At 37.5% G+C, this 102,634-nt stretch overlaps 1 protein-coding gene across 1 annotated transcript; it reads right to left on the reverse strand.

Annotated features, from left to right (window-relative positions):
• Nucleotides 1–5,607: 5,607 nt before the first annotated feature.
• PLGRKT (plasminogen receptor with a C-terminal lysine) lies at nucleotides 5,608–66,785 on the reverse strand. The gene is made up of 5 exons (XM_043980542.1): nucleotides 66,628–66,785; nucleotides 61,083–61,169; nucleotides 10,983–11,113; nucleotides 9,288–9,397; nucleotides 5,608–6,171 (listed from the first exon to the last, which is right to left on the reverse strand). The coding sequence occupies exons 2-5, from the start codon at nucleotides 61,161–61,163 to the stop codon at nucleotides 6,050–6,052; spliced, it is 444 nt and encodes a 147-aa protein (XP_043836477.1). The 5' UTR covers nucleotides 61,164–61,169; nucleotides 66,628–66,785; the 3' UTR covers nucleotides 5,608–6,049.
• Between the last annotated feature and the right edge of the window lie 35,849 nt (nucleotides 66,786–102,634).

Consider the following 102,634-nt stretch of genomic DNA (forward strand, 5'->3'; position numbering starts at 1 on the left):
ATGCCATTATGAGAAATTAAAAAATCTAATATAATTGGTAACAGGTGTCAAGGCCAAATTCAACACTGTATTTATCATGACACCTGAGATAATTATGGGGGTTACCATAAAAGAACAGAGAAATGATGGGATATGAGCATTCCCACACTTGAGCAATATGTACTGCCCATACAGTATGCCAGGCTTAAAATAGGTGGATGGAATATATGTCCATGCCACCGAACATATTGGAAGAAACTGAGTCAGACTTAATCAGATGCATGGGATTGAGATGTCCATGGCATCAGGCATATAGGAGGGAGCATAGAAGCCAGGTGTAGAAGTGAGATGGGTGGGATGAATACTTCCAGCCATCTGTACAATATTGTGGGGAAAAAGAGAATAAAATATTAAACCAAGAGAATCCAACCTCAACATTTGTCAAAAGCTGTTCCCTCGGCCATACCTTGACTTCATGCATGTCTCCCCTCATGTGACAGTTCAGTGTCTGCTCTTGCATGTATTCCTCTTGTGATTGGATGGCATCTTGGCCAACTGGCATCTGATAACTCAGAATAAAGGCAATTAATGTCTTAAATGATAAGTTCCCATAATCCAAGTCTCATATGGATTTAAAAATTGAGGATAATAAATGATTGCAAAAAATGTGAATACATCTTGACTCAGAACACAATATATAATTATGCAACAATTTCAAATGATACCCTTTTTTTTAACTTAGTATACAATTACTTTTTTGAAAAATCTGAACATATTTAAATACAAGTTAAAGCACAACACAATCTCAAAGACAACTTTTACAAATGTTCCCCTCTTTTTTTTTTTTTTGGAATATGCTTATCAAAAATAATACTTCTAGAATCAATTTACACTTGCCATGGCAAACAATTTGCCAGGGAAATGCTTTAAAGAGTTTGATCAAATAATCAGTTGAGAAAAAAAAATAACAAAAACAAACAACTCAGAATATGGGAGCACAATACTCCTAGAATTAACATTGTATTATGAAATCAAAACCATGTTTCAAAATTAGATAGATGAATGAATAGAAGAAAATACACATGGAATAATAAAAGACAATGAAATTCAAACTAGGGAAATCTAAATGAATATGAACTTAATATCAATAAGAGTATTATAAAATATAAACTTGATCACATGACTATAAAAAGCTTTTACAAATATTCTCCTTGTTTTAGAAACTAAGTATAAAACACAATCTCAAATGCATGAAAATCTCTATGAAAATAAACCCATACCATTAATTTCAAAATGTATATATAATAGCATAGAAGTCCTATGTAACCTCTGAACTGATACTATTACTCTGAGTGAATTCAGAACACTTTTGATTCCGATATCTAAAATCCCCAATACTCATATCAATACCTTGCTGCTTACTTCTACATTTCTGTAAAATATATATCCTTCCATGGCAAAAGAAGCAGAGTCTTGAACTATGTTGATGATTGTCATTCTTATTCAGCTTAAGTTTTTCTTCTTTAACCCCTCTATATTGTCTGTCAGTCTTTTCACCATACAAATGCTTTATAAGATTACTAATTAAAGACAAAAGCAGGTTAGCAAAATTATGAACAAAACGAGCATATCTGGAATTTAAAGGGTTTTCTAAGATTGTCTCAAAAGCACAGCCAGGCCGGAAGGGCTGAGCCTGAAGCTGCAAATGCAGGTAGAAAAAGTTGAGCATGCGCATCAGATCTCTGGACTTCCCAGGCAGGGGAAGCTATGGGCTTGGCCATGGGAGGAGTAGAGGGTGGGGTCTGGAGAGGAGGGGAAGGACCAGCGCAATTTGAATCAGACTTGATTTTGAACTCAGGCCTGGATTCCTCTTCCCCCACTTGGCCTCCAGGCACTAGGGAATTAAAAGCTTCTAGAGGGTGGGTCATTGCCTCCAGGCATGCAAAATTAAAGCAACAATTAGTGTTAGAACTGGGAAAAGCTGCAGGAATCTCTTCAGGTTTCTCTGAAAAAGCATGGTTGGGAGAGGGGGAGATATTTCCTGGTGTGAGTAAGTTGCTGGCTCTTCTAACAAAAATAAAAAGAAAAATAGAAAATCCACAAAAACAAAGCATTAACATGATCTTATCTCCCACTTGTCTAGTTAAACAGACTAAAATCAAAAATAGGGTAATTAGGGAGTTTAAAAGGTCCATTCGAAAAAATTTAAAGGGAAAACACAGCCAGTACGCCAGTACGCCAGTACTTAGCAGTTTAAAGGGTAGGGGAAATTTCTTACCCAACCAGAAGATCAGAAGTGAGGTTCAGCTTTCCTCTTCGTGGTCAGCCATCTGTTAAGGGCTAAAATTCTAGCTAAACTGTCTAAAATATCTAATGAGTGGTCGCCAATAAATTATAAGCTTTAGCAAGAGTTAGACTTTTAAGCATTTATTAAGGAGAATAAGAATTTGGTAAAGAGAGAGAAAAAGGCCTAGATTCCTATCTATTAAAGGGAGAGCACATTTCTAGCTCCCTTCTCCGCCAGAGTCCAGAGGAAAGAAAGCGAGCCTGAGCGCCAGTCTCTTCCTTCCTCCTCCCACTAGCCCGCGTCACTTCCTGACTCCTGGTCTTGCCCTCAAAGACCTTCCCTTCATGGGCAGAACTCCTCTACAGTAAGTATCCAGCAGGTGGCGTTATTCCAATCGTTACAATAGTGTTCCATGTTGTCCTATAGACACTGAAGATTTCACAAGTCTTTTTTAAAAAAGTAATTATTGTTTTTTTGTTTTTTTTGCAGGGCAATGGGGGTTAAGTGACTTGCCCAGGGTCACACAGCTAGTAAGTGTCAAGTGTCTGAGGCCGGATTTGAACTCAGGTACTCCTGAATCCAGGGTCGTTGCTTTATCCACTGCGCCACCTAGCCGCCCCCTTAAAAAAGTAATTATTGGAATACTGGGCTACTCTGAACTGGCCTGTAGTCTGGATAGAAGCAATTATCAGGACTGCAGTTATATGTGCAATTTTATTTTCAGGAGTTAGACCAGGACTAGGATCCAGTCATGGTAGTAAAGCAGCAAAATATCTCTGTATCTCTTTATCAAGACTGTTTGCCAGGTTTGTATCCTACTAATAAACCCTGTAGTTAGATTGGGGCGGGGTGGGGAAGGGAGGGAGCTGAATTTCTGTTCCTTGAGATCCAGGACTGTATTAAGACATTCAAATTGCATTTGGAATGAGTAACCAGAAGCAAGGCTTGCACTGACAGTTTCAATACTTGTTTTGAGTGGGTGGGAGTGATACAAAAATAAATAAAAGACATAGTTTCTGCTATAATTCCCCTGGGAGACATGTGAAGGAACTAATTATCCATATTTCTATTCATTTAGGTTTTTGGACAGTGGAGAAATTCTAATAAGAATGACCACTTTTCCACAATTTTAGATTATTTTCATTCTTCTCAAGCAGAAGGGGTACTGTTATTTTTAGATTTTAAGCAGTATTCAACAGATATTTATTGTGCACCTACCATTTCTCATCAGCCAATAAGCATTTATTAAGTACCTAGGATGTACCAAGCCCTGTGGTGAATCCTGGTGATATATAGAAAATGTTTTTAAAATTGTCTGTGGCCTCAAGGAGCTTACATTCTAATTAGAAAGACAACACATAGATAAACGTATATATATATACAAGATATTCAGCAAGAGGAGACAAAGCTATTCCTATCTGTAGACAACACGATCTCTTAAAACAGTAGTATCCATATTGGTCACAAAAGGTTCCATTAACCTTCAGGAAGAAAATATTAGAATTTCCATTTCTAATTATTTTGAAACTAAATAAATTAAGCTTTGCTAATATTTGACATAAAGATTGACACCAGAACCCACATGTTTCCTATAACAGAGTCAGATGTTATATAAAGTTCCTAAGGTATTCTGAAAAAAGAAGAGGTGCTTCCAATGCAGAGGAGTATCTTCCTCATCAGTTCATTCGTTTTCTTTCTTTCTTTCTTTCTTTCTTTCTTTCTTTCTTTCTTTCTTTCTTTCTTTCTTTCTTTCTTTCTTTCTTTCCCTCCCTCCCTCTTTCTTTCTTTCTTTCTTTCTTTCTTTCTTTCTTTCTTTCTTTCTTTCTTTCTTTCTTTCTTTCTTTCTTTCTTTCTTTCTTTTTCTTTCTTTCTTTCTTTCTTTTTTGTTGGTGAGGCAATTGGGGTTAAGTGATTTGCCCAGGGTCACATAGCTAGTATGTTCATTCATTTTCAGTATACTGCAACCTATTGCAGTTACATGTGCTCAGCTGAACAGATTTCTAGACAACTTATTTTACTGAGTTTTAGCTAAATGAATAAATGCTTTGAAAATATTCCTGCAAAGAAACTACAGATTGAAAAATACACTAATAATGCAAATGCTAGTGGAAAACTGTGGCAGTGCTGAGCCTTCTGTTCCTAGTGGGAGTTCTTTGTTGGCTACATTCTGAAGTAAAAACAGTGAGACTTTAATTAGACCAGACAAAAAAAGTTGGCCCCTCCCCCCAAAAAAGGAAATTATTAAAATTACTTGAAAATTATTCTTATATCCACTTTGCTTATGAACCTCAACTTAAGTATATACTGTGCTCTGAGATATTGATGACATGACATCATGATTAATAAGACATTTAAAAACTAAGTTTTTGTTACTGAAAATGATGTGTCACCTATAAAACTCTCAGTGGATAGAGGGCAGAACCCTATCAGTCAGGAAGATCTGAGTTCAAATCCTGCCTCAGACTTTTACTAACTGCGTGACTCTGGGCATGTCCCTTAACCTCTGCCTGCCTCAGTATCCTCATCTGTAAAATGAGGATAATAATAGCACCTACCTCCAGAGTTTTGTGGGGATGAATTGAGATAATATTTGTAAAGAACTTGGCAATCCTAAAAGCACTGTATGAACACTAGATATTATATCATCATCATTCTTTACTTTTTTTTTTGCAGGACAATGGGGGTTAAGTGACTTGCCCAGGGTCACACAGCTAGTAAGTGTCAAGTGTCTGAGGCCGGATTTGAACTCAGGTCCTCCTGAATCCAGGGCCGGTGCTCTATCCACTGCACCACCTAGCTGCCCCCATCATCATTATTTTTTATTATCTTTGTACACTTTTTAAAAAGCCCAACAATTTGGGAACAGATTTTTTTCTAACCAGTTTAAACATCTTCCAAATGAATTTCAGCAGATTTTGAAGCCATTGTTAAAAACACCTGCAACCTCTTTCAATTAATTTGAAAAAACAATAGATTGACATCAGAGAAGATGAACATGTGGTAGCTAACAGAATGAGCACCATGATTTAAGTAAGTGCAGTCTATAATATACTTCCTCCATTTGGATCTATGTATCATTCAAAGTATCTTTTTCAGCTAGGGCAGCCATTCATCAAAACTAACTGGCAAAATTAACTGAGCTAAGAACCAGATTTTGATGTGACCTATCGCAAAGTGTTTATCCAAGATTTAAAAAAATAAGAAAATATTCAACCATACTGTTACCACTAAAATATTATTAATGATAATTTCCCTGAATAACATTTTTAGTGAAAGAAAAAAGGTTTTTTAGGGTTAACAAATAAAATAAATATTATTTTAAAATATTTTATTTTGTCCTTTTTTACATGTCTACTTTAGATATGTTTTACAATGTACATAATATATCAGCATGGGTACATGTATAAGCTTTATCAATATATATGTATTTGTTCAACTATGTATGTTGAGAGTGTGTGCTCAGATTTTTTTAATGACAAGTATATAATCAAAACAGTTTTGAAGCCACTAATTTATTAAGATCCATCTGGCAGCTAGAAAAATTATGAACCACATTAATTATTACCATAGGTTTCAGCACATGGACCTGGAAAATGTGAAAAAGGAGATATTGTCCTCAAAAAGAAGTAAAATGCAGGCAATATTTTAGACATGATAGATTTTAATTTTTTTTTTTTACAAACCACATTATATCCAAAATATCAGTACCATTTAAAAAATTAGAAAACCCTATGATTCTACCAAGTTATTTTGTGCTTTGAGTATGGCCTAGTGAAGCCACCTTCATTTTTCTATGAAGAATTTGCTTTGAGCTTTTCTGGATTTCTCCACAGTTTCAAAAGTGATCATTCCTCTTGGCAGCTGCAGCTTGCTATTTTCTTCATCCAGAATGTTTTCTGCTTCACCTAAAATAAAGCAATGAACAATCTCAATGACATTCTGGGAGAAGGGCTCGATGTCCAGAGCTTCTGGTTTGAGTTGTAGAAACAAAACATCCTTTCAATTCTCTAGGCCTTTTTTCCCTCATCTATAAACTGAAAGTAGACTAGATAATCTCAAATGTCAAGGCATCTTGGTGATAAGTCATCCTTAGACACAGTTCTGAATTCTGACTCCTGAAGCCACCCCAGTTTAGACTACCTTTTGTTTTGTTTTGTTTTGTTGTTGTTGTTGTTATTTTTTTGTTTTTGTTTTGTGGGGCATTGAGGGTTAAGTGACTTGCCTAGGGTCACACAGCTAGTAAGTGTCAAGTGTCTGGGGTCAGATTTGAACTCAGGTCCTCCTGAATCCAGGGCAGGTGCTTTATCCACTATGCCACCTAGCTGCCTCCAAGCCACCCCAGTTTAACAGGACTCAGTCATCATTTTGAAAAACCATCCTCCAAAGGAAGAGGAGGTCCTGGGGCAAGCCTTTGGTATATTAAAGGACTTTGCCTCAAAACAAAATGAAATATTCTAGCATATATACTATCCAAAAAAAGGGAATAACTTTTGGAAACTGTCTTTTTGGTCCCCCGAGCCTTGCACTAAAGGCCCAGACCAATTGGCTACAGTAAAATGAAATGAAGGAATAATTAGAAATTCCATATTTTCACACTTTCCTAAAATCACCTTGAGGATAAAGGAAGTACGATGCAGTAGATGGACCATTGGATAAGGAGTAAGGTTAACAGGGTTCTCACTAGTCTGAGATTTTGTCTCACTTAAACATAATTAAGATTTAGAACAGGAAAGGCACTTAAGAGCCTTTTAGTCTAATCCTTCATGTTTTGTTGTTGTTGTTTTTTAGTTGTTTCAGTTGTGTCTGGTTCTTCATGACCTATTTGGGGTTTTCTTGGCAAAGATGCTGTACTGGTTTGCCATTTCCTTCTCCAGCTTATTTTACACATGAGGAAACTGAGGCAAACAGGGTTAAGTGACTCGTCCAGGGTCACACAGCTATCAAGCATCTGAAGCCAGATTTGAAGATGAGTCTTCTTGACTTCAGGCTTGGTACTCTGTACCACTTCTCTGCCCAGTCTTTCATTGTACAGATAGATGAGTAAAAAGAGGCCCAGGAGGGTTTGTCATGATGTACAATGACACAGAGCTAATAATTGGCAGAGCAGGGATCTGAGTCCAGGTTTTCTGACTGCAGGCTTGCACTTGGTTCTCTACTCCGCTCTGTCTCTTTGCCCCTCAGTTTCCTTATTAGTAGAATGAAGGGCCTACACTAGAATGGTTTCTAAGTTTCCTACCAGCTCTAAGATGCTATGTTGCTTCTCGAGACAGCAGTTTAGCAGTCTTGCTAGCTTCCATTAAAAAACTCTAGACTATAATATTTCTTTTCTTTTTGGTGCTGTTGTTTTTCTATTTTGAGGTTTTTCCCCATTGCTCTGATTCTTCTCTTATAACATGACCAATACAGAAATATATATGTGTATATATATATATATATATAATGTGTGTGTATATCTATGTATATGTGTATATATATATGTGTGTGTTTATGTATATATATATGTATATATAGACGTGTGTGTGTGTGTGTGTGTGTGTGTGTGTGTGTGTGTGTGTGTGTGTGTGTGTGTGTGTGTGTATATCCTAGATCAGATTACCTGCTGTCTAGGGGAGGGGGGAGGGAGGGGAAGGAGGGAGAAAAATCTGAAATTGGAAAGCTTGTATACACAAATGTTGAAAACTATCTTTACATGTAACTGGAAAAAAATAAAATACTTTTATCAGAAAAAAAACCCTCTAGGGCATAATGCTAGAATTTCCAAATAATAAGAATGGTATTATAGCATTTCAACCATCCCAAAATGTTGTGGTTTTTTTCACTAATTTCAGTTCAATTATTTAATTAAAGAGGATAATTTACAAAGAATTATATAGCTGGTAATGACTATTATTATTATTAATTTATTTATTTTAGTGAGGCAATTGGGGTTAAGTGACTTGCCCAGGGTCACACAGCTAGTAAGTGTTAAGTGTCTGAGGTCGGATTTGAACTCAGGTCCTCCTGACTCCAGGGCCGGTGCTCTATCCAGTACGCCACCGAGCTGCTCCGGTAGTGACTATTAAAGACCATGACTCAATGTAACTTATTATAGTACACACATACACATAAAAACATATACATACATATATACATACTACTATGTCCTAAATTTCCCAGAAAACTGGTTTTCCTGATAGACCTTAATTTGGTGAATGCAAAATTGTATTTAATTTACTGTGAATTTCCAGGACTTCAAGGTTAAAAACTTTTAATCTTTAAAATGCATAATTATAATAAATTTTTTTTTTAAAAAATCCATATCCAACTCTATTCCTAGAAAATAAACTCCTCCTTCATTAGTCACAAAGTTCAATTAATGTGACAAAATAAATTTGACTTTTTTTAGCTAATGCATTATTTTTATGAGACAGTCTGGGTTCAAACCTACATATAACTGAGACAGTTTAATCTTAGATTCATGAGAACTCAAGGAGATGAGCAAGATGTAACTGAGCAAGTCACGGAAATGGGGTTTAACACAAGTACAGTCACTTTAAAATCTACAGTCCATTATTCATAGAGATAGTGCCCCAAATTATGAACAGGCTGGGCTTCAAAAGCCTGAAAATGCATTGGCTAGAACTTGGACATTTCCCCAAGGGTTCAGTGTCATAAAGTCTGGTTAACTTCCCAGGCCAGCACACCAAAATCTAATTAATGAATTACCTCTAGTTCCTAATCACCCCCAGCTAAGGGGGTGGGTGAGGGGTTCAGACTGAAGCAGTGGCCATTGTCTGGCAAGAAGCTGGGATAGGGGGAGACAGTCAAAGCCATTATCACTTTTGGAAGCAATTCCAGCTCCTGAAGTGGAGGCAGCAATGGGATTTCCTTAAGAGGGTGGCAGCACGCTTAAGGGGAAGAGGACAGTCTGGCCTTCTTACAAACAGGTTGTTCCCAAGTCATGTGTTCTTATGTAGAGGACTCCCTGTACTAAAAAGCAAATTCGGCTATATAAACCTTCATTTGTCAGGTATGCACATACCTTTCATCCTCTGCAGAAGGGTTCCATAGCCCATGTCATATTGATAAGCAAGGACAAAGCTTAATGGAATGACAGGGAGGAAGAGGCCTGGTTTCTTTTTTTTAATTGCTCTGTTCAAAGAAAAACAAATATGAAAAACCATTCTTTTAAGAGGAACAATTATCTCTAGCCTCTCCCAAAAGATTCATCTGGTTGTTAGGAAGAAAGTTCTCTATTTCAAGTGACAGCACAGATCTTTCGAAGGAGAAGTAATTATTGTAATAATAACAAGGACTTTCAAATTCAGCCTTAATTTTTAACTAAATGGTTCCTTTTATCGCTGGCATCGCCATAAATAAGAAAACTTACACATTTGCTATATCAGCAATGAGCCCAATACCTCACACACTACCTTTGTGATATACATATGTGTGTCTCCTAAAGAGAAAAAAAAAGTCTTTCCCATCAGCCTTCCCAGAGCCTCTCTTAAGGAAAAAAGACCTGTTTCTGCCCTGAAAACCGACATCATTTTTGCCTCACATTTCTCTGTCTCTGAGAGCTGTGTGAAAGAGCGATGTGGGGAATTGTGGGATGACACAATTGTCACGGCTCTAGAGGCCTACTGGGTGCATGCGTGGCTCCCACTATACAACTTGCAGCAATGATGAAGACGTCTAAGAACGACTCTTCCATTTCTGTTTGTGAGTTTCTTTGTTTTTTTGCAGGGCAATGGAGGTTAAGTGACTTGCCTAGGGTCACACAGCTAGTAAGTGTCAAGTGTCTGAAGCCGGATTTGAACTCAGGTCCTCCTGAATCCAGGGCCGGTGCTTTATCCACTGCACCACCTAGCCACCCCTCCTCCATTTCTGGATAGGAATAAGGGGTAGTTTTCTCCCACTCCCAGCATGCCCTAAGTGATCACTCCTTCTTGATTGTAAGACAGCACCATCTCTGACATGAGTTGGAGAATGATGCAGGATAACCCTAATGATGTGACTACTCTTGTTCTATAGTGTTGTTAATAAATGGACACTAATAAAGGAAAGGGAAAGGACAGTCAGAACCATAGATTTAGAGCTGGAAAGGATCCTTCTAGTTCAATCTTCTCATTTTTTCAGATGAGGAAACTGAGGCCTTGGGAGGTTAAGTGACTGATCATAGTTACACAGGTATTAAGTATCAGAAGCATGATTTGTATCTGGGTCCTCTGACTTAACAATGTCCTTTCCATCGCATTACACTACCTTCCATATAGATCACATACAAAGGCTATAAGGGGCTACTTTGGCTCTATATTAATTCTTTGCAATCAATTTTGTGACAATCTAATGGTAAGTTCCCATCTTTTTTATGATGCAGAGGGGATCCTGAGTTCTTAAAGGGAAATCCTAATAAGCTGAAAATGCTTTTAATATTGGCTCAATAATAGTGTTTCTATCATCCAAGAACCAGAGGAGTTGAGTGTGTATCACTCAAACACTGGCCATCAAATGATTAATTTTTTGGCCACAGCCACTCATGAAACTATTTACCTAAGTCATGGAGAGGTTGCGATATGCATTGGCAGAGGGAGTACCTACAATGCTAAAACTGGAGTTTTTCTGAATATTTGAAGCATGCTAATGACAAAGGGGGAGGCAGAAGAAAATATTAGATGTTAGTTGACTTTTTCTGACCGTAAAATAAACATTTCTAGGTAAATAACAAACAACATACCCAGCTGTGAGACCAATAGCAGCAATGCTATAAAACGTCCCAAAATATTTGAGGAATTCCCTTGTCCAAGCAATCTGCATAGCCATCTGCCTTTCCCTCATTTCATTTTGCATCGTTAATTGTCTTTCCATCTGAGAAAAGAAGAAAAGGTAATGTGGTTATTTAGCTTTTAAAATAAGGGCAATTGTTAATGCTATTAGTGTGGGGTTTTTTGTTTTTGTTTTTTAGTGAGGCAATTGGGGTTAAGTGACTTGCCCAGGGTCACACAGCTAGTAAGTGTCAAGTGTCTGAGGCCGGATTTGAACTCAGGTCCTCCTGACTCCAGGGCCAGTGCTCTATCCACTGCGCCAACCAGCTGCCCCTATTAGTTTTTAAAAGATATTTTTGTCTCAATTCCATTTTTACTAGATAGTTCCTTTGTTTCAGCATACTTCACTGTCAGTTTCCTTAGTCCTATATGGAAATGCATTAAATCTAATCTTAGTTAATGACATAATGCCTTAGGCTACGAAGCTAGGTGGCACAGTGGATGGAGTACATAATAATAACTACTTCATAGCGTTGTTGATAATATTTGTAATGTACTTAGCACAGTGCCTGACACACAGAAGGTCCTAATCTTGCAAGTGATATCTGCCTTGATCATGTAGGTAATAGAACATTGAGATTTTGCTTCCACACTTTTAGGTGGCAGTTATGGAGTACTGGGCTCCAATTAGGGGCTAAAAAACAACTGTACAAAATCTGGTGCCTATCAAGAGAAGTTAATAGTTATACATACGGTCTATTGCTAGCTGTTATACCTCATCTTTAAACCACTCTATCTTTCAGATCCACCTAGAGTTTAAATCAAAATCCAGTTTCCTAAAGTCCATGGCATATCTCTGAAATCTAGAAGCACTGTTATTTACAGTGGAAACTTTCTTGACAGTCCATTATATTAAAATGATGCATATACAATATCCTAAGAGCCTGTGTTATAGAAAGTAAGCATAGGGCAATTACTATATTCAATTTTTATTAAGAATCAAATAATAAAAACTTTGGATTTTAACTCAGCTATTGTGTGACCTTACTAAATGACAAATCCTTTCTGTATTTTTTATTTATTTATTTTTTTTGCGGGGCAATTGGGGTTAAGTGACTTGCCCAGGGTCACACAGCTAGTAAGTGTCAAGTGTCTGAGGCCGGATTTGAACTCAGGTACTCCTGAATCCAGGGCTGGTGCTTTATCCACTGCACCACCTAGCCACCCCTCCTTTCTGTATTTTAATTCAATTATATGGGGAAAATGACATAAAGATGAGTAGTGAGGAATAATTAAATTGGGTATATCATCTTAGTTATAAACCTACATCCAACAATGACTCTCTGAAGAACTTTGCAGAGATCATATTTTCTGTGTCACTATTTCCCTACTGGTTAGAGGGAGATTGTTAAGCCTGTTGCCTAACTTCCACACAAAGGTTTGGGATCTTTGAGAGGCTACAGTAAAATGTTTAAAGTGCAAATGCAGAGCTTCCCATAAGTAATGAACTTTAAGGAAACTTTTCTTAAAAGTATAAGGTAAATTTTATCAATATGAAACTTTGTTAGTTTTCTCATCCCTTAGTAAATTTTATTTAATCAAAGAACAAAACAGCTATAATCAAAACTGATTCACAAATTCTATGTTAACACAATTTTGTAATGATTAAAACCAATGGGAAAATATACTGATTAAATTATTAACCCACCAATTTTATTGATGTGTGTCAGTAGAACCTGAATTTTCATCTCCTCTTCTTGAAACATTGTCAATAACAACAAAAAGATTAAAAGAGAATGTCTACCATAAATCCCCTTGAGAACGTTTAACCCAAATAATGAAGTACCTAACTCTTTTATCCTGTGGTGACCTTATTTTAAATAAACATAATGAATGTTTTATATACTAGTAATTTTCCCACTTCTGTTGCCCAGCATTATTGTTGATTTAGCCTGAGAACAACTTGAAATTAAATTGTTCCTTATTATCTTTAAACTATGATGATCTCGCTGTCTTATTTGATGCTAGATAATAAAAATAATTGTAGTTATGTGATAGCTTGAGAACAAAGTAGAAGGGATAAACTTCATTAAAGATAATTGCACACAGTAGGAGAAACTATATTCTCTCCACCTTCACAAAGCTATTATGTAGGATTCTCTTTGCACTGAACTTTTACTCTTCAATTGGCCCAATTGAATTTATTATGGACAGCCACTACTACTTGACTGCCTTCAGTAATTGGCCAGTCTCTTGAGCTTCTAAAGTGGCAATTATGTAAAAGCCCACAGACCACTTATTATAGTATCCAAATAATGAGATTTCATTTTGGTACCTATAGCACAAGTGTGACATTGCACATAAATTATTCTCATTGTGGTTTTTTAATTGAATCCTATGTAACTATTGAGAACCAACATGGACCAAACAGAGATGAATCAATTCATCTCAGTGTTTTCATCCCATCAATCTTCTCATGTATGCCAAATACATTCAGACGTGATAATAGAGTTGTCTATCCACTTGACTGAATAAAAAAGATAATTTATACTTTTAGCTATAAATAAATTTTAAACTTTTTCTTTTTTGGGGGGGGGAATGAAGAGGTCACATTAACCTTCATTTACTCCCTTTCTTAAAGTACAGAACATGTTCTAGGAGAATAGGTAGAGCCAAAATGGAAGCCAAAAATTCAAGTTTTGGGTAAAAAAAACCAAAAAACTGCACAGATGAGAAGAAAAGATGGCAGTTGGCATGTGACATTTTCAGTTGAAGTTCATACTTTCAAATGGTTCTATAATCCCTTAAGTAGCTTGGGAAGAGTCTAGGAAAAGAACCAAGAAGCAAATTAAAGCATTTAAATAGGAATTTAGCACATTTCAACATTGTACTACAAAACAATTATATACAAATGTAGTAGTAGTAGTAGTAGCAGCAGCAGTACCTTATTCAGGCTTAAAAAGTCAGAAAACTGCATCTTCCTATATATTGGGCATTTCAAATCTAACAATATTTTCAGAAGTCAACAAGGGATTTTATAATAAAAGGGTATTTGAAAGAGCTATGATTTTACTGGTACAGATATTCCCTCTATCAATGGAGCTTCAATTCATTTATACTTGGTGTGGTCTAAAAAAAAAATCAACATCAGGTGACCAGATTTCTGGTGATAAGTTTCTCTAAAGGTCTTCAGAAGAAAAAGCGCCATCAAGTCTTTCCAGCTTGGTCAGACCTTTCAAATTTATACTCCACTAGTTCAACCTTCAGGAACTCTTAAGTTATCTCTACGCCTCATATGTCGAGCAATGCTGATGATCTCACTGAGACTGATGTTTCCACTGTGTTTAATATTTTTCTGCTTCTTTCTGTCCCAAGGAGGTTCCTTTAGGGCTCTGATGATCAAGGCTGAAGCAGAAGGCACAACCTCAATCTGAGCCTGTCTGTTCTGAATGGTAAGTTTCACTGTGATCCTTAGCCTTTTCCAGTCACCAGTTGCCTTGGCAATGTCATCACCAACCTTTTTGGGAGACAAACCCAAAGGACCAATTTTGGGGGCCAGAGCTGATACGGCACCAACTTCACCACCAGTTCACCTTAAAAACACGACTTTAATTTCGTTAGGGTCAAACTTGGGCGGCATGGCTGCAATGAAAGTGGAGGCTCAGCCTGGATGCTGCGGGGTGGTGTCCCAGATTTGGGATGACGGAAAGAAGTTGCACCTTCACCACCAGGAGCTGGGAGCCAAAAGCAGGAGCATAACACTTTTGAGGATGGACAGGGCGAAAGAAGAAAGAGAGTAGGCTAAATGGGGGTGGGTGGGGAACAGGATCGAGAGAAATACAATTAGTAATCATAACTAAAAATTTTTTACAGCAAGTTTATTTATAAAGGCCTCATTTCTCAACTACATAGAGAGCAAACTCAAATTTACCAAAGGAAAAACCATTCTCCAGTTGATAAATAGTCTAGGGATATGAACAGGAAGTTTTCAGATGAAGTAATTAAATCTATCCATAGTCATATGAAAAATGCTTTAAATCACTATTGATTAGAAAAATGCAAATTAAAACAACTGAGGTAAGACTCCACACCTATCAGATTGGCTGATATGACAGAAAAGGAAAATGACAAATGATGAAGGAATGCTGAGACACTAATGCATTGTTGATGGAGTTGTGAACTAATTCAATCATTCTGGAGAGCAATTTGGAACTATGGCCAAAGGGCTATAAAACTATACATACTCTTCAACCCCAAAAATACCATTAGTAGGTCTATATCCCAAAGAGATTAAAAAAAAAAAGGAAAAGGACCTACATATACACAAAATACTTACAGTAACTCTTTTCTGGTGGCAAATAATTGGAAATTGAGGTAATGCCTATCAACTGGGCAATGGCTGAAAAAGTTGTGGTATATATTGTGATGGAATATTATTGTATAAGAAATGATGAGCAGGATGCTCTCTGAAAAACCTATAAAGTAAAATGTGTGATGTTTAAAATCTAAATTGTGGTCACCTTAAATCAGAAGCTTCAGCTCTAGTCTAGCCTAGAGTTCCAGCCTGGTTGGGTTTTTCCTGAAGTCCTCCTCCATGAGCCTACTTTAATCAGGAACCCCCTCATCAAGCTGTTTGTGGAAGCTTTTTTATAGATCTGGAACAGAGGCGGTCCTTACACACTGCTTCAAGGTGATTGGTTGGCGTCATCCAAATCCATTGTCTTTGAAGGTGTTCTCAAGTTGAGTTCACAGTCTAGTTTCTGAGAACAATACCTTCTTAAGGGATAGCCAGGTGTGATTACAATCCAATTAACTTGAAGTAGGCTTAATCAGCAGTCAATCACTCTCACTTGATTCAATCAGTATAGATTAATCTCCAGGTGGGTCTTTGAGTATCTGCTAAATCCCATTATTTCATCACAAATGAAAAGATCCAGGAGAACATTGTATATAGTAACATCAATAATTGTACATAGTAACAGCAAAGAATTTATGAAGAACAATGCTATCTCTAGGGAAACAACTGATGGAGTCTGAATGTAGATCAAAGCATTTTTTTTTAACTTTATTTTTCTTGTTGACTTTTGGGTTGTTTTTGTTTTGGTCTGTGTTTTCTTTCACAACATGACTAATATGGAAACATGTTTTGCCTGACTGCACATGGATACCCTAAATCAAATTGTTTGTCCCCTTACTGAGGGGGGAGCAGCAGGAGAGGAGAAAGAATTTAGAACTCAAAATCTTTTTTTTTTTTTAATCAAAGGGGGCAGCTAGGTGGTGCAGTGGATAAAGCACCTGCCCTGGATTCAGGAGAACCTGAGCTCAAATCCACCTCAGACACTTGACACTTACTAGTTGTGTGACCCTGGGCAAGTCACTTAACCCTCATTGCCCCACTAATAATAATAATAATAATAATAATAAAAAACATGACATTTATTTTTATCATAAAAGTATTTTAATATTTTCCAATTACATGTAAAGATAGTTTTCAACACTTGTTTTCATAAGATTTTTTAGTTCCAATTTTTTCTCCCTTTCTCTTTTCCTTCCCCTCAAGACAGAAAGCAATCTGATATAAGTTACATATGTAAAATCACATTAAACACATTTCTGCATTAGTCATGTTGTGAAAGAAAAATCAGAACAAAAGGGAAAATCCTCAAAAAAGTAAAAACAAAAACAAAAGCAGAAACAGTATGGTTCAATCTGCATTCAGAATCCACAGTTCTTTTTTCTGAATGTGGAGAACACTTTCCATCATGAGTTCTTTGGAATTTTCTTGGATTATTGCACTTCTGAGAAGAGACAAGTCTATCACAGTTGATCATCACACAATGTTGCTGTTACTGTGTACAATGTTCTGGTTCTGCTCATTTCACTCAGCATCAGTCCTTAATACTTAATACTTAAGTATTTCTAGGATTTTTGAAATCTGCCTGCTCATTATTTCTTATACCAGAGAAATATTCCATTACATTCATATACCACAACTTTTTCAGTCAATCCCGAATTGATGGGCATTCCCTCAATTTCCAATTCTTTGCCACAATAAAGAGACCTGCTATAAATATTTTTGTACATGTGAGTCCTTTTCCCTTTCCTATGATCTCTTTGGGATACAGACCTAATAGTGGTATTACTGGGTCAAAGGGTATGCACAGTCCCATAGCCCTTTGGGCATAGTTCCAAATTGTTCTCCAGAATGTAGAACTTAAAATCTTAAAAAACAAATGCTAAAATTTGTTCTTACATGTAATTGGGGAATAAATAAAATATTAAATAAATATATTACTAAACAAGTAAAAGATATTGTCAAAGTGGAACTACTCAATGTTAAAATATGAAAGGATAGCCAAAGAAAGACCTATTCCTTTAACCTTTGTCTCAGTCAATAAGCATTTATTAAGAGCCCTTACTATGTGCCAGGCATTGTGCTAAACACACTAGTAATACAAATAGAAGCAGAAAGACAGTTCCTGCCCTCAAGAAGCTTACAATCTAATGGGGGAATTTAATATATAAAAGAGAGCTGAAAAGTTTTGGCCTGGGCCTCCTCCTTAAACTGGAGGTTCTGGGAGAGACCAGTTATTCAAAAGATGAGGCTCAAAAACTCACGTGGTTTCCCTAAGCTGATGCCCCTCAATTTAACCAAATACCACCTACCCTTTAAGGTCCGACACAAGATCCTACTTCTTCCATGAAGTATACCCTTACTAGTGCAACTCTCATTGTTTTCCCTTCCTCTAAACTTCTTATAATGTGTACCATTCTATCAGCACATAATTGCCCAGTATCTATTATTTATCATAGCCTTGTTTCAATCATTGGTCTGTAAACCCCCCCCAGGCCAATAGCTTTATCCTATGTTTCTATCTCTGCTCCAGTACCTAATATAGTATGAAACATGTTATTGACTCAAAAACTACTTCTTGGTTAATGGTCAGTGTTGCTGTTCAAAATGTAAATCCCATGTAGAAATTAAGCAAAGCTAGGTGGCACAGTGGATAAAGCACCAGCCCTGGATTCAGGAGGACCTAAGTTCAAATCCAGCCTCAGACACTTGACACTTACTAGCTGTGTGACCCTGGGCAAGTCACTTAACCCTAATTGCCTCCCCCCCCCCAAAAAAAATGAATGAGAACCAGAACTTGGGAGCTATGATCATAGGATTTACAGCTATGCTACCATTTAGAGAATAAGGAGCAGAGTTGGAATTTAAACTAAGCCTTTTGATTCAACTTTCAGGGCTTTGCCAGTTTCACCTTAAAATAGCTATTTAATAATATTACTATTTATATAGTGCCTTACAAACTTAACCAAGTACCAAGTGCTTTACAACTACTACCTCATTTGATCCTCAAAACCCTATGAAGTAGGTGCTATTAACTTTTACAGATGAGGAAAGTGAGGCAAAGGTTAAGTGATTTGCCCAGGGTTACATAGCTAATACATATCTGAGGTTGGATTTGAAGTTGGGTTTTCATGATTACAAGTCCAACACTTCATTCGCTGTGCTACCCAGCTAATTTTCTTAAAGATGTGGAATCTGCCACCATGCCAGTTTTCTAGTAATTCCAAACTTCCTTAGCAAAGTCTTAGCTTGGGTGGCCATACTTTGGAATATATTTTCCACAGAAGCAAATGTATTTTGAAAATGATAGGTAAGGTTGTTAGATCACTGTTGGATCAGAAGAACCCATACAGTCATGGCTATTGTATATATGGATAATTTTTACCATAATATAAGTCAAACTAATTCAAGCCTTTAAATCTATGATTTTGCATCTAAACTCACTTCTACTTTTTAAAAAAGCTCTATCTTGGGAAGAACTTATTACATTGAAGAATTAATCACTAAGTCACTTCTGAGAAAGTTTTTCCATATTCATGCTACCAAGCAGATGTCAGTGGTGAAACATTACTTCACTGTTATTAAAAAGGCAATACACTCAATTTCTTGAAATTGAAACATAATAATTTTCATAATAATTGTTGCTTTGTTTTCATTTTCAGAGATATAGTGTTTCTACAGAAAGGTGAATCTAACCTAGGGCTGGACAACATACTTTCCCCTTTTTACTGTTTAATCTTTGTAAGAAGAAATAAATCTTTGATGTGCAATTAAAAAGAAGCTAGAATAGCTACCAAGAGGGAGATATGACCATAAGAGATATTAAAACTTAAATTATAGCAGCTTTACCGGAGAAATTTTTTTGTTCTAAATTTCTTTGAATATTGTTCTTATAAGAGTTGCAATTATATTTATACTATGGGTTATTCATGTACACTGAATTCTTCTTATGGAGATTTAAATCCTAGTTTGTTATCTAATAACCAAGTTGGAATGAGAAACTTTAGTTACTGAAAACAATAGTGTCTATGCTCACTATCACATCACAAGATATGGGGAAGAAAGGGAAGGAAGGAAGGAGCTTCCATTTACTGCATTTGTTAAGTATCTATTATGTTCTAAACATTGTGCTAAGTGCTTTACAAATATTTCATTTAATTGTTATAACAACTATGGCAGGTAGATGATATTATTGTTATTGACATTTTACAATTGAACAAATCAAGGCAGACAGATGTTAAACGACTTGTCCAGGGTTACACAACTTGTAAATGTCTAAGTCTGGATTTGAATTCAGGTCTTCCTGACTCCAGATCCAACACTCTCCACTGCTCCTCCTAGCTGCCTCTAGGTTACTTTGATAACAAAACAGTTTAAGTAGATTGTCTGTGATATCAAATCAACAAATATTTATTAAGTACCTACTATATACAGAAAACTATGAGAGGTACCATGAGGAACTTTTACAAAGAAGCACAACATCATCCCTATCCTTAAGAAATTTATAATCTAGTTGAGGAGACAATCTCTGCTGGTCTCTGAGGATTGGTGTGCCCTTATGGAATTCTGAAGTTGCCTTTCCTCTGGGAGTTTAGTCTGTCCCTACTGTGTCTCTCTGCTCTGCTGCCATTAGCCACTGCAGCTCTGGTGGGCATCACCTAGGAGTTACAGATAATCCAACCTTTCTCAAGTTCATGAGGTTATCCCCTGATCAAAGGGAAGGCAGAGGAGAGAGAAGATGCTTTCCCTTCTCTTAACTCCACCCATTTTCTCTAAGGAGTCCTCCACCATTGAATTTTATAACCATTTGACTGATAGAATCCAAACTAGCTTGCTGTTTTTATATATAGTCCCATGGAGATACTAAGGAGCAGCGGCATCAATTATGTCAATTATTGATGCAAGGATTTTAAAAAATAATTGTACTATAATTTACTAGTATTTCTCACATCTGTGAAAATGTACTTTAAGTGCAAATAATTATAAGCTATTAAATAAAAATCTTATTATCTCTAGTATGTGTAAGTGCAGGGTAGCTGGACGGCACAGTAGATAAAATGCCAGGTCTGAAGTCAGGAAGACTCATTTGCCTGAGTTCAAATCTGGCCTCAGACACTTGCTAGTTGTGTGATATCAGGCAAATCTCTTAACCCTGTCTGCCTCAGTTTCCTCATTGGTGAAATGAACTGGAGCAGGAAATGGTAAACCATGCCAGTATCAAAAAATCCAAATGGGATCACAAAGAGTTAGGCTTGACTAAAAACAGCAACAACATGTGTAATTTTACTCTATCAAAGTGGCAGCTTGGGTCTTTGAGGTATTCTTTTTTTTTTTTTTTTGTGGGGCAAAGAGGGTTAAGTGACTTGCCCAGGGTCACACAGCTAGTAAGTGTCAAGTGTCTGAGACCGGATTTGAACTCAGGTCCTCCTGAATTCAGGGCCGGTGCTCTATCCAGTGCACCATGTAGCTGCCCCCCCCCCTCCTTTGAGGCATTCTTACAGTTTAGTCCTTCTAAAGTTAATAATCACAGGCTATTTCCTCTGTGGCAACATTTGCTTTTATCTAATGACTCAAAATCCCTCTAATCCTATTAAACTGGTTAAGGACTTATTCATACCGGGTTTATTTTTTACTGATTGATTCAGTTTAGATGTTTTGATCATCAGGGGTAGAAATGGTTTTCTTTAAAGAGGAAAGCTACTAGATATGCTACTAGATATGAGATTAGATATCAGGTAGGTATTTTGGATGGCTCCAATTGTCAGGAAGCTTTTTCTTACATCAAAACTCAATCTGCTTCTTTGTAGTTTCTCCCCATTGTTCCCAGTGGTGTTCTCTAGGTCCACAAAGGACAATTCTAATACCTCTTCCATCTGATGGCCCTTTAAACACTTGAGGACTGCTATCAAGTTCCCCCTCAAATATTCTCTTATCCAAGTTAAACAATCCTAGTTTCTTCAATTGACTCCTCTGTGGCATGAATTTGAGGATTATCATCCTCTGAACTGCTTCCTCTGGTTTATCTATATCATTCTAAAAATGTAGTGCCTTGGACTAAACATAATACAGCCAGCTCTCACTCAACATGAGTAGACCATTCTGCATACCTCCCCCTGCACTCTAAATGTTGAGTGCCAGCATAGGGCAGTAGAACTACCAGCCCTTTATTTCTGGACACTATGCCTCTCTCAATACAGCCTAAGATCACCATATCTTCCTTGGGTGCCATTTTATACTCTTGACTGAATCAATTAAAAACCACTAATCTCTTTCTTTGCAAACTGCTAACTAACCATACCTCCTCCATCTTTCACTTACGAAGTTGAGCTCTTAAATTCAAGTGTAAGATTTTCCATTCATTCCTACTAAGTTCCAGCTTATTAGATTTGATCCAGTGTTCCCACTTGTCAACATTTTGTCAATGGTATATCTGATTAGCCTTCTAGGTGTGTCCTTATCCATTTCACTGAGAAAATGTTAAACCAGAAAGGGTCACCTACAGAAACCTGGGGACATTCCAGTAAAAACTTGCCTTCAAGTTTGCATCAAACCACTACTCTTTTGGTCAAGCCTTTTGACAAGTTCTAAATCCACAACTGTATGATGATCTAGCCTACATCTCATCATCTTTCCCACAAGAAAACTGTGAGAGACTTTATCAAATGCTTTGTTAAAATCAAGGGAAACTATTTTGACAGCATCCTCTGGTCTACCAGATTAGAAACCCTACCAACAAAGGAAATAAGGTGAGCCTGGAAATGACCTATGCTTGTTGAAGTCATACTGCCTCTTTGTTATCAGCATTTCCTTTTTTATCTGTTCACAAACCAGTTCTGTAGAATTCTAAAATGCAAAGACTTTTTCAGAAATCAACATCAAATTCTGTGGCTTAGAGTTTATAAGATTTAAAAAAAAAACACCTTTGAATTTCCTCCCAAGTCTGAGAGCTAAAAGCCAAAAAGAAGCCCTACAAATATTTTAGGATATTTTCCCTAAAGAATAATTAGAAAATCAAGGCTAAGGCCAGAATCACTTATTGATGCCACTGAAAAAATCCTTAAAGAATTCTTGCAAATATGCCCAACATCAAAGTAACATGGATGTTACAGTATATGCTACATAAAGTTCATATCCCTTGATTACAACTATCAACACAGAGAGATTATTCCCTAAAAAGACACAACAGACTGATAGGCTGAACTTGCCTGTTTTCCTGTATTGCTAAACAGCAAATGAGATATGAGGGAGAGGAAGGAAATGAGAAATGAGAAATCTACAAGCCTCTTACCAGAGAAATCATTATTAATTCAAATAAGTGACAGGAACATCAACTAACCTATATCTGGTTTTTTACAGGAGGTGAGAGGGAGGGGAGTACGAAAGAAACCTATAATTTCATGACATAAAAATATAGATGTGACACTTGTCTGACTCCCAATTACCAATGCTTACACTTCTACAAAGTTGCAGAAAATTCTACCTTAAATGAATATAACTCTTGACTAAAAATCCTCAAGTATATACAGATAAGTCCCCACTTTTAATTGCCTTAAGTAATGCTTCGGTTTTTGAAGTAATGGACAATATGTCAAGATATAAAATCTGCCAAATACCCCTGTTAGACAGTGTACTCCTTTGACTCAATTAGAAGGAAGCACAAATCTAATCTAAGTGAGAATACCTAAAAGTCCATTGCCAAAGATGTATGTTAAATGTTCCTTTAAAGACAACACAGTGGGGGTGGAAAAATCTATGGGCATATGAGTCCAAATATCTAATTTAAAGTCTGGGCTCTCCCATCTACTAGCCACATTATCTCGGATAATTCAGTTTTCCTTGCTTAGTTTTATCATTTATAAAACAAGGATAAAAGTCCTCCGTAAATAAGAAGCTACTGAGTAATTATTCCTTTCAATGACATTCATACAATTTTTTCCTAAAAGGCCTGACAATGACAAGCATAGATCTGGATATTTTAGCTTACCCTTAAAAAAAAAAAGGATACTTGGACAACTGTCCCCTTCAAAATGGTTTAGGAATAAATGGGGACACAAAATATCAAGATATCACCTCCCTTATCTAATAAATAGCAGGGTCTATTGATAATTGTTATTAAAATGCCCTCATAAGAGACTCTTTTAATATAAAAACACTATGAAAAGAAGTTTAAGAAATGAACTTGAACAAATAGATCGTTAGTGAACTTTGGGAATTAACCTTTTAAAGCCTTGGTTTCCTTATCTGTAAAATGAGGAAATTGAATTAGGAGATTTTAAAGGTCCTATTGAGGTCTAAATCTATGACTCTAGGATATCTGATTTATAAGCCATACCATAATTATAAAAAAGGAAAATGCTAGATGTTGGAGGGGATGTGGGAAATATGGGATACTAATCCACTGTTGGTGGAGTTGTAAACTGATCCAACCATTCTGGAGAGCAATTTGGAATGATGTCCAAAGGGCTTTAGAACTGTGCATACCCTTTGATCCGGCAATACCACTGCTAGGTTTATATCCCAAAGACATCCCAAAAAAGAGAAAAAGTTCTAGTTATATAAAAATATTTATAGCAGCTCTTTTCATGGTGGCTAAGAATTGGAAATCAAAGGGATGCCTATCAATTGGGGAATGGTTCAACAAGCTGTAGTATATTATTGTGATGGAATATTACTGTGCTATAAGAAATGACAAGGGGACAGCTAGGTGGTGCAGTGGATAAAGCACTGTCCCTGGATTCAGGAGGACCTGAATTGAAATCTGGCCTCAGACACTGGACACTCACGAGCTGTGTGACCCTAGGCAAGTCACTTAAACTTCATTGCCCCACAAAAAAAAAACAAAGCAAAACAAAAACAAAGAAATGACAAGCAGGATAATTTAAAAACAATCTGGAAAGACTTATGTGAACTAATATATAGTGAAGTGAGAAGAACCAGGAGAACATTGTGCACAGTGACAGCAATATTGTTTGATGAAGAACTGTGAATGACTTAACAATCCTCAGCAATACAATGATCCAAGACAATTCCAAGAGACTAATGATGAAGCATACTATCCACCTCCAAAGAACTGATATTGATTGAACAAAGACTAGAGCATGCTATCTTTCACTTTCTTTCACTTTTTTCTTTTGAGTTTTCTTATACAAAATGACTAATATGGTAATGTTTTACATAATTGCACATGTATAGCCTATATCTGATTGCTTACGGCCTCAGGGAGGGGGCAGAGGAGGGAGGGAAGGAGGGATAGAATTTGGAACTCAAAACTTTAAGGTCAAGAGAGCTACCAGGAAAAAAAGTGAGCTTTTCATGAGTATGAACCACCACAAGTAAACTAGCTTCCAGATATAAAGCAGTCATCTAATGTATTTATTCACCCTGACTCAGAATCCGCAAGAATCACTCCCACTCCTGTGGAAAATTATATCGTGGAAATCAGTGACAGTATCACATTAGCCTCCCGAACTTACTTCCTTGTCCTGAAAGGCAGAGGGATTTACAGAGATCTGTCCATTGTGATATCTTTCTTAATTAGTGGCAAATAAACTTCTGAAAACAGTGATAGGGCATAGTGGAAGGAGCACTCATTTTGTAATCAGATGACCTGAGTTTGAATACAAATTGTACTAGTACTTACACTGTAAGCTTGGGTAAATTACCTCCCTGGACAAGTCTTAGAGGACAATTTCTCCAAGATCCCCTCTAGCTCTAAACCCAGGGAGTCTATATCTACTAAGATACTTCTATGAAGCATTTCCTTCTATCAAATGACAAAAAGGAAGAGGCATATGAGCATACATCTATAATACTGCTTAACATTTCAGTAATGGAAAGGCACTGAAAGGATTTGAATGGAGAGCTGGCCTAAAGTCAGGAAGACCTGGATTTGGGTCCCACCTGTGATATAGACTGGCTGTTTGATCCTGGAAAAGTCACTCTCAGGGCTTTAGGCAGATCTCTAAGACTTTAAGCTGCATAGAAGGCACCAATCTGTTTTGGCAGAGGGAGTTTCCTCACCTGAAAGTCCCCTCTCCCAATGAAATCACAAGTGCAGTACCTATCTAAATTCCACTAAAGTAAATATATAGTGATAGGGTTTTTTTTTAATAAAGTTATTATTCATTTATTTTAACTTTTTTTAAAAATTGAGTTCTAAATTCTTTCCCTCTCTTCTGCCCCTCCCCTACCCATTGAGAAGGCAGGCAATATGATAGTAATTATTTATACATGTGAAGTCATGTGAAATATATTTCTATATTAGCCATGTTGCAAAAAATAAACAATAAAAAGCAAGAAACATAAAGAAAGTAAAAATGTATACTTCAGTCTGCCCTCAGAGTTCATCAGTTCACTCTCTGGAAGTGGATTGCATTTTTCATCATGGGTTCTTTAGAATTGTCTTATATAATTGTCTTGATCAGAGTACTTAAGTTTTTCATGGTTGATCATCATTACATTATTGCTATTATTGTGTACAATGTCCTCTTGCTCACTTCACTTTGCATCAGTTCATATAAGTCTTTCCAGGTTTTTCTGAAACCATCCACTTCATCATTTCTTATAACACTATATAATATGATTATATTCCATCACAATCATATACCACAATTCTTTCAGTCATTCCCTAATTAATAGGCATCCCCACAATTTCCAGTTCTTTACCATGACAAAATAATTGCTATCAATATTTTCTTGATCTTTTTGGGATACATACCTAGGAATTATATTGTTGGGTGAAAGGGTATGCACAATTTTATAGCCCTTTGGGTCATATTTCCAAATTGTTCTCCAGGATGGTTCAAATTCCACCAACAGTGCTTTAGTGTGCCTATTCTTCCACATCCCCTCCAGGATTTATCATTTTTTTTCTTCCATGTTAGCCAATCTGATAGGTAGCATTTCTCTAATCAACAGTGATTTAGAACTATTTTTTATTGTCATCCTATTTATTTAACATGTCCAAAGTATATAATGTGAAATTCTAGGTTGGACAAATCAAAAACCAGAATTAAAGTTGCCAGGAGAAACATCAACAATCTCAGATATGCAGATGATACCACTCTGATTGCAGAACCCAACAATACAACAAAAGGTCAAGGATATCAAGGGAATCAATGAAAAATGTGAAGGAAGATGGTCTAGTTGTACCAGATCTCAAACTGTATACAAGCCATTCTCTAGTTTATAAATGGTCAACCTATATGAACAGGCAGTTTTTAGAAAAAGAAATCAAAGCTATCAATAGTCACATAAAAAAAAAATGTTCCACATCATTTTCTGCTATCAGAGTGGTATCCTCTGCCTATCTGAGATTGCTGATATTTCTCCTGGCAACTTTAATTCTGCTTTTTGATTTGTCCAACCTAGAATTTCACATTATGTACTTTGGACATGTTCCTGCTGGGGTTTGTTGCTAATATATAGAAATGCTAATGGTTTGTGTAGGTTTATTTTGTTTTCTGCAATTGTGCTAAAGTTATTAATTGTTTCAACTAGTTTTTCAATTGATTCTTTGGAATTCTCTAAGTACACCATTATATCATCCATAAAGACTGATAGTTTTATTTCCTCATTGCATATTTTTATTTCTTCAACTATTTCTTGATTTATTGTAAAGCCAGCATTGTAAATACAATATTGAATAATTATGGTGATAATGTACATCTTTACCCCTGATCTCACCAGGAAAGCTTCTAGAATATCTCTATTACAGATAATACTTTGCTCTTGGTTTTAAATAGATACTACTTATCATTTTAAGAAAGGCTTCCTTTATTCCTGTGCTTTCTAGTGTTTTTAATAGGAATGATTGTCACATTTTGTCACAGGCTTTTTCTTCATCTTTTGAAATAATCAAATGATTTGGGGAGGTTTTTGTTATTAATATGATTTTAGCCCCTTACAGTAGTTATGTTTATGGTTTTCCTAATATTGACCAGTCCTGTATTCCTGCTATAAATCCTGCCCAGTAATGGTGTATGCTCTTTATGCTATATTGCTATAATCTCCTTGTTAGTATTTTATTTAACATTTATGAATCGATATTCATTAGGGAAACTGCCCTATAGCTTTCTTTTTATGTTTTTGTTCTCCCTAGTTTATGTATCTGTAATGATTGGAATGACACCACCTGCTGGAGACTTACTGTAGGAAAGCTCCAACATGAGGAGAGGGCCTCTGAGGGCAGGACCATGCAGCTTTCTTTGGCGTCAGGAAGTGACGTTGGTTTGTGGGAGGAAGAAGGGGGAGGCTGGCACTCTGATGCAGTCTCTTTCCTGGGGACTCTGGTGGAGAGGGGACCTACAAATGTGCTCTCCCTTTAATAGATAGACGAAACTAGGCCTTTCTCTCTCTCTTTACAAAATTCTTATTCTCCTTAATAAATGCTTAAAAGTCTAACTCTTGCTAAAGCTTGTAATTTATTGGCGACCATTCATTAGATATTTTAGACAGTATAGCTAGAATTTTAGCCCTTACATATCAAAATCATATCTGTTGGGCAGCTAGGTGGTGCAGTGGATAGAGCACTGGCCCTGGATTCAGGCATCAGGGCTGGTGCTTTATCCACTGTGCCACCTAGCTGCCCCCTGTACATTGATTTTTCTTTTTTAGTGAGGCAATTGGGGTTAAGTGACCCACCCAGGGTCACACAGCTAGTAAGTGTTAAGTGTCTGAAGCCAGATTTGAACTCAGGTACTCCTGACTCCAGGGCTGGTGCTCTATCTACTGCGCCACCTAACTGCCCCCTACATTGATTTTTTAATGAACTGCAAACCAAAAGAAAATTTTTAGAGGTTAGTTCTCTATAACCTAACAAAATTTAAATGTTAAAATAACATGAAATTGTGAAAATGATTTTTTTTAAATCGTGTCACTGAAAGAGGTGGTAGGTTAATGTAAATGCTTTTTAATGAAAGAAGATTGGAGGAGCTAGATAATGCAGTGGATATAGTGCCTCACTTGGGTTCAGGAAGACTTGGGTTCAAATGCTGCCCCAGAGACTTACTGACTGTGTGACTCTGGATATCATTTAATTTCTTAGCCTCACTTTCCCCATCTATAAAATAATAGCACCTAGCTGATAGGGTTGTTGGAAGACCAACTGAATTAAAATATGAAAGAAGATTAGGAGTCAGGAGACAGACTCTAATCCTAGTTCTGTCATTAACTGATTACCTGTTGACACTCAACAAGTCACCCAATCGCTCTTGGACCCATTTTCCTCATCTGTAAAACAGAAGAGCAGATCTGATCATCTTCAAAGCTTCAATGTGATTATTCTATGTATCTAGAGTCTGTGGTTTGCTTGAACAAGAAGCATGATGCCCATCTTGATATCTTCCCCCAATCAGATATCCCAACTGTTGGATACCCTTGTGATATTGGCAAAGAGTGGACATTGCTGGACAGGTTGGGATGGCAGACTAAGGGAAAACATAGCTTCCAGTTGGCACAGACAGCCTAAAGCTAGGGTGGTGAGGTTATCTAGCACCCCATGCAAAGATCAAAGGCCATTTTTTTCTTTCCTCTGCCTTCTCTTTTCCTTCCCCCTCTCATTTTCCTTTATTCTCTCTTCCTTTCTCTCTATGTATTTTCAGCTCTGCTCTTTCTTTTCATTCTACTCCACAGGTTACTTCTGACTCCCCAGACTTTTTGTCCCATGTTGCTGCAGCCTCCCCACCCTGAAAACTCACTCAGCTTCTGGGTTTTTCACAATGAAAAAAGATGGCACCTCTGTGTTCCTTTCCTTTGGCTAGTTCCTCCCAGAACTCCATTTTAAGGAAAGAGCAGGTCCACCACATTTCCACTCCTCCTCAGGCTCTCCACTCTAGATTCTCCAGACCATTCTCTACTTTCTCTCAGTCTGGGTTTCTTCTTTTCCACCTCCTTTTCAGCTTCCTTTTATGCACTGTCTTTCCCTTCCAAGAAATGGAAGTTCCTTGAGGGCCAGGACAGTTTTTCTCTTTATTTGTAGAGCAGCAACAACAATAGTAGTAGTATTCATAACAACAACAGCTAGTATTTATATAGATAAAACTTTAATGTTTGCAAAGTGCTTCACAAATATATTACAACTACTCTGGAAAGTAAGTGCTTTTATTATTCATACCATTTTACATATCAGGAAACTGAAGGAGGCAGAGATTAAGTGACTTGCTCAAGGTCACACAACTAATAAGTGTTTGAAGTTTGATTTGAACTCAGGTCTTCCTGACACCTGGTTCAGTATATTTCCACTACTTAGCATAATGACTAGTACATAATAAGTGCTTAATAAATGCTTGTTGATTGGACTTTTCATCACCCTCTTTACCATTTTTCTTACCTCTTTTTTGCTCTTCTTGACATCTTCATTACTATACTCAAGTACAGAAGGATAGGGGATGAACCTGTGATTTCAATGATATAGGGAATTCCCAAATGTGGAAAATCCCTCTACCAGTGAAGGTTAGCACCTTCTTTGCAACTCATAATCTTAAGAGATGCTTAGAAAACTAAAAGCATTTGCCCAGAGTCATGCAACTTCTATATGTTAAGAGGTGAGACTTGAACCCAGATCTTCCTGGATTCATGGCTAGTAATCTACTATGCCTCACTGCCCAGTCTAGTATATACATACAATATAACATTATATTATATATATATATAACAATATGTTATTGTATATATGCCATAAAACAGAATAAAATATATATTTATTATCTGTCATATTATATTTCCTCCAGAGAAATGTGAAGTCCATTACATATACTTGCCTGTCAGGTTTTTCCCCTCAAACAATAAACTGCTAGTCAACCAATTTGAATTGTTAAAGTGTATATTTTTTTAAACAACCAAACTTGAACAGAACAGGTTCAAAATCTTCTTTGAGCTTGAACTGCATTGGTATTTTCAAACAGTTTCCTACTTTAAGTAATATGATATGCGTTTCAGATGGTTTTGTTTCATAAGCCTTAAGAGTCTTTGGGGATTTTAAAAACTTAAACATACATATATATATATATATATATATATATATATATATATATATATATATATATATATATATATATATATTTTGAGGGGCAATGAGGGTTAAGTGACTTGGCCAGGGTCACATAGCTAGTGTCAAGTGTCTGATGCTGGATTTGAACTCAGGTCCTCCTGAATCCAAGGCCAGTGCTTTATCCATTGCGCCACCTAGCTGCCCCAAACATATATAATTTTGTGTGTGTGTGTGAGGCAATTGGGGTTAAGTGACTTGCCCAGGGTCACACAGCTAGTAAGTGTTAAGTGTCTGAGGCCGGATTTGAACTCAAGTCCTCCTGAATCCAGGACCGGTGCTCTATCCACTGCGCCACCTAGCTGCCCCTCCAACATATATAATTAATACTACCAATCATATTTATTCTTATCTTTTAAAAATAATTCCACATCCTTTTGAATAGTCACTATTATATCATATCAAAGAATGCAATTATCAGTCATTATTTTATAAATCTATTCAAAACTGAAGGAATATATGAGTTCATCAGAATAGGTACACCATTGGAGATTGTACCCCACTTTATGCCTTGGGAGAAAGTTTTATGAAAAAATTCATCTATGCGTGGCCAATCCTTTAGTGTTAAGATTTTCTGCATTTAACTAGGCTTTTCTTCATATCTACCTCCTTCAAGACTCAGTTCAATTCCCAGCTTCTGCAAGAGGCCTTTTCTGTACTCTCTATACCACCCCCTAAAACTAGCAGAGCCTTCTTTCTGAGATTACCTCCAATTTATACTATGTAGATCTTGTATGTAAATATAGTTTGCATGTTGTCTCTCCTATTAGAAAGTGAGCTTCTTTAAGTCTGGGACCATATTTTGCCTTACTTTGTATCCCCTGTGCACAGCACAGTTACTGGCCAATGGTAAGTGCTTAATAAAGGCTTGTGGCTAATGATAATGTTCCTTGGACAACAGATATACATTCTATTTCCAGGTTCGTATTTCAAATCATTCCATTTTGGGTGGACTCACTAGGACAGCCTGGGAGGAACTGTAGTCACTTACACACAGTAATAAGCCATTGAGGGAAGACTTCAGTGGAGGAACTGATCTATAATCTTTTTTTTTTTTTTTTAAGTGAGGCAATTGGGGTTAAGTGACTTGCCCAGGGTCACACAGCCAGCAAGTGTCAAGTGTCTGAGGCCGGACCTGAACCCAGGTACTCCTGACTCCAGGGCCAGTGCTCCATCCACTGCGCCACCTAGCTGCCCCTATAATCTTAACATATAATTTCATGTCTAAGAGGTTAAGAAATTAGCTTCCTCCGTCTTTGTCCCTAAAAGATGAATAATGAATTCCCACAGCAATGCAACATATTAGAATGAAAATAAACAGTTGTACACTATACAATGACAATCAAATCTGATTGCATTCATTCAAATTCATATTTAAGTCAGGATTTGAACTGGATGAAGTGTTGGACTTGGGATGATTTAAAGGTTCTGGTTCAAGAACTTTCAGATCTAAATTTAGAGGTTCAATTATTGTTCAAATTGATTCACTTGGAACTTTGAGAGTTACAGTGCTTTTGATTCATGGTTCAATAGAAAAGAATTGGGGTTCACAGTAAGGTTTGGTTCAAGTCTCTGGTTTAAATAAATTCATTGAAGATTTATAAGGAATATGTGGATCATTCTATTAAGGAATTTATCCAATTAAGATAATGACATGAATTGAATACAATTATGTTATTAAATGTCATAACATTTTTGTTATGTATGCTCACATTGAGTTTGATTTTAAAATCATATTATTCATGGATTGGAGGCCAAACTACAGTATAAAATCATTCTTAATTATATCTGTGCACAAAAAATTGAAGATGTTGACTTTTTAGAAGTTTATCTGGTTGAAATAAATATCTTTCTATCATCAGCAGCAATCTCAATGCTTCATCAGTTTTTTTTTCATTATACATTTCAGGAAAAACCTGAGACTATTATGGGAAGATGTTTTTTTAAAAACTTATTGTGGGGGCAGCTAGGTGGCACAGTGGATAAAGCACCGGCCCTGTATTCAGGAAGACCTAAGTTCAAATCTGACCTCAGACACTTGACACTTACTAGCTGTGTGACCCTGGGCAAGTCACTTAACCTTCATTGCCCTGAAAAAACAAAAACTTATTGTACTTTTTTTTTTTAAGTGAGGCAATTGGGGTTAAGTGACTTGCCCAAGGTCACACAGCTAGTAAGTGTTAAGTGTCTGAGGCCGGATTTGAACTCAGGTACTCCTGACTCCAGGACCGGTACTCTATCCCCTGTGCCACCTAGCTGCCTCGCTTATTGTACTTTTTAGGTACTTTGTTATCTTAGGATAATCAGTATGGGGAAAGGAACAAACATTTATTAAGCACCAACATATAACACGCAGTGTGCTAGGCACTTTACAAATATCTCATTTGATCCTCACACCAACTCTGTGAGGTAGATGCTGTTATCAAACCCATTTTACAGCTGATAAAACTGAGGTAGAGTAGGTTAAATGATTTGCCCAGGGTCACACAGCTAGTAAGTATCTGTGGCTGGATTTGAATTCATGTTTTCTTGCCTCCAGGCCCAGAGTTCTATCTAATGCACCACACAGCTGCATTAAAAGGGATAAGAAACTGAGAGGAAAATTCTATCTGATCAACTTCTTAACAAAGCATATTTTTAAAAGGGTCTTTTTTATCCTTTGTAACTTTGGTTCAGGTATCTTATCCTCAGAATGTGGGTATAACATACACTGCATGCTGAGCATGCATCAGGAACCTAAAAGATGTAAACAACTGAGAGAAGCAAACCAATCTTCCAAATGTCAAATGATGGGCCTAGGTGGGGCTAAGGATGAAGAGTCAGTGCAGAGGAAAATGTAGTATTAAATTAGTCAGAAACAGACAGTTTTCTCATTTTAAGCAGCCATTAAGGGGACTTTATCTTGGGTGGAAAACCACATAATGGTACAATCAGTCTAATCCTTGAGGCTCAACTCAGTATGGCTCTTATCTAAGGGAACTGTGTTGTTTTGATCTATTTTTTTTTTCCTTTGGTGGGGCAATGAGGGTCAAGTGACTTGCCCAGGGTTACACAGCTAGTAAGTGTCAAGTGCCTGTGGCCAGATTTGAACTCAGGAGGGAAGTATGTTGTAGTAGAGGAAGCACTACCATACATTTGGACCCTGACCCTGCTATTTACTACCTGTGTAAAAAATTGGACCAGGGTAGATTCATTATCAGCTTCAAATGTTTATTGTTTACTGTTCTAGGAGATACAAAGAAGCGAAAGACCTAATGTCTATCTTCAAGGGATTTAGCATTTATTAAGAGATATCAGTTAATTTGGAAGTATTTGTTATAGCAGGAATTATCAGGGAAAGATCCTTGAAGGAGGGAAGAGGAGAGATTTTTGAGGGGATAAAAACACACAAGAGGGCATGAGGCCTTAGTTCAATTTAACATTTACTAAATACCTGACTCTATATGCATGTATGACATGCTCATTTTGTCCTAATTGAAAGCTTTGCTATTTGACTTTACGCCAGGTGTTTCTGATAAAGGTGTCTGAATGGGTGAGTTCCTTAACCTTCCTAACGCTCAATTTCTTCATCTCTCAAATGAGGATAGACTAGGTGATTGCTAAGGTCCCTTTTAACTCTAAAGCCTCTGATCCTTCAGAAATGTCCTGAACTTACTTCTACATGGGTTTAGACCAAGACAAGCTTTAACCAGAATCTTTACCTTCCCATATAACACCAACACAAACTCATATCTAGGGCTTCAGAGCTTTCAGTTGCAGACTTATCAAAGACAAGGCTGATTTCTTTATGCCTCCCTGTTTCTCCTGGGTTAAATAAAGAACTATTAGAGATGCAAATGTTAGAGCACTCTACAAAGATGTTATTATCTATTATCTTATACTTTACAAATGAGGAATTCTGTAGTACTAATGTCATCAAAGGAAATGTATGAATAAATAAGGACATTGTTTCCCAGCTTTCTGCTTTCCCTACTAACCTTGTTTGCATTGGTTTTGTTTCTGCAAAACACTTTTAATTTAATGTAATCAAAATGATCCATTTTGCATTTCATAACGTTCTCTATCTTATCTTTGGTCATAAATTCTTCCTCTGTCCATAGATCTGACAAGCAAACTATTCCTTTTCTACTTTGCCTACGGTATCACCATTTAGTCTTTGGTTTTATCAAACAGGAGACCGTTATATTCATTTACTTCTGTGTTTTGTTTGCTGTAAAAATATTTTAACTAACTGGGCCTAATCTGTGGACTTTTGACTGGCTGGCTATCTGACTGCTATTAATTGCCTAAGCCAGTCTGTTAGGGCCATTTAAAAATTCCCACAACTGCTTCTCCCAAGTTGATGAGCAAACAGCCTCTTTCCATTTAACAGCAAGGGATTTATTTAGGTGAATAAACTTAGGCAACAAAAGTAAAATACGACCTCTCATTGTCTCTGTAGTGTCCTCCTCCACCATCTAACTGCAAGCCCCCTCTCTTCCATACCATTTCTCTGGAGTCCTTCCCTGTGTCTCCTTAGCCTCCTCTGTACCGACTGACCTTCTTCTAGCATCCCCCCTCACTAAAAAGCCCCCTTCTTGTCTCCCTGCATCTCTTTTTATTAACTTCCTCTCTCGGGTGAAACTCAGACTGGCCCCCCAGGCTGTGGCAGAGCCCCCATGCTGTGCACACCGGGAGCTGGGGGCTGCGGGCTGGGCGAAGCAAGCTCCGTCGTCCCTCCAGTTTTTCATGTGCATCTCCGCTGTGCACATGCCCGGGGTCTGGGGTTTTTCGTCGGCACAGCTTAGCCCAGCTCAGAGGCCCCCCCACAGCTGAAATGGAGGGGGAGGGGTAGCTCTGCTCAGGGAGCCTGAGGCTAATTTTAATGCCTACAATGACTAACCTATCCCACTGATCTACCACTCTTTTTTTTAGCCAGTACCAAATAATTTTCATGGTTGCTGCTTTATAAATATAGTTTTAGATCTGGTACAACTAGGCCGCCTTCCTTTACATTTTTTTTCCATGAATTCCCTTGATATTCTTGACCTTTTGTTCTCCCAGATGAATTTTGTTATTATTTTTTCTAGCACTATGACATAATTTTTGGTAGTTTGATTGGTACAACACTGAATATGTGAATTACTTTAAGTAGAATTGTCATTTTTATTATATTAGCATGACCTATGCATGAGCAATCAATATTTTTCCATTTGTTTCGATCTGATTTTGTTTGTGTGAAAACCCTATTACTCATTATCCTCCTAGTTACTCAGGCTCACAAACTAGGCGTCATCCTCAACTCCTCATTCTTGCTCATCTGCCCACCCCACCATAACCAATCAGTTGTCAAGTCTTGTCATTTCTCCCTTCATAGCATCTCTGGCATATCCCCCCCCCCCCCCTTTCCTACTAGGAAAGAAGCTTAGCTACTAGGCTCTCATCACCTTACACCTGAGTGCTGCACTCACCAAACTGCTTGGTCTCCCTGCTTCAAGACTCTCCATTCCAAATTCATTTTTCATTAAGTTGTCAAACTGATGTCCCTAAAATTCAGGCCTAAAAATATTACTGCCCTATCTCTGTCATTCAACAAACTCCAGTAGCTCCAAAACACCTCCATGATCAAATATAAAATCTTCTCCTCAGCTTTTAAGATCCTTAATAACCTGGCCCCTTCCTATTTTTCCAGTATTCTTACATCTTACTGCCTTGTATACATGTTGAAATCTAGTTACATGGGCCTACTGGCTATTCCTTGTACTAGACATTCTATCCCTTGAATGAGTTTTTTCACTGGGCTGTCCCCTATGGCTGGTACTCCAACTCCTCATCTCTACCTCCTAGGTTGCCTGGCTTGAAGTATCAGCTAAAGTCCCACCTTCTGGGAAAAGCCTTTGTCAGTCCTCCTAAATCTTAGTGCCTTACCTCTCAGACCACTCCCAATTTATTCTGTACATATGTTGGTTGTACATAGTTGTTTTCGTGTTGTTTCTCCATTAGACTATAACTCCTTGAAAATAGGGACCAGTTGGGGCAGCTAGGTGGCACAGTGGATAAAGCACTGGCCCTGGATTCAGGAAGACCTGAGTTCAACTCTGGCCTCAGACACTTGACACTTACTAGCTGTGTGACCCTAGGCAAATCACTTAACCCCCATTGCCTCACCAAAAAAAAAAAAAATTTTTTTTAAATAAAGAAAATAGGGACCAGTTTTTACTTTTCTTTGTATCCTTAACTTTAGCACAGTGCCTGACAAATAAAAAGCACTTAATAAAAAGAATATGCAACCTGGTTTCAAATTCTGGCTCTGCTACTTACTACCTGTGTGCTTTGTGTTGTTCAGTTGTTTCACTCATGCCCAAGTCTTGAGGATGCCATTTAGGGTTTCCTTAGTAAAAATAATGGAGAGGTTTGCCATTTCCATCTGCAGCTCATTTTTATAGATGAGGATGTGAGGCAAAGAGTGACTTGCCCAGGGTCACACAGCTAGGAAGAATCTAATGCCAGATTTGAACTCAAAGTCTTCCTGATTCCAAACCTAGTGCTCCATCCACTGTGTCTCCTAGCTGCCCTGTGTGTCTTGTGTGCCCATGAGCAAATAATTTATCCTCTCTCAGGCTCTACTGAAAAATGGGATAATAATATTTGCAACATCTATCTTATGGGATTCTTATGAGGAAAGTGTTTTAAAACTTTGAAGTGTTGTATTAACATAATATATGTGATATATGTGTGAGAGGAAGGGAGAGGCAGGGAAGGAAAGAGAGAGGGGGGAGGGAGGGAAAGGGAGAGAGAGATGCAAGTGCTACCTTATCAACTTCACTTTGAATAAATGAAATGATGATAGAAGAGGAAGTACAGAGAGCTGGGAGTCTCCCAAAGGAGTTGGTAGTGAAGGCATCATATTATAGAGGAAATAACACAGAGTCAGGAGACCCAGGCTGAAATTCTGGCTTTGCTCCTTATTCTTTGTGAGGCCTCACACATTCCATCTTTCTGAGCATCAGTTACTTGCTTTGTAAAATAGATTAGATGATTTCTAAGGTCCCTTCTAGCTCTGTAACCTAAGGATCTGTAACTTCTGATAATATCTAATTAGGCACCAAGTTCTTAGTACCCAAGGAAGCTGCAGCACTGAGAGAAGAGGATGCCCAAAGTACTCATACATCTACTTACAATGAGGAAGTTGGTTGAGCTCAGCTGTCATGATTATGATGCATTGTCAATGCTATGCTCCTGCATCACACTCTTTGTTTCCTCTCTGGACTACCTGTCCATAAGACTCCACCATGCACTCCTCTCACCCCTTCCCCAGTTAGGCCTCTGCTAGCAGCCTCTGGCATTGTGCTTCAAGGTTCTGATACCACTTAGGGCTTCCTTGGGTAAGCCCAACTCATTCTTAGCCTATCAATTCCTTCACCTTGCCAAAAGGGAAACATGGTACAATAGAAAGAGCAGAGGCTTTAAAGTTAGATAACCTAGGGTTTTAATTTTCCCTTTACTGTTTACTACCTGGGTGACATTAAACAAGCTACTTAAAGCCTCTCTGGGCTTGTTTCTTCATCTGTAAAATCAGGGAGGTGTGTGTGTGTGGGGGGGGCTGAGGCAGTAAGGGTTAAGTGACTTACCCAGGGTGTCACAGCTAGTAAGTGTCAAGTGTCTGAGGCATATTTGAACTCAGGTCCTCTTGAATCCAGGGCCAGTGCTTTATCCACTGCACCACCTAGCTGCCCCTCGGATTAATATATTTTTAAGGTCCCCTCTGGTTTTAAGTCCTTTGATGCTATTAAATTTGTGGAACTTACCTAATGATGGGGCATATTTACTTCACCTCTCATGTAAGGTCATTGCTGGTAAGAAGCCCATTATTTGGGGACATCTGTCTCTCATTCATACTGATTTGACCATAAAGTTTACTCCATTTTATTCAGTGAAGAAAATAAAAGTGGGATCAAATTTTTACCTTGGAGGCAAAACTTGGCTTTATTTTATTTATTTTTATTTCATTTTAAAGAAAGAACACTCCATTTCCTTTGTTTCTCTTCATGAAATATGCAGCATTCCAACATTTACAACTTTAAGAACTCTGTCCAATTTCAGATCCTCCAACTTGCTACAAAACAAATTGCCTTATTCCAGTGAGATATATTGTTTCAATCTTTATTGTCACTGTGGAACCATGCATGGCTAGGTATCATTTAGTATACTTAGACTGATAATGATATAAAATTGTGACAAAGTAATACTTTATTTCTATAATTTGAGCACAGCTCACCCAAAGGGCAAAACCATTTTTCTTGTTGTTTTCTTGTTCTTTCTAAAGAATTCTCTTTAAAAAATACACTGGAGAGAAAAATACTCATTAAATGTGTTAATAGTATTTGAGTAAGATCATAAGATCAGAGATCTATATACCTTGAAGAGATCTCAGAGGCCATCTAGACTAATCTCTTTTTACAGATGTAGAAACTGAGGTTCAGGGAAATTAAATCATTTGCAAAAGGTCACAGAGATACAAAGTGTCAGATATAGTCATTAAACCTGCCTCTTCCGTGTCCAGAGCCAGTGAACTTTCTACTGTACTATACTGCCTCACATCAATACAAATATTTTACATTTTAAAAGTACTATTCATAGACAAATAAAGTAATGAAGGTACATGGCAAAGTACTGGTTATTTCATAGGGTAGTGATATGTTTGCTCATAAATTATATGGTAGAGAAAGTACCCCCAACTTTTATTACTAAGGATTGACAAAAATTTCTTTTTTGCCAAAACCCAGATGAAAATTCCTTGTTCAATCACAGAATCATGAAAAATTGGGCTGAAAAGGCCGAATAGTTTCTAGTTCATTTGCCTGTCCCAGCAGAAAAACATTGGAACGATCTAATCAAGTCCTTCAGATGATTATTGCTACCTGCTCTTGGAAAACTCCTGTGAGGGAATGTCATTGCCTTCCTAGGAAGTTTATGACTGCATTTTTTAATTGACTGTCAAATGTGAATTAAACAAATAAATATTCAGAAGGTAGAAAGTATTATTCCCCCCATACTAATGAGGGATTTTACATATTTATCTCTCCAGCTTAAGAATTGAAATTCTTTTTTAAAATCCATCAGAAGGTGTGGTCTAGTCCATGTAATAATAATTTGGGGTAACTTACTTAAAAATCTTGGGTAATGATTTAAATTATTATCATGTTCTTAGAAAAGACATCTATATTAATACAAGCTAATAAAAAAGCAGATATTGGACTGGCCCAACATTGTAGGGACTGACAAATGATAACATTAGATGGCACTATAAAATAATTCAAAAGCTTCTCTTCCTAAGACATTAATACCCTGGATATAAATCATAATTCACTATGTCTTATTCACATCCATGAATGTACAAGTTTATCACTGATTTATTTTTATTACTTCCATCTTTGTAACTCTTAAAATAGACATTTAGCTTACTGTAAATGCTGCCAAAAGGAACTAGTTTTATCTCAATTCAACAAATCTGATTATTGCTCCTTATAATTAGCTTGTTAAGAGAATCTCCCTCAAAAAGGTGTAGAAAATACAAATCATTTTCATGAAACTAAGAGAATGAGATAATAAAAACATTTTTAAAGGATCTATTAATCGTATTAATCTACATTTCCTCCTAAGGCCTTTAACTTTATAGTAGAAACATTCCTAAAGTATAATACATATAACAACAAATAAATGTCTGATTCATATTGAGTAACATTATTCAAGGTCAGAAGAAACTGTAGTGTGACATATGGTTTTGAGAAAGTAGAGTTAAAATTATTTACACATTCTTGCTTTAAGATTCTACAGAAACTTTATTTAATACAAACTATATGTAAAAGCAATCCAAAATTTAATAAGCACAACACACACACACACACACACCATTCCTCTCCCCTTTAGTTCCTGTATAATTCCTCCGGTTGAAATTGGCTGAAGAGGATGGAGTGTAAGAATTGAAAGGGACATTAGAGAAGATCAAGTCCAACCTCCCTCAGTCTACAAATGGAGAAACTGAGATCCAGAAAGGTGAAATAAATAATGCAGCTAATAAGTGGAATACATGGAACAAGAACCCAGGTTTCCTCTAAGTCCAGTAGTCTGTCAATTGACCATAGGGACTATTTTTTATTATTGGGTAGAAAAAGAGTTAGAATAGGTTTCTGCTTCTACCATTCCTCCCTGCCCTATTAGGGAAAATCTACAAGGGAAAACAAATATCAGTATTCCTATTTTGCAAATGAGGAAACTGAAGCTCAGAAATGTTAAATAACTTGCTCAAGGTCACAAATAGTGTCAGAACTAGGATTCAAACTCAGATGTTTCCTAGCCATTTCCAAACCATGTTGCCTCCACTGCAGGTATCCGCTTTATCTTTGTCTCATCCAGAAGTTGGACTCTGACCTTGGTACTCTGAGACCCCGGGTTCTGATAGCCTTTTGCTTTATCTTTCCTGGGATCCAGGCCATCCCACACTTCCTCACCATTTCTAAACCATGATGCCTTTCAGGTACATTTCCATCCCCGCGGGGCCCCCTCCCCCCCCAACCCATTTCCAATTCTACTGCTGTCTTCTCTTAATAGAATGTAAATACTTTGAGGACAGGTACCATGTTGTTTGCTTGTATTAGTATCACGGGTGCTTAGGACAGTTCTTGGCATAGAGCAAAACACTAAAGAAATGCTTTCTCCCCATTTTTTTCGTTCCCTTATTTCCTTTCCTTTTCTTATTTCTTTCCCTCCCTTCCTCCCTTCCTTCCTTTTATCTTTTCTCCTCCTTTCTTTCATTTTCTTCCCTTCTTTCCTTCATTTTCTTAATTTTTTCTTTATAGATGTGAAAATTTTCTTTCTACTTTCCTTCTTTCCTCTCCTCTTTCTTTTTTCATTTCCATCTGTTCTTTCCATTTTTCCTTCCATTTCCTTCCTTTCCCTTCCCTTCCCTTTCCTTTCCTGGATACCATAGTGGGAAGAGAAGTGGATATAGAATCAGAAGACCTGCATTCAAATCCTAGTCTTTCTACTTATTATTTGTAAGATCTTAGGCAAGTCACTCCTCAACTGTTGGCCTCAATGTCCTCTTCTGCAAAATTTGGAGGCTGAACTAGGTGACCTCTAAAACTAGATAAGTTTCAATCTCCAAATATCTATGATGCCCAAACTATGTCTGGCATGTTTTCCATTTCACAACTTTGTTTCTCTCTAATGTTAATTCTGCTTTGTTTCAAAAGCTTACCATGAAGCACAAATAAAATCTAAAACATTAAATACTATGTAGTCTTTAAAAATCTGGTTTCTACTTATGAATGCCTGTGTTTTAAATATACATTACATGGTTAAACAAATTGTGCAACACAAATATAATGGCACTGCTGTAAGCAAATGACAACTATGAAGAATTCAGAGAAGCATGGGAAGACTTATAATGACTAATACAGAGTGAAGTGAGTAAAACCCAGGGAACTATTATCTACACAAAGACTACAGCAGTATAAATGGAGAGAAAATTTAAAAACCTGAATATTGTGATTATTATAACTAACCCTGGCTTCAGAAAAGAGTTAAGAAAATGCATATCTCTTGGGATACTGCATATATTATTACAGACCATGGATGAAGTAGTTTGTTTTGCTAAAATGCTTTTTTCTCCTCTCTTTTTATAATTTTTAGTTATAAGCTAAACTGGGTAGGGATGGGAGAAGGATATATTTGGAAATGAAGTTAATGGAAAAACATATATTAATAAATTTTTTAAAATGTGCATTATAAGTTTTTATAATAATGATAGAGGGCATAAAATCACTAAAGAGAATAGGAATTTTACTTTTGAAATTAAATTTGGAAATATCTCATGGGTTCTTAACATGCTTTCTGAAATAAGAGTCTTTCTATGCCTGATTCTTGGTTAAACTTCATTTAAAACTAGATGTAGCTATTAATCATAATTTGTTAATATAACACATCTCTTTTGAGGTACTCTAGGATAGTTCATAGTCTTCTCTACTCTGTCCCCTGTCATCACCTTTGATGAGTTTTCTACATTAACTCCTTTTCAAATTCTCCTCACACTTTCTCAAATCCTCAGTTCCATTTCCACTCACTTCAACACCCAATCAGCATGGGCACACCTTAAATGTCATCATCACTTAGGACCCTTCCACTTCTAGGATTGTCAAAATTCTTCCCCAGACCATATCCTCACTCCCTTCCACCTCTTCCTTGGTAGAATTTGCCCATCATCTTCATCAGTTTTTCATATCTCCTTATCCTCCAAGTCAACAAGTCTCCAAAAGTTTGTGCCATTGGTCCTATGGGGGCCAAGAAAGAAACTATAGATGGATCCTTAAAAATTCATCATGAACCTAAGGTTGGTGTCCTGCAACTTGTGGGTCAACATTGTCATTTTTGTACATAAAAGGATAGCATATTTCTAAATAGCTTTGTGAGATTTTCTGATTTAAGAACAAGATAGGTTTTAGTTTCAACAGTCACATATAAGTTGACAGAATTTAGGCCCACAGTTCTTCAAATGACTCAACTTTTATCTTCCAAGCAATGGCATTCAGATAACTTCCATTTTTTTGTTGAACAATAAATGATTATATTTCATATATTGCTGTTAGTTTCAAAGATAAATGGTTTTACTCAATTTGTAATATGCCGTATCAAGTACCATTAGAAATTGCATCACCAAAAACATGTCAGGAATCAAGGATTCTGGATAAATCTAATGCATAAACACTTGAAAACAATCCATGATAGTCACATTTCAAGTCTTTTTGGCCACCATGAATTCATTAATATCCTTTGTAATAATTGAGAAATGCTACACTTTTTGCATGTATTTTTACAAAATATTTTGCTCCCTTGCTACTTACGGTGGAGAGGGAGAATATTATCAAATCATGAACAAGAAAAAAATATGACAGCCCAAATAAAATTTCCATTCTTTTACAAATGTCAATTTTCTGAGATTCTCTTAACAATCAGGGAAAACCTCACACATTTAGTAATCCTATAAATTTGGGAATTTTCAGGGATTTCCCCCCTAGAAAGCTGCTATGATATTAAAGTGGGGAGGTGTATGAAATGAATATTTGCATAAGAAATAACGAAAGGAACAAAGAAGTATGATTTGGTTAGCTACAGAATCACATACCGGGTTATAACATGGGAAGACAAAGAAGATAATTTAGCAAGTCCAGGTTTGTTGGGTCCTGTGAAACAATGGCTCTGCAAGGAAAGTGGTCTAGGAATACATTTATTCTAACCTCTTTCCTCCTTTGTTCCCACATACTGTCTGTCATAGCTCCTGGAATCTTGATGGAGCTCTCTCTGTAACTGGTCCAATCTCACCGCCATCACCACCACATGTGAAAACCAGCAGTACTGCTTCCACATGTACACTGATGAAAGTAGGAAATATCTGTCTTCCCAGACAAACCCCAAAAGCAGATTAATATTTTTAAAACTTTTATTGATTTTATTCTGAACTTAGGAAATAAAGCATTTCCATAACATAGTAGAATGGGGGGAGATGATTGTATATGAAACTGCAAATCTACTATATACAACTTGCTATTTCTTTTAAATATTTAATAAAATTATTATGTGACTTTCTCTTTTTTTCCCTTCCCTCTCCCCACAATGACCCCTGCCCTAGAGATGGCTAGTATTAGACACAAATATGTATATAGATGTAAAATCATTCCATATATACTTCTATTGATCAGTTCTTTCTCTGGAGGCAGATAGCATCTTCCTTCCCATGTCCTTTCTAATTTATTTGGGTAAAATGACTTAGTCACTCAAAGTTGTTCTTAAAACAATTATTATTGTCACTGCATACAACACTCTTGGTTCTGCTTGGTTTGCTCTTCATTGTTTTGTACAAGTCCATTTTTAATATTTTAACTTTTAAGAAAGATAAACAATGGGGGAGGCTGAGGTTGGTGGATGTCCTGAGTCTGGGAGTTCTGTGATGCAGTATGGTCAAAGCTGATTGAGTGTGAAGATTAAGTCTGGCACCAATATGGTGAGCCTTCAGGAGTAGAGGGTCATCAGGATTCTTAAAGAAGGGAGAATTAGCCCAGGCTGGAAAAATAGAACAGGTTAAAGTTACTATCCAGATCTAAATTGGGTTAGGGCCAGTGACTGGCCAATGTAGTATCCCCAGGCCAGGTGAGATTGGAAGTTCCAGTCTCAAAAAAAAAAAAAAAAGTAACCAGGTTAACAAGGAAGAGCTTTGCTAAGGGTAAATTTCTGAACTGTCCTATAGGATCAACAATGATATTCATGCCCAAGGTATACATTTGGGTTCACACCACTTCCAAGATTTATGGGACCATGAATCATTTCCAGAGATGCTTCCCAGCTTTATCTATGGGTGTGATCTCCAGGCTGGCACCTCTTGTCATGAGCTGTACTTTGTATCCTTTTAGAAGCTACTTGTGGACCCCTGAGGAGAGCATAGATATCACATGATTGAGAGCTCAAAGGGATTTAACAGATGACAGGGTTATAACTTGAGGGGTCATCTAGTCCAACTCCCTAATTTTTATAGATAAGTAAACTGAGCCCCAGGGAGATTACATTACTTGACCAAGGTCATGCATGTAGTAAGTTGAAGAGCAGAGATTTCAATACATGTTTTCTGGTTCCAAACTCGGTGCTCTTTCTATTTCCATCAACTACCATTTGCAAATGATACTAACCTTGAAGTCATCTTCTTTCTCCCTCCTGTCCTGGGTACTTTCATTCCTACCCTTGCTACTAGCATATTTCATTCTGACCAGTTCATTTTGCTAGAGGCATATTCATTAACTAGTAGTTAATGCTGCTTCCATTCTTTGTTAAATGTAGGCCTTTTAACTTATTGTTTTAAGCTACCATCACATCACAGCTTAGTGTGAAGGCTGAGGCAAATTCTTGAGGAACATGATGAACCATATCTTCCCCCACACACAACATGTCTTTTCTATGTGGTAGAGATAAGCAGGAAATACATTTAAAGTACTGGCAAATAGTAGGTACTTAATAAATGCTTGTTGATTGATACAAGTACAAAGAGGCAGGAGATGGAAGTGTCAAATTTGTATGTATAAGAATTAACATTCCTTTTGGACTAGAATGTGGTGCATATGAAGGGGAGTAATGAGAAATTAAGTCTGGGAAGGCAGAAAGCCAGATTGTGGAGGCCCTAAAATCACCAGGAGAACAAATTTGTATTTTATTTGAGAAGCAAATGGGAACCACTAATGATTTTTTTTTAGTAGAAGAGTGAAATAATTAGTCCTGTTTCCTGCAGAGATTATTTTTGGTATCAGTATGGAGGATGGATCAAAGACAGGAGAAACTGGAAGCAATTGAGAGGTGAAAGGTAATGAGGGCCTGAACCTGGGTGACAGGTAGGAAGGGGAGATGTGTAATGGAAGTAGAGTCAACAATACTTGGTAATCATTTGGATATAGCAAGGATAAAAGAAAGAAAGAATCAAGGATAATTCCAAAATTATTAACTAGGAAGAGATATGCCTTTGACAAAAATAATAACAATAAAGTTTGTAGGAGGCATAGATTTAAAGGGGGAAATGGTGGGTTCCATTTTAGACACTGATCTACACAATGTCATTCAGTAAATGTGAGGGTACTGAGGAAAATTAGGTCAACACAACATCCACATCACCATCCCAGCCCAGTTACTGAGATACATTTTTACCCTGCACACAAGAGTGGTAGCCTAGGCAAGAAAGGAAAATAAACAAATGAACAAACCAGGATACTTGGATTCCACTAACTTGTGTGCCTTGGACAAGTGGCATCAGCTCTCTGGGCCCAAGTTTCTTCATTTGCAAAATGAAGTTTGTACTAGATGATTCTACAGTCACCTCCAGTTCTAAATGTGTGTAAACATAGTCATATATTCATGTCTATTTACATTCATATATCTATTTATATATTTATATATACATATTTCTATGAGAGCTTTCAAAAACAACAGTGGCACAAAATAAATAAGAAAGAAGTGAAAGAGGTGAATAGAATACTAGAAAAGTTAGATATGATAGATGTCTGGAGAAAATTGAATGGGGATAGAAAGGAATATACCTTTTTCTCAGCAGTACATGGCACATTTTCAAAAACTGACCCTGTATTAGGGTACAAAAACATCATAGTCAAATGTAGAAAGGCAGAAATAGTAAATGCATCCTTCTCAGATCATGATGCAATAAAAATTACATGTAATAAAGAGCCATGGAAAGGTAGACTGAAATTCAATTGGAAACTAAATAATTTCATTCCAAGAAATGAGTGGGTGAAACAACAAATCATAGAAACAACCAATAACTTTATCCAAGAGAATGACAATAATGAGAAAACATACCAAAATCTATGGGATATAGCCAAAGCAGTGCTTAGGGGAAATTTCATAGCTCTAACTGCTTACATGAATAAAAAAGAGAAAGAGGAGATCAATGAATTGGGCAAGGAACTTAAAAAGCTAGAAAAAGAAGATAGAAATCCCCAATTAAATACTAAATTAGAAATCCTGAAAATTAAAGGAGAAATTAATAAAATTGAAAGCAAGAAAACTATATAATTAATCAATAAAACTAAGAGCTGGTTTTATGAAAAAACCAATAAAATAGATAAACCATTGGTTAATTTGATTTAAAAAAAGAAAGAAGAAAACCAAATTACCAGTATCAAAAATGAAAAGGGTGATCTTACCACCAATGAAGTGGAAATTAAAGCAATAATTAGGAAATATTTTGCCCAACTGTATGCCAATAAATTTAACAATCTAAATGAAATGGATAAATATTTACAAAAATACAAACTGCCCAGGTTAACTGAAGAGGAAATAAAATCCTTAAATAAGCCCATATTAGTAAAAGAAATTGAACAAGCCATTAATGAACTCCCTAAGAAAAAATCCCCAGGGCCAGATGGGTTAACGGGTGAATTCTACCAAACATTTAAAGAACAATTAATTCCAATATTATATAAATTATTTGGAAAAATAGGTGAAGAAGGGATTCTACCAAATTCGTTTTATGACACAAATATGGTGGTGATACCAAAACCAGGCAGAGCAAAAACAGAGAAAGAAAATTATAGACCAATTTCCCTAATGAATATTGATGCTAAAAATCTTAAATAAGATATTAGCAAGGAGATTGTAGCAAGTGATGACCAGGATAATACACTATGACCAGGTGGGATTTATAACAGGAATACAGGGCTGGTTCAACATTAGGAAAACTATTAACATAATCAACCATATCAATAAGAAAACTAACCAAAATTATGATTATCTCAATAGATGCAGACAAAATACAGCACCCATTCCTAATAAAAACACTAGAGAGCTTAGCAATCGGTGGAGCTTTCCTTAAAATAATAAGCAGTATTTACTTAAAACCATCAGCAATCATTATATCTAATGGAGATAAGTTAGAGGCCTTCCCAATAAGATCAGGGGTGAAACAGGGATGTCTATTATCACCCCTATTATATTGTACTAGAAATGTTAGCTTTAGCAATCAGAGAAGAAAAAGGAATTAAAGGAATTAGAATAGGTGAGAAGGAAACAAATCTATCACTCTTTGCAGATGATATGATGGTATACTTAGAGACTCCTAGAGAATCAACTCAAAAATTACTTGAAACAATTAACAACTTTAGCAAAGTAGCAGGATATAAAATAAATCCACATAAATCATCAGCATTTCTATACATGACCAACAAAGTCCAGCAGCAAGAGATAGAAAGAAATTCCATTGAAAGTAACAGTAGATAATATAAAATACTTGGGAGTCTACTTGCCAAGACAAACCCAGGAACTCTATGAACACAATTACAAAACACTTCACACAAATCAAATCAGATCTAAAAAATTGGAAAGATATCAATTACTCATGGATAGGCTGAGCTAATATAATAAAAATGACAATTCTACCTAAATTAATGTACTTATTCAGTGCCATACCAATCAGACTACCTAAAATTATTTTATGGAACTAGAAAAAATAATAACAAAATTCATCTAGAAAAACAAAAAGTCAAGCATATCAAGGGAAATAATGAAAAAATATGCCCAGGAAGATGGGTTAGCTGTACCAAATTTGGAGCTCTACTATAAAGCAGCAGTCATCAAAACTATCTGGTACTGGCTAAGAAATAGAGTGAAGGACCAATGGAATAGGCTAGGCACAGGAGACACAGTAGTAAATGACATTAGTAATGTACTGCTTGATAAACCCAAAGACCCCAGCTTCTGGGATAGGAATTCAGTATTTGACAAAAACTGCCAGGAAGACTAGAAGATAGTATGGCAGAAATAAGGTCAAAATGGGTACATGATTTAGACATAAGAGATGATACCATAGATAAATTAGGAGAAGAAGAAATAGTCTACCTTTCAGATCTTTGGAAAGGAGAGCAGTTTATGACCAAACAAAAGATAGAGAATATTATGAAATGTAAAATGGATGATTTTGATTACATTAAATTAAAAAGGTTTTGTATGAACAGAAGCAATGCATCCAAAAGTAGAAGGGATGCAGAAAGCTGGGAAACAATTTTTATGGCCAGTACTTCTGATAAAGGCCTCATTTCTTTCTTTTTTTTTTCTTTTTCTTTTTTTAAGTGAGGCAATTGGGGTTAAGTGACTTGCCCAGGGTCACACAGCTAGTTAAGTATTAAGTGTCTGAGACTGGATTTGAACTCAGGTACTCCTGACTCCAGGGCCAGTGCTCTATCCACTGCACCATCTAGCTGTCCCTAAAGGCCTCATTTCTAAAATATATAGGGAACTAAATCAAATCTATATGAATCCAAGTCATTCCCCAATTGAGAAATGGTCAAAGGATATGAGCAGGCAGTTTTCTGATGAAGAAATCAAAGCTATCTATTCCCATATGAAAAAATGTTCTAAATCACTATTGATTAGAGAGATGCAAATTAAAACAACTCTGAGGTACCACCTGACACCTATCAGATTGGCTAATATGACAAAAAAGGAAAATAATAAATGTTGGAGAAGCTGTGGAAAAATTGGAGCACTAATGCATTGTTGATGGAGCTGTGAACTGATCCAACCATTCTGGAGAGCAATTTGGAATTATGCCCAAAGGGCTATAAAGCTGTGCATACCCTTTGACCCAGTAATACCACTCTTGGGTCTTTTTCCCAAAGAGATCATGGAAAAGGGAAAAGGACCCACATGTACAAAAATATTTATAGCTGCTCTTTTTGTGGTGGCAAGGAATTGGAAATTGAGGGGGATGTCTATCAATTGGGGAATGGTTGAACAAGTTGTCGTATATGAATGTAATGGAATTCTATTGTGCTGTAAGAAACGATGAGCAGCTGGAGTTCAGAGAAACCTGGAAGGACTTTCCTGAACTGATGGTGAGTGTTGATCAACTGTGACAGACTAGATTCTTCTCACCAATCCAATGGTACAAGAAAGTTCCAAAGGACTCATGATGGAAAAGGCTCTCCAAATCCAGTGGAAAAAAAAAAAGGAACTGTGGAATATGGATGCTGCTGATCGGACCAAACAATTTCTTTTGTTTTGGGTGCTATTGGTTTTCTGTTTTGAGGTTTTCCCTTTTTGCTCTGATTCTTCTCTTATAATATGACTAATGAAGAAATATGTTTAATGTTATTATATATATATATACAACCTATATCAGATTGCCTGCTGTCTAGGAGAGGGGGGAAGGGAGGAGAGGGAGGGAGAAAAATTTGAAATTGGAAATCTTATATAAACAAATGTTGAAAACTATTTCTACATGTAACTGGAAAATAATAAAATACTTCTATTTTAAAAAAACCAACAGTGGCAGAAGTTATTAAGTGGAAATAGTCACCTTTCCTTTACTACTCCAAGCACCAAAATCACATGATCCACATTGTGTAAATTTCTGTGTATTGTGTGTCTCTGCTGGTTTCTGCTTATGGAGAGACATAAGTAAGAAATGGAGAGGGCAGCTAGGTGGGTGCAGTGGATAGAGCACCAGCCCTGAATTCAGGAGGACCTGAGTTCAAATCTGGTCTGAGACACTTGACACTTAACTAGCTGTGTGACCTTGGGCAAGTCACTTAACCCCAACTGCCTCACCACACCAACCCCCTGAAAAAAAAAAGTGGAGAAGGGAGGTCATGGATGGGAACACTAGCCTTTTATTCTCAATGGGAATACTAATAATGAGCATTTATACAGTGCTTTAAGGTTTGCAAAGTGCTTTACAAATCTTATTAGATCCTCAACAACCTTAGGAAGTAGGTGCTATTATTATCACCATTTTACAGATAGACAAAGTGAGGTAAAGTGACTTGTCCAGGGTAACACAACTAGTAGGTATCTGAGATAGTATTTGAACTCGGGTTATATTCACACATACATTTATGTGTATATACATATATGTGTATATATGACCTAAAAAAAAGATGGAGAGAGTTACCAATGAGGAGAGGAGGGTGCCAGGGTGGAGTTTTCTCAGATATAAAAAGGAGGAGCCTAGAGAGAACCCAGGTAAGAGTAAGACAAAGCATGATGGGGGTCATTCTAGCAAAGGTCATCCTGGGGAAGAGTGACCAATCTGTTCCCAAACTCTACTTTTCTGTCTTGTGTGGCTTTCTAACTAGGACAGTCAGCATTTTAATTAGTGTAATGTGAATTATTCAGTTGAAACAAAAATTCCTTTCTAGGACATGACATTAATGAAATTGTATGGGATCAATATTACAAATTAAAATAGATATCAATAGTTGGAAAGTCATAATTAGAAACTAATTTACATTATAAAAACATTAATTGTGTCTACTTATTAAGTTGGAAGCACTGACATTAACTATGACAAAGGATATTAAGATTTGTAACATGCTGACAGGAAATAAGATAACTGAATAAGATTGAAAAATAAAACCAAAGCCAGCTAAATTATCTGTGGCTCTCTGGTCATCAGATGCATAGATACTCATGCTTCTTAGTTACAGTGGCCTTGATAGAGCATGATTCATTTAAAACATCCCTATCTAGTGCCATACCACACCAAAGTTAGGTTGATAGGTAGGTAGGTTGATAGATAAAGAATTTATTAAATACCTACTATGTATCAGACACTTAGCAGTGGGAATATAAGTACAAGCAAACAAGACAATGTCTTCCCTCAAGAAACATGCATACACATACATACATACATATATACATACAGTGTATGGTATATCTATCTATATCTAAATCTAGAAAGGAAGGAGCATGATATAGAGATGACTCAGAAGTGATGCTGAACAAGAGAAGGTAGTTTCCCTTATGAGGGTCAAAGATCCCTGGGGGCAGAGACGAAGGTTCCAGTGAGAGAAGGATGAGGATGATGGCTTTATAGAACAACCTTATATGATGACTGCTAGTTAAACTGCATCATAGAATTAACAAGATTAAGAGTTGGAATGGGACATTTAGTCCAAGCTCTCATTTTATTGATGAGCAAACCAGAAAGATTAGGTTAACTTGCCCAAGTTCGCACAAGTAATTAAGTGGCAGAGCCAGAAAAATGAAACTTTTTGTTCCAAATAAAGAGTTCTTTCTATTATACAATGTTGCCTTAGGAAATGGGGGAGGGGAGCATGTCAGTGGAAAAAAGCATTAGGCTAAAATCAGAAGAGAGTTAAAAATCCCACTTGTTACTGCCTGTGTGTCCTTAGGCAAGTCACTTAACCTCTGTGGATCTGTCCAGGGTTCTTTTGGAATTTTAAATCTGTGATCCTATGTTCTAAGGATTTGACCCTGAGCCCTCTTCTCCATCTATACTACTTCTCTTAGTGATCTCATAAATTCCCATGGATTTAATTACCATCTCTATTGATGATTTCAAATCTACCATTGCTGCCCCCGCCTCTCTCCTGACACCTCTTTCTCAATCTCACACTTCCAACTGCCTTTCAGATGTCTCAAATTAAATGTCCAGTAGACATCTTAAACTCAACATGTCCAAAACTGAGCTCATTCTCTTTTCCCCTAAACACTTGCCCATTCCCTCCCCAACCTCTGACACATTTGCTATTACTGTAGAAGGTGTCACCATCCTCCTAGTTTCCCAGGCTCACAACCTGGAAGTCATTCTCAGCTCCTTACTACTATCTCTCACACACACACCCCAGAGCTAATCTGTTGCCGAAGGCTGTTAATTTCACCTGTATAACCTCTATTGCATATATTCCCTTCTCTTCTCTGACACTGTCACCACTCTGGTGCAGGCCCTTATCACCTCCAACCTGGAGAACTACTGCAATAGGCTACTGATTGGTCAGCCTGCCTCAAGTCTCTCATCACTCCAATCCATCCTCCCATAAGTCACTGAAATGATTTTCTTAATGTTCAGGTCAGATCATAGTATACATACCCCAACCCCACTCAATTAACTCCAGTGGCTCCTTATCACTCCCAGAATCAAATATAAAAGCCTTCCCTTGCCATTCAAAGCACTTCATAATCTAGCTTCATCCTATTTTGTCAGCCTTCTAACACCTAACTCCTTACCAATACTCTTCAGTTCAGTAATAGTGCTGTTCTACAAACAAGACTCTCCTCCTCTCAGCTCTGGGCATTTTATCTGGTTGGCCCCACTTGGAATGCTCTCCCTCCATAACTGTGCCTACTAGCTTCTCTGGATTCCTTTAAGTCCCAACTAAACTCCATCTTCTATAGGAAGCCTTTCCTAATCTTTTTAAATTCTAGCGCTTTTCCTTGATTATTTACAATTTATCCTGCATACAGCTTGTTTGTACATTTTTTGTTTACATCTTGTCTCCCCCATTAGACTGTGAGCTCCTTGAAAACTATTTTCTTTTGTTGTTTGTAATTCATACTTTGTTTTTCAAAGAGGACCAATGACATCATAACATTGAGGCTTGGGTGATGTCTTGACTTGTGTTTGAATTGGATTTGAGGGAGACAGAATTGCACAAAGTCAACAGCCTCTCTCTCTCTCTCTCTCTCTCTCTCTCTCTCTCTCTCTCTCTCTTCTCTTTTTTGGTGAGGCAATTGGGGTTAAGTGACTTGCCCAGGGTCACACAGCTAGTAAGTGTCAAGTGTCTGAGGCTGGATTTGAACCCAGGTCCTCCTGAATCCAGGGCCAGTGCTTTATCTACTGCGCCACCTACCTGCCCCCTCACTCTCTTTTACGAAGTCATCAAAGTCCAGTGACAAAAGTCAAGACAACAGGATGCAGCAGATGACCTTGAATTATCTTTTGCCCTTTTTTTTGTATCCCCAGTATTTAATGCAGTGACTGGTACACAGTAGCCACTTAATAAAGGTTTATTGCTTGATTGATTGTCTTACAGTGGAATATTTTCAACAAATACACTGTTTATACACTGTCTTTATGTTGTGCCAAGCTCAACGCCATAGGCAATTAAACACCTAAACTTTTTTAAAGTACTAATGATTATTCTGTAAATTTGAAAATCGTCTATAAAAGTATTTTATATATAAATTCAACTCTTACCATGAGGGGGATCTTATTTGAATTATTGAACAAACTGGTAATTTACAAGAATTACTATCCTACATGTATTTCTTGACTTCAAATAATTTATGATCCTTACAATCACACATATGCTGCCACGTTAGGTGATATTCATCTTCTGTTACCAGGAAACTTAATACTGTTAGAAGCACACACATCATAGAATTTAAAATGCCTCTATAATAGAGTTTTTGAGATAACTATTTCAAGTGTCCACCATCCCAAGTATCTTGGTATAACTAGAGTATATAAAAAGTGATTCCTTCAGATTTTATATGGGAGCTTTCCATAGGAATTTACAAAAATATGAATAAATCTGTCATGTGTAATTGTAATATTAAAAATATTAACTTTTGTGGGAGGTTTTAACCAACAAGAAAAACTAACAATACCCAGAGTTTTCTTAGTAGGAGTTTAATTTATTATATAACTGAATATTCTCTACAAAATACTACCCAGATACTTCATCATGGCATGGAAGTAGCTATGGGTTCTCAAAGGCTATGCCAGAAAAATATAGGCTCATTTTCTTGTCCTAATTGCATTGATTTTGTTCATTTAAAACCTTTTAAATTTCCCATAGTGAAAATGATTGATTTTATTTTTCATAATTACCTCTTTCCCTTGTTTGGTTAAGAACTCTCCCTCCCCCCCACCCCACCCCTGCCATTTGTACCTGTGAAAATTACACGATATCATTTCATTTAAATTTTTTCTCATGTGATCTTTTATAGTCAGGTCACTTTAAAAAAATCTTTTTTGTGATAAATAGTATAAAAAGTTGGTCTAAATCTATTTTTTGCCAAATTGGTTTTAAGTTTTCCCCATAGATCTTGTCAAAAATACTTCACTAAGTATTTTATATGCTTAAGTTTATCAAACATTGGGCTATTGAATGTTTCTGATGCTTGCTTACCTTGTCTATTCCAATGATCTACTCTTTTGCCTTTGTTTTTTGTTTTTTTTAAGTGAGGCAGTTGGGGTTAAGTGACTTGCCCAGGGTCACACAGCTAGTAAGTGTTAAATGTCTGAGGCCGGATTTGAACTCAGGTACTCCTGATTCCAGGGCCAGTGCTCTATCCACTGCGCCACCTAGCTGCCCCTACTTTTTTGCCTTTGTGCCGGAACTAAATAGTTTTGATGATTAATGCTTTATAATATGTGATGTATGGATGTGCTTGCTATTCATTTTCATTCCTACTTTTTAAAAATCCTTATTTCTTTTGAAATGTTTGACCTTTTGTTCCCCCAAATAAATTCTATTATTATTTGGTCTAGCTCTATAAAGTATCCCTATCAGTAATCAGTACTTAGTCTAATTAGAATAGCATTATATCTGTAAATTAATTTAGATAATATCGTCAGGAACAATTAATGTCCCTCCAATTACTGAAGTCATTATTTCTTTAAAGAATGTTTTGTAATTGAAGTTATTTAAATGTTAAGAATATCTTGGCAGATTAACTACCAGGTATTTTCTGCATGTTGTAGCTATCTTAAATGGACTATCCCTATTATTTTCCCCTTGATTTTATTATGCTATTTAGAAATGCTAATTGTGGGTTTATTTTGCATGTGCTATTTTACTGAAACTATTGTCTTGGTTTCTTTGCTGATTCTTTGTAGTTTTCTAAAGAAAGAACTATGTCATCTGCAAATAAGGATGATTTTGTTTCTTCTTTTCCAATATTGATATTTCTAATTTCTTTCTCCTCTTTTTAAAAAACAAACTTATGGATTTTTTTTTTACATCACCTAAGTTTCCCTATATCTCTTCCCTTCTCGTATTCCAGTCATCCTACATATCAAAATTTTTTTTTTAAAGAAAAGGAGAAAAGGAAACCTGGTCTAGCTGATGAATACAATGGAAAAGTTCTGACAACATATGTAATGTTCCACACCCATAGACCCTCCTAAATGTCTGCAAAAGAGTGGGGAGAAAGGTCTTCTATCATTTTGCAACAATGATTTTGATTATTTTGTGATGGTTTTTCTTTCAATTTACTTGTATTCATTGGGTATAATTTTTTTGGCTCTGTTTACAGGCCAGTAATGTTACTTTATATGCATGTACTATAATTTATTTATCCATTCCCCCATCGAGTAATATCTATTCTTTTTCTAATTCTTTTGCACCACAAAAAAAAAATGCTGCTATAAGTGTTTTGGTGTTTATGGGTCCTTCCTTTTCATTGATGACCTCTCTTTTTCTTCTAGCACTTCTAAAACTATGTCAAAGAACAGTGATGCATTCTTGCATTAAAAGGATTTTTATTTGCTAGAAAAGCTTATACAATTTCTATATTGGGAATAATGCCAGCCCACATAATTTGTAGAAACGTTTTAAAAATGAAATAGAGATAACTTCATTTTCAGTGAAGAGTTTTTTTAGTCTTAATATCTCTTTATAACTCATGTATCTTTCCTTCTTCTTATATCTCTTTATAACTCATGCATCTTTTCTTCTTCCTCTACCAACACATAGGAAAAGGTCTGCTGCTTCTTTCCTGGGCTGAATCTTCGTCTAGCCATGAGCCTGAACCCATTATTTGCTTCTTCTATGAGGTTTTATTAATTATCTTATATTTTCCTTTCTGCTTTGGGGTCTGACTCCCTCAAACCAATAAATAAAACTCCTCCCCTAACTCTTCTACTTTCTCCAGCTATCCTCCTAATCTTCTCCTTTCCTTAACAAATTTGTAAACAGGCTAGTTTATATACCTTGCCTCCATTTCTTTACCACCAATTCATTCCTAAATTCCTTACATTCTGGTTTTTGCCCTGCAATAATCCCCAAATTTCTCTCTCCCCACTACCTCCTGATCAATGTTTTTCCCCCTTTGGTGCTCTTCTTCTTAACCCTCAGAATACTATATTTAGCACAGTTATTTCCTCCCTATCTTGAAATCCTACATGAAGAGCCTTTACTATAGTACCATATATTCTGTGGTTAAACAAAAAAAAAAATGAAAAGTTCTTCAATTTTCTACATGTCCTCAAAAATCTAAAGATAGAGATATTTAAAACATGAGAAATGCTTACTAATTCAAGGCTACTTGTTAACAAAATTCATTAATCACACTAAAAATACCACATTTACATACAATAGTACTTATGTGCATAAAATGCACCTGTTTCATTTACCCTAATTATATCTTCTATCAGAAGTCATAAGTTGATTGACATTTTGCCACAAAATAAGGAATACAGGAAAAAGGGATAAATTTCTGTTCAATGCTCATTTTTTATCACACTGTCCTGCATACAGTGAAGTCAATAAAAGTTCATGTTTTTATTAATTGCTTTTGTTCATTCATAAATTTCATGTAGTCAAAATGACTGATTTTATTTTTTAAAATTGCCTCTTTCCCTTGTTTGGTTAAGAATTGTCCTTTATAGGAGACCTTTATAGAAGCCATAACTACCTTTAACTAAAAAGCACATCAAGATCTTGCGGAACTTTTTTCTTGCTCTTTCTTTGTGCTTCATTTTCCTCTTCCAGATATTATAATCCAGTTTTGATCCTATTTATAATAGCAGAATGAATTCTCAATCCATTTGTGTCATTTGATATTCACACACACACACACACACACACACACACACACACACAAGAGATAGTGGTGACATCTAGTGGCATTGGAAGATATACTAATTTTTAACTGAGTGAAATCAAGTTTGATACTTACAACCATATCCTATCCATAGGTAGCAGGGAGATAGATTAATATGAGACACTGACACTTCTAGATAATCCAAAATTTCATTTTTGCAAAGTAATATATATCTCCTCTCTCATAAAATCTATTACCTACGATGTTAAAAAAAATTGTAAGTTCATAGAATCAAAGAATTGCAAAGTTGGTAGGGGCCTCAGAGGCTTGCTAATTTTAATGATTGGAATGATGCCACCTGCTGGAGACTTACTATAGGAAAGCTCCGCCATGAAGAAAAGTCCTCTGAGGGCAAGCCATGCGGCTTTTCTTTGGCGTTTGTTTGTGGGAGGAAGAAGGGGCGAGGCTGGCTTGCTCCCTCTTTTTTGCTAGGACTCTAGTAGAGAGTGAAGCAGGAGAACTGTAGCTCCCCGAGATAGATGAATCTAGGCCTTTCTCTCTCTCTTCACCAAATTCTTATTCTCCTTAATAAATGCTTAAAAGTCTAAACTCTGGCTAAAGCTTATAATTTATTGGCAACCACTCATTAGATATTTTAGACAGACTAGCTAGAATTTTAGCCCCTTACTTTTTTTTTTTTTAAGTGAGGCAATTGGGGTTAAGTGACTTGCCCAGGGTCACACAGCTAGTCAGTGTTAAGTGTCTGAGGCCAGATTTGAACTCAGGTACTCCTGAATCCAGGGCCGGTGCTCTATCCACTGTGCCATCCAGCTGCCCCCTTAGCCCCTTACTTAATCTAACCCCTACCTGAACAGGAATATATCACTGAGAAGTATTCAATCAAACTCTACTTGAAAACTTCTAGTGAAGTATATCATTCTATTTGGGAAGTTCTTTGCATTTCTGGACAGTTCTAATTATTGGGAAGGTATTTTTTGTGTTGGTACAGTTGTTATGAGGAATTGAAATATGCCTCTCTGTGATTTCTACCCATTGATCCTATTTTGAATAGTTTCAGACTTATTTTCTTTTATTAACAAAGTCATAATAATTGGAATGTTTGTATTAATTTAATTTTTGTTGCTAAATAAGGGTTAACTGAAAATTCTTCTGGTTACAAACTTTACTGAGAATTGTTCTAAAAAATATTGGCAATGCGTCTTAAATATAATTGAATCTTTTTTGATTCATGGTCTTTGAGTATCTCAGAGTCATGATAACATACAATAATTATGATTAGGTAGCACCATAAATAAAGAGTTAGGAGACTAGGCTGAAGTCATTCATCCAATAGCCATTTATTTAATAATCTACTCTGTCTTGTATATTACTCAAGACCATTCTTGGAAGTTGTTGATGTTTTAAAAGAACATTTTTAACATAAAAGTGTTATGTTAAGATTTGTCTAAAGTTGGAGCACAGAAAAAAATGGTCAAGATGATTCAAGTTAGTTAAGTTCCAATTATTCAAAGTTTTACCATTGTATTTATTCTGTTTAACGTCCTTATGGAAATGGTACTGAAGAGTGAAGTAGTGAAAATAGTCCCCATTCACAAGTCAAGAATGTGTAACCAAGTCTTTATAGCTCCTTTAATACTTTAAAGATCTGTTATTTCATCACCACAGGTACTGCCCCTGGAGTGATGAAGAATAAAACATCAAGGAAAGCAACATGGGATGCTGGAAAAAGCAGTAGCTCTTGAGTCAGAGGATATGGATTTAAATCCCATCTTTGATGCTTGCTACCTGTGTGACCTTGGGTAAGTTATTGAACTTCCCCATGCTTCGATTTCCTTATCTATAAAATGAGGGCATAGCTCTAGGTCTATGATCCTAATAGTATCTTTACAACTTAATAGACTGTCTTCATGAGTTAATGGGGCTAACACCAACAAGAACAACAAAAACCAAGCCTGATCTCTTGGCCAACCTTCTGGTTCAAATTTAGGCAAGGTTAAATATAATCACCATCCATAAAGTGGCATGTATTCCATTAACAGGTCTTACTAGCTCTTTTTGGTAGTTCCTGACAGGGATAGCACTTGATTGATATTGCCTTTAAGTGGCCAAAGACACCACCATGGCATAACAAAGCAGCAAATAAGTGGATGTCTTAACTCCTTACTCTTTACTCAAAACAGGAAGTTTAATATCAGAATGGAATAAGACAAAGAGCAATTCATTTTATAAATCAATGGCTTGTTCCTAAGGTCAGTTACCATCTGAGTATGATTCCCAGTCTGAATGGCCTCTGAATGACAGGACCAATTCCTGTTCAACTAGAGCAGCTTAAATTTCTTCTTAAATGGGATATGACCCATCAGAACCTGAACCAAAATAAATTCACCCTATAAAAGCATATCTAATCCCCAGAAAGGCCTAGAAATTTACCAAAACTTAACGGAGTCCTTAAAACGAAAGGACCTAGAATTGGTCATGGACTCAATAGACTGTTGCATATAAAAATGTATTCCTTGGACTGGCTTCAGTCCTGACCTACATTAAAATCAAAACCAGACCTCTTTTGGGGTTATGATATAGGCACAAGTTTGTCCATGTCATCCTTCACTGAGTAAAGGCTGTCAGATTGACTAATATGGATTGTCTATAGTAAGATTATACATTTAAATGAATAGCTCCCCAAATCCCACCCCCCCCATGAAATACTTTTCAGTTTTAATTAATTAATTAATTCATTCATTCATTCATTCATTCATTCATTTATTTATTTATTTGTTTGTTTGTTTGTTTGTTTAATTATTTATTTATTTATTTTTAGTGAGGCAATTGGGGTTAAGTGACTTGCCCAGGGTCACACAGCTAGTAAGTGTTAAGTGTCTGAGGCTGGATTTGAACTCAGGTACTCCTGACTCCAGGGCCAGTGCTCTATCCACTGCCCCACCTAGCTGCCCCTACTTTTCAGTTTTAAATACTTAATTTATTCTGTCCTCTTGGTAAAATTGATGCATGTTTCTATTTATCTACAACCTTCTTTTTCCTTCAGAAATAAATAGCTACCCATCCCCTCACCCTTGCTCTTCTTCACGCTCAACAGTCTTCTCTTTTAAGGGCCCACCTATTAATGCCAGAAGGCTAATAAGGGGTCACTGGACTGGATTTTAGGAAGCTATGGTTCTGGTCTTATTTTTAAACACTTGATTTTATTTTCTAATTTTTTCCTCTGCATCTTCACAACCTTTATTTATGATTGCTTTGATTTAATATTTTAGATGTGGTCATGGCAGAAACATGATAGAAATTTCTGAAATTCTGAGAAATGGATATATGCTTAGCATGTTTCCAACATGAACATTTTTATTTACTTATCTATATCAGGTATCTATAAAGTCCTACAGTTACCAAATAACTATCCATTTCACTTCAGTTGGATAAATTGGCCTCTTGAGCATTTTGATTTTTCCTGAGCAGTACAGAATGTAAAGCAATTCAGCAATTTTGGGAGTAAAATTTTAAATTGTAATGATTTAATGAAGCAAAAGCATGAAAATATACCTGAAGTCGAGCATTCATGAGCATAAATTCCTGTTGCTGTTTCATATTTTCATTCATATGTTTGGAAAAAAGAAATCCCATTTTGATCTAAAATGTAGAAAAGACAAGATACTTATTAAATGTTCAATTATTCTAGCATTATATATTTCTTGCATTTAATCATAAACCGGGTTTCTAGTTTTTCCTCCATGTACATTAAGGAACTGAAGAACTTAAAAAATCTTTTGGTTTTCTTTCCTTCAACATAATTGGACCTGGAGTCAGGGAAATCCAAGTTAAAATCCAATCTCAGACACTTACTAGCCATGTGACTCTAGACAAGTCACTTAAATTCTGTCTGCTTCACTTTCCTTAACTGTAAAATGGAGATAATAATAGCACCTACCTCACAGGGTTGTGGTGGAACAAATGAAATAATATTTGTAAAAGCACTTAGTAGGTGCTTAACAAATTTTTGTTCCTTTCCCTCTTTCCCTGTATCCTAGCCAAGATTTGTAATTATCCAAAGGGGAGTTGGGGGTGGGTGGAAGGGGAGGGATGAGCATCCTTAGCAAAACAACTTCAATGGATCTATGATCTCATGATTTTGATTCTTTCTTTCTTTCTTTCTTCCTTTCCTTCTTTCTTTCTTTCTTTCTTTCTTTCTTTCCTTCTTTCTTTCTTTCTTTCTTTCTTTCTTTCTTTCTTTCTTTCTTTCTTTCTTTCTTTCTTTCTTTCTTTCTTTCTTTCTTTCTTTCTTTCTTTCTTTCTTTCTTTCTTTCTTTCATTCATTCGCAGGGCAATGGGGGTTAAGTGACTTGCCCAGGGTCAGACAGCTAGTAAGTGTCAAGTGTCTGAGGCCGGATTTGAACTCAGGTACTCCTGAATCCAGGGCCGGTGCTTTATCCACTGCGCCACCTAGCTGCCCCTACTTCTTTCAACGGTATAGCTCCAAATCATCTATACCTTTTCATTTTCATATACAATTCTTGTTCAGGTCCTCCCTAAGTCCTCCACAGGAATACTGCTCAGCATCCCAGGAACAGGGCCTTTCTCTATATCTCTGAACATTGAATGGATACCAAGGGAGCATAAGACCTGCTTATTTGATATCCCTTGTTCTTCCATTCATAGCTGACCTCCTTTTCAGGTCATGCATCTCTCCTATGACATTGGGGGGAGGCACTTCTCCTGTGCAATTCTTCATTAAGAATAAACTGCAGGGGCAGTTAGGTGGTGCAGTGGATAGAGCACCGGCCCTGGATTAAGGAGGACCTGAGTTCAAATCCAGCCTCAGACACTTGACACTTACTAGCTGTGTGACCCTGGGCAAGTCACTTAACCCTCATTGCCCCCCCCCCCCAAAAAAGAATAAATTTCAGTCTGCTCATTACTACCATATGTCTCTCCATTGCTCTTTGGGTAATTTGCAACTGTATTTCTTTAGACACTACAGTATAACATACTCTCAGCCAAACAGCATCACTATATAATATTAAATATTACACAGATTGGTTTGTTTGTTTTTTCCAGAAGAAGGTTTAGGATTACTCAGTTTCCCAAAGGCAACTCAGCATATTCCCTACATCCTCTTCAATTTGGGGTTTAGTTCATTGCCTGTTTGCAGTGTCTGTTCAAACTAGTGGGCAATCTGTCCAAATATAAACCATAATCTGAATAAGACATTCTATATTCACCATAATATTACCCAAGGGGAATAAGATATTAATAATTATGAACTCATATGTTGACTTTCTCTATCTCTACATAATCTGACAGTACACCTTGTTGAAGAATTGAAAAGGGATCATGAAGTCTTTTGAAAATGATATTCTGCAAAAGACCAAATCATTACAGTCACAAAATTGCTCCAAAGTCATAGAGAATATAAAATCCCTGTCTTTGTTTATTGTTTTTTTTTAAAGCATAAGATTCCAAAGAGCAAATATACCTTAAAGACCCAACAAAGGGCCTCCTATGCATATGACAAAATCAAACTAGGTTCCTTGAAAGATGCAACAAATAGGGTATTTTTGTTTAGTGGCCCTAGGATTACTAGTATCAATTGAAGTATAAGTCGAGGAGATGTATGTATGCCAAAGATGTTTCTGGTTTTAGCAGAATATTTTCAACAAGCACTCGGAATGGAAGAGAGACAGTAAGGTTGTCTACATAATTCTGTTTGTGGATGATATTGTGCTGATTATAATGAGTTCTGGAACACTGGATATTTTCCTAAATGATTTCTTTCTTTTGGGTTAAGTGACTTGCCCAGGGTCATACAGCTAGTAAGTGTCAAGTGTCTGAGGGCAGATTTGAACTCAGGTCCTCCTGATTCCAGGGCCAGTGCTCTAACCACTGCACCATCTAGCTGCCCCACCAAATAATTTCTTAAAAGAGACTATCTACAGAGCAAAAAAATAGAAAAGCTTAAAAGAGATTTTCTTGGGGCAGCTAGGTGGTGTGGTAGATAAAGCATTGGCCTTGGATTCCGGAAGACCTGAGTTCAAATCCAGCCTCAGACACTTGACACTAGCTGTGTGACCCTGGGCAAGTCACTTAACCCTCATTGCCCTGCAAAAAAAAAAAAGGAGAGAGAGATATATTTTCTTTTTCTTAATTTTTCTAGACATTATCATGTTTGTTTTATTGTCTTACCCATGGGCATTGTGCAGTGTCAAAAGGTTTGAGATCTAGCTCTGCTACTAACTAGCTGCATGGCCACGGGCATATATCTTAACTGTTCTGGACCTCAGTTTCCTCATCTGTAATAACAAGGATAATCTCTAAGATTCCTTCCAGCTCTAACATTCTAGGATTCTTTGTATTGTATAGCACTAGCAGGTTAAGGAAGAAATGATGATAATTTGTAATAAGTAGAGAGAGATTATGAGGCTCACACATCATTCCCAAAGGTATCATGCACTTCAGTTGCTTTGCCTGTAGATCTGAAAACACAACCACGAATATAACTAAGGAATAAACTTTCTGTCCTTTTCAAGTCATGCCCGGCTCTTTGTCACCCCATTTGGGGTTTTCTTAGCAAAGATATTAAAGTGGTTTGCCATTTCCTTCTCTAGCTCATTTTACAGATGACGACACTGAGGCAAAGAGAGTTAATTAACTTGGCTAGGGTCATACAGCTAAGTAAGTGTCTGAGGCCACATTTGAACTCAGGGAGATGAGTTTTCCTAACTCCAAGCACCATGCTTTATCAACTTTGCTGCCCAGCTGCTCCAAGTAAACTACTTTGGAAGAAAAAATTAAACTCTGACCCGCCCTGCCCTTTTTTTTATTAGTTGTTTCTAGTGACTGTAAAAGTACAAAGAATTGTTTGTTTGTCATTAGGCTTGTGTGAATTTTTAAAAAATGAAATAATGTAGATGAAGTTATTATTTTTTTGGATACAATGACTGAACTGTATAAAACTGAAACTATTCCCCTTTTCTCTTCTGAAGGCATAAATATGATAGAAAAGAGTTAGTCATGAAAAACCTGATAGTTAAGGTAGACTATTAGGGTTCTCCTGTGAGGACAGTAGTGCTGCCCTACCTAAAGTCTGAGCAGGTATTACAAGCTGACTTCCTGAGGTGAGTAAAAGGGTTGTGGAGGCGGGGCAGCTAGGTGGTGCAGTGGATAGAGCACTGGCCCTGGAGTCAGGAGGACCTGAGTTCAAATCCAGCCTCAGACACTTGACATTTACTAGCTGTGTGACCCTGGGAAAGTCACTTAACCCCGATTACCTCACCAAGAAAAAAAAAAGGTTGTGAAGAGTGAGAATTTTATGCATCTAAGTGCCCCTGCTCACCCACAATTGGGAATGGCATTGATTATTTCTAGTGAATATAGCCAGAAAATGTCTCTGAGTATGGGATGTCAAAGCCACCTCCACTGTTTAACATGTTGGGACAGCCTCCTTCCATCTAAACAGGATAATCTTTTTTAAAAATAGTATTTTATTTTATTTTTTTCCTATTACATGTAAAGATAGTTTTCAACATTCATTTTTATAAGATTCTGAAATCCAAATTTTCCCCTCCCTTCCCCCTCCTGTGACTGAACTGTATAAAACTGAAACTATTCCCCTTTTCTCTTCTGAAGGCATAAATATGATAGAAAAGAGTTAGTCATGAAAAACCTGATAGTTAAGGTAGACTATTGGGGTTCTCCTGTGAGGACAATAGTGCTGCCCTACCTTTGCAGAGCAATGAGGGTTAAGTGACTTGCCCAAGGTCACATAGCTAGTGTCAAGTGTCTGAGGCCAGATTTGAACTCATGTCCTCCTGAATCCAGGGCTGGTGCTTTATCCACTGTGCCACTTAGCTGACCCCCCTAAAGTCAATTTTGAAGGGGTAACAATTGGGTTCTACTATGACCCAAGGCAGCTATACCACCTGTCAGACAAAGTAACAGCCCAGAGTCCTACTGCCAATCCCAGCAAATTGCCTATAGACATTTGTCTTAATCCAATATGAAAGTACTGCTCAAGGTCAGTCTTTGCTGTCTAGGTCTTTATCGGAAGGGCAAGTGTGGATGGCAGTGTTCGTTGTATTTGGAATCAGAAGACTTGGGTATTTTCTCCTTTCTTCCTCCTCCTCAAATTACTGCTTCAAGGACGCTTTCTCCAACTAACCCCAGTCCATTCAATTGAGGAAACCATTCATCAAATAGCTTTTACTTTTCAAGATGGCGCAAAACTACATAAATGAGAGTTGCTGTTATTCTGTTAATAAAAACAGCATGAAATAACTGAAATAACAACAGATTTGGAGTCAGAAGATCTGTTTGAATCGAAACTAAACCACTTGTTATTTCTAACATTGTCACTCCCCAGCCTGTTTTCTCATCTGTAAAAGCCTTAGAAATGTACCTTATGAGGTTGTTAAGGAAATAAAATATGAGATCATGCCTCTAACGTGCCTTATAAAACCATAAAGTGACTTTATAAACGTTAATGTGTATGCGTGTTTAAATGAGCACTTGTCAGAAGACATGTTGAAGAGTCCCTGATCTGCTACATCACCTTGAATATGATTCCAACTCTCAGGGGCAAAAGCTGCCTGACCTTGCCTGCCCTATCTCCAAGGGTAGTTAGTGTAATGCTGAAACAAAACCGTCCCAAAGTGCCACGTAATCTACATACGATTCCGGATTTAGAGATGACAGGGTTTTTAGAGGCCACTTAGTCCAGTGCCCTTGCACCCCCTCTATGTGGGTGATGAGGAAATGGGTGTTCAAAGGGGTTGAGAGACTTCTTCAGGGTCGGCCAGTAACAACCTCTAATCTCACAGCCACACTACTACTTAGCCTACCCAGTCTCTCTCAGGCGTGGCCAGGTTCAGCTGGACATGCAAGAGCATGCGCACCCCACCCCACTCCAGCGCGCGCTCTAGCGCCTAGACACCCACCGGCCGGCAAGGCCACGTGCCCCGACACTGGACCCTTGTGATGCAGGGGGCAGCGCTAGGCAGCAGTCCCAGCGCGGCCCGTGAGCCCCAGGATCTGCTCGCTCCTCCCTGGCCCCGCCCTCTCCCTGTCCCCTCCCAAAGCTTCTGGGCCTGCTTACAGAGGACCGAAGGCTCCTAAACACTGCTGTCACTGCTCCTGTTTGGTAGCGAGGGTGCCGGCGCGGATACGGCTGAGTCTGGGAAGCGGCCTGGAGTCCTGCGGGACCGGCTCCTGAGCAGAGTCCAGCGCGTGGCTACGGCATTCTGGCCAATCAGAACGCAGCTTGAAGTTCCTTAAAGGAACAGGCTCCCTCTTGGACCCAGTTTTCGTCCTGTAGACTGCCGCCCTGCTACCACCAGCCTTTTATGCCCCTGGCGACTATTACTGCAATCTCCACCTGAGCACACACCTATCAGATGTGTGGATGAGGAGGGAGTTGACTGGGCCTGAGTCTTGTCTTTTAGATTTCATGAGCATGGGGTCTGTGAGCTCGGGCAAAAAAAAAAAATTACATTTTTTATTTTCATTAACTTTCGGTTACTTTTGTAGCCCTGTCTTTTATTTTTGCTTTTAATAATTTTTTTTTTACTCTGAGATGGGATCAGTAGGTTTAGCCAGACTGCCAAAAGGGTCCATGATGGACAAAAGTTTAAGAAGTCCTGATCTAGGACCAAAGTTAGGTAGATAAATAGAATGAGAAGACTAGAGGGAGGGAGTACAAGAAATAAGGATTTATTAAGTACCTCTTATATGCCAAGTACTGTAGTTTTGTTTTTAATCTTAATAGCATTTTTTTCAGTTACATGTAAAGATGTTTTTCACCATTTGGTTTTCTTGTTTGTTTGTTTTTGGTTTTTTTGGTGAGGCAATTGGGGTTAAGTGACTTGCCCAGGGTCATACAGCTAGTAAGTGTTAAGTGTCTGAGGTCATATTTGAACTCAGGTCCTCCTGACTCTAGGGCCGGTGCTCTATCCACTGTGCCACCTAGCTGCCCCTCACCATTTGTTTTTATAAGATTTTAAGGTCCAAATCTTCTTTCCTCTCTTCCCTCCCCCATCCAGCAACTGAGCTAATATAGGTTATACATGTAAAATCATGTCAAGCATATTTCCATATTAATCACCTTGTGAAAGAAAAATTAGAACAAAAGGGAAAACCTCAAGAAGGAAAACAAAAACAACAAAAAAAGTGAAAGTAGTATGTGGAGAGCAGTTTCCAACATGAGTCTTTTGGAATTGTCTTGAATTATTGCTGAGAAGAGCCAAGTCTATCACCGATGACCATTACACAATGTTACTGTTACTTTGTACAGTGAGTGTTCTCCTGATTCTGCTCACTTCACTCAGCATCAGTCCACTTAAGTCTTTCCAGGTTTTTCTGAAATCTGCCTGCTCATCATTTCTTAGAACACAATAGTATTCCATGGTATTCATATACCACAACTTGTTCAGCCATTCCCCAATTGATGGGTGTCCCCTCAATTTCCAATTTTTTGCCACCACAAAAAGAGCTCCAGAACCACTCTGCAGAATCAACAAGCAACAAGCCCTGTGGGAAGCTGACTTGGGAGGTAGCCTCAGCGTCAGTAACTTTCACTGCATTGAGGTGTGGGGGTCAGATGGCAGAGTAGAAGGACCTTCCACTGTGAAAAGATGCCAAGTACAGCTGGGCTATCCAGACTCAATCCTGGGATGTGGCTGCAGGTGAGAAGGAGCTAGCACACTGCCTGGTGAGTGCAGTAGCAGGGGGGAAGGAACCCTGCTGGCTGTGGGCACTTGCAGAAGAGCAGAGTCTCTGGTTTCTGTTCCAAGACAGAGAGGACAGTTGAAGCCACCAGAGGGACCACGGGGAGCAAAAAGGTTTGTTAGACTGGGGGCCCTGGCCATGGTTTAAGGGTGAAGAGGAGTATCCAAGGTTGGGCCCTGGGACAGAGCTCAGGAAATAATAGTAAGAAAGACCTGAGGCTTGGGACTAAAACTTAATTATAGTAATAAGCTGATAAAAATAATAATACAATAAAATAAAAATAAAAATGAGTAAGTAAAGGAGAAAGAACCCAATCATAAATAGTTACTATGGGAATAGAGAAGATCTGGGTTCATATTCAGAGGAAGACAGTGGAGCTAAAAAAGCCACTCCTTTTTTGATGAGAAACATCAAATTGTCATAAGTCCAAAAAGAGTTTTTAGAAGAACTTAAAAAGGACTTAAAAAAAAAACAAAACAAGAGAGATTGAAGAAAAATTAAGGGGAAAAAGAGCAATCCAAGAAAATCAAGAATAAAATAAAGAAATGTGGAGAACTAGATTTTTCAAGCATACCTGATCAAAAGACCAGAGCTGAGTGGAAAATTTGACTCAAGAGAAGCATAAGAAGGTTAATATGAAAGAGAAATAATAAGGAACTCAATCAAGTTAAACTGTTTGTATTCGTATATGGAAAGATGATTCATATAACTCCTAATAACTTTATCATTATTAGGGCAGTTAGGAGGAACCTACATAGACAAAAAGAATGAGTATGAACCTATTATGTAAGGAAGTTTTTGTTTTGTTTTTTAATGGAAGGGTCAGAAAGGGGATGCGTCAGGAAAAAGGAGAAAGGAGAAGTAGAATGGGGGAAATTATCTCGCATAAAAGAGACATGCAAGGAACGTTTTTTAAAAATAGAAGGGATAAGGGGCAGCTAGGTGGCGCAGTGGATAGAGCACTGGCCTTGGAGTCAGGAGGACCTGAGTTCAAATGAGGCCTCAGACACTTAACACTTACTAGCTGTGTGATCCTGGGCAAGTCACTTAAGCCCAATTGCCTCACTTAAAAAAAAATAGAAGGGATAGGGGCAGCTAGGTGGCTCAGTGGATAAAGCACTGGCCCTGGATTCAGAAGGACCTGAGTTCAAATCTAGCCCCAGACACTTGACATTTACTAGCTGTGTGACCCTAGGCAAGTCACTTAACCCTCATTGCCCTGCAAAAAATAAAAATAAATAAAATGGAAGGGATAATGGTATCAGAGAATGGGCAATGCTTGAGTTTCACTCCCATCTGAGTTGGGTATAAGAACTCATCTTACCCAACAGGGAAGGGGCTATGAGAAAGGGTGGTGTTGTTAAGAGAAAGGGTAGATTAAAGGAGACAGTAATCAAAAGTAAACAGATTTTTTAGAAGGAGACTGGGTAAAAAAGAAGAATAAATAAAAGAGAATAGAATGTAAGGATACACACATTTAGCAATCACAACTGTGAATGTCAATGGAATGAACTCACCTATAAAACAGAAATGGATAGCATTATGAATTAGAAATCAGAATCCAAAATAACTCTTTATAATTGCTTTAGTTTCATTTTTGTAGTGGTTTATTCATCCTTTTCATTTTTAATACTAGTGATTGGGTTTTCTTCTTTCTTTTTAAAAAAAATCAAATTAACCAATGGTTTATCTATTTTATTGGAATTATGCCCAAAGAATTATTAAACTGTCTATATCCTTTGACACAGCAATACAACTACTAGGTCTGTACCCCCCAAAAGATCAAATATAAAGAAAAATTACCCACATGTACAAAAATGTTTATAGTAGCTTTTTTTGTGGTGGCAAAGAATTATAAATTGATACCAATCAGTCAGGGAATTGCTGAACAGGTTGTGGCATATAATTGTGATGGAGTACTATTGTACTATAAGAAATAATGAAGTGGATGGTTTCTGAAAAACCTGGGAAAACTTATATGAGCTGATGCAAAGTGAAGTGAGCAGAATATTATGCATAGTCACAGCAATATTGTAATGACAATCAACTGTGAAAGACTTAACTACTCTTATCAAGATAATGATCCAAAATAGTTCCAAAGTACTAACCAAAAGCTATCCACCTCCAGAGAACTGATGAACTCTCAGTGAAGATTGTAGTATATTTTCTTTCACTTCCTTTTACAATATGCTTAATGTGAAAATGTCTTACATGACCTTTTCTGTATAATGGGTATCATATTTCTTGTATTCTCAGTGGGTGGCAGAAGAGTGGGAGGGAGGGAGAGAATTCAGAACTGAAATAATTTTTTTAAAAGATAAAATTTTTTTAAAGAACCCTTGGACTAGAAAATAATTGAATTTCACTTAATATTTATATTTTTAAGGATGACTAAGCTGGCAAGCTGTTATCATTTGAAAAATGTTAATACTACCTTTATTTCTTTATTTTACATATATATTGTGAAAATAACCAATATCATGAATATAAACTAATCTAAACATGAGTGAAAAAGGAGTTAATAATCCTGAGGTTTTTTCCACTTTATTAGGAAAAAATTACTAATATGAAACTATTGTAATTATTGAAATGAATATTTCATAATAAAATCATACTGGACCGTGGTGGGGGGTGAATCTTGGTTAGAATTCTTACCAACTCCTCCCTAAAGGTGACTAAAGGGACATGACTTATCTACCAGGATAACTTTTGCAGTTTTATAAAATCTTCAAGAGAATATTTTGCATATGAGTTGATGCCCTTGATCATAGAATGAGAAGAGCACATGCAAGGTTTCACAGAAAATTTTCTGTAAAGATCATATGTACATCCTTTGACACAGCAATACAACTACTAGGTCTGTACCCCCCAAAAGATCAAATATAAAAAAAGGAAATTGAGTTGAGAAATAAATCAAATGATGTAGATTACTGATTTTTAAAAATTGACTTGGTTGAACAGAAGGCAGCCTTAAAGTTTCTTCTACAACAACAATGTGCCTTCCAAGCATATGCTAAAATCATGCAGGATTCCCTTGATAACTTTGTTCAACCATCCTCTGATGATGAGTATCAAGCATAACATAAAACAGGGAAACATAAACTCATCAAAGGAGAGTCCAAATGGAAGCAGTATCTATTTCTTCTCTAGGTCGTAAGAAGTTGGATTAGTTTCCTAATTTTAAGATCACATCTCCATAGAACTTTAAAGTTAACAAAACACTTTCCTTATAACAATGGTAGTACAAGAACAATTATTCACATTTTCCGGATTAGCAACTTCTGAAGCAAGTTTAGATTGTGTTCCCCTAGATGGCAGCATTGCCTGTTTGGAAAGACAGACTCTGTCCATAGGTTTATGATATGTAGAACTGGAAGGGACTTTAGAGATCATCTACTCTAAATCTCAAATTTTACAGATGAGGAGCCTAGACTCAGAGGGGTTTCTCTTTGTAACACTTTATCAGGCACAGATTTTCTAACATTTGCATGTTCTAACACACAGTGAAAAGCATGCTGGGTTTGGTAACTTATATTCAGGGGAGACAGGGAGGGCTGTGAGGGAAGGGATATACGATAGAAGCTGGGGAAATTTCCACTTCCTCCCAACAGAATCAACAAACACTCCCAACTTCTTAGTGTTCTTGCTTCTCTTAGAATTAGGCTCCAGTGATGGTGGAAGACATAAGATACTCTGGAACACAAAAATCTAAGGCCGGAAGTCAAAGAACTCAATTCAATTCAACAAATATTTATTAGGCCGGGAATTGTGCTAGACCCTGGAGATACAAAGACCAAAAAAAAAAAAATGAACAGTTCCTTCCCTCAAGTCGCTTACATGATGGGTGGGTGCGGAATGACATGGGCACAGATAAATACAAAATATATGCAATGCAAATGCAATGCAATGCAAATGCAAAGTAATTTCCTCAGTAAAGGCAGTAGCAAATGAGAGGATGACAGTAATTTCTTGAAGGAAGTATCACTTGAGCTGAACTTTAAAAAGAAACTAGGACTTCTTGAGAGAGTAGTCCCAGCATGGGGAGCAGCCTGTACAAAATATATTGAGAAATAGAATCACGATCTAAGGAACTGTAACTAGGCCAGTTTGAATGGCCCTTAAAGTATAAAACAGTGATAGTGTGAAAAAAATTCAGGAAGATAGTTTGTGAATATCTTTAAATGTTCAAAGCTGGAGATTGAAATGTATTCCGGAGACAACAGGAAGACACAAAGCTTCTTGAGCAAGGAAGTGACAGTTATATTTGTGCTTTGATAATAACAATTTGTTAGCTGTTTAGAAGATGGATTGGAAAGCGGAGAATAAAAGGTAACCAAAGGTGTTAGGGGAGTTGGTAGACTTGTTACAGGGTTAGGGCTATTAAAGTTTAAACTGCCCAGCTGACACAGGTCTTCCTGAGATACACCTTGAAGTAAGAGAGATAAGCCTATTAGGCATTGCTGCTTCGGAGTGGCATGAGGGGGATGAAGATGGCTCAAGAAATGGGAGCTGCCTCTTGCCCAGCTTCCCCCAGCCCACCACCAGTGAGGGGTGGTCCTTCCTCTAGTGATCACCCCAATAAGGGAACTTTCCACAGTCAGACGATCAGCCATCGGTCCCTCCACCATCTCTATAAAAGTATTTGCCTTTCTCCTGCTCAAGGAGATAGATATCTCAGAGAACAAGGTCTCTGGATCTACCTCCCCTTTAGACTTGTCTCAAAGGTTTCCTTTCTCTAGCGGCCAAATAAAATATTTTTATTTTTATATTCTAAATGGATTTGTGTTCAAGAGGGTGTAATTCTTCTTCTTCTTTGCAGTGCAATGAGGGTTAAATGACTTGCCCAGGGTCACACAGCTAGTAAGTATCATGTGTCTGTGGCTGGATTTGAACTCAGGTCCTTCTGATTCCAGGCCCAGTGCTTTATCCACTGTGCCACCTAGTTGCCCCCGAGGGTGTAATTCTGGTGTTTTGTTGTTGTTGTTTTTTGTGAGGCAATTGGGGTTAAGTGACTTGCCCAGGGTCACACAGCTAGTAAGTGTTAAGTGTCTGAGGCCGGATTTGAACTCAGGTCCTCCTGAATCCAGGACCGGTGCTCTATCCACTGCACCACCTAGCTGCCCCCAGGTGTAATTCTTTAAAGAGGAATTCCTAAGGACCCCCAACCCCAACAATCTCACCAATTTCCCCCATAACATAATGATAACGGATCAGATTTGGTTAGGTTTATAACCAATGGGGATAGAAACACAGATGAGCACAGGAAAAACAAATACAGCAGTGAGAGGAAAGAAACAACAAACAAATGTGGGCTAAAAAAGAACAATAATGCCCAGAAACCATGTATATTTAATGGCTTTTTGTTTTTGTTTTTTGGTGAGGCAATTGGGGTTAATTGACTTGCCTAGGGTCACCCAGCTAGTAAGTGGTAAGTATCTGAGGCTGGATTTGAACTCAGGTCCTCCTGACTCCAGGGCTAGTGCTCTATCCACTGTGCCACCTAGCTACCCCAACCCTGTATATTTAGACCATAATTGGTGGCTATTATCTAAAATCTGTGTAGAATAGTGTAGTTGCAGTGGTGTCAGATTCAAATAGAAACAGGCTAACTGCCACCCACCTTAGAAAACTACAAATTAACATTATCTATGTTGTATTATTTTTATTTATTTTGTAAAATATGCCCCAATGACATTTTCTTTTTCTTTTCTTTCTTTTCTTTTCTTTTCTTTTTTTTTTGGCAGGGCAATGAGGGTTAAGTGATTTGCCCAGGGTCACACAGCTAGTGAGTGTCAAGTGTCTGAGGCCAGATTTGAACTCAGGTCCTCCTGAATCCAGGGCAGGTGCTTTATCCACTGTGCCACCTAGCTGCCCCCGCCCCGATGACATTTTAATCTGATTCAGTGGCATTGAGAATCTCAAGCTGTGCGTTTTACATCTCTGGCATAATGTTGGTCTCCTGCTCAGGAAGACCTGGGTTCGGGTCATCCCTCACACACATTACAACTGAGTAACTCCAGACAAAGTCACTTAACTTTTCTCAGTCTCATGCAACTCAGAGATGGTTATGATATGCACTGGAAGAGAGAGTTTCCACACTGAAGAAACCATAGGTCCTTAATATTTGGATGTATCTACAATTTCTTTAAAAAAAAAAAAAGGAAGTAAAAAATGAAAGACTCTCTGTCCTTATGGAGCTCATTTTAATTCCTCATTTTAATGAGGGAAGACAACACATGAGGGAACTGAAAGGGGGTGTGGAGAGGAAGATGCAGATAACTGGTACATGGCATGGTTCTGAAGTCCAGAAGTCAGGAAGAGGGCTGGGAGGGGAATGAAGACCAGTTTAGGCCTCTACAGAATGGAAGCCTCAGGAGGAACTCCTAAAGAGTTCCATTGGGAGGAAGGAGATAGATTTGCTGGTTGAGGGGGCCTCAGGGGTGGTTGGATGTTATACCACAAAGTACCAAAATGGCATATTCACAAGTGCCAAAGAATCTAGATGCTTCTCTATATTTTTCCTTGTACTATCCCTATAACTTACCCTGCCTATCTTTTATGAGACTTAGGTAGATACTTAGGGTATACAGGCTAAGCAAGAGAATCATACCCAAGAAAGATCAGTTTAAAAGCCAACATATCTTTTAAAAATTGATGTTCTCTGTGGGTTTTCTTTCTTTTTTTTTTTTTACATCACAGTCATTTTTCAATATGCTCCACCTCTTCCACTGAATCCTCCATTATAACAAAGAATAACAGTAAAGTAAAACTGTCTGACAAGTCAACTATGTCAGATAATAAAGCTGACACTCTACACCTATAGTCTTACCCTTTACTGAGAGGGTAGATGTAGGTTCCCTGGAAGCAATATTATTTAATATAAGTTAAGCTGCCTTTTGGGAAGCTAGTAGCATGGTGGATAGAGTGCTGAGTCTGAAGTCAGGAAGATTCACCTTCCTGAGTACAAATCTGGTCCCAGACACTTACCAGCTGTGTGACCCTGGGCAAGTCACTTAACTGTTTGCTTCAGTTTCTTATCTGTAAAATGAGCTGAAGAAGGCAATGACAAACCACTCCAGTATCTTTGCCAAGAAGATCCCAAAAGGGGTCACAAGGAGTTAGACACAACTGAGAGGGCTGGACAATGACAAAATGGAAAGCTACCTTTTTGTGCTGTTTTCATTGACATGATATACATGTGTATACTTTTCTCTTGGTCTGCTTTTTTTCCTCTTGCTCTCACTTTCCTGGTTTCTTTGGCCTCTCTCAAATACAGTGAAAATCCTGCCTTCCATAGAAAGCCTTTCCTGATGGCGCTTTCCCTCTGCATATAGCTTATTTATACATAGTTGTTTGGGTACTGTCTCCTTGTTTAGACCATAAACTCCTTGAAAGCAATGACTGTCTTTTACCTTTCTTTGTGTCCCCAGAGCTTAACACAGTGCCTGACACATAACAGGTGCTTAAGAAATGTATATTTACTGACTAAATTCTTCACATTCCTGTTTTTCTTTTCTTTTTTCTTTTTTTGTTTGTTTTTGCTTTGTGGGGCAATGAGGGTTAAGTGACTTGCCTAGGGTCACACAGCTAGTTAGTGTCAAGTGTCTGAGGTCAGATTTGAACTCAGGTCCCCCTGAATCCAGGGCTGGTGCTTTATCCACCTAGCTGCCCCCTACCTGTTTTTCTTATGATGTGGTAATATTGCATTACATTTATATACCACAATTGATTCAGTCATTGCCTAACCGATGGGTACTCACTTTCTTTCTTTCTTTCTTTCTTTTTTTTGGTGAGGCAATTGGGATTAAGTGACTTGCCCAAGGTCACACAGCTAGTTAAGTGTCAACTGTCTGAGGCTGGATTTGAACTCAGGTCCTCCTGAATCCAGGGCCAGTGCTCTATCCACTGGGCCACCTAGCTGCTCCAAGGGTACTCATTTTCCTTTCAGCTTTTTGCTACTGCAAGGAGTGCCACTATGAATATTTTGGTATATATGTATGGGGCCTTTCTGACATTGATCTCCTTGGGTGCAGTACATGTCCAATAGTGGGATCACTGGACATAATTCCAAATTGTTTTCCAAAAAAGTTGGACCAATTAGTAGCTCCCAAAACACTATATTTGTGTTACTGTTTTCTGATGATAGTTATCATTTCTGGCTTTCATTATCTTTGCAGATCTAACAGGTATGAAGTGAAACCTCAGAGATTTGTGGGGTTTTTTAAAATAATTTTTATTGACATCTTTATATCCTCTTTAATCTTGCATTTCTAATTGCCTGTTAGCTGTCTCAAACTGAATTCCCAGTCAACATCTTAATTCAACATGTCCAAAACCAAACTCATTATCTTTTCCATTAAATCCTTCCCCTGACCCACCTTTCCTATTACTGTAGAAGGCAACACCATATTCCCACTCCTTCAGGCTTTCAATCTGGAAGTCATCCTGGATTCTTCATTATCTCGCACCCCCTGTATCCAATCTGTTGCCTAGGTCTTTCAGTTTTACCTTTACAACATCTCTGGAATACACCCACTTCTCTCCTCTGACATTGCCACCATTCTAGTGCAGGTCATGATCATCTCATGTCCGGATTATTGCAATAGCCTGCTGGTAGGTCTGCCTGCTTCAAGTCTTTCCCCACGCTAATCAATCCTCCCATGAACTACTAAAGTAGGTACCCTCTATTCAATAAACTTCAGTGGCTTCCCTGACACCTCCAGGATCAAATACAAAATTCTGTTTGGCATTCAAAGCCCTTTAGAACTCAACTTCCCCCTACCTTTCCAGTCTTTTTAGGCATTACTCTTTATCATGTACTCTTTTGCGGGGGAGGGGGGGGAGGCACATGGCAATGAGGATTAAGTGACTTGCCCAGGGTCATAAAGGTAGTGTCAAGTGTCTGAGGCCAAATTTGAACTCAGGTCCTCCTGAATCCAGGGCCAGTGCTTTATCCACTGCACCACCTAGCGGCTCCTCATGTACTCTTTAATTTTTTTTTTTTTTTTAGTGAGGCAATTGGGGTTAAGTGACTTGCCCAGGGTCACACAGCTAGTAAGTGTTAAGTGTCCAAGGCCGGATTTGAACTCAGGTACTCCTGACTCCAGGGCCGGTGCTCTATCCACTGCGCCACCTAGCTGCCCCTCATGTACTCTTTAATTCAATAACATTGGCCTCTTTGCTGTTCCACAAACAAGAAGCTCCATTAAAAAAAAAAAAAAAAAAAAAAGGTGTCACAGTGGATAAAGCACCGGCCCTGGATTCAGGAGGACCTGAGTTCAAATCTGGCCTCAGACACTTGACACTTACTAGCTGTGTGACCCTGGGCAAGTTGCTTAACCCTCATTGCCCCACCAAAAAAAAAAAAAATTTCTCAGTACTTTTTTAGACATTTTCTCTCTCGATGTCCTCCATGCCTGGAATGCTCTCCCTCCTCATCTTCATCTAATAGATTCCCTGACTTTCTTTAAGTCCCAACTAAAATCCCATTTTCTACAGGAAGAAAACTACTCCATTGGTTGAAGCCATTCCCAGCTTCTCTGAATTCTAGTACCTTCCCTCTTCTAATTATTTCCTAATTTATACTTCATAGAGCTTGTTTGGGCTTAATTGCTTATTGTCTTCTCTATTAGATTGTAAGCTTCTAGCAGACAAGGAATGTCTTTTGTCTCTTTTTGTATCCCCAGTATTTAGCACATTGCCTGGCACAAAGTTGGCACTTAATGTATACTTCTTTTTTTTTTTTAAGTGAGGCATTTGGGGTTAAGTGACTTGCCCAGGGTCACACAGCTAATAAGTGTTAAGTGTCTGATGCCGGATTTGAACTCAGGTCCTCCTGAATCCAGGTCCAGTGCTCTATCCACTGCACCACCTAGCTGCCCCTCAATGTATACTTCTTATTGACAAACACATCATCCCTTATAATGGAGAATAAAAGAGGCTGGGAAACAATTCAACAAAACTAATCAACATCTTGTAAAAGTCTGATATCTATATTATTCCATACCCATAGTTTCCAACCTCTGCAAAGAAGGGAGGTGGTTTCTCATAGCACTTCTTTGGTGTGAAGCTTAGTCATAACAATTTCACAGCATTTGATTTCAATTGTTTTAGAGTAGTTCTTTCAATTTACATTATTGTGGTCATTGGGTAGGTGTTTTCTTGGTTCTACTTACCTCACTTTCCATCCAAGTATATGTTTTCCCATTCTCTGAATTGTTTTGTGAGAAAATAATTATTCATAATGGTTTTCTTGGGGGGACCCAGAGATCAGTTCCTCAGTCCTTTCTCTACCCCAGTTCCAGGAAGTACAGATCTTGCCTGGGACAAACCCAAGGGAAGAAAAGAAATGGAGATAAACTCTTTTCTCTAGTTTAGTGAAGGACGACACCTAGATAATGGACTTTGCCTTATTCAACTTGAATGAGAGTCATCTGTAGAATTCATTTTAATTTAGACCACCCTCAAGTCTTGTCAACCAATGGAATTGAATGATGCTAACCAATTAGCTATGATCAATGTATAATGACCCACCTCTATCAAAAGAGGATAAAACCCTTGGCCATGCCAGGGTCCAGCTCTTGGCTTTCTCTCTTGCCTGGCACTTGACTGTCTCTTGGTTGGTCTTTGGCCCACACTCTTGTCTTGGCCCTCCCTCTTAAGACAACATAGATCTAATGGCCTGAGACCATAAGAAGTTAGGGAGACACAAGGTAAATACTTTACTGCTATGTTGTATTAATAAAATAATATACTTACTGCCAAAATTGATATCTATGGACATATTACAGGGGCAACTGGGTGGCATAGTAGATAGAGTGCTGGGCCTGGAATCAGGAAGACTCATCTTCCTGAATTCAAATCTAGCCTCAGACCCTTACCAGCAAGTCATTAACCCTGTTTACCTCAGTTTTTTCATCTATAAAATGAGATCAGGAAGGAAATGACAACTCATCGGAGCATCTCTGCCAAGAAAACCCCAAATGGGGTCATGAAGAGTCAGACATGAATGAAACGACTCAACAGCAATGTTATAAACAATATGGTGACAGATTGATGTCAGTGGGACTCAAATTCTGTCTTGTATCATTACCAGTCACCCAATTTGTCACTGGGGCAAAGAGCTAAATAATGTTACATCCAGGTTTCACATTGTTACCATAGGATTTGGTTATAATGGATTAGTGATATTATTTTGCAACATTGTATGTGGCTCACTGCATAGAGCACCTGCCCTGGAGTCAGGAAGACCAGAGTCCAAATCCAGCCTCAGATACTTACTAGCTGTGTGAATTTGGGCAAATCACTTCATCCTGTTTGCCTCAGTTTCCCCATTGTAAAATCAGCTGGAAAAAATAAGCTGGAGAAGGAAATGGAAAACCACTCCATTGGAACCATGCCCAAAAGGCTATAAAATTGTGCATACCCTTTGGCCCAGCAATACCACCACTAGGTCTATATCCCAAAGAGTTCCAAAAAAAGGGAAAAGGACCATATGTACAAAAATATGGCAGCTCTCTTTGTGGTGGCAAAAAATTGGAAATTGAGGGAATATCCATCAATTGGGGAATGGCTAAACAAGTTGTGGTATATGGATGTAATGGAATACTACTGTGCTATAAGAAATGATGAGCAGCATAATGGAAAGTGTTTTCCACATCCAGAAAAAAGAACTGTGGATTCTGAATGCAGATTGAACCATATGGTTTCTACTTTTGTTTTTGTTTTTTGATGTTTTTCCCTTTTGTTCTGATTCTTCTTTTACAACATGATTAATGCAGAAATAAGTTTAATGTGATTGTACATATATAACCTATATCAGATTGCTTTCTGTCCTGGGAAGATGGGATAGGAGGGAGGGAGGGAGAAAAATTTGGAACTCAAAATCTTATAAAAACAAAATTTGAAAATTATCTTTAATGTAACTGAAAAATAAAAACATACTTTTATGATTTAAAAAACAAAACAAAACATAATGATGAGCAGGCAGATTTCAGAAAAACCTGTAAAGATTTACATGAATTGATGCTGAGTGAAGTGAGCAGAACCAAGAGAACATTGTACACAGTATCAACAACATTTTATAATGATCAACTGTGGTAGATTTAGCTCTTCTCATCAATACAATGATCCAAGACAATGCCAAAAGACCCATGTTGGAAAATGTTCTCTACATTCAGAAAAAGAACTTTTGAGTCTGAATGCAGATTGAAGCCTACTATTTTCACTTTTGTTGTTGCTTTTTTGTTGCTGTCTATTCTTTCTTGCATTTTTTCTTTTGTTCTGATTCTTCTTTTACAACATAACTAATGTGGAAATCTGTTTAATGTGATTGTAATGTATAACCTATATCAGATTGCTTGCTAGCTTCTGGAGAGGGGAGGAAAGGGAGGATGGAAGAAAAATTTGGAACTCAAAAAAATATCTTTACATGTAATTGGAAAAAAATTTTTAATAAAAGAAAATAAGAAATTTTAAAAAAGAAAAAAAACATTCCATTATCTTCACCAAGAAAACCTCAAATAGAATTGGACATGACTGAAATGACTGAACAACAACAAAATGGTACATTCTTCCATTCGAGAGGGCATACTGCAGCCTCTGAATATCTTGTTTCATCTCTCAAGGCCAAGGTAAAACTCATGGGAACAAGATCTCAGTTATTCATAGTAGGATCATAGATTGAGAGTAGGAAAAGACCTTAAATTATGTAGTCTAGTTCTCATCAGTGGCCTCCTTTTGGAGATGAGAAAATTAAGGTGCATATAGGTTTGAAGTGAGTTGCCCTGAGTTTGAACCCAGGTCCTCTGACTCTGTGGCAAGTATCCTCCTTGGGGTTTGTGAGAGGATAGGTGAAAGTGAAATGCTTCTTAGTAATTGGAAGTATAATTCAAGTCAGCCAGAGATCAACTATTGTCCTGAGAAATAGGACATCTGGGCATCTGATAGGAGTCAGCAACCATCATTCAATAAGGGCTTAGGCTAAATTAGGGTCAAGGTGTAATAGAACAAGTAGCCACAAGGAGATAAGGAAAGGAAAGGAAAAAAGGGGAATGATTTCTGAGCTCCACAGCTTCAAAAACATTATGTTTTCTTCATTTATATACAAAACACAAGCAAATTTGTTATGGTAAGTATGGGACAATGCAGACCTCCATTCCACTCTATAAACTATAGCTATTACAGGTAGTACTGGCATCATGCCCTGCTGCCTGTTTCCTTTTCTCTGGGGATGAGGGTATTGAGTTGAATCAGTAAAGTTCCAAAAAGTACCTCTAGGATGAATCTATGAAACATTGCTTAGATCCCCCCTTTTTTTACTCCGTGTCCTGGAACAGTACATGAATAAAATACTGATCAACATACACAAATCTAAAAATTGAAGACATGCCAGTTTGGTTACTGACAGACTGTCTCAGGGATATTAACAACCAGGCAACACCAAAAAGCAGAGAGAAGCCATGAGTGAACTACAGTCCATTGCAACCAAGTAGCTGCATGACCAGGCTTGAAGCTTTATTTGGTCATGTTCCCCCATACTCTCTGATATATTGCATAGAGAGTAGTGGTAGTAGTGGTGGTGGTAGCAGTATTAGTAATAGTGGTAGTAGTGGTGGCAACAGCAGCAGGAGGAGGTGGTGATGGAGGAGGAGGAGGAGAAGGAAGAGGAGGAGGAAAAGGAGAAGGAGAATGAGGAGGAGGGGCAGGAGGAGGAGGAGAAACAGGAGGAGAAAGAAGAGGAGAAACAGGAGGAGAAAGAAGAGGAGAAACAGGAGGAGGAAGAGGATTACATTTAATGTTTGCAAGGTGATTTACATATATTATCTCATTTGCTCCAGGGTAACAAATACTAACTGTCTGAAGCAGGATTTGAACTTGTCTTCCTAATTCTAATTCCATAGTAATGAAGTGTAACTACCAGTCTAAATATCTGTATACCAGTGTCAATCCTTAATAATGACCCAAACTAAGTAACCCATATGCAGGCTGAAGGTGTTAGAGTTCATCTTCAGTGTATAATCCCCACTGAATCCCTCTACCCATCCAACCATTACTGGCAGGTAAATAGCAAAGGCAATTGCAAAGAGAGATAGCAAAAAAAAATTTGAGGAATTTTCATATGATTAGAATAAGTGTAGTTTCCCAAGGTTGAAGTTTGAAGAGGATAGCACTAGTGACATAAGAGCGATCTCCCAAATTTGAAGAGGACAGCCCTCATAAAGATGTCTAAGGCTCTGTGTGTGTGTGTGTGTGTGTGTGTGTGTGTGTGTGTGACCATAACATTGCTTTAGAATTCATCCATTCACTCTACAATCAGTAAGTGCTGCTTCATGTAAAACAATGGGAGAAATTCAGTTCCACTTTTTCCCAAAATCATCCACCAGCAGGAGGAGCTCCCAGATATACCAAATGCCAAAATGAGCAATCTTGTCTTTTTAAGTGAATGATAGTTTGTGACAGAGCCTTTTGATTGCTGGCGGTAAAAAATGGAGCAGAGATACAAAGATGAATAGATAAGGTCTCCAAGAGAGATAGTGGCAAAGTAAAAAGTAAGCTTGAAATAAGGATATCTTCATTTGAATCTTGGCATTAACATTTAATAGTCATGTGACTATGGACAATTGATTAAACTGCTTTGAACCTTGGCGTTCTCATCTGTAAAATGGGGATAATGATCACCCTACTGTCTGTTTCATAAGGTTTTGTGAGGAGATCATTTTCTCATTTAGAATACTTTAGTGATGTGAATTAATAATAAACCTAGTGAAGAAAAAGAGAAAAAGATATGTACAGAAATAAAAATTCCCCTAAAATAGAATATGCAAGGTACATAAGAGAGGTTTGAAGAAAAGTTCCATGAATGGTCATATTTACACCTCATAGCTTTCATGAATATAAATGAAGAGGTTTTTGTTTTGTTTTGTTTTTCCATGGTAAACTGCCCTTTTCCAAAGCATATATTTCAGTGACTCTTATTTCCTTGGAATGTATATTTACCATAATTGATAGCATCCCCACTCTTCCAATGAATGAAACTAAACCCCTTTGCTAATGTTGCATTTGTTTTTACATGCTAGTGTGTTGATGAAGGTACGGTTTTGTGTAACAAGAGTAACGGTAAAAGTTTATAATGTTGGCATTGTCCTTGACTCCTTATTCTCCCTCAATCCACATATCTAATCAGTTACCAAGTCTTAATGTTTCTACCTCCTCAACATCTCTCACATCTGCCTCAACTCTCAAATTACACAGCTACCACTTTAGTTTATTCAGACCTTTATCATCTCTTGCCTGACTTTTTGGAATGGCTTCTTAATTAGTTTCCCTGTCTCAAATCTCTCACCACTCTAGTCTACCCTAAACCCTGCTACCGAAGTGATTTTTTTATTAAAAAAAAATTATTAAACTTTAACATTCTTTTCTCTTAAAATTTTTTGTTTTGTGACAAAATAATTTTTAATAATGGATTTCTTGGGGGGACCCAGGGACCCAATTCTAGCCTCCACACTCCACACCTCCAACCCTCCACTTTGGAAGTTTTAGTCCAAGAGACTTTAGCTAAACTCTGTTCAGGGCTAGTCCAAGACCAATGAATTTAGGAGATTAAGCCACACCTATCTGAATTAGCCTTTGCCCCTCTGGGGGTCACCCATTAGACCCTGATGTCATCACAGTACAGCTCATTTTAATATAGACCACCCTTGAGTCACGCCAGCCAATGGAATTGAATGATGCTAGCCAATTAGCTTTGATCAGTGTGTAAGAGCCACCTCTATAGAAAAGAGGGAAAAAAGCCTCACACCACGAGGCTAGAGCCATTCTTGGCTTGCACTCTAGGCTCAGAGTGCTGTCCCGGGGGTGAGCACTCTCTTCTTTGGTTGGTATAGGTAATATAGAGATAAAATGTCACCAGGGGCTTTTCTGCTTGTGTTAAATGTCACCCAGTCAATTCTTAACTAATATTTAATATACTTTAATAATAAACACTGCCAAGATGGGTACAGTAGGCATTAATTTAAAAGTAGCAATATTTTAGAAAATTCAGACTAGGCCCCCCCCCAATAATTGAGCTAGAAACACTTGGTGACCCCAACAATTTTAAATAACACAGTTTTAGGGACTGCTAGGTGGTGCAGTGGATAAGGCACCAGCCCTGGATTCAGGAGGACCTGAGTTCAAATCTGTTCTCAGACACTTGACATTTACTAGCTGTATGACCCTGGTCAAGTCACTTAACCCTCATTGACCAGCAAAAAACCCCACACGGTTTCAAATTTTCTCCCTCCCTCCAACATCTACCCTACCCATTCTGAAAGCAAGCAATTTGATATCAATTATACATGTAAAATCATGCAAAACATATTTATACATTAGTCACATTGCAAAAAAGGTCAGAAAATTGTACATCAATTTCTACTAAGTTCATCAGTTCTATGGAGGTAGATAGCTTTTTTTTTTTTTTTTTTTTTAGTGAGGCAATTGGAGTTAAGTGACTTGCCCAGGGTCACACAGCTAGTAAGTGTTAAGTGTCTGAGGCTGGATTTGAACTCAGGTACTCCTGACTCCAGGGCCGGTGCTCTATCCACTGCGCCACCTAGCTGCCCCTGGTAGATAGCTTTTAAAAATTATTTATATGACTCTTTTGGAATTGTTTTGCATCACTGTCTTATTCAGAGTAGCTAAGTCTTTTGCAGTTTCATTCTTATACTATTGATATGACTGTGTACAGTGTTCTAGTTTTGCTTACTTCACTTTGCATCAGTTCATATAGGTCTTCCAAGGCGTTTTTTTTCCCCCTGAAGTCAGCCTACTCATCATTTCTTATAGAATAATAGTATTCTCAAAATTATATGCTACGGGGGTGGCTAGGTGGCGCAGTGGATGGAGTACCGGCCCTGGATTCAGGAGTACCTGAGTTCAAATCCAGCCTCAGACACTTAACACTTACTAGCTGTGTGACCCTGGGCAAGTTACTTAACCCCCATTGCCCCATACACACACAAAAAAAAGCTATCTACCTCCATAGAACTGATGAACTTAGTAGAAATTGATGTACAATTTTCTGACCTTTTTTGCAATGTGACTAATGTGTAAATATGTTACAACTCATTTAGCCATTCCTTAATTGATGAACAAACCCTCAATTTTTAATTCTTTGCCACCACAAAAAGAACTGCTATAAATATTTTTGTACATATGGGTCCTTTTCCTTTTTTAAAAATCTCTTTAGGGTATAGACCTAGTAGTGCGTCAAAAGTTTTACACAGTTTTATAGCCCTTTTGTCATAGTTCCAAATTGTTTTCCAGAATGATTTGACTAGTTCACAACTCTACCAATAGTGCATTAGTGTACTATTTTCCCTCATCCCCACCAGCATTTGTCAATTTTGATAGGTGTGAGGTGGTATCTAAGAGTTATTTTAATTTGCATTTCTCTAATCAATAGTGATTTAGAGCATTTTATATGACTATAGATAGCTTTAATTTCTTCTGAAAATTGTCTCTTCATATTCTTTGACCATTTATCAATTGGGAAATGGCTCTTATTTTTATAAATTTGACTCTGTTCCCTATATTTGAGAAATGAGGCCTTTATCAGAGACACTTGCTGTAAAATTTTTGTTACTTTATAGTCTATGGTACCTTTTAGCAAAATGAAGTTTCCATGATTATTTCTTTTAATAAATTTTTTTTTTGCTTTTGCTTTCTCTGAGCTAATGATAGCCACCCATGCCTTCAGCTTAAGCATAAATAGATTCTGCTCTAGTCTTTTAATTTAATTCTGTGTATGTCTGTTTCAAGGGTGTATCTTATAAACAAGATATTGTTGGATTCTGTTTTCTAATCCATTTGGCTATCTGCTTCTGTTTTATGGGTGAGCTTACCCCCATCAAATTCATAGTTATTGTTACTGTGCATTTCCCTCTATTCTATTTTCTTCTTCCTCTCTTTTTTATCCTGTCCCTCCTTAAAAGTCCGTTTTGCTTCTGATCACTGCTTCCCTTAATCTGCTCTCCCTTTTATTATTCTCCCCTATATCTCTATTTCCCCTATTTCCCTATCGGTTAAAATAAATTTCTATAATCAACTAAGTGTGCATATACATTCTTCCCTCTTTGAACCAATTCTGATGAAATCGAGGTTCAATCATCACCCAACACTTCCCCTCTCCCATTTCCCCCTTCAGTATAAAAGCTCTTTTTTGCATGTCTTTTATTTATTTGGGATATCTTCCCTCATTTTATCTCTCCCTTTTCCCTTTCTCCCAGTGCATCTCTCATTCTTACCTTTCTTTATTTTTAGGGGGAGATCATCCCAACCTAGACTCATACTCATGCCCTCTGTCTATATAGACTTCTTCAAACTGAGCTAATATTGATAAAGTTCTTAGGAGTTACATCTATCATCTTCCCATGTAGAAAAATAAAGAGTTTAACCTTATTGAATTTCTTTTTCATGTTTACCTTTTTATGCTTCCTTTGAATCTTGTATTTGAAAGTCAAAGTTTCTATTTAGCTCTGGTCTTTTCAACAGGAATACTTGAAAGTCCTCTATTTCATTAAATATCTCTTTTTCTCCTGAAGCATTATACTCAGTTTTGCTGGGCAAGTTATTCTTGGTTGTAATCCTAACTCCTTTGCCTTCTGGAATACCATATTCTAAGCCCTCCCAAACTTTGCTATAGAAGCTAGTAAATCTCCTTTGATCCTGACTGTGGCTCTGTGATATTTGAATTGCTTCTTTCTGGATGATTGCAGTATTTTCTCCGTTACCTGGGAGCTTTGAAATTTCACTATAATATTCCTGGGAATTTTCATATTAGAATCTCTTTCAGGAGATGATCAATGGATTCTTTCCATTTCTATTTTACCATTTGGATCTAAGATATCAGCTTACCATAAAGGCTTCTGTGTTCCCTACCACATAGATGGGAGTAGCCTCTTTTAATTAGCTTGTGTCTTTAATACTGGTGCAATCATCTCTCCGCTGCCACATTTTTTGCCATCTCTGCTCCCTCTCTTTTACCCCAGTTCTGAGAAATGGATCTGGTGGTGTTTGTTTCTATTTTGTATCATTTGTTCTTATCAGGCTCAGGTGCCCAGGCTGATCTTCACAGGATCCAGGAATTCAAGCCATGATGACTTTGGAGCCAGGATTGCAGGAAAGATGGTGACTCTAGTCAGGCCCAGCATGGAAACCCTGAGAAACCAGGGTGTCTGGGACTCAAGGGGTTTTGGACTTGGAACTGGGACTAGGCTCTATTGCAACCAAATTAAGCTATGAACCTAATTCCCTTCTACTCCCCAGAGACTGAGGTAATGCAAAGAGGGAAGGGAATCATGCCTTCCACATACTGGGGAGTATTTTTGTATATATGTGTTATTATACATCATGAAGTAAATATTTGTGTGAAAGTTAATCTTACTGTCAGTGGTTAATTGGAATTGGGCTACAGGAAATTCATCCCCTACACTTCAGGGAACATCATCAGTGGGGTGCTTCTAGCAGATAAGAATTATCCAAAAAGAGTGCAGGAGAAAGAAGATGGCAAAAAAGAAGGCAGTGGAAAAACTAAACAAATTGTGATATATAAATGTAATGGGATATTTAAGTAATAATGAAGTAAATAAGTAAAAATGAAACAGATTGTTTTAGAGGAAACTGAGAAGGGTCCTATGGACGGATGCAAAGTGAAGTAAGAAGAAGCAGAACAGTTAAGCACTGATAACAACTTTATAGAGAAAAATAACTCAGAAAATGTTAGACCTCTGATCAGCACAATAACAAGCCATGGTCTAAAAGATGGAAGATGAAACACGTCATTCATCTGCAGACAGAGAGATGATGAACTTAAAATGAAGAAAGAGACATACCTTTTTTTGGACATGGCTAATGTGGAAACATATTTTGCTGAACTATGTAGTTATGTATTGAAGACTTTATGTTGGGGTTTTCTTTTTTATTTTCTGAATTAGAGATTAGGAAAGAGAGATTTTAAGAATACTTATTAAACAAATAAAATGCCGTTGTTGCTTTGATTTGCATTTTTTGGCAATTGGGTTTAAGACAAAAAAAGTTTTGGGGATAGATGCTTTTAGTAAATCACTTTCTAAAATGCTTCAAGGCATCATAAAATATTTAGTATTATACTTGTTCCTTGAAGTTGAACTGATTAAAGTTCTAATTTGATTGCTGACCTCTCACGGTAAAGCTGCTTAAGTGATGCATGATTATGTTTTTCTCCCTAAAAGGTTAATGACAGCTGCAAGTGCTTCATATGAAAAGAAAATGGCACAAACATTAATTTTGTTCTCATATATGTGCTCCCTTTTAGAGACCTATGTAATGGATTTGAGCACATTTATGAATTAATGGATTTTAAAAGTAATTCGGTATTTGCTAAAATTGTATTTACTTTATATTGAATATTAATAAAACATTGCCTTTTGAAGATAAAAACAAAAGTTCTTGTATAAACAAAATCAATGTAGTTAGAGGGAAAATGGTTATCAGGAAAAAATCTTTGTAGCAAATTTCTTTTACAGAGGTCTGATGTCTAAAACTCATGTGAAATTGATACAAATATGTGACAGCAGCTATTCTTCAATACATATCAGTCAAAGGATATGAACAGACAAAAAGGCAAGCTATAAACAACCATACAGGGCAGCTAGGTGGCCCAGTGGATAAAGTACCAGCCCTGGATTCAAAAGAACCTGAGTTCAAATCCGGCCTCAGACACTTAACACTTACTAGCTGTGTGACCCAGGGCAAGTCACATAGCCCTTATTGCCCCGCCCTCCCCCAAAAAACCCCAAACAAAACCAAAAAAAACCCCACAACATACTTCTTTGGGGGCAGCTAGGTGGCCCAGTGGATAGATCACCTGCCCTGGAGTCAGGAGGACCTGAGTTCAAATCTGACACTTAACACTTACTAGCTGTGTGACTCAGAGCAAGTCACTTAACCCCGATTGCCTCACCAAAAAACAAAAACAAAAACAAAAACCAAAAAACCAACCATATAAAAATGCTACAGATCATTAGTAAATGAGAAATGCACATAAAAAAAACCTCAAAGGTTCTGCCTTATACCCATCAGAGTAGCAACAATGACAAACTGAAAAACAAAAATTGTTAAAGGGACTAATTGGCATACCGAGGCACTGTTGGTGGAGCTAGGAAGTAATCCAACCATTCTAGAAAGCATTTTGGAATGATCTCGATAAAGTCACCAAACTGTGAATAATACCATTTGATTTAGTCATGCCTCTACCAGGCTAATAACCCAAAGAAATCAACTCACATGTGAAAAATTATTTAGGTACAAAATGTATAAAATATTTATAGTAGTATTTTTTGTTGTTGCAAAGAGCTGGAAACTAAGGGGGTATCAATTAGGGAAAAGTTGAACAAATTATAGAGCATATAACAGAATATTTTTGTACTATAAGCAATTATGAAAGTGGTATATTCAGAGATACAAAGGACTTGTCCGAACTGCTGCAAAGAGAAATGACCAGAAACAGAACAATGACAAACATGTATGTACTGAGAAAAATACCCAAACCATCTAAAATAGAAGTGTGTAGTTCCATATATAATGTCCATTTGTATATATATATATATGTATAATTTCATATTTGCTAATGTTTTAAGTTCATAACAAAAAATGAAATTTAAAAATCATGAATCATAGATGGTCAATTTGTCATTTTTCACCAAAAATGAAATTCTTTCTTAGAATATCTGTTTCAGAAATAATTGTCCTCCAACCATTTTAATAACAGATTTTGTTTGTGACTTACAAGTATGGCATTTTAAATACAGTGTTTAATACGATGCCACCTACCATTCGTCAAGTGCCAGAACATAAATACAAGCACAAGCAGCATCCATTTCTTCATGTAAAGAAAACAAATTATGGAAGGCACAAAGAGAATGTTGTTTCATCCAACTAGAATTTAACAACTAAACAGAGAAGAATTTTGCTTTTCTAACTAAAATCAATATAAAGAGGGTATAAAGAAAAATTTTCTTTAGTAGACACAAAAATTCTTCAATCATACTTGATAGAAATATAAAGCACCCAACTATTGTTTGGTTGAAGCATCAGCCATACCTGTAGTGGCCTTTAAATAGTGAGCTAGCCTTCTTAGCAATACAATGATCCAAGACAATTCCAAAGGACTCATGATAGAAAATACTCTCCACATGCAGAAAAAAGAACTGGAATCTGAATGCAGATGGAACCCCATTGTTTCTACTTTTTTTGTTGTTTTGGGATGGGTTTTTTTTTTGAGGTTTTTCTCTTTTGTTCTGATTCTTCTTTCGCAACATAACTAAAGCAGAAATGTTTAATGTGATTGTACATATATAACCTATATCAGATTATTTTCTGTCTTGGGGAAAGGGGAAGGAAGGGAGGGAGGGACTAAAAATCTTATAAAAATAAATGTTGAAAACTATCTTTACATGTAACTGGAAAATAATAAAATAATTTTAAGATTAAGAAAATAGTGAGCTAGTCAAGTCTACAGGCAGTTGAGATAGGAGGAACTTTGTGAGCTGATAGTTCCCCAGTTGGAAAGAGTACCAGCTATGGAGGAAAAAATGCAATTCCTGAGAGTGAACTGTGCCTTTTCCCTTTTCCCTTATGTCTTTCTTTTTTTTTTCTCAGGGCAATGAGGGTTAAGTGACTCACCCAGAGTCACATAGCTAGTAAGTGTCAAGTGTCTGAGGTTGGATTTGAACTCAGGTCCTCCTGAATCCAGGGCCAGTGCTTTATCCACTGCGCCACCTTGCTGCCCCACCCTTATGTCTCTTTTAGTGTCCAGTGGGGAATGGGATAGGGGACTTCTCTCTCTTAATCTTTTCTATTGGCAATGAAGTTTTTTAATGGCATAACTCATCCCAGAGTAGACACTATACCCAGCAGACTGCAGTCGTAGAAAACCCTGCTAGAGTCAAGTTGAGCTACAGAGAAGGCTGACAGAATGTCACCCAACATTTACTCTGATTTCAGGGGAACAGTGTAAGAATACCGTAAGAAAAGACATGGAGGCCCTGCAGTGCTGGAGTGTGAGTTGCTTAGGCATTGTGTTCCCTTCATATACACCTCTCTACTACTGTACCATATTTGTGTGTCCACCCTTCCCAATGATATTGTGTATATTTGTGGGAGAATGTTCCTCAGGTTTATTAGGGGCATAATATCTTGTTAACTACAGTTCTTACTATACCATTTCAATAAATGCCTTTCTTTTAAACTACTTGTTTACTTGTCAACTGGCTATTGTTAAAGGTGACAGCACCATTAGGGACAAATTAGTTTTAGTGTTAGAGTGTAGTTCCACTAATAACGGGGTAGTTGTCCCTCAGGGGATCTGCCCAGGAGATTATTAAACACTTCCTTTATATCAGGTACTAGATTGCTTCAGAAGAAAAACTATGCAGATATAGATCTGTAGGCTTGAGCTTTGATCAGAAGTTTGGAAGTGTACCTAGAGTAAAAACATTGGTCGTTAATTATATGATGTTTTCACTAATAGACTGCAGAAGTTATATATCTAGATACACTGCACTTTAAAACACCCTGAAATGTATATCCCAAGGAATACAAGGGAGGGGAGATAGTAGAGAAGGCAACAGTAGGTCTGCTGCTCTAATCTTAAGAATATATATATATATATATATATATATATTGGCAGCTAGGTGGCACAGTGGATAGAGCACCAGCCCTGGAGTCAGGAGGACCTGAGTTCAAATCCGGCCTCAGACACTTAACACTTACTAGCTGCGTGATTCTGGGCAAGTCACTTAACCCCAATTGCCTCACCAAACAAACAAACAAACAAACAAATAAATAAATAAATATATGGATGTAATGGTTAGGTAAAATTTCATAGCAATAAAAATATGTTCTCCCATTTCCCTTTCTATACCCCCTCTCCCAAAGCCTCTTGGCACATTCAAGCTGCTCTCTGTCCCAAAGACTTCTATTTCAGCACCCTACCCACTTCTGCTCTCCACCAAGTGCTCAATAGTCTTATCCTTTCCCCTTCTCTGGCCAACATCCAAACTCTCATTCACTGGGTACATGGATTTAGCTTCTTATTATTTCCTTTAGTCAGAAAACAATATAACTAAACTATTTCTAGTTAAAATTTAAATGAAGATAACCATTATCCCCAAAGCATTTATATTTAAGAAGAGAAAACTTGTCTGTTCAAATGAATCTCTAGTAGTGAGTGGAATTAGATGTAACTGTGGTATGATTATTGCTGATTTCAAGCAGGTGAAAAAGTGAAATGAAATGAAGAATTTCTGTCATTATGGGGGAAAGTTATTTTTGAATCAAGGAAGAGCACCTTCTTATAAATCATACAATGTAGGTAGTCATCTATTCCACCTGCACATAAAGCTGGTTTTAGAAAAGGTCTAAATTGGGTGGAAGGGAAGAACTCATAGTGTTTCAGGTATCATTATTTGCTAGTCTAATATAAGATTCTTCCTTGCTAAGAATTAAAGTATAAAAATGAAGATATGGGGGCAGCTAGGTGGCGCAGTGGATAGAGCACCGGCCCTGGAGTCAGGAGGACCTGAGTTCAAATCCGGCCTCAGACACTTAACACTTACTAGCTGTGTGACCCTGGGCAAGTCACTTAACCCCAATTGCCTTGCTAAAAAAAAAAATGAAGATATGGCTGCATACTTTCAGGGTTCATCAAAATCCCTCTATTTTGCAGGAAACTATCTTCATGAGTTGTAATTTTTAAAAAACCTTTTTCTTTTAAACTTGGTGGGCTCTCATGATTGTCTGAATTTAGCTAGGTTGTTATAATTGTTTATATAAAAAATATAAACTTCTACTCAGGTACTGTCTATACCCTGTGTTTTTTGATGAGGATTAGAGAGGTCCCAAGTGTGTATATACACAAACACACAAATATGATATATTATATGCACATATGTATGTATACTACTTTTTACCATGAGACACTTTGATATGCATTACTTTTTTTTTGAGGCAATTGGGGTTAAGCGACTTACCCAGGGTCACACAGCTAGTAAGTGTCAAGTGTCTGAGGCCGAATTTGAACTCAGATCCTCCTGACTCAAGGGCCAGTGCTCAAGGGCCTGACTCAAGGGACACTGCGCCACCTAGCTGCCCCTGATATGTATTACTTTTATCAGGGGACACTGTTCCTGGCCATTCACTTTCCATTCGACATTTAATGTGCCTATTATGAGCAAAGTACTGTGCTAGGTGGAGGGGATACAGAGATAAAAATGGGATTTCCCTCGAAAACATCCCTAGTCATCCAGCCTCTACTTGAAAACATCCCAAGATAGGGAAGCTGTGACCTCCCTAGCTCATTTATGGTCAGATTTACACTTCCTGATTCCAGCCCATCTCTGTGAACTTTGTGAACTTTAGGTGTATTGAGGATAATGAAACTCCTGGATGCTTTTGGTGATTCCATTCTAATGAATACTTCAGGGATGATGAAGTCACCTTCATTAGTGGCCACTAAACAGGAAATACCAGTGATTCAATTCCTGGTATCTTCCTCCTCGGACTTTCCATTGGGCAAGCAACTCTCTGATGAGAGATAGGAGGCAAGGGCTCATCCTTCTTTTGACCCCAGAAGAAATTGCCACTGAAGGTGCATTGTATCTAAGGCATATGTCCTTCATGCATGATCCTGGATTTTATTCTACTTCTTCTGTATTTGTTCTATCTTGATCTTAGGTGAATGAGTATCAATTCTCAGATGTACATGTCCAAGGTTGGAGGCTACCTCCTGAGTCTGAGAATTTTGGCAGTCTTGAGTCCTTTGATCAGGGTTAAGTGTCAAGGGAAGAAATCCTTGCCAAATGTTCTAGTGCTTTTAGAGTAAATAATGAGAGGACGAGACCAAACCTTGACCTGATATCTAGAATGACAGAGTATAACAGAAGTATTATTACCACTTTTAAAATTGTTTTTGACAAGGCTCATCTAAAAGCCACTGCTAGGTCCAAAGGATTGGGGAGTTACATTCACTCCTTTCTTCACCAAGGGACTTAGAAATTAGTTTTAATTAACTGATCTCCCCGCCCCCCATTCTTTTTTATTCTGTGTTACAAGGGATCGTTCACTGAGTAGGGAAGGAAGGAGGGATCTATTAGGAAATAAAGGTGCTATAAAAACAAAAGAAATAAAAAATAAAAGTTTGCAACAAATATATTAAATTTCTGACATCTAGAATTGATAAGAAAGTGACCTAATAAACTTGGTATCATTCTTGGTTCCTTAATCTTATTTATACAATGTATTCAATTAGTTGTCAAATTTTATCTCTATCTCTACAACTTCTTTCACAAATGCCCACCTTTTCCCACTTATTTACACTGACACTGCCCCAGTTCTTGTTATCACATCTCACTTAGACTATAATAATAGGTTCTTAATTAGTTTCCCTACATCAAGCCTCATCCTTTGCATAGCCACCAAAGTGATTTTCCTAAAATTCCACCACTCAAAAAATTTCAATGACTCCCTATTATGTCTAGGATCAAATATAAACTCCTTTGGTATTTGAACCTCTTTACAATCTGGTCCCTTATTTTCTCTAGCCTCTTTACATATTATTCTCCTTTGTGTGCCCTCCAAGCTAGCCAGGCTTGCCTACTTGCTGTTCCTTGCTTACAACACTCCATCTCATGTTTCAGTACCTTTTAGTCCCCCATGCTTAGAATGCTATCCCTACTCACATTTGCCTCATGTGCTTTGAGCGTCACTCCATCTAAGTGCCACCTTCCCCAAGAGGCCTTTCCTGGTTCCCTCAGGTGCTGGTGTCTTGCTATCCAGGGTTAGCTTGTATCTGCTTTGCATGTGTTGTGTGTGTATGCACATATACATGCATGTATCTATGTATTATGTGTATATATACATATGTATGAGTGTATAGTTATATCCATCCATTCATCCATCCATCAATCCATCCATCCATCCATCTATCTATCTATTGTCTATCTATCTAAGTAAATGATCTCTCTTCTGATAGAATGTAAGCTCCTTGAGGTCAGGGATGATTACATTTATGTCTCTGTATTCCAAGTCCCTAGAATAGTACCTGGCACATTATAAATATTTAGTAAATTCTTATTCATTGATTAGAGAAATGACAAGATAACATGAATAGATAATTTGTAGGAAAATACAAATTGTTGATAACTAGATTAAATATTATAATTCCCTAAAATCAGAGAAATACAAATCAAGGTAACTATAATATATTGCCCTGGACCAGACCTGTGATTCAATGATATAGAAAATTCCCAGTGTGAAAATTCCCTTCATCAATACAGATTAGATAGATAGACAGATGGACAGATAGATATTCTTTTTTTTGCAAGGCATTTAGGGTTAAGTGACTTGTCCAGGGTCACACAGCTAGTAAGTGTCAAGTGACTGAGGCTGGATTTGAACTAAGGTCCTCCTGAATCCAGGGCCCGTGCTTTATCCACTGCACCACCTAGCTGCAATAGATGATGATGATCGATAGATAGATAGATATTTTATTAAGTACTTCCTATGTCCCAAGCACTGTGCTAAATTCTGGGGATTCAAATATAAGCAAAAAAGTCCTTACCCTAAAGGAACTTACCTTATATTGGCAGAAGACAATATACAAAAGGGAGCTCGAAAAGGGGGAAAAGGTACCCAGGAGGGTTAGAGTGCCGAAGAGGAGATAGCAAAGTACAGAGAGTAACAACTGGAGTTGGGCCTGGGCACCTCATGAAATGGCAGACCCCACCCTCAAATTATTAGAGAGTTACTTGGGAAGTACTGAGAGGTAAAGTGACTTGTCATGGGCAACATAGCCAGTATGTTAGAGGCAGCACTTGAACCCAGGCCTTACTGACATGGACTCAAGACCTCCAACCACTATCCCAGGCTGCCTTTCTGAATTAGTAAAAAAGAGCAAATCATGTAAAGTCAGAGGGGGTGGGGCTTTAGGGATAGAGGCATTTTATTACACTGGTGGCACACACTTTTGGGAGAACAACCATGTGGTGATATACAATAGAGATAGGGATTGATTCTGTGACTTCATTAGGAGAGGGAACTCCTGGATAAAGAAACTTCCTAGTCAGCACTTTCTTGGAAGGTGAGAGTCTTAGAGAGATCCCTAGGATGTTAAGAGGATCATTGACCTTCTTAGATCACTACCAGTTTGTGACAGAGTTTGGGCTTGAACACAAAATTTTTGGCTCTGAGGCACTTTAACCCAACAATCCCATTTTGAGAACTGTCATGAAAGGGGGGAAGGCCTCACTATAAGAAAATATTCATGGTTAGTACATTTTTAATAGCAAAACCCCCTGGAAAGTCTATGTTCCCAGAAATTGTAGAAAGGTGGAGTAAAACCTGGTATATTAATATGTTGCAGATAAGGGATGATGGGAGTGGGAGTGGGAGCTTTCTGTGGGCCAGTGGATAGAATGCTGGACCTGAAGTCAGGAAGATTCATCTTCCTTGGTTCAAATCTAGCCTCAGACACTTATTAACGATGTGACCCTGGATAAATCACTTAACCCTGTTTGCCTCGGTTCCTCATCTGTAAAATGAGTTAGAGAAGGAAAAAATGCAAATCCCTCCAATATATTTGCCAAGAAAACCCCAAATGGGATCATGAAGAGTTCGACACAACTGAAATGATTCAACAACAAAAAAAGGATGATGTGGTCAATTCCTGGTCCTATCCAGCAAATATGACCACCCCTTAAATGCTCAGTCCCACCTGCCATGCTTACCACCTATCACCAGAGCCTGCTCTGGGGTAGCTGCCAAACTGCTTGCCTTTCTCTCAGGCTCTGAGAGCTACCAACTGCCACTCACTCATCCCTTGGCTAGGTCCCTCTGTGGCTGTCAGCATTTTCAAGTGAGCTTAGGGCTTGGTTTTTTGGCAAGCAAGCAAATCTCATGGCTCAGGTCCCACTACAACTTGAGACAATGCCTTGCTTGGTCCCATATCTGCTGTATTTCCATTAAGATGATTTACAAAGGCATTCTTTTTGTTTGTTTGTTTGTTTTGGTTTTTTTTGTGGGGCAATGGGGCTTAAGTGACTTGCCCAGGGTCACACAGCTAGTAAGTGTCAAGTGTCTGAGGCAGGATTTGAACTCAGGTACTCCTGAATCCAGGGCTGGTGCTTTATCCACTGTGACACCTAGCTGCCCCTACAAAGGCATTCTTACCTAAAGGCTTTCATCAAATTGGGAGCATTAAAAGCAAGTAGAATGACAACACCTTATGAGCACTTTCCCAGACTGTGTTTTATTCAGTTCCCTTATTCTTCCCTTACCACTCACCTCAAAAGAAACCACTTAGAACTTCACAGTCTCCAGCTTCTCAGAAACTTCACTCACAAATCTCCCTGACAGTGGATAAATTTCAGAACAACACAAGCAGACCAGTTTTACTAATCTCTTTCAAAGGTAGCTCAAGGTATCAGCCAGGATGACAACTCTCTGCCTTTCTTCCAAATGGCAATCTCTACTTATTTTCCAACTCTCCTTCAGACCCATACATTTAATTCTGTTTCTGTCTCTTTAATACACTGCAAATCTGAGTGGGTTTCCAGGGAAGCTGTCTGGACATCCCAGACCTGCCAAGGCAGCCAGAAATTGGAAAAGCATAGGCTGCTTCAAGCTCTGTACCATTTCCTCAGGCTGTCTCATGTTCAGACATTGTCTGAACAGAACTTTGCCACCTTAATCTGTCATTATTTCTTTTTTGGTTTGTTTGTGTGTGTGTGTTGCTTTCTGTCATTATTTCTACTGACAAATTGTATCACAGGCTCACTCACTGGTTGTGTTCACTCCTGGATATCAGCACTTTAATAGATTTGTTGCAAACTTTTATTTTTTTGTTTCATTTTGCAGTGCCTTAATTTCCTAAGAGATCCCTCCTTCCTTCCCTACCCAGTGAACCATCACTTGTAACAAAGAAGGGGGAAAAATCAGTTAATTGAAACTAACTGCTAACTGCTAACTCCCTTAGTGGAAAAAGGAGTGGGTGTAGTTTCCTAACCCTTTGATCTAGTTGTGGTTTTTAGGTAATCTCTGACAGAAAGACTGTTATAGAAAGTATGTGTGTGTATGTGTATATATGTGTATGTGTGTGTATGTATGCATGTACACACATATCTTCAGGTTCTACTGATCTCACTTCAATTACTTCATAAATCTTTCAAATTTTCCTTGTTTTCTTCATATTCATCATTTTATGATGTCATAATGTCTCATTATACTGAAGCATAGGTGCTCCTCCCAGAAAATACATATGCATGTATGTATGTATGCCTACACATATACACATACACATATATGTATATACTACATATATACACATATACTGGCTACAACTACAGTATATACACAAAAACTGGCTACAACTATATTAATAATTAAACGGGCACATATTATGTACCTAATATGTGCCGGGCACTATGCTAAATGCTTCTCTTTGGCATTATCCAATTAAATCTCATGGCTCAGGCTCTACTGCAGCTTAAGACAATGCCTTCCCTTGGTCTGATACTTGCTTTAGTTCCCTTAAGGTGATTTACAAAAGCATACTTACACACAGGCTTTAATCAAATTGGCAGCAGTAAAAATAAGTAAATTGACATCACCTAGTGAGTACTTTTCCAGCCTGTGACTTATCCAATTCTCACATCAGACTCTTTGATTGGGGGGAAAAAAGGGGAAAGGCAATAGAGTCTTTAAGTTCATGGATGGATTTAGAAGGAAGCACAGGTAAAATATATTAGCTTGCATTTTAGTGTCTTTTTGGCTAGTTCATCAGATTGTATTTAATTTAACTATATGTTATAATATTATTGCCTCTTTTATTCTTTATGGACAAGTATGAATGGTTCACGTTTGAGGGCTTGAATTAGAAATTTACCTTATGTTTAAGATAATTGTTGGTTAATTGGTATTTGTTATAAATATTGTATTTGCAGTGATTTTTTGAAAAAAATTATTCAATGAAGGTTAGGAGTAGAGATAATGGGGGGAGAATATTAGGGTCATTAGGATGTCTGGTCAACTAACTTAGGCCTGAAGAATAAGAACATGGTAACATCTGGTACAAAAAGCTCTATAAACTATTCTTGACTTCAGGAAATGAAAGGTGAAGCTTTTCTCTGTCCTCTCAGCCTTGAAGTAGTGGTTATAGTAGGAGTATTCTGGGGCTAGCTCAAACAAGCTCTCAAGAGCTGATTGTTAAATTTTCAGTAAAAGTATATACTCTTTTTTTTTTTTGGGTGAGGCAATTGGGGATAAGTGACTTGCCCAGGGTCACACAGCTAGTAAGTGTCAAGTGTTTGAGGCCAGAGTTGAACTCAGGTCCTCCTGACTCCAGGGCTGGTGCTTTTTCCAGTGTGCTACCTAGCTGCCCTAAAGAGTATATATATCTCTCAAGATCTTGAAACCTAGACTGCCTATAACAGACCATGAGACATCATAGAGATATTATTATGATATTTCTCTTTATACAGAAGCTACATAAAATGATCTATTTAAAACAATTTTCACTCATTGAAAATATTTTATAGTTTTTCAAATATTTTTCTTTGTGCTGAATCGTTCTTTTCCATGGCCATCATGGAAACTTGTAGACATTTCTTTGATGAGTTCAGTTGTGTGAGAGTTGTGTGGGAGTTGGTGAGTAGGAACAAAAAGGAAATATAACTCATTACCTATGGGGTTTAGGGGAGTTTTTTTGTTTTGTTTACGGGGCAGTGAGGGTTAAGTGACTTGCCCAGGGTCACACAGCTAGTAAGTGTCAAGTGTCTGAGGCCAGATTTGAACTCAGGTCCTCCTGAATCCAGAGCTGGTGCTTAATCCACTGCACCACCTAGCTGCTTCCTATGGTTTTTTTCTAGTCGTTCATTTTCCCTTTGGTGTCTTACATACCCTCAGGTGAGACTTCCTCTTTAATTAGTAACTAGGGGGAAAGAATTCTTTTAAAGATAATATTTTAAAAGCTTTCAAGTTAAACATATTTTATCTACTGAATACTACATTGTTGATCATGATTGTGAGAAATTATTTTTGTAATTAACATATTGAAGATCTAATCCTGACTTCCCCCTATTCCAAAGTCCTTCTTGATAAAATAAAGACCTGGTCATATCTATAAACTTTTAGGAATCTTGATAAGAAAAAAATGACCCTTCTAAATTCTTGTCAAGGTAATAAAAATTTGGTCTGGGGTAAAGATTAACAATTATCGCTAGATTTGGGGAGTGGTCTGCTATCAGTCTTTCATTTTAATATAGCCTACTTCCAAATTAAATTGACCGATTAGAAGTGATTAGGCATGCCTCAGAAATTTCCTGTCATGAATGACTCCTTCTGACCCCATTTGGAGTTTTCTTGGCAAAGATACTAGAGTGATTTGCCATTTCCTTCTCCAGCTTATTTTACAGATGAGGAAACTGAGGCAAACAGGGTTAAGTGACCTGCCCAGGGTCACAGAGCTATTAAATGTATGAGACCAGATTTGAACTCAAGAAGATGAGTCTTCCTGACTCTAGGTATGGCACTTTATCCACTGTATCACCTACCTGCCCTGACACACTAACCACAACCATGTTAATTATATTAATAACACCAACAGTATGAAAAAAATACACAAAAGAGAAATGGGTCAGAAAGGTGCATGGGTGTAAATAGTACTTAGGGTGAGGTTTCTACCACTAAGCTGTTAGATATCCATATCCCCATTTCCAGTTAGTTAATTAGTTTTATACAAACCCCTTAGAGTGTGACCAGGTCCCTCAACTGATTAAAAACAGGCTTTCTGTGCAACAGTGTTCCAGTGTATCCAATGACTTTAAATACATTTAAGTTGATTAAAGTATTTTTTTTTACATTTAGAACCTACGATTGATTCAACAGGGGTGAAATAAAATGTGTTCTGAACAGGTTAAGGTAGCACTGTAGTAACATAGCTCCTCTTGTCACTGTAAGTGTGATGGGGTAATAATCTTGCCTGGCCTCTACCCTTGCACATAAAAAATGAGACCTATTCTTTCCAAAGATCATCACCATCATAGAAGAGGGCCAATATAGAGTACAAATCAAAGAGTGATTTTGACTCCCTATAAATGGTGGGGTGCTCCAGATGCACCTGTTAACAGATGACTCTGCTGATTACACCAAGCCCCTGAACATTTGCCAAGGCTCCATATATAAGATTCATAATCACACATTTTAAAAACTAATATTGTACAAAATTTGGAATTTATGAGTTTCTGTCCAATCATTTTTCTTTTCTTTGGGGGGGGCGGGGCAATGAGGGTTAAGTGACTTGCCCAAGGTCACACAGCTAGTAAGTGTCAAGTGTCTGAGGTCACATTTGAACTCAGGTTCTCCTGAATCCAGGGCCAATGCTTTATCCACAGTGCCACCTAGCTGCCAATCATTTTCCAATCATTTTTCAAAGGGGTTTGTTTATGGAAGTATTTGTTTTTTGTTGATGGCTGCTAAGTTAAAAAGAAAGATTTGTTTTATTTTTTAAAAATCATGAAAGATGTGGTCTTGATTGAAAAAAGAGATAAGATTTAGGAAGCCTTCACCTGCAATATACTACACCAAATGAAACCATTTAAAGCAGTCACTACATCTTAACAATAAGTACGACGTTCTGTCTTATATTCCTCAGTGTCTCTGCTATGAAGAGGGAGGTATGTTCATCTGTTCCCTGGGCTCATTGGTTTTTCAGGTAGAATTCAGTGTCCTCTAATGATCTTTTCATTTTAAGTGTTTTGGTCATTGAATATTTTATTCCTTTTATTCAAATGTTTTCTGAATGTAATGTGACATTATTCAGTAAAACATTAGGAGTATGAGGAACTCAGGCAAACACAGAATTATTTGTATGAACTGATACAAAGTCAAATGAGCTGAATGAAGGGAACAAGATGGAGAGGAGAAGCTGCTAGAGATGAGAGCTAGAGTTATGAGCTATGGGTAAAGGGGTCTGCTGGTAAATGTTTAACAACTGGCTTTCTACCCAAAAAGCTATTAAACTGTGTATACCCTTTGACCCAGTAATATAACTACTGGGTCTATATACTAAGGATATCAAAGAAAAATAAAAAGACCCATTTATTTAAACTCTTTGTGTTGGCAAAAAATTGGAAACTGAAGAGCTACCCATCAACTGGGGGGAGAGGCGGGGAGTGGCTGAACAAGTTATGACATATGAATGTAATGGAATACTACTGTGCTATAAGAAATGATGAAAGGAATGGTTTCAGAAAAAACTGGGAAGACTTATATGACCTAATACAAAGTGAACAGGAGAACAATTT

This window comes from Dromiciops gliroides, chromosome 1 (genome assembly GCF_019393635.1).
Source record: "Dromiciops gliroides isolate mDroGli1 chromosome 1, mDroGli1.pri, whole genome shotgun sequence".
Lineage (NCBI taxonomy): Eukaryota > Metazoa > Chordata > Mammalia > Microbiotheria > Microbiotheriidae > Dromiciops > Dromiciops gliroides.

Bases quoted from the DNA above. Each gene is read 5' to 3' on its own strand.
- PLGRKT (XM_043980542.1), bottom strand. From the start codon at position 61,163: ATGGGATTTCTTTTTTCCAAACATATGAATGAAAATATGAAACAGCAA. The intron at 9,398-10,982 runs GTATGTTGTTTG...TTCTTTGAACAG, and splicing joins GCTATTGGTCTCACAGCTGG to AGCAATTAAAAAAAAGAAAC. The intron at 6,172-9,287 runs GTATGTGCATAC...GCTTTATTTTAG, and splicing joins CCTTCTGCAGAGGATGAAAG to GTGAAGCAGAAAACATTCTG.